General features: G+C 51.1%; 8 protein-coding genes across 11 annotated transcripts; 4 read left to right on the plus strand and 4 right to left on the minus strand.

The window, feature by feature from the left end:
* Window positions 1-2779: 2779 nt before the first annotated feature.
* Window positions 2780-16403, plus strand: LOC122368456 (potassium voltage-gated channel protein Shab-like). Its single transcript, XM_043342393.1, has 6 exons — window positions 2780-3392; window positions 8823-9651; window positions 9896-9992; window positions 11526-11640; window positions 13830-13945; window positions 16326-16403. The coding sequence occupies exons 1-5, from the start codon at window positions 2910-2912 to the stop codon at window positions 13908-13910; spliced, it is 1605 nt and encodes a 534-aa protein (XP_043198328.1). The 5' UTR covers window positions 2780-2909; the 3' UTR covers window positions 13911-13945; window positions 16326-16403.
* A 15663-nt stretch (window positions 16404-32066) lies between these two features.
* On the minus strand, window positions 32067-36355 carry LOC122368448 (carbohydrate sulfotransferase 3-like). The gene is made up of 3 exons (XM_043342383.1): window positions 35944-36355; window positions 34189-34440; window positions 32067-33783 (listed from the first exon to the last, which is right to left on the minus strand). The coding sequence occupies exons 2-3, from the start codon at window positions 34316-34318 to the stop codon at window positions 32615-32617; spliced, it is 1299 nt and encodes a 432-aa protein (XP_043198318.1). The 5' UTR covers window positions 34319-34440; window positions 35944-36355; the 3' UTR covers window positions 32067-32614.
* Window positions 36356-36650: 295 nt separating this feature from the next.
* On the plus strand, window positions 36651-38923 carry LOC122368447 (heterochromatin-associated protein MENT-like). Its single transcript, XM_043342381.1, has 3 exons — window positions 36651-37083; window positions 37274-37611; window positions 37751-38923. The coding sequence occupies exons 1-3, from the start codon at window positions 37059-37061 to the stop codon at window positions 38714-38716; spliced, it is 1329 nt and encodes a 442-aa protein (XP_043198316.1). The 5' UTR covers window positions 36651-37058; the 3' UTR covers window positions 38717-38923.
* A 353-nt stretch (window positions 38924-39276) lies between these two features.
* On the minus strand, window positions 39277-63457 carry LOC122368446 (collagen alpha-5(IV) chain-like). Its single transcript, XM_043342380.1, has 22 exons — window positions 63285-63457; window positions 54824-55060; window positions 54415-54532; window positions 53957-54060; window positions 52665-52727; window positions 52057-52214; window positions 51117-51814; window positions 50658-50819; window positions 50034-50195; window positions 49530-49717; window positions 48810-48937; window positions 48550-48659; window positions 48103-48296; window positions 47549-47755; window positions 46943-47231; window positions 46344-46708; window positions 45777-45975; window positions 44922-45525; window positions 44087-44697; window positions 43582-43759; window positions 40501-40615; window positions 39277-40245 (listed from the first exon to the last, which is right to left on the minus strand). The coding sequence occupies exons 1-22, from the start codon at window positions 63369-63371 to the stop codon at window positions 39925-39927; spliced, it is 5298 nt and encodes a 1765-aa protein (XP_043198315.1). The 5' UTR covers window positions 63372-63457; the 3' UTR covers window positions 39277-39924.
* Window positions 63458-63727: 270 nt separating this feature from the next.
* LOC122368445 (collagen alpha-2(IV) chain-like) lies at window positions 63728-103014 on the plus strand. 2 transcript variants are annotated; one of them, XM_043342379.1, is made up of 21 exons: window positions 63728-63885; window positions 66647-66695; window positions 81378-81563; window positions 81883-82017; window positions 82286-82393; window positions 82679-82751; window positions 86875-87023; window positions 90833-91018; window positions 92915-93031; window positions 93450-93681; window positions 95381-95610; window positions 95797-96180; window positions 96371-96737; window positions 96899-97459; window positions 97723-98339; window positions 98613-99393; window positions 99695-100080; window positions 100510-100711; window positions 101229-101400; window positions 101736-101850; window positions 102066-103014. In XM_043342379.1, exons 1-21 carry the CDS (start codon window positions 63851-63853, stop codon window positions 102321-102323), a joined length of 5343 nt encoding a protein of 1780 aa, XP_043198314.1. In that variant the 5' UTR covers window positions 63728-63850; the 3' UTR covers window positions 102324-103014. The 2 variants fall into 2 exon arrangements, with proteins under 2 accessions (XP_043198314.1, XP_043198313.1); XM_043342378.1 differs by lacking the exon at window positions 90833-91018 and adding an exon at window positions 91400-91588.
* Window positions 103015-111770: 8756 nt separating this feature from the next.
* LOC122368455 (solute carrier family 25 member 45-like) lies at window positions 111771-113910 on the minus strand. Its single transcript, XM_043342392.1, has one exon. The coding sequence runs from the start codon at window positions 112920-112922 to the stop codon at window positions 111990-111992; it is 933 nt and encodes a 310-aa protein (XP_043198327.1). The 5' UTR covers window positions 112923-113910; the 3' UTR covers window positions 111771-111989.
* A 4497-nt stretch (window positions 113911-118407) lies between these two features.
* Window positions 118408-120287, minus strand: LOC122368453. The gene is made up of 4 exons (XM_043342388.1): window positions 119946-120287; window positions 119518-119700; window positions 118822-118895; window positions 118408-118638 (listed from the first exon to the last, which is right to left on the minus strand). The coding sequence occupies exons 1-4, from the start codon at window positions 120052-120054 to the stop codon at window positions 118426-118428; spliced, it is 579 nt and encodes a 192-aa protein (XP_043198323.1). The 5' UTR covers window positions 120055-120287; the 3' UTR covers window positions 118408-118425.
* A 178-nt stretch (window positions 120288-120465) lies between these two features.
* On the plus strand, window positions 120466-136066 carry LOC122368454 (putative protein MSS51 homolog, mitochondrial). Of its 3 annotated transcripts, XM_043342391.1 has the most exons (4): window positions 120466-120668; window positions 125792-125918; window positions 130866-130996; window positions 134248-135319. In XM_043342391.1, exons 1-4 carry the CDS (start codon window positions 120585-120587, stop codon window positions 135091-135093), a joined length of 1188 nt encoding a protein of 395 aa, XP_043198326.1. In that variant the 5' UTR covers window positions 120466-120584; the 3' UTR covers window positions 135094-135319. The 3 variants fall into 3 exon arrangements, with proteins under 3 accessions (XP_043198326.1, XP_043198324.1, XP_043198325.1); XM_043342390.1 differs by lacking the exon at window positions 120466-120668 and having other exon boundaries at window positions 125599-125918; window positions 134248-136066; XM_043342389.1 differs by lacking the exons at window positions 125792-125918; window positions 130866-130996; window positions 134248-135319 and adding an exon at window positions 120890-123711 and having other exon boundaries at window positions 120529-120668.
* Window positions 136067-140654: the final 4588 nt, after the last annotated feature.

A 140654-nucleotide genomic window follows, 5' to 3' on the forward strand; every position in this document is an offset into this window, starting at 1 on the left:
CTCAGTGACTTGACCTCTGTGACCTGACCTGGTATCAGTGACCCCAAATAGCAAAAAATGTGTTTGACGAGCAATTCCCCATCGAAAATTGTCATTCATCGATTCCTTATCGATGAATGACATGCATTTTACTCGATTTTACAGCACATTTCTTGAAATGCCTGTGAACGGTGAAAATTCGACACTTGACCTGACCTATGACGTCATCGCTTTGACTGAGGTCAATGAAATTGAGCCAAAAGGTATTTCCTCGTTGGGGCCATCCAACACCGTTTGCTGCTTGTCGCTATTTTGCGTGGTTCTCGAGATCTTAGGGGGGGGGGGGGCAAAATACTCCCCCCCCCCACCAATGGGACCGATGCTTGGTAGACCCTAATGGGGCGCGGGTTAAATGACAGAACTGTTCCCAAGAAATAACATAACAGTCGTCTCCCGGCCTCAATGGTAAGCAGCTAAAACTTTGAACGACTACCTATGGATCGGCACGCTGCCGGCTCACCCCGCCCGCCGGCTACGGGTGGCCTTGACCGTTCAATGCCGATTGGCCAATGGCCGAGGTCGTGCGCTGGTCAGCACGCAGAGAGGACGGGACGCGGTACTGCACATTGTGGGTGACCTCTGACCTTTCCCCGTCCCCTGACCGCATGCCGTGTCGCCGGCCCAGACGATAGAAACCGGTTCTAGCCTCCAGGCAGGCTGCCACCCTGACCCTTCCCTCCCCACTTTACTATGTGTCGTAGTACGCACTCGCGAGTAACTGGGCGGAGCAAATGAGCACCGATACAGAGGCGGAACTGGTTACCCTCCCGCTCGCCGAGCGACCTACCGCTAAAACCCGCGAGACCTGTACTTACATGGAAACTGGTAAGTTAGTTTACGCTATGGCGCAGGTGCGGTCAACTGGAAGTGGCTTTATGACTTTAATTGATCTTTGATGTTCGAGGTTTGAGTTAATTGCGGACGTTTGAAACTTAATTCCAAGCTTCGAGATATTTACATATGATGGTTCAGCTACCTCCACCTCTTTTCATTCAACTATTCATTCAATATTATGTAACCTCTTAAGGATCATCATTGAGCCAGAGCGTGTATCATGATATTTAAAAAAAATGTGATTAATGCGGGAATAATAAAAGATAATGAAAATAAATAATATGCAGGACTGGGATCATGGGCCTCCATGCATTAGTGAAAAGAAACGATACGACAATTAAAACACACCAAACATTTGACAAGTGCTTAGACAGCAAGCGCACTGTAACCCGCAATTCTAGCAGCTGCACTCGTATCATCACTATTTTATCAGGACAGCTCTTGTCGACATAAGACTGGTTTGTATTTCCCGTCAGCGGAGTCCAGATAAGCCGTCATATCGTGTCGTGTACGAACGACGGTATCGACTGCCGTTGCCGGCTGTTTGGCGTAACATTCCCCGGGGCCACGCGGTCTGCTCTGTCCAACACAGCCGCCGCGTGTCTTATCTGGCTGATACACTCCCAGTCGCCCGCTATCACCACTGCTAATGGGTCTGCCTGTCCGGTATAACGACAGCCAACACGCCCGCTCCGGTCAGTGTGACGGAAACCCTCCGGTCGCTCTGTCCGATGGGACGACCTGACACCATCTGCGCAGCTCTGTTTGGTGTTGGTCAGTCGTTACGCCGTTGATGGTCGTTACGCGACTCTCCGCTGGACTCCCCGGCAGCCCTCTCTAGGTCGGCGCTGTAGCGTTGGCGGCGGCGGCGGCGGCGGCGGCTGCCATCGATCCGAGCCGCCCGGACCGCCGCATCAGACGTCCGACTCGTAATCGCCGCCGCGTGCCGTGTCACGCCTCCTGCAGTGGCGAGAAAACCGGCCGAAAAATGGGCCCACACTGACGAAACCTAGCACAAAACCGCAGTCAAACACGCCTGCCGGGACCACCGATTATCGGCAGCAAAAGGGATGGTGGGGACCGCCAACAGGGCAATATGCTCTAAAGGACCCGTCTGAGATAGGTGATTGTCACGTAATCCAGGAATCAGATGGATGTCGTCCGAGCGGAGATGGGAGGGTGAGTGTTGCTGCGATTCTTGAAACTTTTATCACGGCTGGATGTGGTGTATCACGTCCGTTGCATTATCGTGCGGATACTGGAAATGGCCTGGTGAGACGGACGATGTTCCGGGGAAACCGATTCCAGCGGTCGGGGTGGCACTCGGGAGTAGATTTCGGAGTTGGCATGTATATGCACGCATTCATACCCAGATAGTGTCTGTCTGTGGCCGCGGCGGGCAGCGAGGTTATATTCAGCGCGCGTGTCGCCGGCCGCCGGCTGAATGGACCTCAGCTGGGTTGGTTGACCTCCTCAATGACACTGACAAGTGTGGCTCGTTATGGGACGCCTGATGGTCGTGAGACTGGCCTACTTTTGTGATGGCACGTCCCGACACCAACAATAGCTGAGCTATGCTGAAATAGAAATACGGACATGGACGCATAGAGCGTGTTTTGGTGTCGTGGAAATGGTCTATCGATAATGAAATGATGCGTACCGCATGGCTCGTGCCATTATTGAACCTAACCTAATAAATTACTGGACATGTCAGCATACACAGATCACTGAGAAGGCATCAATGTAGTAACTGTTCATGACGAAAACCAGTTTCAAACAAACATCGTGTCCATGTCAGTTGTTCACCCCACTCTCCTCTGTTCCTCAGGAAGTCGGCGATGGACAATAAGTCGGAGGGCGGCGGCGGCGGGGGCGGCGGCGGGGGCGGCGGCGGCGGGGGCGGGGGCGGCGGCGGCACCTCCAACCGGCCTGCCAGCGCCGCCAGCCAGCGGGCCGGCGGACTCACCGTCGCCGCTCTGCGCAAGGCGCTGGCACCGCCGCCCCCCGAGCCGGCCACCATCATCCGCGTCAAGGCCATGAACAAACGGGTGGTCATCAACGTGGGCGGTGTCCGCAACGAGGTGCTCTGGTCAACCCTGGAGCGGCTGCCGCGCACACGGCTGGGGAAGCTGAAGGGCTGCAACACCCACGAGGACATCCTGACCGTGTGTGACGAGTACTCCCTGATGGAGAATGAGTTCTTTTTCGACCGGCACCCGCGCTCGTTCTGCAGCATCCTCAACTTCTACCGCACGGGAAAGCTGCACCTGGTGGAGGAGATGTGTGTGATCGCCTTCAGCGAGGACCTCGAGTACTGGGGCATCGACGAACTGTACCTGGAGTCGTGCTGCCAGCACAAGTACCACACGCGCCGCGAGTATGTCAACGATGAGATGAAGAAGGAGGCCGACTCGCTGGCGGCGGCAGATACGGACCAGTTTGGTACAGGGAAGTTGGCCCAGTACCAAAAGTTCCTCTGGGACCTGATGGAGAAGCCCACCACTTCTCTCGCCGCCCGGGTGAGTGGGGTCGGTTCAGATCACTGGTGAGTGGGGTCCGGTCAGATCCCCCGTTAGTGGGACTGGGATCGGTTCGGAGTCACAGAGAGGGGATCTGGTTGACGGAAGTGGGGTGTGCTCGTATGTGAAGAGCGCATTGGTGGGGATCGAGGCAGGACATTCAATTTGGGGCTGGTTCTTTGAGATGCCGGGAGATATATCGCAGGGAATTTAATAGAAAATATACGATGAAATGGAAAGCTCTTTCCTAATAAGAAAAATAGGAAAGCACCTAATTGAATAGATAACCGAAAAGTAACTGGTTGGGCTGTTTTGGATGTTTTTTTAAACGAAGCATACCTTTGCTGACATCGCCTACGACAGAAGCTCGATTAACACATTGGGGGAACACAGCTCACTGAAGATGGCAAAGAACACAGTTAACCCGCGCCCTGCTGGGGGTCCTGGATTTCCACGCCCTGCTGGGGGGGTGTTTGAACACCCCCCCTTCTAACTCGGCTCCTGGGCCACGTAGCGATACGCGGAAGGCGGCGTTCGAAAGAGCGTCAAAAATAATGACGAAATCACTTCGGTCAATTTTTTGGTCAGGTCAAAGGTCAGGTCACCAGAGGTCATTGAAGGCAAAATTTCGCCGATTTCCAGGTCGAAGGTCGACAATTTCCAAGAAGCCAACGCATAACTCGGGAACCAATAGAGCTACAGCGCCGCGGAAAAGCGCATTCGATAGCCCTAGTAACGCCCTTTCTGAGTAATTCTCTCAGATTTGACCTAACGTCAACGGTTTTGCCTGCAGGGGGCAAAAACTGCAAAAATAGCCGATTTTTTCGGAAACAGTTTTTCTGCAATAACTTTTGACCCAAGCCTTGTACGAGCTTACTTGTACCGGCATCGTGTTCCTCTCGTCAAGACGCATCGAATGAACTATAACTTGACCTTGAAAGGTCAACTTGAAAATTTGACCTCAGGTCAAGGTCATGACCTGACCGGAAAGGGTCATGTTGCATATCAGTCGATCCGTATCGTCGAGCTGAACACATCTAAGGCGTTTTCATCGCTCTAGCATGCTTCTATCAAAAGTTATTTGCGAAAAACTGTTAGATACCATTCGTGACCTAAGATGACCTCAGGGCATAAACAGGGGTCACGGACACCATTTTCATGTTCAGTGTGTCTAAACCACTTGTAATTCAGTGTTTGGGAGTGTTTATAATGTCTTTCGTCCAAAAGAGGCGCATTTCAATTTTCTCCCATTGACTTATAATGGGGAGGTCGCAAAATTGACCTGACCTTAGGTCATCGATATCAAAATTCTGAGATATACATTTTGTACATGCTATTGCTCTTAGCAATCGCTGAAAGTTTCAAAGCGATCGGTCACTCGGTGTAGCTATGACAGACATTGAAACTTTTTATGAGGTGAAGTCACTTCAAGTGACCTGGTGACCTGACCTTGAATGACCTTGGTCTGAAATTTTCACAACATGTGTAGAATTGATGTATGATAAGGTGTACCAAAAAGGGCGGCGCTCCGCGCCGCCGTTTTTGAGATATTCGCGAAAAACCACAAGGGGGGGTGTTCAAACACCCCCCCCCCCAGCAGGGCGCGGGTTAATGAAGGGAACTGGGCGCCGGTAAAAGTCATCGTCTGACACTGAGAAATCCTGGGTCAGCCAATATTATAAATGGAGACTGGCTGAAAAGGTGGCCTCGCCTTTCGATCCACGGCTCAGGGCGGAGCAGATATATCACTCAGGGGTGGGTGCATGCCGGCTCAAAGTGGCCCATGCATGCGACTGCATGTGTACTGCATGACTTTACTTATCCCTGGCATGTAATAAGGATGCTACGCTGCCGAATGCTTTAACACTTCGCATGGCTATTCATGTTTGCTTGAAGTGTTATTGCCAAGAGGTCTCTTCTTCCATTGATTTAAAAGTTGTTCAGCAACTGCTGTCAGCAAAGAAAATCTATATATTTACCGAATTACCGTATATATCATTGCGCAATAAAGAAATGAATTTAGGGCTTTTACAACTACAAATAAAAGCCAATTCTTAAGCAAGTGGGTATATATTGCATGCTAGAAGTTTTTTTGTTAAGGCATTGTAAAAAAAGACTATGCAGCTTATTCTATATATTCGATTGGAAACCCTTTAGAAGGCGCGTCGAAACGTTTTTCTGCATGCTACCAGTTTCTCCTAAGAGGCGATAAATATTTTCTAACGGCAGTTAAATTTTAGGCTGAAGGCCTTTAAAATTCAGTCTATTTTATTACATTCCCGTTTGTATCACTATTTTTAGCGTACAGGTTCCACATAAGTCAGTTGACAGTATAGTTCATTGATTTATCTGTTACCGGACTCTTGAGACATTCACAGTATCTGGCGCTTTTTGAGGCCCTGCTTTTGTTTTGCACTCACAAAGATGAGATTTTTTCCCCATCTGAAATTAAACAGACTTATCGCCTTTTAAGGAAAAGACAAAAGTACTGAATTTCCCCTTCTTGTCTGAGGTTGCGTTCTTATGCGCTTCTAGTTGGACCATTTGCAATGAAAACAGATGAATTATTTGCAGTTTTGGAGATTATATTCATTGGTTATGTCGTTGCAGTTTGTGTATAAGTTTGCTGATTCTGTTTGATGCTAATCCAAGTGATCGCGCATCACTTTCTTATGGATAGCATACGAGAGATAAAATCATACTGTATAAAGTTAAGTTATTCCTTTTTTTTGCACATTTTCGGGCCATGTTTGCCCATGATCATCCCCAAAATGATCAAGTTACGAATGCTTCTGATACATTCTCCGATGCATGCTCCCTGTTCAATTATTTGGCACCGTCTCCTGTTCAGCTTTCTATTCTAAAGTTGTGCGATCCAATCATTCATTGAAATAAGCATCTATGAATTTGTGCTAAGGTTAACTGTACATGCAGACATGCTGAAAGGTGTATTATTGTTCCCTTTTATTCGTGCTCTTAATGATAGGCAGCAAATGTCTTATTTGCTCTCTTTTTAAGACAAGGGTTTTGAGGTTATCTTTCCGCCTGTGTGTCGTCATAAGTTCATTCGTTGGTCCTAGCGACCTCTCAACATTAACACTAATTTATATGCTACCGGAGGAAGTTCGTCAGTGTCCGATGTTGCCGGCATCTGCGGCTGCCCGCGTGGCCGGTCCGCACGCTCCATATGTGGCTGGATGTTGGCCGTGTAGCCGCCTGAGTGTCCCCCCCCCTCCCCCGGTCTGCGCCCGGTGCCCCGTGTCCCGCGCACCGCCGCCCCCGCTGCGCCCGGCGCCGACGGCCCGGTCGGTCGGTGGGACCGGCCGGCCGCCGGCGCCCATCTCCGTGTCGGTGTGTCGGTGTTGGTGTCTGTTCTGTCGGCAGGCCTGGCCGGCCGGCCGCCGCTCTGGCTGCTTGTGCTGGGGTTGGGCAGCGGCGATGCACCAGCGCTCTGCCCTCACTGGCCGCGGGGCGCCGGCACCACTGGCTCCGGCCGGCCGTCACCAGCCGGGCGCCCGTGGTGCCGGCGCCCCGCGGCCCCTCACGGCCCGGGACCCCGCCCCCTCCCCGGCAAGGGGTGGTACTCAGAGTCCCTCCCAAAAGGTCCGGTTCCAGCCTCCTCGATCATGGATCGTCTCTGATTCCATTACTGAGGCCCACTTTTCCCGTCCCGCAGAGGAGGCACCTAATTGTTTGAGGGAATCATCTTCTCTCGGCTGACCTTTCAGGGGTGCGGCCATTTGATGATGACCTCCCGCGTCGGTCTTACATTAGATAGAGTTACATAATTGAAGGCTCGCCGTTAGAACTGACCAATAGGTCCTTCCTTTTAGACATCCATCAAAAACATTTCTTTTTTGCTTTTGTATAAATTCAGAAACAATCCCCAAAGCCACCTGACTATCATTTTCATTCTAGCTCTATCGTTAGCTTTTATGTGCATTGCGAGCAAAGAATAGCCTAGATTTCACACTGGTGCTGATCATTTTTTTGTGTGTAATGCTTCCCTTTTTAAATGAGCATCTAGGCAAGTTTAATGTGATGTGTATTGCATTATGGGAAAAGCACGCTTTTGCTGTGAGATGTGACTAACAAATTATGTTTACGGATACATTCGTAGACTGCATTTCGCTGTTTACTTAGTACTAACTACTTGATAATTAATCCAAGATAATTAACGTTTGGTTGCTATTTTATGGAGCAAATGAGATACAAGCATGGAACAGATGCTGGCGTTGTAACAATAGATATGCTTTATATTAAAAATTAACCTCAGTAGCTATCGAATGGCCGTGTTAAAAATAGTTAAGTATAATGCTGCTTTAGCTCAAGTTTGTAAAGAGTGTAGGCAAGCGTTTGTCTGGCATTGCCCACGTAGTTGTTTTTACCTCGACCGAGCCGGGGCTGGAATAAGTGATACGTTTGGATTGGGGTGTTGGGACTTTTTTCGTCCTATGGCATATATATTCCGGCATATTTGTTAAGGTTTTAGAAGCTGCACTTAGAACCATCTCGTATAACTTGTAGGATGTGAACTCAGACGAAGATATTTTTAGCATTAGGACTCCAAGGTCAAATTAGATATCAGAACATAAGGGAGACGGTCATTCTCATTTGTATGGACTCCCGGCATAATGGAGAGGCCTATTTGACGAAATTCGACTGTCCGAAGGTTAACAGGTTATAGTTTTCGCTCAATAAGTCGCGCCAACTGGCTCTTCCTTCAAACAGGTTTGTATTTTCCCACTAAAGATATCGGATCGTCTTCCCGCCAATCGGGAATAGAAGCCCCTACGTTATTGAACTTTTTGACACATGGATAAGCAGCCTGGTCAGAACTTTAGGGGCGCCCTTCTTCATCCTCTTCCACGTGAGCCCGTACCGAACGCAAGGAAATTGACACCTGCACAATGCACATCCTTAAATGAATAAGCGCTGAAGTGGTTGACTGCTTTCTATAGAATATCGAAGAAACTTATTTGGCGCAAAAACGATACAGGCTAGACAAAATATATATATATATATCAACTACTGATGCATTTGTGCTTATTGAATCCAAACGCCCATACGGTGAAGGCTGCTCTAAGTAAGCTCACCTAGTTGAAACGTTTCTATGTACCTATGTACATAAATTGGTTAAAAACCGAGCTGCAATGTTGTTGCTGTAAAATCGCTTATAAAAAGGGGTTAAACATTTTTCTCAAGATTCAAGGAAAAAATCGAGCCACGTATCTGCTAGACTCCAACAAAAAATTTGAACCCCGGCTCGGAACAGGTAAAGGAAGTAGAATATTGTAAAAGGTCACCTTTTTCAATTGGCTGAACAGTGAACAGCATACTCTGGTTCATTTGATGCGTTGACGAACAAGCTGGGAAGAGAGACATAATTATTTGCATAATTCTTTGACGAAATTTCGTTATTTCTTGCAGGTTCTCGCCATTATCTCTGTACTTTTCATCGTAGTCTCAACCACATCCCTAGTGCTCAACACAATGCCTTCCCTGCAGCAGGATGGGGAGGACAATAAGGCCCTGTTCCAAGTGGAGACCGTTTGTATCACATGGTTCACCATAGAGTACCTCCTGCGGTTCGCCGCCTCGCCAAATAAGTGGCAGTTTTTCAAGGGCGCCATGAATATTATCGACCTGCTGGCGATCATGCCGTTCTACGTGTCCCTGTTCCCCCTGGACTCTGACTCGTCCGAGTCAAAGTTCGACGACGTGCGGCGGGTAATCGCCATATTCCGTATCATGCGAATCCTGCGCATCCTGAAGCTGGCGCGCCACTCGACTGGCCTTCAGAGTCTGGGCTTCACCCTCCGAAACTCCTACAAGGAGCTGGGTCTGCTGCTCATGTTCCTCGCCATCACCGTCCTCATATTCTCCAGCCTGGCCTACTTTGCCGAGAAGGACCACAATCCGGAGGACTACGGTAGCATCCCGCACACGTTCTGGTGGGCCCTGATCACTATGACCACGGTGGGGTACGGGGACGCCTATCCGATCACCACGCTGGGAAAGGTGATCGGCGCCGTGTGTGCCATCTGCGGGGTGCTGGTCATTGCCCTGCCCATCCCCATCATCGTCAACAACTTCGCCGAGTTCTACAAGAGCCAGATGATGCGCGAGAAGGCCATGAAGCGGCGCGAGGCGCTCGAGAAGGCCCGCCGAGAGGGCAGCAACAACAGCATCAGCGACGTCAACCTGCGCGACGCCTTCGTCAAGCCCATCGGCATCGTGGACGTCATGCTGGATCCAGGTGCGGTTCTGGAGCTGGCGTCCGGTAATCAAATTATGGGAAACGGCTAAGGTTGAGTGGGATAAAGCGATTTACATATCTGCATTATTGTATGTAACCTTAGGTTCGTATATTTTTGTCGTATATTCATTATCATAGCTAACCATCTAACATTCAGCATATCATCCTATTTTTGAATTGATGTGTTTTGTGAACTTGTTCCACCATATCGTTGGCGATGACTCGGTACTACAACTGTCTTCAGACGGTCGACTGCCAGACGAGGGAGCCACCAACATCCACGTGGCCGAAAATGACGAGAAGCGCTCGCCGCAGCTGAGCGCCAACCAGCTCAACACGAGGTCAGTAGGTGGCTCCTCCAAGAGCTGACCTCAGCTCCGGTCGGCTCTGCTCTCGAACGTACCGCACATGTCACAGTCAATCTATAAATGGACTCACTATCGAGTCCAGATTAGTACCGCCTGTGGCAAATAACTCAGCCTCTCGGCGTCTTGTGGGCATGATTGGGTGATACTGTTAGCGCGAAACCAGCCGTAAATATGGTTTGGGATTACTCAATCTTGCGATGGATGATGATGGCCAATTTCTAAAAATGCATTGGAATACAAAATACGGGAATGGTTAGTCAATAGTCACGCCAAAATTCTGCAACCATCCGAGATGGGAGATGCTTTTTTAGTCTGACCATAGCCATTCTCTTTTTGTAGTGACGTTTACGTATAGTTTGGTTTTATATGCTTACATAGGTACTGCTCTTTTGGCAACAACGAATTCTTCAAATATTTAGAAACAACCTCTATGGTAACCTCTATGGTAAGAGCAAACATCAGCCTCGTAACATGGAATTAATGATACTTTACCCTGTGACCCAGCCTATACACAAGTAGAATTGGACCAGATAAGAGTGATTGTCTGTGGATCTGCACCATTAAGCTCCAACGGAAAAACTATGGCCTCATTGGCCATCTTATGGACCCACTAATGGCCTAGTGTCCCATTATGAGATAAAGGAATGTCTCCGGCGCATTATTTCCGAATTCGTTTACTTCTATAAATCGTCTGCTGATGCAATGAATGGTTACATGAAGTCTATTCGAAAGTCACTAAGCAGCAGCCATTGATTTATTTCAATCACACTTAATTTAATATTTCCTTGAAGTGATTACTCTTAGTTCCGTCGGGAATCCATTCACATAGACAATGGAGTTGTTCTATTTTTTTTTTTAAATAAAATGGTCTTTTCAAATGGACTCACCTGAACGGCACAGCGCTTTAGTTTTGAGGTCGACTTTGCGACATCACAAATTCCCGAAGTTTTACGCTGAGAGAACCAGCCCTACCGTGTATCCGAAACTTTGGGTATCCCGCAGAACTATAAATTTACCATCGTGTCTCATAAAACAGGACAGTGGTCAGTGTACCACCTCGAACTTTTCTCTTTGCTTGCTTCTTTACCCTAACAGGTTCGACCTGAAAGGGCTGCAAATGACGAGATGAGCGCATGTATCTTATATTTGTTAACCTTACGATATAGCGATGATAACGACATACATTGTTCGTCTGCTTCCACTCAGTGGTAGCAAGTTGTTCACGCTCAGCGTACTGCGCCACAGACGAATGTTGCTTAGTTATCCTCCCAGCCGATAGATGGCACTAGTAGTTGACGCCTGAAGTTATACTGTACCGCCAGACTCCACAACTGCACCGCTGAGCGGTAGGCTGCGATACGGATAAAGAACAATTTCGACTCAAGCGGCCGGCGCTCGGTGCACGTTTTGTAGATACGTTGGAGCTACACTGAGCGTTGGCTTGGGATGCTGCTGTTTGTATCCGCCGTATCTTTGTCTCTGACCCTGCTGATTGTGTGCCGACAGGCCTGTCGGCGGTGGCGAGATGTCGGCCGCGTCTCCGGGCACCACGCGGAAGGAGCACGGCACGCCCGAGCGGCGACTGCACGGCGTGCACGCGCTCAACGCCATCTCCCCGGCCGTGAGTGCCGCATGGGGCAGCGCACGGGCACGGGAAACACGGGCAGTGCACAGTGACAGGGAAACAGCTAGTGCACAGTGCCGCGGGGAAAACAAACATCCACTAGCGCGGAAAACACAGGCACACAGAGTCACTGATAGGACACCCACATGGAACACATCCAGTCATAGTCACACAGAAGTTCAATCACAACCAGCCTTGGACAAAACAGAAATGAATGCCTGCCCAAAATGATATTTTAAAACAGAAATGGAAAAAATATGCCCGGGTATAATAAGCCCAAGCGCTCATTATAACACTGGTCTGCACCATTAATACCTCAACAATCTACTCCATTAGTCCATGCTCTAATTAAAAAAGTCATTTATTGAATTCTCGCCTTGCATGGCTGAAGGGCCGGTCGAAGGGCCATCTTGCCGCTGCCCAAAATGACTGATATGTTGTCGGTCGGTCCGGTGGGTCGATGCGTCTTGTTCGGCTGGACACGCGACCCAGGCCCGGCTGATGGCCCGCCCAGCCGACCCGTAATCCAGAGTCGCTGTTTTACGGCCTTCTGTGCGATATCAGCGCGGACCGAATCGCAATCTCGCCAGGACGATATTTTCCGAGGCTCGAAGCCCGGCCCTATGAAGCCCGAGTGCTGATCTACATAAATTGGCGGATCAAGATAAAGTGATACCATATATTAAGCTGTGGATTTCGCTTTGTCTTTATAGCTCACAGACAGTTGTGATCTACTTTTATATTGCCATCGTATGACCAAAGTTGCATCAGAGTGGAAATTAAAAAAAAATGAGTTACCCAAATTTGCACTCTTCACGTTTGTTCGCACACTGCAAAGCTGGTGCATTCTTCTATTGTGCCTGGTTGGGCACTTGTTTTGCTTTACTCAGCTGATTGTCAAACGTGAATTAGTGATTAGGATACCTAAATCCACCTACAGGACACATCGCACGCTATTCTATCACCGACTGGCCTTCCACAGACCTTGGGTCTGCAGAGCGTGAAACAAAAGATGCTGCTTATACGGCACAGCTGCCACTGACTGGGGCTCACCAGCAATGAACGCATTGGATGCTGCCTTTGCAATGCACATAGCACACATTTTGCGTTATGCTGCAAACGAGAATGAACAGTATACCTACTCGTAATACGCACGCATGTGCTTTGGAGTGATTGCCGTATTATTACTTTTAGGAAGGCATTTTAGCACATTTTGATTACTCGTTCACGGAAAGACAACTGTTAGTGGTTATGTTTTACTGGGAATTGTTAAGCATTACCCAATTTTATTTTAAGAAGTATTTGATTCGTTAAGAATCGAGACATTTCACTACTCTGTGAGGAAATTATTTGGGACCATGTTTAACTCCTGGCACTGACAAAATCGTTCACGAGAAAAGAAGTTTACAAAGTAATTCGCACCAGATGCAGAAAAGCTTATTATTATCAGCATCAAAACATAATCTTGGTAGGTCACTGTTGCCAGTTTTGCCATAACTAAGGATTTCCAATGTATTCGTTCTTTTAATGTCAATAATGAAACAATCCTTTAGAACGCTAAGATGACCAAAATATAACACGAATTTATCTCATTTCTCGTATCAAGTGTTTGTGATCGAGACGCTTGTTGACCTGACCTTGACACTATTTGTCGATCAATGGGCACATCTCAAATATCGCTTAGCGGCAGTCGTCTTTTCTTCGTAAGAATCGGAACGCACGGACACGCTCATTGCAATAACTGACAAATCATCATGTGATGTTTTTATTTAGAATCACAGGCTTCAGCTACTTCACCGTTACACCTAATCAGTACTCACACAACAATTTAGAAAGACTGAATGATAGGTTCAGGTAGCTTGCACAATCTTTTCTCGCTATCGTCTTGTGATTCATTTGAGTATCGTGCTGTGAGTAAATGGCCATGCTTTTCTGCCTCAGTGGTGTCAGCACTTGCTAATTTTTCAAACTGATCGTGGCGTATTTCTTCTTCACCTATCACGAGGCAGAGATGCTCAGGAAGCCGGCGGCCCGTTTGACACTGCGTTGCCTCATGCCGTACATAGCTGTGAGCTTCTAGCAGAGCTGTGTCTGCGGCTGATCGGTGCAGCTCGCATGCGTCGGGCGGCGGCCGGCAGCTGGCGGGCGCCGCGCCGCCGACCGGACGGCCTCTTTCCTGCCTACAGGCGCTGACCGGCCGGGAGCCGACCGAAAACGGCGCGCGCCTCGCGCCGCTGCCGCTCACGCAGACCGAGACCTCTCAGTAACGCTCAATAATTCTCTTAGCTCATCCACTGCTCAGGTAAGCCCCACCTCCGGCGCCGCGGGCGCAGCGACCTCCGCGCCAGTAGGCAGGCAGTAGCCACCAGCCAGCAGCAAGAGGCTGCACGTATCCAGTAGTCAGCAGCAGACAGTTGTTATCCAGTAGTCAGTAGCGGACCAGATGTCGTTATCCAAATATAAGCCAGAATGCAGACTGTGCCTAGCCTAACCCATCGGCCATTGGATGCCAGTCGTCAGTCCCAAGTGTCTTTTTAAATCCTAAGACTGCTCTGGCCCAGATGCCTTTTGCCTGCTTCATACCGGTGGTTTGAACGACGACCGAACATTAGCAAGACATGCTCTGTGAACACTGGGCATTAACGGAAGCTAGCTGCTGAATGGAATTTCTATCAAACCGGCTGCAAATTTAAGTCGCACTGACAACAGTTGTCGACAGCAGGCTTCCAAACCAGGCTATTGATCACCGGTTGCCAATCCATGAGTTAAATACGAACAATTTTGATGTGTTTGTAAAATGAAGCATCTACCAATTAGTTCTTTTTGATGGCTTAAAACCCTTAGAGGCATTCGTGTCCACGCTTTTGATAGACTAGTTGGTAGCAACAACAAATCTTTTCGTTAGAAACATGGTTGATAATCAAGGAAAATACCAAAAATAGCAACGGTCATTAAAAACAGGTCCGAGATAGAAATGCAATCAAATATGATAGCTTTAGAGATTCCATCAAAAATGCACGATAAATTTGATAGCCAATTCCTTATGTTTCTACGCATTGGATGTTTCAGTCTTAGGACTTGCTGCTGAGCTGTACCTAACTAGTCGCTTTATACCAACCCGCGAACGTGTAACGAAGAGCCATAGAAGTCTACAAGTCTAGAAGTCTAAGTGTAGAAACCCCGCCTTTTACCGTGCGCATCCGACTTTGAAAATTCGGGGTGTTACCTTTAAGTGCATGGACCGTTGTCGTAGCTAGTAAGGGTATGCAGCTGGGCCAAAAATCTGAGCTAGCTATCACTTATCGGATAACTTTAAAGCGATCCTATTTCTAAGAAAATTTAGATAACGCTATGATCGTAACCAAAGCAGAACATTTAAACCAAAATAAATTTACAAATTAATGAAGCAAAACACCATACCACAACGTATCATTATGGAACAACACAACATACATGTTTCGGTGCAAAAACTCATGGAAAAATGCTTCTCACCATCCTAGTCACAAAATCCAAATACACGAGGCAGATCATACGGAAACTCACTGCCGCTCTGATTCAATCTCTCGGCTTTTAGTGAGATCGGTGGCATTGTTGCACGGAGAGGAGAAGGTTCCAATTAGAGCCTGAATCCGGCGCGTGACCGTCTTTACGGCCGAGCCGCGGGCGCCCGTTTCCGGCGGTGATGCGGTGCTTGGGTCGCTACAGTTCGGACACGGTCGATCGTACTGCCGGAGCCGCTGAAAATTGAAAATACAGTCCCGGGGTCGGGGTCGGGGAATTCCTCGGACGTAGGAAAATACGAGGTCCTGTTAGGGTTAGCCGGTTCGGGGAAGTGGAAGGGAAATGATGTGGTGAAAATAGATATGAAGTTCGCGAGAAATATAAGACAGTATGGAGAAACTGAAAAACACCTCCATGCGCCTATCGCACCAGGAAAAGGTCACAAAAATATTTCACAGATAATGCAATGAATTGGATAAAAGGTGAACCTTCTTCCGAATTGAACATGGAATAAAAAGTTATTATCAATTAACAACGATAGGCCATTCGGTAGAGTCAAAATGTCAAGGTCAGGACTCAAGAGTCCATTAGGTATCATCACAGCAGTAATGCACAAAACTGCAGTAGCGTCATGTAACACATGGTTCCCAGTGCCCACTTAAGTTCAAGCTCACTCGCAACACTCGTCGAAAAAAACGTCACTACATAATATCCATAAAATTGACTCTTACTTGGTTACCTAGAGCTAAATCATTGGAGTATTTGTTCTTTCTACCATGCATTTTATCGACAAATGTTCCTTGTCATTCTTATTTTTTATGTGACTGCCATTCGCTAGTGACATGGCTATTATGCTGTTTATGTTTTTCTCTTATCATACATATTTTTAATGGCTTGACGCATCATTTAGAGAAGAACGTAATTATCGTCCTATGATATTTTGACATTAGTTTCTTTGCTTCATGTCCAACGCACGTTTCATGTGTAGACGAATATAAAATCGCTGGCTCGGTCGTGCTGCATGTTTATGTAAATCAATGTGTAGCAATAGTTAATGCTACGCATGTATGTTCTCACGCTTACATCAGACATGAGTAATGTCCTGAACATAACTGACTCATATGCTGTGACCTCCGTCACCGTTACCGAGTCGTCACCGTGTGTCCCGTCCGTGGCCGCAGGACCCTGCGAGGACTGCCGCGGCGCCGGCGCGGCCGTCCGAGCCGCCGGCGCGTCCTGCCGCCGACCTGGAGCTGCAGCCGCTGCCGGCCGCCCCGCAGACTGACTCGCGGCCCGGCAGCCAGCCGGACCTGCTCAGTCTGGCCAGCAGCGACACGTTCGCTACCTGTCCCACCCACCCGTACCCGTCCGAGGGCGACCTGACGGCCCCGGCGCTGCCGCCGCCGCTGGTGCCCGCCCCCGCCGCCGCCCCCGCCGCCCCCGCCGACAGCCCGGCCGCCCGCCGCGCACGACAGAACGAGGTGAGACATATCGGTCTGACTCGCTGCGCGGATCACACCGTCTTTAGTGGGAGCGGCGTCAGACACGGCCGACCCCGGGCTGAGTCACGCGACGTCTGTCACACTGCCTGTCACACGTCACGTGGCCTGTCACATAAATGGACGATGGGAGCTGTGCCTAGCGTCACATCAAAGGCGAAACCAGACGCTAAAACGCTAAATAGAAATAAAACAGCACCACAAGAAAATTTGATTTATTCATAGAAAAAATGTTTAGCACTATGAATGCTGCGGATATTATATCTTTGGAGCCTAATTTTACTATTTATATTCTCAATGCGGTCATATGTTTGACGTTTGCAATGCAAACATCCCTACATAAAATAAATGCCCCGTCACTGTGGCTGGTTCAGGCTTTGGGAGAGCTGGCCTTGAGGCGGCGTTTATTATGCAAGAGTTGGACGTTTGGGTGCATGCCAGACAGACGAAATGATTTCAGTGGCTGAATTCCGAATGCCTCTGCTTTTAACTGTGCATCATTTGTCATCCAAATAACCCATGCGGCTCATACAGCCCCAGGCAATCAAGGCCGAACCATCTACACATCCCTGTGCATCCAAATATCTCAGATCGCTAGGGGTCTCTGTGGAGAACTGACTGACTGGCCGACAGCAGCACACCACACATCTCTCCTCCTCTCTCGGCCCGCCGTCGGCTTTGTGCGGCCACAATGGCCGTCTGATCGCGTTCTGTTTTCACTTTGCCTTCTGATAAATAGGCTGACGGCGTCCCATCGGTCTGTCACAGGCCGTGCAGTGGGTCCATACCCCAGCCCTGCCAGATGGGGTAGGGAAGATGGCCTCGGGACGGGGCGGGTGGGGTTGAGGTGAGGGGGAGGTGGCGGCGAGTGGCCTGGGTGCTGTTGGCTGTTGCGCTATGCAGCATTAGTTCTCGCAAGTTGTGTAGCCCATGGTGCAGGAAACATGGTGGCTGTTGGTGTGAGGGATCGCATATTTTAAATATTTCCTGCTTCAACATGATGGAGCCCTTGCAATCTATTATATCTCTATACGCAGCCTACTGCTTCGTGAACAACTGACCCAGATGGCCGGCTTGCCAACGACAGGGGTAATCGTCCTTCGAACATTTTGAAATAGACATGAGCTTCGTTACCGCTATACCCAGAGAACGAGGGACGCGTTTCCCTCAATGTCGTCCATTTTTATAGCTTTGCGTCTTTCAATAGCCGCTGCTAATAAATAATCTTTATCGAACGACTTTTGTTCGCCAACTGTCGAGTCGTGATATCCTCTAGGATGGGAGGAGTGTCTCGGTCCTTTTAGTGATGCAGTCGGCACGTCAAACATCATCCCAGACTGATGACATTGGAGGTCAGCAGCCGGAACCACATACAGAATGAGACGCTCTGTATTCAATGGCCCCGACCACGACAAAAGTCTTGCCCTACGGTTCCGGGAATCAATGCGAGTTACCGACTCGGAAACGTTTCCAGGAACTGTGTTGACAGCCAAATGCCATAAAGTTAAAATTCCGTTTCAGCAAGAAAAGCTACAAGTTGACAAGTTTGGTCTGCACGGGAAACAGTCTGGGACTAGCCAGATGCTTAGGTTTCGAAAATCACCTCCGACTTTTGCCAAGTCGATGTCATATTGTCGTCTGACATCGGGAAATTCGCATGCCATAAGACTTGACTTAAACTGCAACATCGGTAGCTTAGCGACTAGCGAGTATGTGGACTGAGGGTTGTTCCGTTTCCGTTCCGTTTCCGTTCCGTTTCCGTTCCGTTTCCGTTCCGTTTCCGTTCCGTTTCCGTTCCGTTTCCGTTCCGTTTCCGTTCCGTTTCCGTTCCGTTTCCGTTCCGTTTCCGTTCCGTTTCCGTTCCGTTTCCGTTCCGTAACTGTTCCATTTCTGTTCCATTTCCGATCCGTTCCAGTTTTATGTTACGTGTCCGTTCCGTTTCCGTTTCCGTTCCGTTTCCGTTCTGTTTCCGTTCCGTTTCCGTTCCGTTTCCGTTCCGTTTCCGTTCCGTTTCCGTTCCGTTTCCGTTCCGTTTCCGTTCCGTTTCCGTTCCGTTTCCGTTCCGTTTCCGTTCCGTTTCCGTTCCATTTCCGATCCGTTCCAGTTTTATGTTACGTGTCCGTTCAGTTTCCGTTCCGTTTCCGTTTCTGTTTCCGTTTCCGTTCCGTTTCCGTTCCGTTTCCGTTCCGTTTCCGTTCCGTTTCCGTTCCGTTTCCGTTCCGTTTCCGTTCCGTTTCCGTTCCGTTTCCGTTCCGTTTCCGTTCCGTTTCCGTTCCGTTTCCGTTCCGTTTCCGTTCCGTTTCCGTTCCGTTTCCGTTCCGTTTCTGTTGCTCGTCCGCCGGCCGTAGACGTTGGCCGGTGCCAATGCCCCTAATTGGCCGCCGGAGCCGTGCCACTGTTCGCCACCAGTCACGGGCCCACGGGGCGCCAATTAATAATACAGACGAGAGATCGGCCGTCGTCCCGGCGCGGTGGAGCGGCAGCGGGCGGCGGCGGCGGGCGGCGGCGGCGGTGGGCGGCGGTGGGCAGCGGCGGGCGGCGGCGGGCGGCGGCGGCGGTGGGTGTATCGACTGACACCGAGCGGTCCCTGTCCTCTGTCCGCAGACCGAGGAGCCGCCGCCGCCGCCGCCGCCGCCGCCGCCCGGCCGCCGCCGCCTCTGGGCGCCACCCTCCGCCGCCGCCCGTCAGCTCTCCGAGGCTGTCCGGAGGCTCACGGGATCCGCCTCATCCGGCGCCGCCCGGCTCGGTGGGTCGGTGGGTCGGTGGGTCGGTGGGTCGGTGGGTCGGTGGGTCGGTGGGTTGTTGGTGGGTCGGTTGTTGGTTGGTGGGTCGGTTGTTGGTTAGTGGGTCGGTCGTCGGTGGGTCGGTTGCTGGTTGGTGGGTCGGTTTACGAGTTTGGGTCGGTCGTATGAGTCGGTCGTTTGTGGGTCGGTCGTCGGTGGGTCGGCCGATCGGTCGGTCGGTGGGTCGGTCGGAGGGTTGGTGGGCGGGTCAATGGGTGGGTTCGTGTGGATTGGTAGGATGGGTGGGTAGATGGGTTGATTCCCGAGGGTGGCCGGTACTCAGCGAGTCCGTGGTAGGGCCCCGTGATGGCCCGGCCCGCCGGTTATCTCAGGAGATGGCCCGTCCCGATCACTTTCCGTAATGAAAGGCACAGAGCGGCTGGCAGTGAAGCTTTTCGGTCAATACAGAAGGTTTTTGAGAAGCTATATACTACATATATGGCATGGTCTTCAGAGGCTGCCATACAAACCGTTCTACAATATCTGTCATCAGAATCCACAAAACTACCAGCCCGATCCATGTCTGTTGTTATGCAGAGCACCATTTGCTCCGAAGTAGCTATATACAGTAGCTGACTATACAGGAGCTTTCATGCACTCCTCCATGGCATCTGTCATACAGAGCAATCCACAGAAACCGTCCGGTCCACAGCCGCCGAAATTTGTCAGTCCATAGTAGCTGTCATACATTCCAGCATTGTATCAAAACAGCTTCCAGCTTCCATTCAGTCCTGTCTGCGTCACCTTTAATTTGATTCGATCCGCATCAGTCGCCACTCATACACGATGCGTTCATAGCAACTATCACACATAGTCCGTCCGTGACACGAATTTCTACATCGTGGACCTGAAATGGTCGTCGTGAACCTGGAATGATCGTGGAATGGCCGCTGGCGGCACGCCATCAGTTCCGCCACCACCTGCCGGGCCGCCGTGCTCGTGTGAACCTCGCTTGCTTTAGCCACGGCACAGCCCCGGTATGTTTGCTTTGCCTGCAGAGGGTGGCGGTGGGCATCATCAAATATGCATTAGCTCATTGATTAAGCATGACACAAAATGGTCACAATGTCAGCAAAGGTCACGTGCCGCAGTGCCGTCGGCGCCTTTGTTGTTCGGAGGAGCTCGGGGCCAGGCGACGTCTGCCACTGCCACCTGTGTGTCAGGGGTGCTGGATGGTACCGGAAACTTGGTGCAAGAGCTATTGTTGTATTCAATAAAAGAGGACACAAAGATAGTGACTGACTTTTCATATTCTTTTTTATATTTCCGCCACGTTTTACCGGTTTTTCCGGCTTCCGTTATTTCCAGCCAAAAGCCAACATGATAGTATTTCGTTCTCCCCTGGCGTGTGTCACTCATCAAGCAGAGGTGGCCGTGTCTCCCCGTATGACCGTTGTCTCTGTGTCTTTCTCAGACCTTGGCGGTGCCTCTTATATGACCATTGTCTCTGAGTCGTCTCCACAGGCCGAGTTGGCGGTGTCTCCCCGTGTGACCGTTGTCTCTGTATCACCCCCAGGCCGAGGTGGCGGTGTCTCCCCGTCTGACTGTTGTCTCTCTGCTTCTCCTAAGGCCGAGGTGGCGGTGTCTCCTTGTATGACCGTTGCCTCTGTATCACCCTCAGGCCGAGGTGGCGGTGTCTCCCCGTCTGCTGGTCGGCCATCGGAGGGCCGGATCGCTCACGGCAGTTCAGACGTGAAGCGCCGCCGCCGCGCCGACCCGGAGTCCGAACAGCTCCTGGGTCGGCCCCTCTCTGCCGTCCTGGACACCGCCGTCGAGCTGCCTAACGTCGGGTCGGGGTCTCCCGCTGCCACCGCCGCCGCCGCCGCCGTCACTGACAGTCAGCAGTCAGCCGCTGATCACTACCCCTCTACAGCCGCCGCAGCCATCAGCGTCGCCCCGCGCTGCGACTCTCCTCTCGAGCTCCAGAGTCTGGCCTCATCCATGGCCGGTACCATGCCCAGCTCGGCCGCGACTGCCGCATCGAGCACCGCCTCGGGTCGGCGCCGGCGGGGCGACCCGGAGCTGCACTGCGCCAACGCGGAGTGCCTGTACCGGACCGTGGCTCTGACCTCGCCCGACCTGGGCTCCGTGTGTCTGTGCGGCGCGCAGATGACCGCGGTGGAGGAGACCGTCCCTGGTGCGGTCCGACCGTCGTGACACGCCGTCTCCGAGTATGTGAGAGAAGGTTAGTCGGGGTGAGGTCAGTCCGGGGGAGAATGGCTTGGAGGCCAGTATGAGGAGGTAAGTCCACAGGTCAGCCGAGGATGAGCCCATAGTAGCCGGTCGGCCCAAGGGTATTAGCAAGACAGATAGTGGGGGTAGTCACTAGTCAGCACAGGTGAGCCTGATAAATTACTATTCAGTTGAGATAAGACAGGTTCGTAGGAAGTCAATCAAAATAAATGGAGAAGGAGGAGAACATTCTGAAAATGTCGGTTCAATAAGCAATCCTGCACCGAATAGGCCACGAAGGCTAAAAACGACAGTCCGGAAGACAAATCGGACCGAGAAGGTTAGCTAGCTCGGACGATCCCACCAGCTCCAGTATTTCCTCACCGGTGCATCAGTTTCTCATCATGCTCGACTCTGTTTCATTACTATCGATGGACTTTCGCTCTCGTTCAACCTCCACTGCAGCATTGCTCCAACCTCGTCGACACGTCTATCACAGCTGCATTACAGCACCATTTCACTGAACTGCACCAGTCTGACACCAACACTGCACTCACTCGACACGTTTTCCCCATCACCTAATGCATCATCGACGACACTGAACGGGCCGTAACGTCCGCCATTTGGGCCTCTCCGGCTGATTAGCTCTGCTCAGGTGTTAAGGTTGGCGGTGCCTTGGCGGCCGGTCAATGCTTCCCGGGCCACTGACGTCATCAGCAGTTGGTAATGTCGGGAGCTGGTGTGTATGTAAGTACTGTCGGGGTCAATCGTTACATTCACTGACGTCATGCAAGGCTGTGGCAACACGGTCGGAGTGTGCCAAGCGTCGAGCGCAAAGAAGCCGCTCTGGTGTTGACTACGGTCCTGCAGCGTTTAACGACGTGATGTTTATCATGATTTGAGGAGATAGGGTGTTGTAACTACTAAAGTATGCTATTGAATACATAAAATATTAAACGTTGTCATTAAAGTGTTCTGTGTTATGCGATTGTCTCACAGCGAGATACCTAGGTAATGACAGTTTTAATTCATACATGAATTTGTTCCTCTTTAGGCATATGTATAACGAAACACGTTTTACTGATTGAGATTCGTTTTTTATTTATTTCAATATAAACAGTATTTTCATTTTTGCTCCACAGGTGTGGTTTCGGAGAATGCGACTGGCGATGCCGCGATATCGAAAACAGGGTCTGCTCTCAGCTGTGACGGCTGGTGGTGACGGCCGTGACGGCTGTGACGGCTGTGACGGCTGGTGGTGACGGATTGGACGGGTGGTGACGGATGCGGTGTGACCGGTAAAGGGTGACAGCGGCGGTGGTAGTGACAGTGACAGCGGCGGGGGCAGTGACAGTGGCAGCGGCGGGGGCAGTGACAGTGGCAGCGGCACGGGCAAGACTGTCAAATGCCCCTCTTAGATTATTCCCCCTTTACGAAGCGAATTGACTCGTGTTTTACTATTATTGATTGTCATCGTGTGATACGATTAACGCCACTCGCAATCTCAACGTCTTACGACAATCACCTAGTCACGATCGAATAATTTTCTTTAAATGCGTCCTTAGATTTACGCTTGAGAGATATTTCTTGCCCCATGTTGTGATCAATGACACCGCTATGCAATCAGAGGGATATAGTTAAGCGCACACCATTTCATTTTGCAGTTTGTAAGATTGCAATATCCCAGTAGTTTGCCGATGAGCAGACAAATTAGCATTAGCCATTAAAGGTATGCTTTTCGTGATAGAATGACGTTTTAAAACGCAATAAGGAACCAAACAGCGCTTGGTTCTCCAAGGATGGTGCAATGAAAACCCCGCCAAAGTATTGAGCCTTGTAGTGTGCCTTTAAGCAGAATTCTACCCCGTACCTAATGCTTAGACACCAACATCAACGAGTCATCAGTTTTTCTGCTCTAGTCGCTTACTTCAAATAAGATAGCATACGGCACATTTCTCCATGACTAATTACAATGAGCGACGAAAGTTAACCGGCTAATGTAAACTAACACTACATCATCTCGCTGACGAACGCTGTTGCTCTCTATAGTGTAGGTATGTATTCTCCCACATTGGGTTCTTGCAGTGGTGTGTTCACAGTTCACGAGTGGTGTGCCAGCGGGTGCCATTTCGGGCCTTCATAGTGTGACCTCCGTTCACAGCCCACTTGCATTCTGCTGTAGCCTCGAACCTTTTACCTTTGCATCATTGGTCGTCAATGGCTACGCGACCAAAGCCTGCTGCGTGCTGCTGGTTCGCTGGCTCTGTCCTCGCAAGGACGTTGTTGATTGTTGTGGATCGGGTTATAGAAATGCTCGTTTTTCCCGCGTCCAGGGTCGTCTAAAAGTTCACTGATGACCTCTAGTTAGAAGGGCGGGCGCTGCTCAAATTTGCCTGCGGGCTGATTGTGTGTAGCTTGTGCGCCCCTTTTTGCTACGGGAGCGCCAATGTTCGCCCCGGTTGTGTAGGTATTATATGAAGCCTGCAGCGGGCCTACCCCATGCAAAGTCAGTCGATTGTGGAGAGGTGCGAATTTCAGCACAATTCTCTCCATCCCACTGCTTTCTCGCACTCCCGCACAACGCGCTTGTGCCGCCTGTGGTGAGAATAGCCCCATCACTAGTGACCGAAGGTCAGTTCGCCCACAGATTGCGGCTGAATAGAGCTGAGAAAGTCTGCAATCAAAGGACACAGCGACTCATCCTATGAATTTTTAGATTCGAGCGATAGCGTAGTTTGTTTCAGCGGAGAAGCACGCTGAATTACGCATGTTTACTTGGTAGCTTTGGATTAGTATAACGCGTTTCCCAATGCTCTCGTAGATGCTACATTATTAGATTCAGAATATATTATTAGGCAATTGAGAGTTTTAGAAGTCGTGATAAGAGCTATCTTGCCACTTCAAGCTCCAGCAGTGGGAGGAATTTATACTGTTTAGGTATAGCTAGATATCAAGCTAACTAATACCTAGGTGCATTACGAGCGCCCATATATTAGAAATGAATCGCTGCAATGGGTTGTGCCAATAACAAACCAGAAAACCAAACAAAATACAGAACAATACTATTTATATATAAACACCATCAGGTTTTGAATAAGCGCTCCCACTGTTCACATTGATTAGCGTATTTATCTGTTATATCATATGTATGTTTCAGCTCTCTTGCAACGATATATCTACGCTTACACGCCATTCATTGGTCTGTTGTTGATTGTTCCTCGATTTGTTTTTCTTCTGGATGTCGTTGGCGGCTGGCTGACGTCACTGGTCAGAGACGCACGTGGCGCAGTTGAGGCGCAGTCAGCTGGTCCACTCACCTGTGATGAACGGGTATATTGTTGCTGTTTCCCATGAGTGGCTATGCAGTGCGTGACATGCCGTTTATCTGTGTTACACCTTTTGATCTGATATTGCATATCAATCATAATAATACAACTTCTCAATCCATTGCCGATGTCTGAGTTCGGAAGGAACTGCTGCCTGGGATCTTGGTAGATGCTCTTTTTCACGTATGACGTTATGACGATCGGTTAAACTTTTATTCCTGCTTAGCGAGATAGGTATAACTCGCTGCATACTGAAACACTAAAGTTATTTCTTACTTATGGGGCATTCCACGATAGATCGTACCACTTCTTTCCAATTTGACACCCTCATCTCTCGGATTTTAACGATAATTGGTCTAAGGGGTAATCAGGGACTCTGAATCCTCCTGTAACAATTTCAGGCTTATCAGATGAGTAGTTTTTGAGTTATAGTGTAAAACGTATTTTGGATCTTGCGTTGCAGCGCCAAGTTTGGCGGGCTGCAACTCTAACACGGATAATCCAAATGCCATATGCTATACGGCATTGAACTTGCATTGAAACAAAGAATAATATGCAATTTTAAAATTTTGAAATATAAACTATTTTTGATGTATAACAACTCGAGTTTCCTTTCATTTGCATTTCTATGCTTTTGGGACCAAATTTTTTTGAATTTTTATTTGCTTAAAAACATTTTTCGATCATTATTAATTAGTATGCAAAAAATTAGGAAGGTGTTCTTTCTATAAATGTACTTATTTTGCGTCACCGTAATGGTCTCGAATTGTGATTTCGGAAGAGAGCCTACAAATGGCGTGGTAAAGCTGCCTAGTGACATCACTGATTACTGAAAGTTCAATTGAAGTCACTTTTGCCTCACTTTTGCATTGTTGACCTTGCGTGACGTCATTCGTACGTCACTAGGGTCATAAGAGTTTTTCGTCAATAACTCTCGATCAAATTGAGCTAGAGTGACGGGAAAGCTACCAATGGACTCGGGAAGACCTTGCGAATCGAATGATGTGCAATATGATATCATTCACCCAGATTCGTGGCCTGACCCGACTGTTAACCATCTCTGTGGCGGCGCTGTTTGTCCAGCGCCGCGCTGGTTGGCTTTGCCCCGGACTCGGGGCGGTCACGTGATGCCCGGGGGCTGACTGCCGGCTGGGCCGCCCGGTCGGGGAGCGGAGCCGAATACACGGCATTGTGCTGACCCGAGGTCAGCGACTTAAGCTGACCTCACCAGAACAAACAGTATACCATTCGACGCGCCGGAGCTAGGCAAATACAAAGATGCTAAAATTGCGGCTCTGCGACCATTAGTTGCGAAGTTATCTATCAAAAACCGGACCCGTAATTTGGGTCACTTGAAATGACCTCAGGGGTCACCAATGAACCCGAGACCTTAAAATGTGGTATCATTCGATGCATCTTGTAACGGCGCACATGCTCGTTTTTTCTGCAAGGTTCTAGCTCCATTAGAGGCGAAACGGCGAGCTGGGGTCGTACCGATACCCCGGAAACCCATTTTGTATACATTTAAATGAGGAACTTATAGAAAGAACACCTTTCTAATTTTTTTGCATGTCGGTTTTAAATGACCCGAGGTTTATTTTGAAGAAATAAAAATGGCAAAAAATTTGGTCCCAAGGGCCATTAAAGACAATTTAAAAAAATACTATGACTTTTTTCAATATGTATAGCTTTTCTTTCCAATTTTAAAAATACTGTATTAAAGGGACCCTCCCACCTTAACATTAGTTTTGAGTTGAGATAGCCAAGTTTGCGGCCAGGCTCAGAAACCACCATTTATCCTGGTCGCAACCCCCGCAGCTTTATGGTGTTCAAGAAATTTCTTCCCTTTACTTGCAGGGTGGGACCAGCGTGGTCCCTATCTCTTAACCATTACGGGAATCTGATGACGTCATCAGGCTTTCGAACGTCCGTTAAATGTTTGACTAAAACGTTTTGTAGCACGCGGTGGTATATGCTGCTTTGCGCGCAACAAATGCCGCACTTTCAAATAAAGTCGCTAGGAACAGCGGAGATCCCAAAAAGTAAACAAAAGTATAAGTCTAATATCTTGAAAACCGGTGAATATTTTTCGATGAAATTTGGTAGATATGCGTTTTTGCTCTTTCTGAACCGAGCGACATCACTTTCATGCCAATTCATTAACTTTTTTGAAGGTGGGAGGGTCCCTTTAATCTTTGATTCATCGTTAGTTCAAAGCTGTTTACCGTTTGTTGCTTGCTTAGCTCGTTTTTTAGTTATAGCTCATCAAACTCACCCTTACAATCTGAAGTTGAAAAAATATTATGCAATGTAACTCAAAAAGTTTTCATCTGAGAAGTCTAATATTTTGGCAGGTGTTTTTGGAGCCTATGATTACCCCTTATACCAATTTTCATTCAAATCTGAGAGATGAGGGTGACGGGCCTGGTACGATCTATCGTGGAATGCCCCTTATACGTCATACGTGAAAGGCGAAAGCTGCCCTCATTTCGTCTGGAGTCGTCCGTTTACATGGCCTGACGCTGCCGAGCCCCTCCCCCTCCCCCCACTGATCTCCCGGCAACGCCCCTGCCGCCTGCGCTTTCCCATTGCTCCGGGGCTTTCCCCGATAGGTCGTCTACCATCGGTGGCGTTCGGTCCAGCCCCGTCTCAACCTTTAGTGTCCACGCGAATACAGAACAATGCATCAGGAGCTCGTGGTTACATTCAGCGAGGGTTGCGCTAATGCAACGCACCCGGTGATCGTGTCAAAATCGTGTCCTAACGGATGCATCTTCCGAGCGCCGTAACAATATCCCTTTGGTGACGTCACCTGACAGAGTGCTTCTCATTGGCTGGGATATACTGCGGGGCCGAGAAAGCTGAGCCGTGAGTGGTAGCTGGAGGGGCTGTCAGTGAGTGTGCTGGGGCCTGTTTGGCGATGCGGTGTGGTGAGGTGAATGGTGGACGCCTGGGAGCTGTGCGCGGGCGAGCTGAATTGGCTCTCTCTATCGTCTGGAGGTTTCGAAAGATGCTCTCCAGAGATGGCGCTAGTAAATTTGGCTGACGTGACGTCATGCTAAAAAGTGATGGGTTTTGTGAGAGCAAATGTAATAATAGTTGAAAATTTTGTACTTTTGCTTAATTAAGAAAAATAAATATACAATTGTTCAAAACAGCGTTTTCCACATTCATCCTTCATTGTTTTAAGAGGAATATAGACAGTTTAAATCTGTTTTCTTGACCGCAATTCGCACACGCACTAAATTAAAAGCTGGAGTTTTGTGCGTTCGTAAATTGTGATTTGAGAAAATAAGTTGACAATGATCTTTTGCACTTTTGCTTTACAATCATTTTCAATGCAGATAAATGCATAAATTATTCGAAAATAGGCATATCTTTGAAATATTATGATTTTCCACAAGCAAATTTTCCCAAAAACTTGAACTACTTACAACTGACGAACGCATCCAATAATCTGGATGTCTTAGGATGAGTTCGTCATTTTTTTCCCAAGGAAATACGATACAGTTCAAGCTACTTTACCGATTTATTAGGGTACTTTTGCCAATGAATTAATAAATAAATGACAACAATTAATCTCATTATCAACCATACTCGGAAGAATTTTCTTCACATAAGCGCGAACACATCCGCGCTTTCATGAAAAGTCACGCCTGTAGATGTCAGGACTGCTGCTTTATGTTTCGCAAGGTGGCGCAGCGCGCAGGGTACCGACTACCGAGGCTGAGGTCTCCAGACTCTCCACCACGATTTAGCTTGGAAATGGCCGATGGGGAAGGTCTCACCCAAAAAACGGACGCCCTTTTACACAGCTGCATAATGAGAATGAATTATTGGCATAGCTGACCACACGTCCCCTCCCCCTCTCCGCCCCAGCTCAATTGGAAATATCGCCTATTTTCCTTAGTCAGTTATATTCTGACTAATTTCTCACTCTTCCCAGTAAACCTTAACATGCATGATGCAGATGTCCACTGCGTAAGTCGTGTGCTTCCGTAAGTGTGCCAACTATATAGTGTTGCCTACACTCTACAGTGCCTACTGCTTCCCCATTGTCGTTATAATTGGTGATTCTCAGGTCAAAAGTTACACAGTGGTCTCAGAGAACAATCGTTTCAACAAATTAACGATTCAAACCGTTGCATTCTACTTATATTCCGGTCAGTTCTGCTACTAAACGATTCCGGCAAAACACTCTTTAGGTTATGTATTAGCGAACCACCACACAAAATTCGCCCAATCAATGGTCAGTTATTACTGCTGGGCTGAACCGTCATACGCTTTATAGCCTATTGCAGTCAATATTTTCAGAACGATACTGACTGACGAAACACAACGTATTCGCGGATTCGCACATACGTTGGCACCCAGGTGGCCTGTCAGCAGCCGCACAAATTGAGATGGTACACCGTAAAGCATGCCTTTCCACACAGGCACAAGCACAGGGACACAAATTCTCAAAATCCAAACTTATTCCAATACTGGTCAAATACGAATAGGCATAAAGTTTTGAGTTTTTCTCATGTTCATTCTTCTTTCAACACACGCGGCAGACTGCAGCAGAACATCTCACAGAGCTGCGCTGGATGCAGTCATGAGCTGGGACACGGTTTGTGACCAATGACCGATCGGGGGTGCCAGCCTCCTCCCGGCACGCGATGCACTGGCCGCCGCGCAGTCGATGTCGGGGCACCGCCGGCATTCGCCGACAGGGTTCCATCCGATTCGGTGTATTGGTGGCAGCCCGAACAGTGACCCACGCGAAGCTGGTGGACGTCGATGGCCGATGAGCGATGCCCTTCCGCGACCGGTGGTGGCAGTCGGTCCCACATCAAGAACAGATACCAGTCATGCGGTCAGTCGGCGACGGCGCTGTCGCGAGCCGATCTGATGGTCGCGCGGTGGGCGTTGCCGACGTCCACCGGGACCGTCGACTGGGGGAGCGCGGCCGCCTCTTGGCCGCCGCCTCTGGTCGGCGCGCTCGTTGCGCTGTGGGACGGCATCCACTGCAAGTCGTTCACTGTGAAGCGGTCGTTTGACCGGGCCTGGCAGGCGGGGAAAGGGGGCTTCAGATGAAGTAAAACCATCCCTCAGGCCAGTTGCCTCTCCACCTCACCATGGCAGATAAGCGGACACCCTCGTGATCATCGCAGCGATGATTGCCAACTGGTGTGTCATTATGGGAGAGGATGCCAGCCTCCTTTGCAAGATAGTCTGCCTTTAATATAGTGCAGCCCGACCCATTGCCTGTGGTGCAGACTGGGCTTGATAATGCAGTGCAGGACACACCAAACGTAAGCGGCCATCTGTACCCCCTGTGCAGGTAGGGCTGACTCAAGAGCCCAGAGTTGCCCTCCCCCCACCATTCTGTGCACGTGATAACTGGATGGGACATGCCATGGTCAGCATCTGTTCAAAAGCTGCCCTAAGCATGTAAAGCTCCACTGGCATGCTCAAGCATGGTCACAGTCAGTTCTCACTTCTCAGTTGAACCTCCAATGGAAACCCATCACAAAGTAGAGATCAGGGCGCCTCTCACACTGCAGCACACTCAAAGACTGAGGCACCATCTCATCACTTGCAGGTGGTTCTTGCCAGGAGCAATGCCAGCCACGCACATCAGGTGATAACAGCAGTGTACAACTGCAATCTACAAGCATCCATGTTCTTTCTGGTTTTCTCCTGTTGAGATCCACTGCCATGCATGAACTTGATGGGCTTTTGTTGCGCTCCTCCCATGTGCAGACAGGATTCTGCTGAAACAAAGCAAAGCAAATGTGATTAATAATGGCCCTGTTTCACCATCCAGACACTGTGTGCACTGGTAGCTACGGCATACCATAGCATCACTCAAATGACGTTGCATGTGATCTCTTAGTTTATGATGAATCGCGTTTGGAACAGAGTGAGAGGTTCTGAAAAACCGTACCAAGAACAGAGGTTTGAGTTCAAATACTGCTAGCATGCTGCTGGTGCTGGTACCGCAGCGTGCTAGCGTTCTGGGATGCTGTCATAGCTTAGCGTCACAGTGAAGTTTGTTGACACTGTCATGGAAACCCAATGCTCTGACACACGCATGACGCAGCGCACTGCAGTGCTCTGCCGTGAAACACCACCCATGAACGTTGGTTGCATGACCAAGATCGGAGCAGTGTGGCAGACAGTGATTTTAATTTTAATTGCACTTCCTAGAGATTAAAATGTTGTTGGTGAAATTGCTATTCATTATTCCTATTACCATTGTCTAAATTTCACATTTCAAGACAGCATCAGCATTGACATGTTATATAAAATAAGGTTTAGAGTAGGTGGTCCCGAGTTCAGCTATTAAGTAAAACAAGGGCAAAAAATTGTCAAAAAAATATTTTAAAAAAATACCTGCCTGCATCAACACCTCATCTAATCTAACCTCATCCTCATCTAACAAGGCCCTAAAAGCAAAAACCGTTTGAATAACAATGTAATATTTTGCAACCGCTGCACCATTACTGTCACGTACGCTATCCCTAGATTGGTTGCTGGTAAGTAGTGGTTGTCGTCATCAACTCGTCATGCAGCAGCTGATTGGGATGGGCGGGGCCTATTTTTATCCAGACGATAGAGAGAGCCGCTGAATTTAGTGAGTGGTCAGTGGACAGTCTATGACTTATACGAGGATTGGTATTTGCTGTACTGTGAACTGCTGAATCGGTAGCTGCATGATCGACTTGGCCTTCATGGATCGTGATGGAGGTAAGGGCCTGCCGCGCTCGGTGCTAAGTGCTAGTGCTTTGTAACAAATAGCCATGCAGTCGCACATGTGATTGTGCAATATGTATGAATCTTAGATTGAATGAGTTTGTTTTGTTTGAATGATGTAACTAGGCATTCTTTTATACAAAAAATCAACTGATCGATACATTCATTGGATGGGCAACTCCATTCATCAAGCTCCTTCACTTCAATAAACGGAAGCCATACAATTAACATAACAAACGTTAACGTTTATTTAAAATCAAAGGTTGACGCATTCAATGTGCACCTCATGGTGTAAAAGTAAAAAACAAAATCACAAAGAGTAAAAATCACAGGCTTTGAAGTTAAATTTGAAAATCTCCGGACCTACACACTATCCTTTTTATAGTAGGTACCTACCTACATACCTACACTAAATATACCGTCTTATTCTCACTGAGAATATAGTGCAGGCATGGATGAGAAAGTAATATCTCATTCATGACGCAGGGTTGTCGGCTCATGAGAATGAAGGCACTACAGTTAGAAAAATCTGTAGGTTTTCAGTGGATCTACTGAGTACCTACTGAGTATTTCGATGTACCATAATATGGGAAATGGTTAAAAATAACTAAAAGTGAATGGATGACAATGGAGCTGACAAATAGTACGCATATGTGTGCCGTCGACAGTAAACGGGCCGAAAGCGGACCGTTCATAGAAAAATTCAGGACAAAAAAAGCAAACGAAACCTGCCTCGGGTATCTCTCGTTATTAGAGTAGCGCATAGATCACTATTCAAACGTCTTAGACAAAATATGGGTAAACGTGCATGATCAAATGCATGCATGCAATTTGTCTCTCACAGAGAGGGATTGATGGTTCACGAGGTATGGCGACCATTAAAAGCATCCACATTCCACCGTCTGTAAGCTCCCATCTCTGCGACCCTTATCTCGCCGCATAGCCGCGGTCACGCCGCCGTCTCCAGCGTCACGCCGAGGTTCCTGAGCTCCGACTGGCTGCTGAATACCCTGTACCCGATCAGCCTCAGCGCCTCGGTACACTCGGTCTGCACGGCCGTCACCCGCTGGTAGGCCATCGTCCTCCGCCAGTCCTGCGCGGCCGCGCTGCTGTTCCTGAACGTGCTGTACTGGTTGCGACGCTCCTTCTGCAGCCGGCTCTGGCTGATGGCCTGCAGTGGAAGGTGCCGAGGCTGTGTCCCCAGCAGCTCGCCGGCCACCTGCTGCGGCTGACCGGTGTGCTCCATGAGGAACTGGACGGCGCGAGTCGTCAGAGGTATCTGGAGGGAGTTGAACAGCCTGCGCGCGCCCCCGGACACGTCCAGAGTGAGGTCCTCGTACCGCGTCGTCACCACCCGACCGGGCAGCTGCCGCTCCAGCTGCGCCGCCCCCCGGAGCGACTCCGACATCCACTGACAGAGCAGCGGCACAGAGCCGCACTTGCGCCGACACCAGGCGCTGTGCCGCCGAGAGTGCACCACCGCGCGTGGGTCCCGCACCAACAGAACCAGCGTCAGACGCGGGGAGGACCGCACCAGCTCTTCCAAGTAGTGGACGCGCGCGCGGACTGTCTTGAGGACCCGGACCGGGTGGAGGGCGCAGATCTGCTCCAGCAGCTCGCGGCTGCGACAGCCATCGGGCAGGCGCGCACAGACGGCGTCCGTCACAGGACTGCGGACAGTGAACATCAGAGCGCCGGGCTGCGAGAGCGAGCTGAAGTTACAGCGCAGCGCGTCACGCAGCGCCTGAGCCCGCCGCTCGGGCGGCATCTGACTGCCGCCGCTGGCCAGCCACTTGAGCGGCTCGAACAGGTAGAAGGCGAGTGGCTGCGAGGCCAGCAGCTTCCCGACGAATGAGCTGCCGCTGCGCCAGCTGGAGAGCAGCAGCAGCTGGCGAGCGTCGGCAGCTGCCACTGGGCGGCCGGTGAACGCTGCCGACCGGCCCTCGCGGCGCAGCTGGCCGACCTGCCGCTGCAGCTGCTGCACGGCCAACGACAGCTGTCGGCGCCGGTACTCGGTCGGGACGGAGCCGTTCGTGGAGAGGAAGGGACGGGTCGACACGGCCGCCCGCCGTGTGTCAGGGGCGTGCACCGACCACCGCACACCGCCGCTGACCAGGGCTGGCGACAGAGGGGGAGAGCAGTGTCGGGCAGGTGTAATAAGCACTCGCCTGACGAAAAACACAATGGTGGGTTTTGATGAGCCAAAGAAGTGACGCACGATTCGATGCATTTCCAGTGGTGGAGAAGACGCGTCCTCTGATAAGACTTTCCTGCAACCAACGCTGAATAGATGTCGCCACACGAGAGTTGAACTGATGAAATTCGCAACTGCGAGACTGGTTTGCAAGATATTATATGTTCTGGGGTCTCTGATTCTGGAAATACATATCTTTTAGATGTTTATCCCTGCACAACGGCGGGAGAGCCCAAGAGTTCTTATGGGGAGAAGCTGAACAGTGAATCGTTGGCATGGTTGAATAGTTGATCTCCTACAGCCGATAGCTCGCCGTTGTCGGTCCGAACCTTCCTGAGTGGAGCGTTTCGGCAGCGTGTTCAGCGACTTGCTCCAGATGAGCATGAGCAGCATCAGCGCTGCCGTCAGCAGGGTCAGCAGGCTGGAGACCCTCAGCACCCGGCCGGTACGCAGAGCCATGGTCCGGCTGACGGAGGTCGCCTGCTCAGGTCTCGTCACTGTGCATCGGGTCACGTGGCCAGTTCGGGAACTGGTTCACGAGTCATGTGGTCAGTCCGGGAGCTGACCTCGACCGCCGGAAACTGGAGACAGAGCACATAAAATGGTCAATGGGTAAGTCGATATTTTATAGATTGATTGCTGTGTTGATAAGTTACGATCAACTTGATATGTCTTATTGCTTCGTAATCACGCGATAAGAAGCTCTTTCCGGAACGCGGTATACCTACAGCCCGACTCTTTTCTGAAGGATACTGGATGGGATGCATCACATTACGGGAAGCGCATCAAGACCTTGATCAGGTCAGCACCTACCTAACTATTCAGTATTCATCGCATATAGGTATGTGCTAAGTATGGACCTTTGTGGCTATGGCGCCAATGTGGGAGCGTCCAAGGTCCTGCATATATATATAGTTAGCATCCCAGCTGCCGCACCGTCAGTCAGTCGCACAATAAACAGACAGCCCGGTAACCAAGGTATGCACATCGCGTTATGTGCCACGTCGGAAAGGACAATGCAGCGTCGATGACCTGTCGTTGCCCTAGCGACAGAAGCACTGGGGAACACAAATGCTGTTTACCCAATTAGACATAAGTGATGCACTGGGCCACTTCAGGATAATGGGCGACTGGGTGGGGAACGCAGCGACGTATGTAATGAGTTTACGTTTACTTGGTTACGACAACACCAACACTACATTTATGACTACGCATGACTAAATACTAGAGTGGTTATGATGAGCTTGGAATACTTATGTCTTTTTGCAGCGTAATTTCGCCAATTTGGCAACTTCGCGTGCTTCACGAAATACTGAAGTTTTGGGCACGTTTAAATTGTCGAAACAACTAAAGCAAGTCACCTTTAAAAGTTGCCATTTTTATGTTTTTCATTTTTCAGCTCTGTGAACGTGATAGCCTTGCGAAACTTCGCCAAAAGCAATACGAGGCCTTTGTATACCCATAATTGCAACATAAATAAACGATGACGTTTTCTGCACGGACACACGTTTTGTCAAAACTAAAGAAATGAAATAACATGAAGTGAGGAACATTTCGTGACAAAGAAACAATACTTGACATTATGACAAAATTGCATTAATTCGTCATTATCACAACCCTGTAAAATTAAACGTTACGTTTTTGCAATACCGATTCCTGCCAGGCCTCGTGACGCATTTATACCATGCCTGCGATGATTGATAGCGCATGCAACTAATGCCAATCGATACGCGGGCGCCGTGGACCATCGCAGGTCCTAATCGTTTGTTGCCCATGTCAACAGCCAAAACCACATTGATCCATCACTCACTAGTACTGTTCCGTGATTAACATCTCGCAAATGAAATGCATGTTTAATGCCCAACAACTGTGTAGCGCAGTTTTTGAAATGATAAGATGTTTTAGCGTTGACATTTGCTACTTCTTTCGTTCTCTATGCAATACTAAATTAAGGCAATGTTCCGACAAAGCTCCCATGCATTGCACGCAACCTACGGCCAATTACATTGGACTAATAGGGTGTTACTCGCCACCGAAATACATGCGCCCTCCACACACAACAGACGCCCAAGCTCAAGTCTTACCTCATTGAGAACGGTGCCGTGCTGTCGGATCGCGGCTCCAGACTGGCCGTCCAGCCTGCCGCCTGTGTGGGACCGGGCCGCTGAAACTCTCCCGGATACCGCACACGGAACTGAACACTTCCCACACACCCCCGCCCTGCCTCTGGGCTCCCGGCCAGCGCGCCAGGGCCGTACGCGCGCGCTGCACCGGTGTATATCCCGGCCGCCGCGCCACGCCGCGTCGTACCGCGCCGGAGAAGGGCGACGAACTGCCTCACGTATCTTCCGCTGAGAGCGCGAAGGTCAGCCCGGCCCGGCCAGGACCGATGAGAGGTGAAAGTGCCCGGGGCGGAGAATGCCACCGGCGCGGTGCCCGGGAGTTGGCGCCGGTCGGCCTGGCGCCGGCGGAGCTGCGCAGCGGTTCGTGGGCAGTGGGCACATAACAGACTGCAGGGGTTGCCGACCCGGCTGGGGCGTCTGCTGCAGGGGCGGCCGACCCGGCTGGAACGTCTGCTGCAGGGGTAACCGACTAGTGATTAAGTCTCAGCTGCAGGGGTGGCTGACTTGTTCGAAACGTTGAGGCAGGGGTATTCGACCAGCGATATAAGGGCCACTGAAAGAAAAGCTGACCTGTTCGCAACGTTTGCTGCAGATAAACCAACTAATTCTGCTCTCTCCACTGCCTGCAAGGGTGACTGGATCCGTTTCGAAACAACCACTGCTTACAGGATTCACATTGACTCGTTGTGTAACATACCTATGCGACAAGAATGGCCGGCTAATTCTGATCCGACTAATCTGGCTAATCCGAGCTCCAAACTTATCATATCTGCTGCCATATTTTGTTTTTAACCGACAATAAATCCTGGTTTCGCGGAATATGCATCCGCCCCACTCCCAGCGACCGATAGGTAAACGGGGCCGTGTTGTCGAATGTCAGTGGTGACATGGGCGACATTCAGGCTGAAGAGCCCGGTTCGTCCCTCGAGTGACGTGTACTGTGACGGCCACCATTCACTGGACGCGGTATGGGTACTGTACTCAGTTACTGTCAACAGTGCGCCCTTATAGCTCCATTGGTGGCCGATAGCGGGTGCCAAATTACGTCGGCCACCGTCAGCCACTGAAGGCTGATTATGATCATGAGGTCTCACATGAAAGGTAAGCGAGCTTTGTGGTGCCCTTTAAGCCATTGATGTTTGCATTTTGGTGTGCCAATGAATATTATCTTTGCTTTCCGTTTGTTCTATAGGTACTGTGCAAAATATTTTTGATTTTAATCCACGTTTGTTGACAATATAAGGCATTGAAGTAAGTGGCATGTTCGAAAGTTCTCTCTGACATATTTCAGGACCAGCATGGGCATTGATTTTCTTCGCTGTGACCACTGGAGCGGCTCCTCCCGAAAAGTCCAAATATGACCTCTGGAGCACCAACCACGCTTCCGACACGTTCAGCTACGACCTGCCCTGGAACGACTGGGAGGTGACCACCGCCACCTTCCGCAACTCCAACGGGACGAACTCGTCGGCCGGGTCGCGGCCCGGGCCGGTCCCCAGCGGCATGGACCTGAAGGTGCTGAAGGAGCTGACGGCCGATCTCCGTCGGAACCAGGCCATCTCGCCGTTCGTCATCAGCGTGACCATGTCGCAGGTGTGGCTGGCCGCCGACGGCATCACAAGGAACGAGGTGAGGGTAGAAGTGTTTCTTAAATTGATAGCAATGCTATTAGGTGCCTACTCAGTATGCGCGGCTTTGTATGCTTTGAGTGTGCCTTTGTTGTGCTGCATACCTATTGTCTAGCAATATGACGTTGTTTCCTTCGCAGATCACTCCGACACTGGGTCTCACCACGCCGAACCCCAAGGACTTCCTGCTGCGCTACCACGCCGCCATCAGCTACCTCTCCCCCCTCTCCTCTGGCAGCGTCACCGCCGCCGCCTACAGCCGCCTCTACGTCAGCGAGCGCATCTCCGTCCTACCCGCCTTCTCCAGCGTGCTCTCCAGGTACTACCTGACCAAGGAGCGACCTTTCTCCTCACCGGCACAGGCGGTCAGCGAGATCAACCGAGATGTGACCAATATGACCGGAGGACGCATCAGCAGCGTGGTTTCTAAAGAGGAGATACAGGGCGCCAGCTTCTTCACAGTCGGTGCATTCTACTTCAGAGCACCATGGAAGACAGCATTCACGCCATCTCAGAAGATGTCTTTTTTGACGGCCGCTGGGGAGAAACAAGTGAAGGCGATGACTCTGAATAATATCATCCTGCCTTACATCAAGGAAGCGACGTTCGATGCCATCTCGTTACCGTACTCGGACGGGAATTTCAGCATGCTGCTGCTGCGGCCGATTCAGCGTACGATGGACGCGGTGACGGCTCTGAGAGTTCGCCTGGACACCCTGAATGTCACAGACGTTATGGTCCAACTGGAGTCAAAGGCGTCTAAAAACATTCTCGTCAAAATGCCTACTTTTACCATCGAAGGAAAGAACAGCTTAAACCCTGCTATGCATGCACTTAGAATCAGTAAAATATTCGCTCCTGGTGCCAACTTCAAGGGCATCACTGATCAGCAAGGTCTGTATTTAAATGACATTTTTCACACGGTGTATATAAATGTTTCCGAGACGGGTGAAGACTCAGCGAAAGATACTACTGCACCGGCTCAGCCGCCGCGCCGCTCACTGCCAGGGCCGCTGTATTTCGAACTAGACAGACCGTTCTTCGTCATTATTTACAACAGGTTCTGCAGAACCAATTTCCTTTCTGCGTTTATAGCTTCACCATGAATATTGTGTATGGTTTGAGGGCTTTTGAAGGGGTGTATCAGTATTTATGATGAAATGTTAGCCGTTGGTGTGTTGCGTAATATGTTCACAAATAGTTTCTGCGATACTCCGAAAGCATGTCAACAAAAATGTTCGCATATAGATAGTTCCTCTTGGACGAATGAATGAACAAAAATGAATGAATAAATATGTATGTCATCCTTGTCATCAGCTCCCTGTGAACCCGGAGACGGCCTGGGGGGGGGGGGAGGGGGAGCGGCAACTGACGTCACGACCTTGACCTCCAATGACAGTTGAAAGCCCGACACGGCTACCGGGCTGACCACGCCAGTCACCAACCGAAATACATCCTAGTTATATGCCTTTACTCAGTCTTGTGTTGTCAAATGTGGCAGTTTATATGTTGTTAAGCGCCTACTAAAGCGTAAGAGAACTCGTACGTTAACGCCATCGTGAAAAAAAAAAAAAAATTATCGCTCGCATCTATTGGGCTCCTCCTAGAATCTTTTCGTCATCTACCACGATATCCTTTCGGAACACGAATCAAATCAAGCTAGATGTGTAAGCCGTTCGTTGTATTAGGATATCCGACCGATCTGAACATGCTAGTCTCCTTACAGCATAGCATAAGCTCTACACTTCCTACGTCGCGTCTTGGCTCACATGGAGTTCACCTTATGAGTAGCACAGTATCCACCAAGACTAGACGAGCACCAATTGGATTCAGCGAGGCCGCGGGCGAGTGACTCGCCCGTCAAGCCGACCTGACATCGCACGACATTCTCTCAGCTTCCGACGACGGTTTCCGACGGCCCGCGGTACGCGAACGGACCAACAATGAACGGTCTCTCTGTGGCAGTGGTAGCTAGTCCGGCAAACGGCAACGACATGGCTCTACTCTGAGGTCGGAACAGTCTCGCGTCCGGGCCGGCGGCGGCAGTGACAGCAGGCGACGAACGCGCCTCTCTGACAGCAGCAAACATCAGCGAACATCAGCGAACATCACCCATCCCACACGGCGCCGAAGAGTCGCTCCGGTCGCGGCGCCGGCCAGAGCTCGACACCGTCACATCTGTTCCTTGCCCAACTTTGACATCGTTTCTCGATCACCGCTGACGTTAGCGACCCTGCGCCGCCGGGCGCGTTCGCTCGGATTATATCACAACAAGCTGAAGCGTTGGTCGGCGGCGGGACCAGCGCGCCACCGCTTACACGGCTCCTGGGAACACGAAGGGCGGCTGACGGCTGTCCGGCGGCGGCTGGCGGCTGTCCGGCGGCTGCCGGCGACGGCACACGGCACACCGCGACACCCGGGAGCGCAGGTTACCGGCCTTGAGCGTCTGCTGTTCGGGCTTGCGGAACTGCTGGAAGTCGTCGACGGTCGCCAGCCAGTAGGAGAAGGCGGTGGTGAAGTAGTTGCACCGGCCGTGGCCGTGACACTCGATGAACGGAGTCGGTCGGAAGTCCTCCAGACAGGAGCCCGGGGAGACCAGTGACTGGCCGCCGCCCTCGGCCCCGGCGTCAGTGTGCTGGGGAGGGAGCGGGGAGGTCACATGCGGATCAACAGAGTCACTCAGGCCGCCGTCTTGAAAGTGTGTATGTGCTAGAGACGAGAAATCATATTGGTGAGGCCCAGCTGAGCGTAATGTGGCTAATTGAAGAATTGACGATTGATCCTTCATATATGTCTCTGCATTGTTTCCAAAAATATATGATCTACCATTTTCTCATCAGTTAAGGCTGTTCTTTACTGGAGGAAAATTGCTGAGTGATTGTCCTCTTACCATAAGGAACGAGTATCCGATCCACATGCTCTCCCATTCCTCTGGACACTCGGGGACATCCATGCTCTGACTATGGATGGCGATCACCATGGTCTGTGACTCGCACACCGAGCACCTGAAACACAGACAGAGAAACAGACATAGTCACCACACTGCATAGGGTAGTGTGGGGTAATTTGAACATATTTTTAAGGCTTCACCGTTGTACCAAATTCCAGCTCATCCCTGGATGAAGAAAAACTGCTTCAGTAGCGCAAGTGTCACTTGCTTTCACCATGCAAGCCTCATTTTTGGACGAGCCGAGCATACCTTGAATAGCATAGCCTCACTTCTCCACCAAGTCACGGCGTGTTCAAATTGCCCCACCGTGGGGTAATTTGAACATACTGCCTTTACCTGTCATAAAAACGATAGTCTCGCCAGCACCGATGCTGTTTGACTCATAAACAAATAGGCAGAACAATTCTAAACATACCTTCACTTGAAAAATCAGCACAACAACAAAAATAACAGTTGCAGAGTATCACTGTCTGCACGCTGCACACCAGTCAGTTGACAGAATTTGCCTCTCTTCAATTAACAGAACGTCTATCATTTTTGTTAGATAAAAACTCTCCCAACCTTACTGCATCTGTTATAGTGGTGCCAATCGAAACCAGGACATTTGGAGTTCTGATTATGTCCAATGTCCAATTCAGAATTGGTTGGACAAAGGTAACAGACTGGACAACATTGGACGATGGCTTGCTACACTTCAGTGCTTTTTATAAAGTAATCGTGCATAACATTTATTGGGGAATGGAAAGCTTGTCAAGCTATCAATATAATGAACACTTTTTTCGGCTGGTAAAATTACATTATAAACAATTTAAATGAAAGTTTTGAATGTTGATTAATGTGTAATTTTCGGACATATTTGGACAAATGGCTGACTTTAACATTTTTAGACGGAAATCTCAACGAAAATGCCGGACATTAGACGGTATTAGACGTAAATTTTATTAAAACTGGCATCACTAATCTGCTACTGCTTTGGGTCGAAAATATTGGCAAAAAAAACTGGGAGCGTTGTTTTTTCGGAGCTATCCCTGTCTTCATTGAAAATCTCACACTATGTTCAAATTACCCCACGCTTAACCCGCGCCGTGCTGGTGGCCTGAACTTTCCGCCGAGTGCTGGGGGGGGGGGGGCGTTTTCACGCCCCCCGTCTAACTCGGCTCCTGGGCCACGTAGCGACACGCGGTAAGCGGCAATCGAAAGAGCGTCAAAAATAAGGACGAAAACACTTCGGTCATTTTTTGGGTCAGGTCAAAGGTCAGGTCACCAGAGGTCACCAAAGGTAAAATGTTGACTATTTCAACATTTTGGAAACTGCCAATGGCTATCTCGGGAACCGATAGAGCTACAGCGCCGCGGAAAAGCGCATTCGATAGCCCTTTTACAGACCTTTCTGAATAATGTTCTCAGATTTGACCTCAGGTCAACGGTTTAGCCTCCAGAGGGCAAAAACTCCAAAAATAGCCGTTTTTACGAAAAACGTTTTTTCGTCAATAACTTTTGACTCATAAGCGCCACGACATTACTTTTGCCAGCATCGTGTTCCTCTCGTCGAGACGCGTCGAATGAACTATTTGTTGACCTTGAAAGGTCATTTTGAAAATTTGACCTCAGGTCAAGGTCATGACCTGACCGAAAAGGGTCATGTTGCATATCAGTCGATCCGTATCGTCGAGCTGAACACATCTGACGTGTTTTCACCGCTCTAGCACGTCTCTATCAAAAGTTATAGCCAAAAAACTGCTGGCGACCGTTCATGACCTGAGATGACCTCAGGGGCACACAGAGGGGTCACAGGTGCATTTTTCCTATTCAGTGTGTCATGTTTACCTATGAACCGATGTTTGAGAGCGTTTTGAACGATATTCGTCCAAAAGAGGCGCATTTCAATTTTCTCCCATTGACTTATAATGGAGAGGTCGCAAAATTGACCTGACCTTAGGTCACAGATATCAAAAATCCGAGATATACATTTTATACATACTGTTACTCATATCAATCGCTGAAAGTTTCAAAGTGATCGTTCAGTCGGTGTAGCTATAGCGAGCCTTTGAACTTTTTCTGAGGTAAGGTCACTTGACGTGACCTGGTGACCTGACCTTGAACGGCCTAGGTCTGAAATTTTCACAACATGTGCGGAAATGATGTAGGAACACGTGTACCAAAAACGGCGGCGCTGCGCGCCGCCGTTTTTGAGATATTCGCGAAAAACCTGAGGGGGGGCGTAAAAACGCCCCCCCCCAGCACGGCGCGGGTTAAAGTTACTTTGCCATATTTAAAAACAGGTTTCAAAAGCAAATTTCTTGGATTGAAGGCACTGATCAGGTCATTGTACAACAAAAGCCGTGCCGTTGCGTATTAGGCGCTAGCAATGCAAGAATTTGCGCTGCAATGTAGTTGCAATGACCTGCTTTTAGGCGTTTTTACTTTCGAAATTGATTTTTTACAGTGTGCGTCAACATCTTCATTCCCTGAAACTTTAAACCCTGTTCATATGATAGCCCTTTTAGTTACGATTATTTCCCTCATTGGTCTTATTGTCATGCCGTTTATGGATTTTCCGTAATTTTGAGTTTTTCACACTATGTTCAAATTGCCCCACAATCCACATGTTCAAATTACCCCACCCTACCCTACATAGTTGAAACACGGACGCGGGCTAGCACACCGTACATCTGAAACAGACACAACTTTTCTCACCGGCGCGATGATGCGAGCTGTTGTATAGCCTACCAGGACAGATGTGCATTGCGGCACAGCCTACCAGGGCAGACTTGTAGTGCGGAACAGCCTACCAGGACAGAAGTCCACTGCGGCACAGCCTACCAGGACAGACTTGTGCTGCGGCGCAGCCTACCAGGACTGATGTGCACTGCGGAATAGCCTACCAGGACAGGCATGTAGTGCGGCACAGCCTAACAGGACAGGTGTGCACTGCGGCGCAGCCTACCAGACAGGTATGTAGTGCGGCACAGCCTGACGAGTCACGGAATAAGAAGCACAGCGATCGCCTCGGTTTCCCACCTGGAGATGTAGGACTGGATGTCTCGACCTCGGATGGGCGTCATCATCATGGGCATGGGCTCCGGCGTGCTCAGCCAGTAGCTGTAGTCGTTGCGCTGGGCGTACTCGCACTGGTTGTTGATGTTGCAGAACAGGTATGGCATCGTGGAGAACTTGCGCATGCACGAGCCAGGTGTGCCTGGTGGAGGAGAAAGCACGTCACCTCCCTACGCTCGATAGAGAATACAGATTCTCGTCGTGTTTTCAGCAATTTGTTTTCATAAAAGGAGTTTGAAGATGAAATAGATAAGTTCTGGACGATGTGTAAGCTGGTTGACCTCAGCCTATAGGCACGATAAAAGTATGATCTCTTACTACCAAGGTACAAGAGCTTATGCATATAGAATCAACACAAAAAATCATTCGATTTCGAATACTTATGAAGCGCTACCGGTGACTAACGTTCGTTCATGAAACTGCTGTTGTATGGCCTGTGCTGTGTCGCTGGCCGGTACTGGCTACTAACCGAGGTCGGCGCCGTGGGCCTTGGAGTTTCCGGTGACATGCAGCAGCGAGAAGCCGTCCCAGAGTCGGACTGAGCCGGGCGGACAGCGCGGCAGCGACGTCGTCTGGCTGTGCCGGGTGAAGTGGAAGCCACGCGGCCGCGGCGGGGGCCCGGCGCGCGCCGGCTCTCCCGGCAGGCCCGGCCGGCCCACGCGTCCCGATGGACCCGGGAAGCCGTCCAGGCCCTGCACCCCCATCATGCCCTTGGCGCCGGGCAGGCCCGGCCGGCCCCTGGCGCCGTCGCGGCCCGCGTCTCCGTCCAAGCCAGGGAAGCCGTCCGGGCCCGGTTTGCCCATGCGTCCCGGGCTGCCGCGGAAGCCGGCGAGGCCAGGGGGGCCGGGATCGCCCGGCAGACCCTTCAGGCCGAACGAGGCCAGGTCACCGGGCAGACCCTTCGGTCCCGGCTGTCCGGCGAAGCCCGGCGGACCGGCCTGGCCAGGGAAGCCGGACAGGCCGTCCAGCCCTGGCAAACCGTCCAGACCAGGCCGGCCGGCCAGCCCGCGCTCTCCCTTGTCTCCGGGCAGACCATCGCGACCCGACGGACCGGGCCGGCCACGGTCACCGCGCAGACCCCTGCAACACGAACCCCATACATTGTCAGTTATTGCACTGTGCACAGTCTGAGATGATTAGATAATTCATCAATTATTTTTCATCAAAGCTATTAATGAGGAAAGTACTATAACGAAAAGCTTATAAGACGAAATATTTTTATCAAATTGCGCATAATTTGATTTAAAAAAGCTCTCAGAGCCATTACCTGTTCAAAGTTCGGAAGTGGGATGCACCATACTCACACTGCTCCGGGGAAGCCGTCGTATCCGTCGTCTCCGGGCAGGCCCGGGAGCCCGTCGGCTCCAGCCTTGCCGGGCTCTCCGGGCAGGCCGTCCAGTCCGCGGCGGCCCTGCAGGCCGGGCTGTCCGGGACTGCCCGGCCCGCCCTTCTGACCGGGCACCGTGCCGCCGGGCGGTCCGTCCCTGCCCGGCAGCCCGGACGGACCGTACTCGCCCGGCGCCCCCTTCTGGCCCGGACCGCCGGGCACGCCGGGACCGCCGTCAATGCCGGCTCGACCCTGCTCCCCGCGCTCGCCAGCCACGATCGCTCCGCGCGGTCCGGCCGGGCCCGGGTCTCCGGGCATTCCGGGCGCGCCCGGCAGGCCGGGGCTGCCCTCCGGTCCGGACGCGCCGGGCTCGCCGATGGCGCCGGGCAGTCCGGCCGGCCCGGCGGAGCCCGGCGGTCCGCTCTGACCTACACCGCCGGCGGGGCCCGGCGGACCCTGGTCGCCCTGGAAGCCGGCCAGGCCCGGGAAGCCGGGAGCGCCCAGGTCCCCGACTGATCCCGGCCGGCCCGGTGTACCGGTCGGACCGATGGCACCAACCGGACCGGGCTCACCAGGCATTCCTGAGACAGACGGGTGCGCTCAGTGATGGATGCAATAATGAAATGATCAAGTAACATTCAGATATTCTGCTGGAATTTGTAGTGAGGAAATTTGCCCTGTCACTAATTGAAAAACTGCATTTATTTTGTTGGGTTAACTTAACCTTTCATTCACTTTACTACGAACGAAAATACAGGTACAACTAAGTTTAGTCAGTTGTTAAGTTTGTTTTTCTTTTATTTCTCAAGTAAATAATTTCGGCAACACTTACCCATGCGTCCCATCCTTCCCGGTTCTCCGCTCATGCCGGGCAGGCCGACGGCACCGTCGGCGCCGAAGTCGCCAGCGTCTCCCCGCTCTCCCTTGAAGCCGTCGAGGCCAGGCCGACCGGCCCTGCCTGGCTGGCCGGGGAATCCGACCTCCCCCAGCGACCCCTTCGGGCCGGGCAGTCCGTAGTCTCCCGGCTCGCCCTGGGGAAGAGTGGCGAGGGGTTATAACATGGAGAGACTGTTCATAATGGGAAACTAATGCGGAAGTTATCCAAGTGGGCGGGTGTGTTATTAACCCCTACATAGCTTACAATGTCAGTATTACGCTGAAGCGGAGGGTCTGAAAGAGCAAAATGCGAGATCAAAGGCAAATCTAGTTTCTATGTAATTTAAATGGTCAGCTGCAATCTCTTTTCAAAAATATTCAGGCCATTTTGGCAACTGCACTTCTGCATGCTACAGCGTGCGTGCAAACTTATTCGACCCACTGTCTTCCCATTTTTTTTTATTATGTTCGTGTCGCTGCCCCTGCATTGGCACTCCCAGTCCCTCCCCCCGCCTCCACTGACCGGCAGTCCAGGCGCTCCAAATCCTCCGGGCCGGCCCTGGTCGCCGGGCTGGCCGGCCTCTCCGGGCAGACCTGGCACGCCCTCTCCGGGCTCGCCGCGCTGGCCGGGGTCGCCGACCGGCCCTGTGAGCCCCGGCCGGCCGGGCAGGCCGTCCAGGCCCGGCGGACCGGCGTCACCCTTCAGACCGCGCGGCGAGTCGTCTCCCGGCGGCCCGGCCACGCCCGGCGGACCGTAGTCGCCGCGCCGGCCCTGCTCGCCGGGCAGGCCGTCCGGGCCGGGCGCACCGGCCTTGCCCTCCTCTCCGCGGTCGCCGGGAGGTCCTGGGTAGCCGGGTCGGCCGTCGGCACCCTTCTCTCCGGCAGGACCTGAGAAACGGCCGGCCAGATATTGACAGAAGTAGCAGGAGTGAGAACTAAAGGAAACATACAATTTGATCAATCAGATCAACACAAGAGTGACAAGCAAGAAGGGTGAGCATGATAAGTTCGTTTGTGCTTTTGCTTTTCCTATTTCTCTTTCTCCCTCTCTCTCTCTCTCTCTCTCTCTCTCTCTCTCTCTCTCTCTCTCTCTCTCTCTCTCTCTCTTCGCCCCTCTCTCACCTGGCTGCAAAATATCGTCTCCTCTCTCTCCCTTGAATCCGTCGAGGCCGGGCCTTCCGGGCGTTCCGGGCCGGCCCGGTTGTCCAAACCTGCCCGGCTCCCCGTCCATTCCGCGCAGCCCGTCCAGGCCAAAGTCTCCTGGCAGACCCTTCATGCCGGGGCCGCCGGGCACGCCGTCATTGCCGGGGAGGCCGGGGGAGCCGAACATGCCCGGCAGGCCCCGTTCGCCCTTGAGGCCGGGGAAGCCGGGCCGACCGGGCACGCTGTCTCCGGGCGGGCCACGCGGTCCCTGAGAGCGGGAGAGGCTGTCAGACGGGTAGGCTTGACGTATTTATGAATACACGACGCATGGAAAGTATCATCAGCTCCGCACTGATGCCAGTGAAATGGACAAGTGATAAAGTCGTATTTTATGGTTTATGCTAGCTCCGCTGCGATACAACACAATATAAACAATGTTTATGAAATCTACATTTTAGCAGCACCTTGTAATGTTTTGCTGGGCGTTAACTTCCAGAAATATTCGCAGCAAAGTGATGTACAGCATAGTCAGCGAGGCCGCTCCAGTGATTCTGATACCACTAGTCGACATGTGTAGGTTCTCACCGGTCGGCCGGGCCGCCCGCTGAAGCCGGGCGCTCCCTTCTCTCCGTCCTGACCGGTGGGCCCGCGCGGTCCCGGCGGGCCCGGCAGACCGTCCAGACCCCGCAGACCGGGCTCTCCGGGCAGACCGGGCAGACCGGGCTCGCCGGGACGGCCGGGAAGGATCGGCCGGCCGTCGTCACCCTGCGCTCCCTTCCTGCCGTCCAGGCCCTGCGAGCAGAGGAGGATAATCACAATCAGCGCCAAGGCACAGCCCATAGCAAGTTATGCAAGTTTCATTCGTCTCCCTATCGAAGCAGATGAATCAATTAGAACCCCTTTACTGGTATTTCCTTCTTTACTAACTTTCGATGCGGTAAACACTGTAACATTTCCATCACCTGGCCTTAAATCCACAAACTCACAGAAACATGTCGCGCTCGCCTCTCAACTCTCAACTCAACGTTCCACTCATATTTCCCCGTCTCTCGATATAGTCATTTCTTAGTTCGTCCACAACATCCTTAGTTCACTGCTCTCCCTTCGACGCACCCGCACTTTTAACCGCTTTGACTCACCCGCAACCCATCGAGTCCGGGCGCCCCTGGCAGGCCGGGAGCTCCGGCAGGGCCCCGGTCTCCGGGCATGCCCGGATAGCCCTTGATGCCCTGTTCACCGCGCTGTGAGCTGCCCGGGAAGCCGGGCATCCCTCGCTGACCAGGCACGCCAGGCTCGCCCTCGAATCCCTTGAGACCCGGCAGACCGGGCAGACCTGTAGACCATAGTAGAGGGTTAGAGGGCGCATATGATTATCAGTTTTACACTGATAACGTTTGCATAACATTTTCTAATGCTGAGGCACGAAAAATCTAGCTTCAGTGGTATAAAATCATATGCTCAAGATCAGAGGTGCTCAGTGGTCGGATTCCAGCCCGCCCCACACCACATATCAGACAGTGTAATCCGTACCCTGGAGTCACGAGACCACACAACACACACACACACCGGACGCCTGTACTCCGTACCCTGCAGTCCGGTGTCTCCGGGCGGTCCCGAGTCGCCAAGCACCAGGTTCTGGTTCACATCTCCCGGCTCTCCTGGTGGTCCCGGCTCGCCGCTCTCTCCGATCGCTCCTCTGTAAATAACGCGGGTGATTACAACATTGGCAGTCAGATAAATTCATAGAAATACGCTGTAAAGGTGACGGTTTGGCACACACCAATGCAAAAGTGTACGTTACGACCCATTGTCGATCCTTCTGCAATTCAATATGACCAGACCTCACCTGAATCCCTCGAAGCCCTTGTCGCCCTTGAGCGAGGGCAGCAGACTCTCGTCGGCGTCCAGTCCTGGCCGTCCGGGCGCGCCGTCCAGCCCGTCTCGACCGGCGGGGCCCTGGTCACCGTATTCACCCTGAGGGAAGCCGGGGGGTTAACACGGGCCGACAAATGGGTTAGTCTGGTTCACCGCCGTGTTTACCCTGAGGGGAGGCAGTGGGTCAGTCTGAGTCATCAGCGATTGACTGACATTTACTGTCACACACGTTCGAGCTGATACACAATTACCTATAGTATGTCATACTTTTATCTCCACTAATTAATACCCTGCCTTTGCCAATAAATGGTTTACTGTCACACACGTTCGAGCTGATACTAATTACCTGAAGTATGTCATACTTTTATCTCCAGTAATTAATACCATGCCTTTGCCAATAAATGGTTATCACCTTACCTACATATCCTCGGCTTTGAAGCGTGAAAAGGAAGAATTCAGAACATCATCATCAGTCTCAAATACGATGCTAAGCAATTAATATTTCATTGTTATTGCATTAAAAAAGAAATTTTTAATAATCAGCAAACTTGTGTTTATAATGCTTATTCATATTCTTAGACATAACATCAAGATGTAGGTGTACTAAAACCAATCAAATTGGGGCAAAATCAGAAAGTTGTTACACAGATAATTACCACACCCTTCTCTATATCTCCTTAGCTGCGCTCACCGGGAATCCTTTGAGTCCGTCGAAGCCGGGCAGTCCCGGGGTCCCCTCCGGTCCCGGGCGACCTTCCGTCCCGGGCAGACCATCATCGCCGGGCCGGCCAGCCTCGCCCTTCTGACCCTTCAGAGCCCCGCTCGGCGGGTAGATGACCCGACCCGACGCTCCCGGCGCTCCGGGCCGACCGGCCAGGCCTGCGACAATGGCGGCGGGTGAACGGGAGGGGCGGGGAGTTGCTCTGCTTTGGCTACCGACTGCCGTATCTTTCGTCTGGAATAACAACGTGAAAACGTTGCATTGCAGCTCGCTGCAATTGAATTTGTTGCCTTTCATGTTTTTCTCAATGGCTCCGCTATTGAAGGTGATATTTGAATGGAAACCTTGATATTGAAATGGGATGGAGAGTGCAGTTATTTATCTGTTGTTTCGTGATACGATTCACATGTATTCCATCAATGATAGCCATCTGCGCGCTGCGTTTATACTAGTGTTGCACTACCATTCTCTCACCTGCTGCACCGGGCAGACCATCCAAACCCGGGAATCCCTGCAGGCCGGCCAGACCGGGTCTGCCGGGCAGACCAGGCGGGCCCACGGGTCCCAGCGGGCCCTGGACGCCGACCAGACCCGGCCGACCGCGGTCGCCCATGTCACCCTTCCGACACGGCGAGACTGCGGGAGGGGGAGGGTAAACGTCACCAAATTTCATTAGGTAGGCATTGGCTAACAGTCAACATGGTCCATCACTTGCCATTACCGCAACGGCAAGCTGCAACCACAGTATAATTTGGTTCAATCGAGTCCGACTTAACATCCCAAAATAAGTCAATTTGATTGTTTTATCTACTGTTATTGTTCTCCACAGGCTGCTTTGTCAAGACAGGCTCTGACAAATCGATAAGAAAGTGTCACAAACAGCCCGACAAAGGAGCTTCATTGAGCGTCAGGCGAGCGAAGAGCCTAATAGCGTTCCTGCCGCTAGATGTCACTACCGTACACGCCTGAAGGTATGCTGTGCCGCAAGGCTCCCGCTTATCGCGGCCGTTCAAGCAGCCGGTTCCAGGCAGTCAGACGCCGTGCTGACGCACTCGTTAAACACCTGGAACTGTTTTGAATGTATACTGTTCGACTCACAGGTCTGCGGCAGACAGTCGTCTCCGGGCAATCCTTTCAGTCCGGGCAGTCCGGGGTTGCCGTCTAGTCCGGGCTGTCCCGGAATTCCGGGCACTCCGGGCCGACCAGGCTCGCCTTTCGGTCCAGTCTTGGCCACTCCGATACCCGGCTGGCCCTTCCGACCTGAGGATCGTACACAAAAGGGAGTTAAATACTTGATAGCTATGTTCACCCTAGTTTGTCATGTGCATTGATGCATTATCATCCTTGACCGTTGCTCTTTTTTCGCTCAGTCTGTCAAGCAAACGTCAGGAAGTATATTATCCAGTCCCACCAGAAAGTACGCAGTCATCTAAGGCAAATTCGCTGATCAACGCTATACAGTATACATATTCTCATTCATATCACATTTTATCGCTTGCTCTGCATAATTCAGATTTCAGAGTTTACAATTATTGGGCTGTCACCAGCGGCACTGACCTGGGAATCCGGGATCTCCTCTGTCTCCGGGAAGTCCGTCCAGCGCCGGCCGGCCGGGGATGCCGTCCCGTCCCATCGGGCCGACCACCGTCTCACCGGGCGAGCCGGGCTGGCCCGGGAAGCCGGCCTCTCCGAGCGGCCCGGTGGGTCCGGCCGGGCCCGGCGGGCCCGACAGGCCGTCCTCGCCCGGCTCGCCGGGGATGACCAGGCCGGGCCGGCCGCGCCGGCCGGGCGGTCCGTCCGGGCCCGGCGCGCCCGAGTAGCCCGGCTGACCGAGCAGACCGGGCCGACCCGGCAGACCCGGGTCACCCTTAGGACCCACCAGACCGGGGTCGCCCTGACCGCCGCGGGAGCCCTTCATCGACTGGGCGATGACCGGGTCGTATTCGCCCTTGGGTCCGATCCGTCCCTGGGGTCCCGGCTGGCCGGGCTGGCCGGGCTCGCCGAGCGGCCCGTCCAACCCCGGCGCGCCGTCCCGACCCTGGTAGCCGGGAGCACCCTTGAAGCCCTTTTCTCCGTACGGGCCGGCCTGACCGGTGCGGCCTTGCTTGCCGGGCCGTCCGATATCGCCGGGAATTCCTCGCACTCCCTTGTTGCCGGGAGGGCCCTGCAGGCCCCGAGCTCCGTCCAGGCCCGGCGGGCCGTCCGGGCCCTTTTCACCCGGCTGTCCCCTGGCTCCGATATAGCCGGGTGGACCCCTGTTGAAACCAAAACAACTGTTGGGACAAGAAGCAAGCAAACGAAGCAAATAGCTTCTTAACATGTGTGGGCTACCTAGCATTCACTCATGCTAGCTGCTTAAAGCTTTTTGTAATCAACTGAGCGCGGCAAGTATAGTTTTACATTCTTGAGGTGATCCCCAAATGAGATAAGCACATCACAAGACAAAAAGGAAGTCAAGCACATGATCCTGGTTGCGACATGCTGCTTTTTGTCTCACCCAGCGTACGCCTCCTCCGGCGAGACCAATGTGTTGTCATTGTAACCGGGTCCCGGGGGTCCGGGCTCTCCTTGCTGACCCTTGGGGCCTGGAGGACCCCGCTTCTCATTACCTCTCTCACCCTTAGGGCCGGGGAGGCCCAGCGGGCCCGGGAAGCCCTGGGGAACAGGCAGCACTCGTGTCAGAAATAGGAGGAATTACAGACAACCGTCGTGTCAGAAAGATAAAATGATAAGTGGTTTCGGGAGACATAGGCAGAAGATAATCTTTTTTGTCAAAATCAAAACATACAACCAAGTATCTAAATGTCTGTAAATACATCAAATATCTAAAGAAAAAAATATGAGCGTGATAAGCAACAAATGTAGGGATAATAAGAGAAGCAGGATTAGAAGATAATGGACATCATGTAACTTCTCTGTTCGTTACCACGCCTACCATAGACTTCTGTACAGAGGTTTATGCGCCTACATATATGAAATCAGAGGAGTTTACGCCGCAGCATGCTGATTAACCAAATAATAACGAGCAACAAAAAGGGATGATTATATTGATCTTGCCGATTGTTGCAAGATCACACCAAGGTAGGTATGTAGCTGTGCACTTACCCTCTCCCCCTGATCGCCGGGGTATCCGAAGTATCCCTTCGGTCCCGGCAGACCAGGCAGGCCCTGTAGGCAGACAGGAGGAGCTCATGTTCTCAGAAACTCACGTTCGCTCCAAGTTCTATTCGCCATGACAACCAGCTACATTCAATTCCGGGTGAACGTTTGATCACACATAATCGAATGATAATAGTCTAGTCCTTTAAAAGTAATAATCATATGGGCAAGTAAGTAGTTTCTTTGAAGACGTGACATGTTTTGAGAGTGCAACATCCGCCGCAGGTCTACTGTCCGGTCTGCTCTGCGGGGTGGTGTGCTGCCGTATAGGGTACCACTAAGTAGGGGAGAGTGGGGCAAAGCGGCCACCCGGGGCAAAGCGGCCACCCGGGGCAAAGCGGCCATCCATCGTTTTAGCCCTCCACAGCTGGCGTCAGTTCCAATTTATGATTTCCAATTATACTTCTCTTTGCGGTCGTTCGAATGAGCCAGACCGGGGTTTCAGGCCCATCGCCATTGTTCTGTGAAACACGGAAAAGCATTTCTTGCCAGGTTACCAATTATGTTTACAATTTTTAAATGTTATTTTATTCCATAACCGTTTGGAATTTTTATAAGCGTTTTTGTCCATGCATTGCGTGGTTATCGTACATGCCTTCTACCAATTTTAATGCTTTTTACCCCACTAATAGCTGAGCTGGAATATTTTTGTCTCGGACGGTAGCGCGGGGCAAAGCGGCCGGGGCAAAGTGGCCAGCCCCCAATTGGCCATAAGTTGTTTCCATCTGGATAAAAACATTATTTACATTCAAATGTGTCGTCATGCATTCATCTTGGTCACTTTTCGGTTACATGAGTTACCAAATTATGCAATTAAATGTTTTTCCAAGAAAATTCTTTCTTTGTTTAGCAATAGGTGGGAAGATAACAAAGTAAACATCCATCTTCCCTTAAACCTTGTCACCATCAAATACCCTAGTCGTGCATGAGGCAACTATTCTGTTTCTCATATCGGGACTTGAGAAGTCGCCAGTGGCCGCTTTGCCTCAGGGATGGGGCAAAGTGGCCAATATGCTATAGGTTTAAAGTTTTGTCAATATCTCCCATTATGTGAACGCCTTTGGAAATGAAACGCAATTGGAATAAAAGACAATTTAATAGGGATCACATTGGTATAGAAAGAATCTTTCCAAGTTTAAAAATCAAGCGTCGGCATCGTTAGAAACGTTAGGGTGGCCGCTTTGCCCCACTCTCCCCTATACTGCCCGGCCTACCCCGACAGCCGGCGGTGTACTCACGTCGATGCCGGGCCGACCGGTGGACCCGGCGTCTCCCTTCACCCCCACTGAGTTCACCCCGCCGTCTCCCGGGTCACCTCTTGGGCCCGGCAGACCGTCCGGGCCTGTCGGGAGGAGCGGGGTGAGTGGTCAGCGGGACAGATCAACATGAGATCTGTCATGAGCAGGGAGTGCAGCACAGGGAAGAGCAGTGTCGATAGTTCCCACGTACTGCAATACGATAATTGCGATTTTAATATTGCAACGCCTTTTTAACACAAGAAATGCCACTTATACCTGTTAAAAAAAAACTTGTGAGTAGAAGTATAAAGGAATCCAGGCATTATGAGTGGAGATAAATATCCAGCAAATACATATGCATTCCTCAGGATTTCTTTCTCAATACTGTCGTCCTAACCGATCCGCATCACCACCGGCGCGTTGCTCTGACCGGTCTGACCATTGGTCACGTGACTGACCTGGCTGACCGCGGGGTCCGCTCAGACCAGGCAGACCCGGCAGGCCCGGCTGGCCGTCCGTGCCGTTACAGCCCGGGAAGCCGAGGGCTCCGCGGCTGCCGACGTCTCCGGGAAGACCCTGTGAAACGCAGCGCAGAGCTGCACGGTGACGACACGGACCTCGGGAGTTGTTGACTGTAGGAAAGTAATTATAAGAAAGAAAGTAATTATAATACAGTTGAGAAGTGTGATAACATTCAATGTAAATTGTTGTGCGGTCCAACTGTATGACGATGGACTGCAATGAATATTGATTACATGAATAACTGAAATTTCATTACTACGTCGCAGACGCACCCTTTATTGCGTTTTTTTTTTTAAAATAAGTTTATAAAACATGTCATTGATCCCGAGCGGCTCGTCTACTCACCAAGATGCCGGGCGCTCCGGGGAAGCCGACCACTCCCGGCTTGCCTCGGTCGCCCTTGGTGCCCTGGGCTCCCTCGTCGCCCCGCGAGCCCTTCATCCCGGACGGGCCGGGAGGGCCCTCCACGCCTATGTCGCCCGGAAAGCCCTGCGAGCCCTGCAGGCCAGGGATGCCCGGGTTGCCCACATAGCCCTTCTCCCCCTCGCAGATGCAGTTCTGCACCACGCAGCCCTTGCATGCCTGAAACGGAAGGAGGAGGAGATGTTGTTAGATTAGATCAGTAATTTGTGTAGGTTGTTCATATAATTTTGGTCAGATACTGCAAGTACACGGATATTTACAAAGCGCATTATCCTAGCATATAACTTTAAATGAAATTGATTTTTTTTTATTCAGGCCTCCCTCCAACGGGCACTTGTGGCCCATTTACAGGAGGGCTCCTCCTCCTCCTGGCCCTCGTTCCCCCACCCCCCAGGCTACGGCTGAAGTGGGAGCCTACCCCACACCTGGTGACACAGCCGGGGACGACGCCCGCGGAACGGGCGGAACCGGGAATCGAACCCGAATCCGGCACCGCCCGCACCGCGGGTCGACGCCTTAACCAACTGCGCCACCAGGGCCGCTTTACTTCTATTATTACTTCTTCTTCTTCTTCTTCTTCTTCTTCTTCTTCTATTATTACGTTCTATTATTTACCAGAAAATAATAGAACAATTCATCGCTAATCCGTTTGTTCCTTTTACATCCAGCTACCTAACAAATGAAGTAGAAGACTGACATAGCAAATAAATCAATATTGCGTGTTCTGTCACGCTGCTGGTGCGCCACCCTCCCGTGCCGTCTGGCCGTTATTTGACGCCCCGCTGTGACGCCCCGCTGTGACGGCCCGCCGTGACGCCCCGCTGTGACGCCCTGACGAGGCGGCCATGACGCACGTGCAGGCCCAGATAGCCGCGTCCGGCGTGTCCTCTGAGCTGAGCCGCCGGTCCTGGTCGCCGCCAGCCCTGGGCGTCGTCTGTGTAAACACTGGGCTGCCCGCACTGCGCCGCGCCGCGCCGCCGCTCCGACATAGCGCGGCAAACGGCCGCGGAACATTCCCGGAGTCAGGACGGAACGCCTCTCGGCGAGGCCGCCAAATGTCGGCGGTGATGCCATGAGATGACGGTTATCACCGAGTTTTTGATGCATTAGTTTGTCGCAACTCGTGGGAAAAATAGGTAGAAAACTGGGTGTTGATTTCCGTATTCATTTTGTTTTGTATGAGCAAGCTTGCATCTTGTATCTTGGTGCGCTCCATATTTCAGAAAACGTGCACTGAAGTGCCTACATGATCGCAGTGATCATTTTCTCGCTCCTCGCTCTCAACTCTGATAGGCCTAGCATGCTGACGTTGCAAAAGTCTCTTGCTGAGATGCCTGCCTGAAGATGGCTGCTATTGCAGCGCCACTTAGCTGCAAGCGGAGCGAACAAATTGTTTGCGTGCAAGCAGATGTCCTTGAGACGATGACAAACTGCCTTGGTGACATTGCGATGAATGAGACCGACCGACACAGGAGCGCTCCGTGTCGCAAAGCCGAGGGTGACCTCATTTTTAGCTATTTAGTCTGGATAAATAGGTAGGTCCGCTGCACCACTCGCCGGCATCTGGACTATGTCTTGGGCCGGTCATTTTTTGCGGGTATTTCCTCTTCCGTTCATATTTACAGCGCAGTTATGTTCCCGTGGCAAATCCTGGATGTATATGAAGACTCAGGAGAGATGTAGCGGGGTTTCGCGGCGTTGCGGGGCTAACCGGGCAGTGTCTTCTTGTAGAGATAGAGAGCAAGAGCGCTCCGTCGGTGCGCTCCTAGAAGCCCATCTCTTTGTCCAGCCCCTTCACGAACCCGTTCCGACTCTGACTCTATCTTTCCGGGGCGATCAATCATCGGAAACACATAGGCCAGGGTTAGGGAATGGGATGATAATAAATGATAACATAATAACCTTGATCACAATGAAATAAGAACTCAACTCTACATAACCCAAGGTCCCACTCTCAAACAACAGCGCCCTTCCTAGCTTGAGGGTCATCTCCCACCAGATATATGTATCAATCATTCGTCCATTTATCCATCCCCTTATAACCCTGCCATTCGTCCACTTATACCTCGTAATTTACCAGAGCTGACCATCTCCGGTCCCTCCCCTTTTTCCTAACTTCCCCCGGTGGTGCTAGGGCGCGCGCAAAGTCGTTATCGAGTCATTGGCCTTCAATTTCATTTAACCATTATCCCTTCATAACCACAATGTTCCGTACATCAGACAAACGCTTCATAATGCTCACGCTACACAATTAGAGATACGACCCACCACAGATTTCGGCACTCGACCCTCGCCTTACGTGACTTATTGCGGTCCATCCCATCGCCATGTCGAACTACCTACACAAAAAACATAAATGTCCTTCGGCCAGCGGTTCCGAGACTACGGCTCGCAGGACACTGTGTAGTCCGGTTTCCGTGGGGGACTTATTTGAAATTTGAGACCGGGGCTGGGTAACTAAGGTCCGTCCGGGCTGCCTGCGTCGTCTCCGTATAGCCGCGGTTTTCGGGCCAGCCCCCGGCGACCGAAAGGGATTAGTCGTTCGTCGGCTTTACACGAATCCATGACTACCAGTTATGCCAAATTGCCTATAAAAAAAAAACGAAAACTAAGCGTACCACGGCCCGCGGTGGGCTTATCTAAACTTTGAAACCGGGCTGGGTAACTAGGTCCGTCCGGGCTGCCTGCATCGTCTCCGTATAGCCACGGCTTTTGAAACAGCACCGGCGACCGAACGGGTTAGCCTCCGTTGGCTTCACACAATCCACGACTACCAGCGTTATAGGTGCCCGAAGCCCTATCTATCCGTTGCTGGTAGTTAAGCTGTCGTCACAGACCTATCCGAAATGACCGCTGCACGGCCGGAGTAAATCGACTAACAGCGGGGTGGCCAGCACCGACTTACCGCGATCACCCGACTCGCATGCTTTGGTATTTAATGTTCACCCCCGTCCTGCAGCATCACACGTTTCTTCGCGGGACATTACTTAACCGGCGGCATACGTCTCCTCGCTGGGACGCCTGGGGTCCTAACCATCTCCGAAACTACCTACGTCGCTTATCGAATGTCATCCTGCGCTGATCACTCAATGGACCGATAGCGGACCTAACCTATCTTTTAAAACCGGGCGGGGTCACTAGGTCCCTCCGGGCTGCCTGCATCGTCTCCGTATAGCCACGGCTTTATGGGGCCCGCGCCGGCAACCGAACGGATTAGCCTTCGTCGGCTATGCACTCATCCTCAATAATCGATCCTCAACTCGCTCTCATCCTTTCCCTTCACTTCGCGACTTATTGCACGTATCCAGGGCTTACCCAAGCGAGGCCTACTATTTAAGTGGGGTCTATCCGAGCTGAGCTTCATTCAGGAAATCCGATTCCTCTACGTGTACAGTCTTCTTCCATTTCACTCGCTTCTCATCTCCCTCCTAACCCGTAGCCGCGTCGGTGGACTTTCCACGCACAGGGGCGTGACGTGCATCATCTATCTCCCCGGTTCCGCAATCCCTATTCATCAGATGATTATGCAATTGGACAGGTGCGACTTTGTATATGCGTGGTGCTTGTGTGCGGGACATTGGTGAATTGCTTAGGAGGTAGTACCAGGAATCCACTGGCACGGGCTATGTCAAGGACACTTGGGATATGGTAAGGTAGGAAATGGGTTAGCCGCCTCAGCAGCACATGGAATTCAACCAGTGGAACCCACCAGTGTACAATGCGTTCGGTTAGGTCCAATGTGCGTGCACAGTCCTTGTATTCGAACCGTTGGATAATTTGACGAGGAAATAGTACCAGGAATCCACTGGCACGGGCTATGTCATGGAGCTTTGGAATATGGTGACGTAGGAAATAGGTTAGCCGCCTCAGCAGCACTTGGAAATCAACCAGTGGAACCCACCAGTATAAAACGAATTCGGTTAGGTCCAGTATGCTTGCAGAATCTTTGTATTCGAACTGTTGAATGATTTGATGAGGAATTAGTACCAGGAATCCACTGGTACGGGCTATGTCAAGGAATTTCGGAATATGGTGACGTGGGAAATAGGTTAGCCGCCTCAGCAGCACTTGGAAGCAACCAGTGGAACCCACCAGTGTGAAATGCGTTCGGTTAGGTCCAGTATGCTTGCAGAATCTTTGTATTCGAACTGTTGAATGATTTGATAAGGAATTAGTACCAGGAATCCACTGGTACGGGCTATGTCAAGGAATTTCGGAATATGGTGACGTGGGAAATAGGTTAGCCGCCTCAGCAGCACTTGGAAATCAACCAGTGGAACCCACCAGTATAAAACGAATTCGGTTAGGTCCAGTATGCTTGCAGAATCTTTGTATTCGAACTGTTGAATGATTTGATGAGGAATTAGTACCAGGAATCCACTGGTACGGGCTATGTCAAGGAATTTCGGAATATGGTGACGTAGGAAATAGGTTAGCCGCCTCAGCAGCACTTGGAAGCAACCAGTGGAACCCACCAGTGTGAAATGCGTTCGGTTAGGTCCAGTGTGCGTGTAGAATCTTTGTAATTAGCCGTTTGATAATTTGATAAGGAAAGAGTAGGGGAAAGTGGGGTAAGACGGGCACCTTAACTTTGGAGCCATTTTTCGGCCGGTTAGAAACATCATAGAAACGGGAAACTGAGTGAAAACCTTTTACAGACATTTTACTTCCATTTGCCAGAAGATGAGACTTAGACCTGACTCAACAAATAAACTGCAGCTATTTTTGCAAAACCTTGCAAAAACCCATCTTACCCCACTCCATGGGGTAAGACGGTCACATGGGTAGGGCAAGACGGCCAGCTTCTTTCACCGACCAGCACAGCTCGCAGCAAATGCCCGAGATTAGCCGCATTGATACAGTCGCTCGTTGGTCTCAAGTGCTTCGGAAATGGCAGTATACGAGATTCGTGCAGAAGGCGTATACTCGTATATAGGCCCTAGTTCAGAAGCCATGTAGAGCCGTTTTTCACATTCATTATTCGAGAATAAACTGTGCCGAAGGAATATTGCTAACATGTCTGTGAGTATCGGAATCGAACATATTCTTATCAGAAATGCTTCTTTTTTCCTACAGCAACAAAAATATTTTTACCATTACAGACCCATCGGATTCATAGTTGCCCGTCTTACCCCAAACTCAATGTCAGAAGTTCAGCACGATTTTTCTCTGTGGACAATTTGATGCAGACAAAGCAAATCCGCGGTGAATGAACACTGGAGGCATATGAGTGTGCCACAAGTGATTGCCAGTTTTTAACTCTATAGTGCTGCACACAAAAGCTTGCACAATACATTATGAATGTTTTCAATGAAATGAGTGTTTTAAAGAAATCAAAATAAAAGATTATTGACCGAACACAAATTCACCAGACTTCAATGGCGGTGTGTAGTGGGAAAGGCTATTCTGGTCCTAATTTTTCTCGCTCGTAGCGCTATTGGTTTGGTCTGCAGAGGGGGTGCCCGTCTTACCTACCTTGACCGTCTTACCCCACTTTCCCCTACCAGGAATCCACTGGTACGAGCCATGTCAAGGAACTTGGAATGTGGTATAGCAGGAAATAGGTCAGCCGCCTTAGCAGCCCTCGGAAATCAACCAGTGGAACCCACCAGTATGAGACAAGTTGGGTTAGGTCCACTGTGCGTGTAGAATCCTGGTAATTGTGTACTGTGTAAAATAAGCAGATAAAGAAAACTGATCGTTGTAAATTACTGTGACGAGCCAGACACCTTGAAAACGACCGCTTTCCCGACTGTGTGGCTGGCATATGGCCTGTTATGTTCTATCCTCCGGTCCCTGCCCTTCATCACTTGTCACACTCGTGTTACGATATTTACAAGTCCCATTTATTTACATTCTCCCTGACACAACGCTTTTCATTCCTTTACATGCTAAATTTTACGAAGCGTTCTGGGACCAGGCCGTCCAGCAATTGGAACTCACACGCCGCGCGGTGCGGTACAAAGTCGCGTCGGCCGCCCGTCCCTTTCCCGACTCCCCACGGTGCATAATCCCCTCCGTCCGCCTTAATCACCACGGGCGCCGGACGAGGGTCCACTCCACGTCGGCACGCGTCCCGCACCACGCCCATAGTTAAATAATTGACTGAAATCGGACCGTTAAATTAAGCTACCTAGACTGAATGTCCCCAAAATAAAATGAACTACCTAAACTGAATGGCCTAAAATATTGCGGACGACACCAAAAAGGGAATATAATGTGGCTCACATAGCAGTAACGAGGGGGGGGGGGTTACTCGAAGGATTTAGGGACTAGGTGCGCACCCGTGTTCACCGCGTGACCTTACTTGAGATGGAGTCGCTGACATGATGGTCGTGTCCGTCCAGCGCCCGGCCAGGCGGCCGGAGCCGCCGCCGGCGCCGTGATGCCAGCCGCTGGTCTCTCGTGGGCTGTCCACGGTGTCAGATGTGAGCCGAGAGCGAAGAGCGGCGTGGGATCCGTCGTCCAAGAGAGCGCCAGAGAGCGCGGAATGCGTCGTCCGAGAGAGCTTTTCAGTTCCGTTTCATCAACTTATACTTCTGATGACGTCATACTTCAGAGGGCCGGGCAGCATCACCTTGTCCAATCTCCGTCCTCCATTCTCAGAAGCTGCACTCGGCTCCGCCCTCGAAAGTTCGTGATTTGCTGACAAAGTTCGGTTCCCCTCCGGCCATGGCAGTCGCACCCTTTCACGCAGCGACCGGGTGGAATTCGCCGCCGGCGCTCACGGCGCCTGAGGCGCCAGGTGGCGGGCCTGGCCCTCTGCTCCCCTTGTTTTGAAGTCAGGTCCGGCCAGATGTCCTATATTTTGTCGTTGGCGACCGAGTTCCATTTCATCCTGTTTTCGTACAACCCGGGTCGGTCTCCGCTCCCCTTTCTTGTTTTGGTTCAAATCAGGGCCGGTCTGCACTCCCCTCTCCTTGTTCTCTGGCGGGGTGCCGAGCGTGGGACAGAGCCTTGTTTTCCAAAGGCTAAACTGATTAATGGCTCGAGGCTGGCAGAATGGCGCGTTTCGGTATGCTATTTGTTGGCTTCAGATCCGGGTTCTCATGAAGTGGGGTGGTCATCTATAGAGGACCCCTGTTTGTCAGAGCCGACTGCGCCGTCTGTGTGGACGCCAGCTGGGACGGAGAGAGGGTATCACAGCCGATTTAGCCGGCTGACGGTGTCTGTGCGGTACTCGCAGATGGCCGCGTTTCAGCTTGTGGCACAGCTTGCAGTTCAGCATGAAAGATGAAAAAATGTAACGCATCTGCGTTACAGAGAGATAATTTTGATCCAGCTAACCGCTCATTTTATCATCCACAACCTAAAAAAAAACTGGAAAGCTGTTGCGAAAGTCCAAAAGTTACTGCATGTGATAGTTCTTCTATTGTCGGTATTCGGTACGGTGTTTTTGTCGCATGGGCAATTTGATACGCAGCGCTAGTTGAGCCCATTGTTTGCGGCGATGCTGTGCCGCAGCGCTCTCGTGTCGCGCGGCACAGTCTACCCTCCCAGGCAATACGACGGCGGCTGCCGGGACGGCCGATATCGGACGGCGGAAAACACGTCCGTCACTTGGCTGACAAATGGTTTGTCGCCTGATGATGATATCGCGTACCAGTACGCGTCTTCAGGCGACTCATGCACTTTGGAGGACATTTTTCTAAGTTTAACCAATTTGTCGAACAACTGAATAAGAGTGCACTGAGCTCATCGCGATCGCTTCAGCGGCGTCGTGTGGGGCAGTGTGGGCGGCATCATCTTCATCCGATCCGCAACACTGGTGATTAATGAAAACATGCCCCAAAAGCCTGTGATCTCATTCCAGGACCTCCGTCACGGCCGAGTCCGCCGCGGAGTTCGGTCGCCGCCATATCGCTCCACCCGGGGGTCAGTTTCACCGTCGCACCGACAGATGGCGGTGGTGTGGGGTGCCCAGTTGTTCGGGGTCGGCTTCGGAGCGACGGTGGCGCCCCCGTCACCGCCTCTGCGCCTTGAGAGCGGCGGTACTTCGGCTCCGAACAGGGTGCGAGAAACCGCGAGCGCCGCCCGAGCGAGCCGTCCCAGCGCTCACTAAACATGGTCGACATTTGCGAAGGAAAAATTGTGCAAATGAAGGGAAAGGCAAAATTATAATTGATAGATGATAATGACGAATAAACTGAACATAAATGAAATATCATAGGCAAAGATGGTAATAAGAATGGATCGCTTACGAATCAAACACAAAGATATTTTAAGAAATGACACAGCAAATGAGCGTGCCGTTTGAGGGAGTTGATGGTCGAAGGCTTCCACACCGTCTAAGCAATTAGTACCGGGGACATAAACAGGCTAAGGACACAAGTTCTTTACCGTAAAAGGAACCTGGGAATTTCCTCGTGCCGTTATCACTTACCGCCGCGTCGGAGGATGTCAGGAGCGCGAACAGAACCAGCGCGGCGGGCAGCAGGCAGCGGCTGGCCGCCCTCCTCGCTCCAGCCATGGTGATCGCTGCGGCGGACTGCTCAGAATCGGAGCATTCCGGGCCGGCCGAGCGGCTGTGGGCGCGCGCTCCTCCCGACGCTCCGACCCCCGACTGGAGCACGGCCGACGCGCTGCCCCGCACCCGCGCACCGCCACCAGCGGGCGTCAGGGGGCGGGGCTTACACGCATAATTTTCACCATCACCTCAGCAAACTGCACCAATGTGGTGAGAATTAGCCTCTACAGCAAAACCTCATGTCTTTGGCAGAATGTGCGACTAAATTTAGCACGTATTCCCGTTTTTGTGGTGCACTATTTTCATGTGGGCGTGCCGGCGCGTCGGTGGCGGCGCGGCGCCGTGCGGCGACCAGAACTGGGGCGTGCGCGCCGGCGGCGGGTGTAGGGCGGTGTCGCTCGCACTACAGTTCGGCCCGGCCCGACTCGGCTTCCGCGGCATGTGCTAGTGAGGAGCGGACAGCCCAGAGCAGACCGCACGCCATGGCGGTCGTCCGACTGCGCTCCGCAGTGCTGGGGTGAGTCTCGGCGCCAGTCCGGGGGGATGGGCGATACCTAAAGGGTCAGGTGGGGAGGGGTGCTGGCCACAGCGGGTCATGATGCATGAGACGGGCTCATGGTATTTGAGGCACACCATGATGGTTGATGTTATTATGCCCATTTTTTGTCGTTTTTCTGTTCAAACGTGATGGTTTCTGAGCGACATTATTTTTAATAGATGTGCTTGCTTCAGCCTGCCATCACGTCGCAACGTTAACTGCTGTTATGTTCGACGATGATCAATTGATCAATCATTATCATCATGAAGAGTGGTGTTACCTAAAAATGCAACATGCACGCAACGAGAGCGTCATGAATTTAGATCTGTCGCAGACTATAAACATAAATAGTAATTATAAGTAGCTATCAAATAATACGTGATACCAATAGGTACTACGACAAAATCCTCTATCTAAAATACATTTATGAAGAACAACGGTGATCTCAAGCAGCACAGTTTCAGTTCCAGCTCATGACTAACCGTGCAATTACTGGCCATGCTCCAGATTCAGCGCTCTGTTAACCTGAACAGTACCTAATGCAGAGTGCCAAAGTTCATGTCCGGCGCCGCGTTGCTCCGTTTTCCATCACCACATTCCTCCCTTTTCCCGCGTTCCTTCTATCCGTCTCCCATATTCTCGTCGGATGTGTTTGCTTTTGTTAGAGTTCAGTCCCCTCGCTTACCATCTGGCCATTTTCCGGGTAGTTGTGTGTTTTCATAAGACTTCAAGCGCCGATTTTCCAAGACGAAACCGTAGTTTTGAGGGAAGTGGTAGTTTCGTCTAGTTATAGCTCACTTATGCCTCGCTTGAAATGCATCTAATACGGCTCCCATGTTGGTCAAAGCCAAAGATTGAAACCAAATAACTGAGCGAGAATGGTGCATGCCAGTATGTAAATAATCAGACATGATTTAGTTTTATTCACGATCGATGGCAACACAAGTCTAATTCCTAAAACCAAATTGGTTTTAGGAACCAAATTGGTATTGGTTTTAGGAATTTGACTTGTGTTGCCATCGATCGTGCATGCCAGCAATTATAAGTCTCAGACCGTGAATAGATTTGAGTGGATGAATATCCTTACATTTTTGTAGAGACGCCGTAATAATTTCAGATCAAGGTCAGGCCTTGTTATCAGAGGTCATGGTGCGGCAATGAGATTGCAATGCTGTTTGTTGTGATATAAGGTCTTGATAAGAATCCTATCGAATGTAACGCCTTTGAAGGCAAAGTACGATATATAATTTTATTTATTGTGTTTTTCAGTTGCTAAAAAACAGCTAGTTTTCTGATGTTTGTAATTTAGTTTTATAGTAACCGAAACAACTATACATCTAATCACTGACCTACTCAGCATTTTTTAAAACAAACTTTTTTGTCACTTCCTTTTAGCTGTCATAAGTCAACAAAAAGACGCAGCTTCATTTTAGTTTAGCCTGAAGTATCTATTGCTCGAAGCTAGAGACCTGTAAATGGTTTTGTCTGCTAGGTGGATAAAACCTGCAGAAAGCGGTCGGGGAGTCGGCTGAACCATGTCATATATAACCAAAATTCATCATAAGCGTCAATTCCACGCAACATTTGGGAACTTGATGTCGTAGTCATTGAATGACTCGATGGTTTGAATATAATATATCTGCAAGCTTACAATTTTCAACCTTCTACCATTCATCGAAACGTTTATCACGACCTTCTTTATATAAAATGTCCTTTGCAGGAGTAGATTATTTCTAGAAAGTTTGCATTTCTTTTCCATTTATATTTCTCTATGGTTGCCCACCTATGTATATTAACGAAGTGAGCTCCGTTTCCGGCGTGGGTCGCTCCAATTGATGTCTTCTCAGAAATGACGACATGGCATGTGCAACGGTATTTGACTGAGATAGTTCACTCTTGAGACAACCATAAATGCTTCGTCTCCAAGTGTCAGCGGATCTTGGTACTGGGGCTCGAAATAAAGCACAAAAAAGATGTGACCCTATAAGTATAGACCTTGACCTAAAAGCCACAAAGGTATTATATGTCAGTGTGTCACCCCACTCTGCACAACAGTCTTGTTCTGGAACTATCGCGATAATTTGCTTCCTCCACAAAAAACATGCCTGGAGCATCCCGGTGTTTAAACCGTCTTTAGGTCTGAAACTGTTTATATGCGTTCGATATCTCTTGGATAATATGCCAACCCAACACAAAAGATAAAAGAACAATTGATCGGCCTTTTTGAGCAGAGCAGTAAAATGAGCTGTGAATCATTATCTACCAATATAAATTGTCACCCGGTATCAGTAGACTGTGACTAGACTGGAGTAGTCCATGAATGGTCAGTGCCAGTAGTCTGGTCCTCCGAAGTCCCGGCGCCAACAGCCAAACTGTCCTCCGCACGCCGAACTGTTTATATGTGCTGGAATTTCCAGACCCGGCCGGCTTGTTTAATCGGGGTCGAGCCGACACATAAAAAATGCAAGAGCCCTCTATCATGAAAAGACATATACGCCATATACTTTGCAGTGTGCACGTATGCTGTAAAACGGTAACTAAAATGTGTCGTAATAAGCGTCATGAACTGCAGATGTTTGTGCTGAGCCGGAAATTGTTACATTGCTTTATCTTTCAATTGATCTGGCCAGATAACTTTCTTTTAACCTTCAGTTTGGTTTTATCGTAAAGCAAATTTGCTTTCGGAATGCAGCGCGTCTCGCTCTGGCGTTTTGTTTCTGATTGTTCTCCTTTTTCGCAGAGTGTCCGCGCTGCTCGCTCTGCTCTGCTCGACCGGTGTTGCCGAGCCGGTAAGTACTCGTCACCCCTTTACCGCTACTCTGACATACATACGATAGTCCGCGGCCAACTTAACCCGTGCGTTGTGTAGAATCCGGGCCAGTTCGACGTCCCCAAAATGTCAAAACAGTGAACCAGCTTAATGACCTCTTTCCTAACCGCTCGGATGACCATTTGGGCCTAAACATAACCCATTTCATCAAGCTGAGTGACCGGCGTTCTTGTAGTCCAGTAGTCAGTCTCGTAGTCCTGTCCCGTGTCCAACAACACGACTTTCTGAAATCTGAGTGAATCCCCTTCTTAAATTTTTACAGTGAATGCCGTTTGTCCTAGATTGTGCCCTTCCGCGGATGGCTTCTCTTTACGTCTGTCTACTGTCTAATAATAAGCGGCCGTCTCAGACGTGTCCGCGCGGGAGCCTGCAGCGCCTGTTTACGGGAGTCTGCAGCGAATTCCGGCCGCGATGTCCCGGTCCGCCGACTCCGCGCTCCGCGGACACAGCCACCGGCTGGCGGCGACTGATGAGATCATCATTTGCGTGACCTCAGCTGGCCTGTCCTTCGTCCCGTCGCGCCGCCGCAGCGTCTCGCAGGCGTCACTGCCTGGTTTTTGTCGAGCGACTCGCGCTACCCGCGTCCGGCTGAGTCGCCGGGCATAGCATGCTACGCGCAGACCGACACGTCGAGCCTCGACTGTCTTTCACAAATCGCGACATCTAGCGGCCCGCGGTCGGCCCGTCCCGTCGGTTTCGACAACGGCGGTATGATAGCACGACTAAACGCGCCCTGGTTTTCCGAAATGGTTCTGGGGAGCGGTTTGGCCACCGCGAGCGCTCCCCGGTGAAACACGTTTCAAGTGGTATCCTCGTGGTCAGGGACGAGGGGTGACTCCGACAGAAATGCGGCGGTAGGGTGTCTCGAAGCAGCCGGACACGAACGGGGCAGGGGTTTGATCGTTTCCACATGTGTCCGCGCGGTTTGGGAGGCAGGAGCCGCTCCAGGGGACACGTATTCGGGGAGGGGTGGCCGGTGGGAGAGGATCGGGTGTCCCCCAGACCGGGAAAGCGGCCACTGTCGACATGTCATGGACAATTTGTGTGCCCATCAATCGTCACTGCCGAGGGGATGATTTAAAGAAAACAGGCGGTGGCACCGAGTGCCCGCCGAAAGTATGTCATCGGCCAGTTGTGGTTTTTGCGTTAGTGGGGAATGGGGAGCAGTATAGTGATGAGAGAGGGAGCGAGATAGAAGGAAAAAGAAAAAGAGGCAGAGTGAGAAAGAGAGAGAGAGCGAGAGAGAGGGAGAGAGAGAGAGAGAGAGAGAGAGAGCGAGAGAGAGAGAGAGAGAGAGAGAGAGAGAGAGAGAGAGAGAGAGAGAGAGAGAGAGAGAGAGAGAGAGAGAGAGAGAGAGAGAGAGAGAGAGAGAGAGAGAGAGAGAGAGAGAGATGAGGAAGATAAAAATCGCACGATAAATCTGGTTGAATTATGATGAAAAATACGCCATATAATGTGTCTCCGTAATAAATACCTACCTAATTGAAGTGCACACAACTGCTGCATCTTTATCGGAGCGACGTTATGTTTTACTTCACTTTTCGACCTCATATGACCCCGCCGCTTCACCTGGCAGCAGCGCCTTGCTCCGCTGACAGCTATCCTGACCTGTCCCACTCTGCCCGGCTGTCACACGGTCCTATTTGGGCTGTCACCTGGCCGTCACCAGCTGTCACACTCTCGCACACGCGAACACCGCGCGTCTGTCACGGCCTGCAGCATCTCCCCGCCCTGTCGGCTGGCTGAACGGTGGATGAGGCTACCTGAGCAGAGCGGGGGAGGGGACATCCGTCTCATCCGTCAGCTGTAAATTGAGCCGAACCAACTCCATCCAACCGGGGGACTCGATCGAATGAGACCAGTCAGCTCTGAGACCGAATATGTGGTGGCGCTTGGCGGTGACTGATCGGGATAGAAATGTGTGCCCCGACACATTTCCTTGTCATCAACAGAGCTTTGATAAACGAGTGGTTCTTATCTTTCAGCCATGCGTGATAAGTAAATATGATTCTAATCTGAGCTTTACTAAAAGTCAATGCAAATGGTTTAAGCATCTGATCAACCCAAACAAAAAATTGTTCTCCCCATTTACCCCACTTGAACGTTTTAGTTAAAATTCAAAATTGCTGACGGTAAAACGACCACAATCAATCCCTTTGCCGATGCGAGACGCGCTATTTCTGTCGTTTCTACCCCACACGCGCCCAGCACTTCTAGGTACGCCCGCTGTCCTGGATCCTGCCGTCTCTGTTCACTGTCTGTCAGCAGCCGTCAGTCCCTCTTCCGCTCCAGTCAGCTGAGATCCTGGCAGCCCTCAGCACCTCTGGGTGGCAAATTCACTCTCGAAAACACACACACGCACATACAAACACCTGGGTGTACGAGAGGTGAGAAAAGACTGAAATTCTAAGACGTCAGCTGTCGATTAAGCAGACATTCACATCTTGTTACGGCATTCGTACAGTAGAAACAGTGGAACAAAGTAAGACATCGCGAAGTATTTTCCAAGCAAAATTATTAGCTCAGGGCCTTGATTATCGCTTTAACTTCTGAACAGCAGTCGCCAGTCGCCACTTCGTTTTTCTGAAAGCTAACGCAAGCGAGACAAGGAACCTTGCTTGTTTATAGAGGTGCACAGCTTCATTTGTCACCGCCATTGCTGAAATCTATCAACATGCCAGCGCAATGGCCTCTCAGCTCGCGGCGGCACGTGTGGCCCAGTGTTGCGCCACTGCGCCCTGATGAGGGCCGTCCAGCCACGCGCCCGGCTCCGTCCGGGCTGCCCGTGACCGCCGCCGGGCTCCGCCGGCTCCTGTGGGCTCCTCCTGTGGGATCTACTCCCCTCCAACACGTGCCCCGACCGTGATGAATTGGCGCGCTATTTGTGGCGCCACCGGCACCGGCAGACGGCCGCTATGGGGACATCGGCCCCCGGGTGGGGAGCAGGTCCGCGACCCCCGAGTGAAGTTCACCGCCCGGCGTGGCCCAGAACCTGTCCCGCGGTGCGGGGTGGATCACCTGTTCAGGTGCGCCGTCACGTGTCTTGGCGGTGATAGACAGGTTGACCGAATGAATCTGGGTGATGCGAAAATGACGCGTGGAACAATAATAAAACCGTTTATGGCAGCTACGAAGCAGGTGTCGTAATGAAAACGTGGGTGTTTCAAGTCACTGACCCGATCGTTGGCACGCGAGCATCATGTATTGTGAATCAATAAGTAAAATGACATTGTTCCGCTCTATCTCTGGTCACATAGGCTGCTTTGTGGTGAAGTGGCATCACTGAGCCTCACATTTGGATATCGATGCTCCTCTTTGTAGGAAATAGTTACTTAGTTGTGTAGTCTAACTAGCGCAATGGTGCCATTATTTCACCACAGAACGTACCGTCCGCATTTTCCAAATTATTGGCTCATTATTCACCAGCCAGCAGCGAACAGGCGGCTTTGCCCTCCCTTTCCGTCCTCATCCGCGTTTGTCTTCACATTTTCTTTTGCCCTCAACTGGTGCCAACAAGTGAAACTTCGAGAACAAAAACGTTCTTATTTAGGTGCAGATGGGTGGGAACAAATGAACCTGAGATCTATTCCAAAAGCTTTCGAATGACTTCACCTGGGAAGGTCGACTAGCAATTTTTTTCTCGATTTTGCTGAAATGCAAAACCCATAAATTGCGGAACTGATAGTCGTGGATTGAAACACAGCATGTTTAAATTTGGAAGAGGATTTCTTCTGACGCACTCTAAAACAAGCTCTTGGTGAAACTTCAAAAGTTAAATTTTGCACCTAGGTAATTATCTTTTTCACGTCTACTTAAGCTTTCTAGACACCCTTGTAACGGTGTCCCCTATAACAATGACACAATCACTGACAAAGCCCGGCTGGTGTGACTCGAGTACCGAGGGAGGGAGGGAGGGGAGGGGAAGGACATCCGTCCGGGCCCGACACTGGCCGGTCGGTCCTCTGCCGACCCGGGCTGGCAGCTGGGACCGGCGCACCGACCGGGGCGCCACCTGGGCCGGTCCTCCGCCGGACGTCCGCACTCTGAACACCGTCCTATCTGAGTCGCCGGAGACGAGCGGCGAGTTTTTACTAGAGTACGGCGACCGCCGCCGAGCAACAACAGCCCCGAGGCTGCAGAGGCGGGGAGGTTCGGTGTTGGAGCAGACTGCAGCGGCGGCGGTCACTGGGAGAGACGATGGGAAGTGGAAGAGAGAGGAGACCCATGGGAGAGACGGACTGGATAAACCAATAGATAGGAGAGACGTAGAGAGGGAGGAGAGAGTGAGGAGGCAGTCAGTCTGACAAGCAGCCAGTGGGTGTGAGGCGGGGGTGGCTGAACGGTCGTGCCATTCTCTGCACTGGTGCACGACAGGGCCTATCATCCCATGATGTCCGCCGGCTCTGCAGAGATCGTTCGGGGCACTGTCGGTGTCAGTCAATGGGTAACAGTCAGTTTTGCGATGGTGGAATGGTCCCTGCAGTCTGCAGTCGTCTGGGAGATGGCTGGTCGTCTGGGATAGGAGGTCCATTGTCAACACTCGGTAGTGGACTGCTGCCTCGGCCGTCATGCAAGTCGGGGTGAAAGAGTAATAACAGATGAATTTATCAAATGGAACATCTGGAATATCAAAATTTGTCACGAGAACAATATCATATTTTTCTGGAACATTTTTAACGTTAAGTTTTTACGTAAGTACTTAATTAGCGATAATCGTTATTGTCAACCATTCACAAAAGTGCCAAGTTCCGATGGCCTAAAATGATTGTCATGATTTTATGTAGCTCACAATTGAGGCTGACAGTGTCAACAATGACTAGCAGCATCATTTATCTCTCGCCACTAAAATTTGCAACCTCAGGCTTTCAATGAGGCCGTCCGAATGAAGTCTGATCATCAAATCATTGGCCGCTCTATCAAAGTCAAAGTCCGTGCAGCCGAGGTCCAACCCAAGGCAGCGTGCAGACACGAGTTGTGGACAGTCTCATTGTGCTCCACTTAGAGGGTCAGTTATCCAATTGGTGACGGTGATGTGACCGGCATCTCGACCCTCTCTCTCTGGGTGGGTCTGCGTACGTGAGGTCGAGGAAGGCGACAGAATCGTGGATTACGTCCAGGAGTCGGGAGACGGAATAATTGTGTGAAGTTTTCAGGCTGGGCTGGAGACATGAGTTATCAATTCATATTTTGTTCAAGCGGGTGTATCTTTACTTTTTTAATTACAGTGCCGACAGGTATCCACCCGTTATTTGCAACAAAATTTCCTTTCACACTTAACATATCAAAGTTCACATTTGAAATTGATCCATGTGATCGGATCGGCTTTCATCTCCCCGAACGCTGCACGACAGATGCCGCCACATCCTGGAAACCGACGCCAGGCGATGTTGCATGCCTTCGATCTGACGTCAATGGCGGCGCTTCTGCAGGCGGCGCCGCGGCCGGGAAAGTGACCTCACCCGACAGATGACACTCGTGGTCTGCGCCGTCACAGGCGCGCGACACCCACACTCGCGTACACCGCTCTGTTAGTACTGACGCTCATCTGCTGTGCTGTTCATAGCCGATGGCTTCTTGGAAGGATGCAGCTGCACAGAGATGGTGAGGCTGGTGGTAACTTGATTGAAAAACAAGAGCATGATCGCTGACCTAGCGTTGCCGAGGATTCGTGCTCAGAAATTTAGATCCTATTGTTTTTCCGGATCCTAAATAACTTCGCAGAACAGCATTGATCTGCAGCTCGGAGGCATCACTTTTTGATCCCATGGCCAGCCTTTTTCTTGCCTTCATGATCTTATAATCGACCTTTTCCCTAGCCACCGCCCACTTTGACCTCTGCCTCCTCGAGCTGTGCCGGCTGCGGTGGTGTCTCGGACGTGCCTGGCGGCATATGGCCGAGTCAGCCGGCCGGACCTGCTCACTGCTTTATCACCTCGCCTCGCCATGCTGGCCGGAAAGGGCCGCACTGGGCGGCTGGTGGACGTGCCACATGCCCGCGAGGACCCCGCCGGACATACCGCGTGCAACATGTCACGGGCCATTACTGCTTAGTGCAACTGTATAGTGCAATGGCTTGGGTTAGTGCATGCATGTATGTCTCTTCGTGCTTGGGTTACGGCAAGATCAGCCCGTACCGATTTCGAGAGCAGCTTCATGACGCCCTAGGCATTCTCTAACCACAACGAGCAGCACGATGACTTACTTAGCTCTAGTCACTCCCCTAAACGCACCTGTCGCTCAGGTATTTCTGTCGATACACTCTCGCTTCCCACTCGGCTTTGGCTCGGCCGCCAGCTCGTGGCTGTGGCATCCCGCCTTCCGGCGTTGGTCCTCTGCCTCTCGCAGATCCGACCCAGTTTCGCGTGCAGTTCAACCGCAAACAGAGCTTCAGATTCGGCTCGTAGGCGCTGCCAAAAGTCTGGCGGCCGGCCAGGCCAGAATGCTGGCGCACTTGTGCTCGTCGGAGGCAGAAGTGGCACGCACGTCCTGCCGGCCGGGAGCGCGGTGTGGTCGACCTGTCAGCTGATCTCCGGTACAGAGCTGTCGGCCGTGTGAAGTCGACATGCCCGCCCTGCTGGAGGCGGCGCCTCAGACAGCTGACATGCACGCCAGGCTGTGTTGAGCACGGCGGACGAGTGATAACAATGCTTGGAGCGCGGTAATGGCCAGGGAGCATGAAAAAGGCTCCGTGAGGTGGAAGGAGAGATGTGAGAATATTGCAAATGGGGAAGATGGCTAAACAAAGGTTCCGACTTCCTATTGTGTGTTAATCGGGTTCTAAGTTGCGAGAAGAGTGGGTCTGTATCATGTATGCCATAGTTATCGTGCTGGTTGTGTGTTTTATTTATATCTGGACCCACAAAGGCAAGGATGCAAAACTGTGGAGACTTCATGCGCCATAATGATTCGATTGAGCTCTCAATATGCTGATGCGCTCTTATGGGGACTGGGACAGTAAAAGGAAAGACAGTGCATTGATGTCGTCCTGTCAGCTCTGACGCTTGCCGCGCGTCCTCACCGATCTGTCCGTCCTGGCGCACCGCGTGACAGCGCTCTGAGTCAGCCTGTTTGTCTGTGTGTCTGACCGGCTCGGCCACGGCGACACGACACGCCGAGGTGTCACCGAGCCGGCGGCGAACTAAAAACACGACCCCGCCGCCCCCACCCCCGCCCCCGCCCGGCGGCGTCTCAGTGCCCGGCGCCCACGCTCCCGGCACATCCGCCCGCGGGCGCACGCCCACAGGATGGCGCCGTGGCGGCCATACGTCACGGACCTTGCAGTCCATATGGCGCGGACGGCAACACCCACACGACAAAGGCCGGGCTACCACCCACACCGAGAGGAACCACGCCACCCACATCCCACACCACATGGATCATGCTGTACGGTGCTCAGCGCTCACTGCTCACGACAAGACGAGACGACCGACGCCGACCCGTGTGCTCTCCGTGACCGAGTCACTGGGGACGCCCGCGGCACTTTATCGCCGGCGTTGGGTCTCTGAGGGACCGCGCACTCCCGTCTCCGTCAGTCTCAGATGACGCCGGACATGACAGAGAGGCAGCGGCGACTGTGACGGTGACGGAGCCTGTCAGATTCAGTCAGTGTGTGACGGTGTCCCTGGCTGCGTTCCTGTCGGCTGGAAGGGTCGCTGAGGCCGCGGTGGTCGCGGCGGGTCGCCGAAGAAGTCTGGTCTGGTGGCTGCGGTCGCCCAGACGGGGACCAGACACCGGCAGCCTCCTCAGAGGGCTGCAGCCGCCAGCGGAAATAGCAGCCGGGGGTCACAGAGAGGATGGGGAGGGGGAGGCTGTCCGCCCTGAACCGGCTGACCTGGGGAGGGAGGGGGCGGCACACGGCCAACAGGGATGCCGACCTCAGTGATGTCACTGTCCAGATGATCTCAGAAAAGCAGCGTGAATCGTTTCAATGGCGCCCCAGTTCGATTTGTGCGAAAAGCAATATTCTCATTTTACATCTTTCGTCACAATGGAATGTGACTGATGAAATGTGACCTGTCACAATTGAATAAGTGAACATTTAACGGTGCGAAAATGCACTATGATAGGTATCTGGTATACATATTACCTATACCTATCTTTGTTGCCTTAGATCGCACGACGCACGATTAAGAACTGTTGTTTCCACAATAACGGGCGAACAGCATCAACTATCACCATTTATCTCCGTATAGTCACATTTTATTTCTTTCAGCATTTTCATCATTACGCCATACCTATACCTACTTGCTATAACTTAACCGTGATCGCAAAAACTCTTTAGAAGTGGACATCAACTGGTGAAAAGCCTGCAGAGCAATCGCAATATTTGTCTTTCAAATACCCCAGGAAGCTGATCACAATCTATGAAAACAAACTGCCTGCTGCTGTTCTGTTTATTTGGGAACAGCTGGCGCTAGAGTTGCCTTGTCGGACGGAGCGCTTCTGTATCGATGATATCATCCGTTGCTATCGGTAACCCCTTGAGACAGATCCGCTCTCTTTGCCCCGTCCACCTCGTGATTTCTCTTGCCTTTGCATTAGACGCGAACAAAATATACGTCTTGGCGGTGCGTTACGAGTACGAGACCTGTTTTATTCTAATTTGATCTATTCTGTTTTCTCATCAAATCATATGCGACCTACGGAAAGTGTCTATTGATTACGTCATCAATTTTATATTGGCTAACCGTATTTCTACACTATATATGCATCTCCGAGAGGACAATGAAGCTCTCTGATACCGATATGCGGTCGGGTCGCCGCGCTGTCTCCCCTCTGCACGGCTGAATGACATCCACTGCTGTCATCCGTCGCGTAGTTCCTGTCCCGTCGCTACTCCAATGCAACCGTGGAGTGTCAGAGCTTGACACGATATAGTGCTGCCGTAAGTGTCAGCAGGGCAGGGCCGTAGTCCATTGTTCAATCGTGGAGAGACGGGCAGTCTGTGAATGGAACTGTGGAAGTCCACGCAGCGGCAAACGCTGGACTGGCAGTGCAGGACGGTCTTGCAATTTCAGCACATTTGCCAGGCCTTCTGCCTGTGTTAAGACTTTTTTATGACAGTTTTTTTTTGCGTTTGACAGCTAAATGGCAAAGGTTATATTTTATGCAACTAATTAAGCTTGGAAAGGTGTCTTCTAAATCCTCAATAGGTATGTTATAGATTTCCTATAGCTGCAACGTGCATCTGCGCTGTCCGTCTTTGTCAAACCGCTCGGATTCACCGTCTTTCCGTTTCGTCTGGATCAGACTCCTCCGCGCCGCCACTTCCGGCTTCTGAGAGCCGCGTCTGCGGCCAGAATTGGAGCACGGCTCGCTGTGACGGCTTCACGGAGCACCGCGACGCACAACACGTGCTGCCGACTAGCCACGCGCCGCTCCTCTCCGCTCCTTCCCCACCCTCCCACCCCTCCCGCCCCGCTCCCTCGGTCCGACGTTGCTGCTGCACGACGTCCGTCGCTTGGCGAGCGTGCGCCGTGCGCGGTGAAAGGGTATCGGCTGAGTGTCGGGTGACCACCGGCCGATGGCTGGTCACTCGATCCCCGCCAGTGGCCAGTGTGCTTGCCTGTGTGTTGCCACGCTCGGCGTGCGTTACCACTGGACCAGTTCGGGTGGTGGTAACACCACTTGCGAGCCGAGGGAGGGGAGCATACCGCGCCGTGCAACCGAATGAATTGTGCATTGTGCAACGTGTGCGTATTATAGTTGTTTGAGATGCTCAAATGGCTGCGCAGTCTATGAAACATACGCAAACATTTGAAGTTAATTTGAAATGCCTGCGCTCTGCCCGTTGCCACTTCGACTTCGGTACGAACGTTGAATTGAATCACTACCTAATTGTGCTAATATGACCCATTTCATTCATTTTCTTTATAGCTGAAACATTAATAGGTACTGCGCTAGCTGCTCAGCAAATAACTATGTATATATTCAACTGCTCCGGCCTTCGTTGTTCGTTTACAAAATAACTTATCATAATTCATATGTGCCTTTCTACATGCACAAGCGAATTTATAGCCCATGTCCTACAAAGTTGAACAACCCATAAAGAAAGTGTAACTAGTGCTAGCCGTCCGGTTTTGTGCCCTCGTATTTCGTTGCAGCGACCTACACCACCGAAATGGCATAGGCGTTCCACGAACTGAGATTTGAGAGATGTAGTTCGGGGCTCAGGCCGTTTTAAACGCTTTACCGAGGATGTAACGACTCCCAAAGGATAAGCCATGCTCATTAAAGTTCACCGCCCTCAAGTCGGGTTATTTGATGATTAAGATTCATACCTTCTTACACCCTCAGCGTCGCCGCCTCCACCCTGGCCGCCCCGCTCCGGTGGAACGCAGGCTCTGACCGCGTCCCGCTCGCTCCCGCTCGTGGCACGTTTCGTCGGCCAGTTACCGGCTATTGTGTGGCGGCTGCGCGTGACCTCACCCCGCAGAGCACGTTCACAAGAGGGTAGAGCCCGCGCCCGGAGAGCCCCGCGGTACCGAGGCACCGCCCCTCTCCGCCACAGAGCCGAGCCCATCGCGGTCACTCGGTCGTTGACACGGCCCAACTTTCTGCCAATTTCTGCGGATAGGCTCGCAGTCAGGTGGATCTGAAGCCGTGGTTTTTGTTGTGCCGCCGCTGATTTGATAAACACCACTGATCTCGTTGGCTTACGATCTGTCGGTGGGTGTAGCCCTGGCGACAGAGGTGGGAAGTGGTCGAGTTCGGTCTAACCAGGGGATGTCCTGAGCTCTCTGATCCTGACGGCATGTCATCGACGCGCGGTGGGCGCGGTGCCAGTCTGCGTGCGTCGCCGCGCCGACAGCGCGCGAGCAGCGGCCCGCGTTTGAAGTGGGCCGTCGAGCCGTGACGCGGCCGTGTTTCCGGCGCGGCTGGCACTGCCCGCTGACCTCAGATGGCGCCGGACAGACGGCGACAGCTGCAGCCGCCCCCGCCCCCGCCCCCGCCCGCACCCGCGGCGCTCCCGCTGCACCCGCCCCCGCCCCCGCCAGCGGTAACATCCACACTCGGCCCAAAGTCCAGCGCCGGGACTCACTGCTCAGGTCAGCTGCGGAGGCTGGTTGAACTGGCGCACTAGCCGAGAACCGTGACTTCACCCGACCTCAGCAGGCACGGGTGTGGCGAGCCCCCATCCGGTTCGTCACTCGACTTCGCCGATGAGACACTGATTTCCCGCACGTCTTACTGCTTACCCTGTGGGCTGCTGACGGTGGTGGCCACTGGCCAATGTTGTTGCAGCTGATGCATGTTGCGGCTGTCGGTGGCGACAGTGGTTTGTTGTGTGGGCTCGACAGTGCGGTCAGCTGCACCCTTCCCACCACCGTGCGTGGGTGACAGTTTCGTCACAGTGCCACCGCCCTTGTCACCGGATATCGCACTGTTTACTTACTGAAGACTGCGACCGGTGCGGCGGTGGACGATCGACGGTCGGTCGGAATCGTGTAACATGCCATTCCCTGCACAAGTCATAATCACAGCAGGGCGGTCTGGCTGAGCCCGCGGCGCAGTAGTCACTCGATTCCAGCACTCCACAGGAATCTTAACCTTATTTCATTCTTGGAAACATCACATCAGACCCAGACCACAGTTTTGAGAGGACAGATCCACTGCTACGTATCTGCTCCCGAGCACACGAAGAGAAGACATGCAGCATTGTTGTGTTGGTGGGACGGGGCCTGCAGGGGAGGGCGTGCTAACGATTCATCTGTTGACGGAGTCGGTTCCAGGCATTGTGCCGACGACTATCACCTCCCACGCCGTGTTTCTGTTGGCTGCGGCGGGCTCGCCGTGTGGTCTGTAACAAGGCAGCGTGCTAGGACCCGTACTGTACGTGAGGTTAGCGTGCTAGGACCCGTACTGTACGTGTGGCCTGTAACAAGGCAGCGTGCTAGGACCCGTACTGTACGTGTGGCCTGTAACAAGGCAGCGTGCTAGGACCCGTACTGTACGTGTGGTCTGTGACAGCGTGCTAGGACCCGTGCTGTACGTGAGGTTAGCGTGCTGGGACCCGTATTGTACGTGTGGTCTGTGACGAGATACTGTGTTAGGACCCGTACTGTACGTGTGGTCTGTAACAAGGCAGCGTGCTAGGACCCGTGCTGTACGTGAGGTTAGCGTGTTGGGACCCGTATTGTACGTGTGGTCTGTGACGAGATACTGTGTTAGGACCCGTACTGTGCGTGTGGTCTGTAACAAGGCAGCGTGCTAGGACCCGTGCTGTACGTGAGGTTAGCGTGCTGGGACCCGTATTGTACGTGTGGTCTGTGACGAGATACTGTGTTAGGACCCGTACTGTACGTGTGGTCTGTAACAAGGCAGCGTGCTAGGACCCGTACTGAACGTGAGGTTAGCGTGCTGGGACCCGTATTGTACGTGTGGTCTGTCACAAGGCAGCGTGCTAGGACCCGTACTGTACGTGTGGTTAGCGTGCTAGGACCCGTACTGTACGTGAGGTTAGCGTGCTGGGATCCGTATTGTACGTATGGTCTGTAACAAGGCAGCGTGCTAGGACCCGTACTGTACGTGTGGTCTGTCACAAGGCAGCGTGCTAGGACCCGTTCTGTACGTGTGGTCTATAACAAGGTACCGTGCTGGGACCCGTACTGTACGTGTGGTCTGTGACAAGGTACTGTGTTGGAACCTGTGCTAAGTGGTCTTGAACAAGGTGAGGCCTGATGGGACCCTGGCCTGACCTGACCTGGCCAATGACAGGGAAGTAACAGGCCGCTAAATACGATGACCGGTACCATTGTCATTCATTTTTAACGACTTGAAAATATTCACATGTTACAGACATACAGTCAAGCGTCAGGATTCCGGAACGACCGAACCCACATAATGAGCCATTTATTGGTACGTCAAAACGTGTCCGGGAGCCCAACCGCTCTACTTAGAGCTGACCAAGAGGCCTCGTTTTGAGCGGGCCGAGCGGGGCTTGTTTATGTGAGTCGCTGTCAAATTCAAGGCAGCCGGCGCTGACGGAGAGCAGGGCGCCGCTCTAAAACGTCGACCTCTCGCTGTTTGTACGCGACACGCACGAGGCGCGCAGCGGCGGCGGCGGCCTGTCATAGCCGCCACTGTCACGGCAGAGACAGTGGTGTCTGCCTGCCTGCACTGTCACCGCTGTTACAGATACGATGTGTGTTTGTGTGTCGGCCTGGCACTTTGGCCGCTATCACATTGGTGGCAGTGGCGATAACAAGCGCTCTGCTCTGGCTTCCTGGAAACGGCTCCACTATGCGCCGCGTGCCCCGCTCCGCTGGAAACGACGAGCGCGTGCAGACACGCGGACAAACCCGGCCTATGTAAACTCTGACACATGATGACACGCACACAGGGCCAGATGACGTAATTTGAGCCAAATTTCAATGGCCTAGTTCATCGCTGTCAGCTACGCGTGGGATGTCTAGCTGTCTGTCTGAGGTAATCGCGCACATGTTTATCAGGGCTGGCTGAAGAAGTTAAGGACGAATCAGTGACGCTTTGTTTGTATAATTGTTTTGTTTGACTGAATAACGTTTACTGGATAATGAGAACTGTCAACTTTAGGCAGTCAAGTATTAATGAGGAGCATAAGTATTTTAATTTTTATGCTCGTCTAAGGTAACAGTCGTTGTGGTCATGAAACCAAAGAACGAACGTGTTTACGGTTGTCACCAGTATTTGTATCCTATATGACTTTATTATGTAATCTTAAATTGACAAATATTAACTGCTGATATCCCCTCGGCTTGCAACCACATAAAACTACGCATGAATAGGACGGCGACCTTTTGGATTTCTGCGCATGTCTGGTGCCACGAGTCTTCAGACACTATCTGCCATGAAATATAAACATGACCTCATTTGTAATGTCCGTTCCTGCAGCAGGACCGGGACACCATTTCGCACTGAGACATTACGCCGTGCTGCCTTCCATGTCACCTCGAGGACATGAGTGTCAGTTAGGAGCGGAAATATTCGAGAATATGATTGTTACTGTTAAACACCGTCTTTTGAGACGGTTAAAGACTTCGGACGAGTGCTCATTTGAAATTCAAAAAGCAAAGTTCAAAATAGGCGCTTTGTATCCCTATATGTAGATAATAGATATCCCTCAAATTTAACGGTTAGACGTCCCTCCCGCCCTCTCAGTTCTCATCTCTCAGCTCTCATCTCTCATCTGCTCACTTCTCACCTGTGCCGCAATTCGGGTTGATGGGGTGGTGACGGCACGAATATTGGAGCTGTGACGGACGGGTGGCGGGGAACCGTGATGAGAGAGCGCTCCGGCGGCTGATGGAGGGGAGGGGCGATGAGCGAACGATGTTGAGTGACCATGTTGGGTTGAGTGCTGTTGAGAGAACGTTTAGTTTTTACTTTTTGTTATGCTTTCTCAAGTTCTAAGCTTTCACATCTACGGTAAACTACTTGCATTGGTTGTTGATAAAGCAAATCATGTTTCGTCTCGAGCGTTTATCTTTTGTGGTTTGTTAAAACCGCACGCCTAACCGCCGCTACCGTACATTCATCATGGCTGCCGATGTTTCATATTCCTCCCGCGATAACCTCGCAAATGCTGGTTTGCAATCTCTATGGCTCGTTCTGCTATGTTTTGGCGCTCGGTAGTCACAGAGTTTCTTTCTGTGCGTTGCAGCAGCGGCAGGACTACTCGCCTCTATCGGTGACGGACGGCAGGAGCGGCAGCTACGACTACGGCTTCTACGCCTCTCGGGAGGACGGCGGTGACGGCGAGCCTCGGCCGCGAGACGCCACGCAAAAGTGCGGCTCCGGCGGCTGCGGCGCCGGCGGCTGCAAATGTGTCGGAGAAAAGGGCAGCCGGGTGAGTGGCGGAGACGGCAGGGAAGAGGTTGGGAGCAAAAATGGCAGGCAGAAGTGATACGAAGAAAAGTTTGAGACAGACAATGACGCAATAAATGAAAACGACCCTTTCGAAGAACTACATTATTTAAATATTTGAGCATTTTAAATGTATTTTAACTATAATTTCATTAGGCATTGCAATTATGCTGCAGTGGATAGCAAAGAACTCACACTGAACAGCACATAATTCTGATTTTCTAAATGTATACTCTTGTTCAGCACATGAAAAAATATCGCGCTGCTGCCTATATCTGACATTACCTGTCCTTTGTTCACAGGGAGCGCCGGGTGCGCAGGGGCCCAGCGGGGCCAAGGGTATGCAGGGTTTCCCTGGCATGGAGGGCCTGCCGGGACCAAAGGGCTCCAAGGGTGACATCGGCGTCCAGGGCCCGCGAGGTCTGATCGGTGCCCGGGTGAGTATGGTTATCAAACCACCTTTTGTCTATCAGAATTGGCTCTGTTGGCTAACTTCTGCGATAATCCGCTTTTTACGGACGTTTTCATGTGTATGTAGCTCTCTCCTGGTGATGAAATGTTCGTTTTATTTCAGCGTAAATGATGTTTTCCTTGTCAATGTTTGAACTGTCGCTTCAACCTGCAAGCTACTCCCATTGTGACTTGCTTACTGTATTGAGTACACTGTAACCTCCGGCTGATAACATCCGATTTCTCTCCACGCAGGGTAAAATGGGTCTGCCGGGCTTCCCCGGCATAAACGGCATCCCGGGCCTGCCGGGGCCGGCCGGGCCGCGAGGGTTCCCAGGCGTGGACGGCTGCAATGGAACGGACGTGAGTACAGTGGACATTGAGGACACCCCGATGGACGCCTTGTTCATCAATGAACACATAAGGTTACTCTGCTAATTGTAGGCACTTATTGCTGATCTGAGAGCACTGGGCAGTGAGAATGTGCCCCGTAACCGAAGCATTTGTCCGTACCAATAAAACAGAGAACGGGCTATGTCTGCAGAAGCCACGATATCGATCATTCTGCGATTAATTTGTACATTGAAGTGCTTTATGAAAGCAATTATCGCAAACGTGCACTCTGTGACACCGCGTTCTCCTCCTCAGGGACCTCCAGGAGTGCCCGGAACGCCCGGACCCATTGGACCGCCCGGCTTCCCCGGAATTCCGGGCAGCAAAGGTGAGTCCAGGGTGTGTCGCTTGTTTGGTCCCGTGGCGTTCTCCCGTCACCGTCACGAGGCTGATCGGTCCATAGGCGTTCGATAGAGGCAGAACTTACTCAGAGACACCAAAGACTGTCGTGCATGAGGATAACGGAGCCATGGTCCGTGTCAAGTTGCATTGCGCAGCACTTGCTATGCTATATCCAACATATGGTCTGCCATCGACAGTGGCGGATCCAGGGGGGGGGGGCAAAATGGGCATTTGCCCCCCCCCCCTCCCAAACGGCATGATTTTAACATTACGCCTATGGACGATGCATGGAAAGAATCGATAAATTGTTATGGTTTGCACCCCCCCCCCCAAAAAAAAAAACTCTGAGCTGGATCCGCCTCTGGCCATCGATGCAAAATCTGATCATTTATTGAAGTTTAGTGGGCTAGGCTGCTTCGGTCGCTCAATTAGGTAATGCGTTTCGATGCGTTTTCGTTTCGATGTTCGATGCGTTTGGTCGGTGTGGTTAGTCTGGTGGGACCACCGCGGTAGTGCGGTCGGCCGGCTGACAAAGTGCAGAGTGACGGCAGGAAACCGCCGCCGCCGGGCCCAGACCGTTTTATTTGTGGACGAACAGCGCTCATGCTATCGCTCACAGACCGACACCGCTTTCCGACAACTCATGGACACTGGCGGAGAGCAAAGTACACGTGCTTGGTGGTAAACCGTTATGTTATATCTGTATAGGTATCTGTAAATTGACGTATTCGATATTCTAGTGCATTTCAAGCTAAAAAAAAAATCCGGAAACTCGCACACTATCCGTGCAAATCACATTTGGTTTTATGATCAGCAGCTTCGTCTCTATCGTTTTGCATGAATCCGCACCTAAAAGATCACGTAACGATCATTGCAAAGGCGGCAAAAACTGGTAGCATCTCTTTAGTCTAAGACCCGAATAAGACCGCACTCGGCACTACCCTGCAATTATTGAACGTTTACTTTAGTGTCACGTCACATATCTTGTCATATGCTGACTCCGTCTCTTCCTTTCCAACTGGTATAGCGTATGCCGTCCCTCTGACACGCGCTGGGCACAGACCTCCTCTGTTCGAGCCCCGCCATCCGGTGGTGCCCGCGGCGCAGGGATCAGTGGGGATCACCGCGACTGTTATTCTGGGCCCGTCGGTGCGGGGGCGAGACACAGAAACCACACGCACAGAGCTGGTGGCGGAAGTGACTGCCGCGACTTCTATTGTAGTTTTCACGAAAGAGCAGCCAGCCAAATGACCCTCGATAGCCGGAGTTCCGCACACAGCCAGTGGCTGTTAGTGGCTGTGGCTGGCTGTGTCTGTGTCTGGCTGTGTCTGTGTGTGTCTGGCTGTGGTAAGTATGGCTGAGGCTAGTATGGCTGAGGCTGTGGCTGCGGCTGGCTGTGGCTGGTGTAGCTGAGGCTGTGGCTGGCTTTAGCTGAGGCTGTGGCCTTGGGGCTGACCCCTGGTGGCCCGCGGGGCTGGCCGCCGAGCCAGTTCTGTCAGCTGAGGTCACACGCCTGACGCTGGCCGACTCCAGCTACCAGTAAACAGCGGCAGAGCGGGCCAACTGCGGTGTGATTCACACCGGCCCCGACCCGTGACCGGGGCGCTGGCACCGCTCGGCGGCGGAGGAACGCAACAAAATAGTGCCCACCAAAACAGAGCATCAACCTGGGTGGCTAATTGTCCCTTAGAGGCAATGAATCGTCCAAAACAATAAACCAGACGGTCGTGAACAATGGCTCTTTCTATTTGAGTTCGATTATTTAAAGGCAAGCAATCAAACTGAATAGTTGTTTGTGTAACTCAGTGAATGGCTTGAGTTTGTATTTGTAGGCCCTTGGTTCTTACCTTATTTGCTGCCTAGCTTTTTGCATGCTTATCACTTCTAGAATAAAACCATACTCAGGTCGATCGGTTGTGCATTCTCCTCTCGAAATCTTTTGCCTTGCTATAAATTACACATTTTGATTATAATCGCGTTGTCATGCAATCGTCATTGGCGTCTATCTCCATAACGTTCTCCCATTGATTCAACTCATGGCTGCGGCCTAGAACACGCTAATAAAAACCTGTCTTGTCGGGCCGCCGGCTCCTCAGCATAACTGGTGCCATCGGCGGCTGGCGGTAAATATTTACCGGTCGCGTCGGCGGCAGTCGGGCTCCAGCCAATGTGTTTACGCTGGGGACAAACATTCAGGAGCGCTCCTCTCCCCGCCACCGTCGCGGAGTTGAACGCCGACTGCTGAGAGCGCTTCGTCAGCCGCTCATCGACTCAGACGATCTAAGATCGGCGCCGACGCTGGGGCGGCGGAATGTCTGGCGGCGGGTGGTGAGGGGCGGAGAGGGGTGGGGCGTGCAGCTGGCGCGGCGCTGGCTGCCTCTCCGTGACCCTGTGCTCCGTCACGGATCGCGGACACGAGACGAGCGGGCCCAGACAGGTGCACGGCAGCCGGGGTAGAGATGATGAACTGCGAGCGGCGCGGCGCAAATATTGTCGATGGGAGTCTCGGATGAACTGTATCCTTGGCCAAGACATGAAGGCCAGAAAGGATGAAAGAAAAGCGGGTCAATAATTCCGTGGCTTTCTAACGCAGCAATCTCATTTAGCTTATCATTTGTGAACAAAAAACGTATGCGTGCCTTCTCGAATTCTTCTCAAAGCTTGCATCTCAGTCATGATATCATCCGCCTCAAATAACGGTAGATGTCAGGGCCAAAGTCAACTACGTGGCTTTTACATCCTTTGGCTAGCAGCACTGCGTGGAGCGTTATTTGCCGAGCTGCTGAAGTTTGTGAGGGATGGAAGCAGGCGAGCCCTGAGCTGCAGCGAGTGCACCGCACAGAGTGACATGTCACCAGTGTGCACCACAGCAGCTGAAACTGAGCACCATATCGAGTGACCGGAGCACTGACCGAGTCCCACGGGTCTAAAGTGGACTGCCCTGTGGGTTCGAAGCGAACCCTCGGCGAAGTCGTAAAATCGGTTTTGTGAAAACATTGAATTTGTAAACATGAGGGAAAATATTGTTTATCATTAATTAATCACACGCAGAACATTTGCTTTTAACCCTCGCCCGCACATGGGGGGGGGGGGGGGGTTGCCACCCCCCCAGGCAGTCTTTCTGCTCTGCACTCAACATTTTTAGAGCTAGAAGGCTGATTTTTCGTATAGCTGCTTGTCTATCCTTTCTTGATGTCCACTGAAAATTTCAAGTTCCTGTGATTTTTGGTTTCGGAGATATGACCTTGTTTTTCAGGTCATGTCATGACCCAAATGGCCAATTCTCAACATCTTGCGTTTGCCATGGGCCTTGTGAGCTTTTGACACCCTGATTTCGGCCTTTTTTGCCAGTCTTACCTCCCACCTATCATGGAACATGTTGTTCGACGATGTACAGGGGTCAAGGTCAGGGTCAAGGTCAACCTAGGTCATCTAAGATCATTGCGTTTTAGGCAAGCTGAATTTACTTTTTGTGAAGTTTTTTGACTGCATTTTTGGTAAAAGCTTCTCAGATCATAATTTCATGTGATATGGACCCAAAAGCAGTCGGTGCACACATCAGTATACACACAGACACACACAGCCATACAAACACATATAATTGACCTTGACCTAACTTGACCTGAAATGAACTCAGCAGCAAAATTCTGGTCGGATAGTGTGACAAAGAGGTTCTAGCTGGCTTGGCACCAGAAAACAGCATCGTCATCGGTATTTGATAAGCAGCGCACTTGATATCCAACGGTGACCCAAAACAGCAACATTTTTTAGTTTGACCTGACCTGGAAGGTCAATGACTGACCTGAGAAGGTAAAACTGGGTATCATTGGATTCGTCTCTTCCCAAAGAATCTTTTTGGTCTTTGCTGCTAAGCTCTATCTCCAACAGGAACGAAATGGCGCGGGGGGGGTGGCAACCACCCCCCCCCCATGTGCGTTCTAGGATGGGAAAATGGCATGTGCGGGCGAGGGTTAATATACATAGTTAGGTTGTAACTTGTAAGAGAGCAGGGGCTGGTGTTGCACTTTCAGACATCGCTGTCTATACGTGATGTCTGCCCGTCTGTCCACCGTCCCATCGCTGACCTGGCCCCGTGTGCCCGTTCTCAGGTCAGAAGGGCGAGCGGGCGCGCCAGGCGATCGTCTCGCAGGGCCAGAAGGGCGAGCCGGGCCGTGACGGAGGCCGCGGCGTGCCCGGACCGCCCGGAGCGCCCGGAGAACCCGGAGACAAGGGGATCCGGGGACCGCCCGGCCCGGAGGTGAGTTCCGGGGATAGCGGCGCCCTCACTGCAATACGGAGACCCAGCGAGAACGGTCCCTACGCTCTGAGCAGAGTATTTGAAAAGATAGCAGAAATGTGTACCATAGATAATCGAATAAATGTATTTCTCAGTTCCATATATTCCCGGGAGTAAAGCATACATGACCCCCCCCCCCAAAAAAAAAAAATAGTATGTCAATCATTTCATGCTTCAGCTTCACTTGTGATTTGAGGTCTATTTCATTGGTGATGCCACAAACAAATTTAATTGACCTTTTAATTTGCACACTTTGTAATAGAAACAATCAAATGCCTACCAAGATAATGTATTTTTTACAAATCCGCGAGATTTGTTGTCTAGTCTAGGAAGGCATCTGATGTTCACGCTCAGGCCTACATGGCTTTGTTCAGAGGTAGTATACATACACTTCCAGTGCAAAGTTCGCAGCGGCCAGGTACTTTGGACCTATTACGGATCTGGATCCTGACCACAACAATACTCGGAACGCCCTCCGGACGTGCCCTAAAAGTGCCGCCTTCGGCGCTCAAATGAACATTCCTGTTCACCATGATGTAACGTTACCCTATCTGGACGCCCTTTGTAGCAAACCTTTATAGATGTGACCCGCGGTTAGCACTGAATACGACTTCCCTGAACGCCCTCGTATTTGAGAGCAGCGTCCCGAGCTTTGTGCATTGAATATTGCCTGCTGGACCCCGCTGTAGCTCTGAATGGGATGCAATGCTCACTCGCCGTGGAATGTGCTGAACCAGAACGGCATATGCCACCCCATTGTGCTCGCTGTATGGTCGTGTTTGTTAGCGTGCCTGTTATGATGCAGTCCATTAACGAAGATTAGATTTCTTGTTCTTCTCGGAACGTTTGTGTGACGGAGTATGATGTAGCATGTCGACTGTTTATTCAGCTAAGGTGCAGTTCAACTTCTTGCGATCCTAATAATTTGACGAGTGTTTGGTTATTGGTAAAAGATTGTATGTTTGCTAATTTTATCGATAATGTGTTGCGTCCTGTACGTTTACATCCCGCATCCGCAGTTGAACCGGCTCTGCTGATGAAACGTTTCCATTAGATAGGTTAAGGTACAGACTTATTTACTTTTCAGCTACAGGTGTGATGGTCTTCGCTATACCTTCCACTTTCCAGCCATTTTTGAGGCGTTTTATTTCAGGGCACAGACAAGAAGAAAAGAGGCGAGCACGTTTTGCAACCATCCACCCTATTTATAATCGCGAGTGATTGCTCTTCTGACCAGTTCATTGGGAAATCGGCTTCTTGTATCAATGAGCAAAGCATACGTCACAATAAATAACACACTAAGATATCGCTATGGAAAGGACCCTTAACTGCTGACGAATGTGCCCCATCTCTCATTGTTTGTACTGCCAAACGCCTAACTGCTTTGATGAGCAGAAGTAACGTTTGGCTGTACGGAACAAGTGGAAGAAGTCCGGCCACTGCAACGGCGCCTCAGTCTCCCAGCGAGTACCGTCTGTGCTAATGTCCGTCCAGCGTGCCGTACAGGCTGCCCGGTATAAACGGTCCGTCACTCTCTCATCCAGCAGCAGGCGACACCGCTCCGCCCCGGTCCTGTTGACTCAGCGCCATACGACCACTTGTGCAAGCGACCTAGTAAAATACACAGACGACCGATCACACTCTGCACACCCCCGCACGGGCTGTCGTCTGGATCGAGGAATTATCTCAGCCTCCTCGGCCCCACACGCCACTATAGGAGCCACGAAGAAACTCGGGAAGTGTTCACACCTCGAGCTTTGGATTAGGTACAAGAGTTCTACCAACCATATCTTATGGGAAGCGTTCATAGACCGTCCATATCTTATGAGAAGCATTTATAGCTAATCCCTCCGGTGAGACGCTTCCCTCCTTTTCTAAAGCCATTCCGCCTCGATAGATGTTTAGTGGTCCACTCCTCGGGACACTGAAACTTTCTCGGGAGCCGGGAAACTGGAAGTCGAGGCTAGTCTGGGAACGGCGTTAGTCGGGACTCGGGAGCCAGCTGGACAGCCTGGAAACGGCGATAACCGGGAGTCGTTGCCCGGACCTGCCTGAGGTGCACACGCGGATCGGAGCCGCCGGCCGCGCCGCGTCCCAGACCTCCTCCTGTTTGTGGGACCTGCCGGCGCAACTGGAGCTGCACGCCCCGATGTGGGCCGCGGTCGGACTCGGCCCGCCCCCGCCCCCGCCCCCGCCCCCGTCTGAGGGTTGCGTGCCTGCCGTCGGCCGCGGCTGGGACCGCCGGTCGACTCCAGGGCCGATGGAAACCCGAGCTGTCCGTGTATGTAGGTACTCACTGCAGCCTTCGAAGGCGGCCGATGAATGACCTTCGGCTGAGGCGGGTTCGTGAGGCGTGCGATGCACGATGCACAGCGTGGGAGTCATGTGCACGCTGCACAGTGCACCAGTGCACGAAAGAGGCAGCCATGATGGATTGTGACTTTGCCATCCGTGCCGACAGCTCTCGGCTGGAGCAGAAGCCAGCGACTAGCATGACACTCGTAGATGTCACTGCTATGCGTGACAAATGCGTGAACAAGATCTGACTCCGGCGTAATCCATGCAATCGTTTGAGCAGACTGTTGGATGCCGAGCAATTAAGTATTAATTCAAACATTTGCTGGACTGATAACAAGACGGTTGTTCAGCTCCAGTATCAAACATATTCGATATCTCAGTCCTTCCTTTCGGATGTCTCAAACTTTTTCGTTATGTCTTGTTTCAACACACAGCACGATTCCTCTCACGGCTTGTCAAGTCCAGCTACCTATTTCCCCTGTATTCGAGATAGGACCATCATTTTTCAGTAGAGGCAAGGGTCGTCCCAGTCAGGGCTGCGGAGTCGGAGTCGGAGTCGGAGTCGGAGTCGGTCGGAGTCGACAGTTGTGACCGGAGTCGGAGTCGGAGTCGGAGTCGATTTTAGAAACCCGAGCCGGAGTCGGAGTCGGAGTCACCGAAAATCTGTCGACTCCGCAGCCCTGCTAGGTCTGCGGAGTCGGAGTCGGGAGTTGGAGTCGGTCGGAGTCGACATTTCTGCCCGGAGTCGGAGTCGGAGTCGGAGCTGGTTTTTGAAAGCTGGAGTCGGAGTCGGAGTCGGAGTCGCCGAAAATCCATCGACTCCGCAGCCCTGGTCCCAGTGCAACTCTTTTCTTTTCGCTTTGAACCGTTGCATGAGCATAGCTGCAAACAATCCAGTCAATCCTCACCCGTTACGAGATTGTCCGTTATACCTACTCGATTGGTAGCGCTCTTATTATTGACTACACACTTGTGAATGACATACACGATGCACGAAACTATCACGTTATCGGCCTCGCCTGCATGTCTTTGTTCGGACATCCTGTCTTTGCTGTTGAAATGTGACTCGTCCCAAAGCTGCAAAGTTCCACCTGCAGTTTCCGCTGTGCACGCGTCTGTGTCTACTCTCTCAATTGCTCATTACAGTGGCTCTTCTTGTTCTCTTGAATAAGCTCAGAAAAGATTATATGATTATCAACTCATCGACATAATATGGGTCCACGATAACAGCAGTAATGTCATGAGGAGCTCAGTACGAGCCATTGGCGCTCGAACTTGACTAAGAGAAGATGCGCCACCGGATTGTACCCTGAATAATTGTACTTACCTAATCTAACATTTGATCTATATAGCAATAGTTGTCCTGCTTGCCTGTCTGTATGTTTCCATGTGCTTGTCTTCCTACCGTTCCACCATGACCTGACCTGACCTGGCCCGGAGCCGATGTGACCTCACTGTGACCTGCTGCGTAGGGTCGGCCCGGCCCCCCAGGCTATCAGGGCCCGAGGGGAGAGGAGGGTGTCTGTATCATGGGCCCGCCCGGCCAGAAGGGCTCGCCGGGTCAGCCGGGCTGCGGCCCCTGCGGCCCAGGCAAGTGTACCGGGGAGGACTGCGAACAGGTCGGGACCAACACCACCTATACCATCCCCGGCCAGAAGGTGAGCGGCGACGGTAGCGCCGCGCTGCGGGAGGTTTATTAACCAGAGGTACCGGCGGCGAGCGGCACGCGGCGCCTAGGTCGCGCTGGCTTAGGAGCGGCTGCTCTGGGGTACGCCGGTGCTACGGACGGCGCTGCTGGGAGCTCGGTGGTCCACCGGAGACTCGTCGGGTCACAGAGACTAACCTAACCCTCAGCAGGAGTAGCAGTGGAGCCGGCGGGCCGCGCTGACCGGGCACTAACCGGCTGAGTGATGTGGTGGACTGGGTGCGACTGGCCGTACTAATCGCAGCAGTCGGAGCGAGGCGCTGCCTGCCAACGGGTGTCTAACGGGCTGCATGCGCCGCCGGGAGCCGCGCTAACCGGGCCCGCTCCGCACCAGGGTCTGCCAGGACGTGACGGAGCGCTCGGACAAAAGGGAGAGATGGGAGTCGGCATCATTGGCGCGCGAGGTCAGAAGGGCGATCCGGGCCCGCCCGGTCCCCCCAGCCGGGGGCCCTCCGTGCAGCCGCTGGGCCGCAACTGCTCCACAGAGGTGGTGCGGGGCCCGCCGGGCCTCCCCGGGCCCGAGGTGAGACAGACAGCTCGGAGCGAGTGACACACTCTGCACGCATGAGCACCGGCATGGCCATCGGCCGAGATACTGCCATCTAGCGGTGGAAATTGTGACTAGCTCTGTGTGTTATTTACTCGTAGAATATGTTCATATCTCTGTAGTCTGTTCATATGAAAGTCAAGTCTTGTTCACACAGCTAAAAGTGTGTCCCGGCCTATCTCCATGTTTTATTCTCTCGCTGTCTTTTCTTTCTACTCTATCAGCTCTCTCCCTCCCTCTCTCTCTCTCTCTATCTCTCTCTCTCTCTCCCTCTCTCCCTCTCTCTCTCTCTCTCTCTCTCACTCACTCACTCTCTCTCCCTCTTCCTCTTCCTCTTCCTCTCCCTCTCCCTCTCCTTCTCCTTCTACCTCTCTCTCTCTCTCCCTTACTTTCTGTCTTGTCCATTCTCCTCACTCTTCTTTTCTGCTATGTATGTTTTTTATCGTGAACGCTTTGAATTTGTTGCTAGTTTTCTCTTTGAATATGACTACCTTGCCCGCATCATTATAAGCTTCATGCATGCAAATTGCAATACATACCTACCTGCAACGTGCAACGTTATATTTCTATACCTTTTTGACTTCAGAATGTGATAGCTAGAGCTTTTTAATGCCTTCTTGGCAATAGAAGCCCACTTGATTGAAAAGGCATTCAGCTGCATTTATTTTTTGGCCGGCATACAGCCCCTCAGCTTATCCGTTTTACAGAATTGTCCTGGTAAAATGAAGGATGAGGGAAGCAATAGGGATTTCTTTAGGGTGCTGACAATCGGTTGTCTTCATGTTTTGAATGGCGTCGTAATTATAACAAGAATTCTCGTAGAACGTGAATGTTGTTTCAAAAATTGCGCGGCTAGCCTGCAAACGCTTTTGCTAAGGTGAGACGGCATCCTGCTTGTGGCATGTTAACTAACATCGCTTTTTACATTTAGCAGGTCTCTCAGGATTCAGGTAAGTCATTGTCCTCCTATTCACTTTTTTTAAAAGAGTTTACTTGGTTCTGAACAAATAAGTAGTGCACAAAGGTAATTTATGGCACTTGTATATTTCTGCACCTTGATAAAAAAAAATACAGTAACTGCTAACTACCATCTTTCACTATTGATCCATACCTACTTTTGCAAAAGGTAAAACTGCCGTTAATACTGTTAATAATTAATATGACGTCGTACCGCTGCTATAGACGTTGTTAAAGGTCAATTAAGCTGATTTCCTTCCTCGTCAGAAGAATATACCGTCAGTTTGTCTTCCGGTGTGACCTGTGACCGATGTGTGATGTCCTGACCTCGTCTCTCGGTGCCAGGGTGAGCGCGGCATGCCGGGCCCTCCCGGACCTCAGGGTCGGGACGGCGCTCCCGGCCCCCAGGGACTGCTGGGAATGGAGGGAGAGAAGGGCCTTCCCGGCCCGCCAGGACCGCGGGTAAGTCAGAGGACACAGACGCGACCTCTATAATGGATACGCGATTGACCGAGAAGCTATTGCATCAGGTGTATTGTCCCATGTATAAAGTCTATATTTACCCCGCGTTCGATGTCTCTCGGACGACGAAGATTCTACGCCGTCCGGCCAATCACGTTCCATAACCGCAGCCGAGCCCCCGCTAACCTTGGACGGGATTGGCCGGACGACGTAGAATCTTCGTCGTCCGAGAGACATCGAACGCGGGGTTAGTGTAAGCTAATCAAAGTTTCTGTGATAAGTTTATTCTGTCTCGTCACCTGCGACACAGGGCTTTGCTAGCCTGCAAAGTGCAACATTTCTCTCATAATCTGTGTGTTTGTGTCGTTCCCTCACGTATTCCCGACCCACTAACAACTATGTTTCACCATTTTCACAGGGCAAGGAGGGTCTGTCCGGGCCCCCTGGACCGATCGGCTTCAAGGGTGACCAAGGAGAGCCGGGTCTGGACGGTCTGGACGGCCGGCCCGGAGCCAAGGGCGAGCCGGGACCGGACGGCCGGGACGGTCTGCGCGGTCTGGATGGTCCGAAAGGACAGCCCGGAGGAGGGCCCGGAGGAGAGCAGGGCGAGAAGGGAGAGCGAGGCTTCCCCGGCCGGCCCGGACCCAAAGGTGCGCACTGAGGGCGCGCGGCTCAACGGCACACAGACTGGCCTCCTTAGCTCTGAACAGTCGAACTTGCTGCGGATTCGGGTTTTCCATATGCCGGGTTTGTGTGTTCAGCTAATCTGTTACGTTTTACACCTTGCCGACCCTGCATAATGTATACAAGTACATATTACTGCAGCAGGGGCTCCGCCACGGTTTTGGGATTGGGGGGGTCCGACCCAAAACACAAAACCTCACTGGCGGATCCAGGGCGAATTCACCCCCCGCCCCCCCCCCCCCGCAGCGCCCGTAATCGATTAAAAAATGCCGCTTTTCTACAGTACAAAGACAAGTTAACAATTTTATTGAAAGAATTTTGCTGTAAGCTGCAAAACCAAGGTTGAAATTGCATAAGGAATCGACAACCGAGAAGCGGAGCCCATTGGCAGAGACATGGCGGCCTCTAAAATCAAAGTTCTTGAGGGATTGAGGCCGCTGTTGCGCGAGCCAAGGGCGCTATTAGCCATCAAACAACGCATTGGCCTCTCAGTGACTGGCATTGGCTTAGGAAGGGACCTACATACATAGGCCCTCAGATGTCTATGTATGCTTTAAGGTCAGTTTAGGGTCCTTCAAGGCCGTACGTAAAGGAAAGCGCAGTGCTTTAGTTTTTGTATCGATTTAAAAGCCCTGCCCTCACAGTAGCGGCGGAACACCTTCAGGGGGCACTGCCGACTTTTGGTCCCATTCTTTCCATGCAGCGCCCATATGTTAAAATGTTAGGGCTAATGTTAAAATGCCCAAATCAAAGGGGGCACGGTGCCCCGGTGCCCTCCCCGTTCCGCCGCCGATGTGCCCTCATATAGCAGTATGGGGTCCTAGAGACTGATATTCAGTCTTTGTGATGAGTGTGACCTATCTTAACCTGAAAATGGATATCAAAATGCTCCACTTGAATCAAAGGTCATGTAATGGGAATCCTGCTAGAGTTGTTTCTTGTAGATGTCCTACCTCTACCAACCTGCATTTAGAGCCCTGTGCAGATTATTCCAGATTACCTTAGAACGATGTGAGGCTGCTTAGACTAGTATGGTGCTCGAAAGACCGGCTTGGACCCCCCCCCCCCCCCCCGACACTATCGGATGACCTCACATGGAAGGGGAATTCTCAGATCGATTTGAAGCTCTTTTAGGGCAGTTACTGTGTCAAGGTGTCCTGAAAGCTGGACCGCCCTCACGAAATGATAGCCAAATTATAGCATACCTAGCTAATCTTAGCAATTTTACACTAACAAGCATGCATAGTAATAACAAAATGGAGCATGATGACACTCCCGTATAGGTCGGCGAGTGTTGAGTTCTTTGTCTGTCACAACATTAGGTATAACGGCTCCCTGCATTTCTAGATCTCAGATTCCTTAGCTATACGACTGTCAACACATTATAAATGCATATTGTGAATGATTTAGTCATTTTTTACGCGAACACAAGCTTATAGGTATCCGCAATATTGGGGGGTACTGTACCCCCCAGGTAAATTATTGGGGGGGTCCGGACCCCCGCGTACCCCCCTGTGGCGGAGCCCCTGTACTGCAGTAATATCCGATTACCTGTATTTCTAAGTTCTAACCCAAAATAGGTATTGTAAATTTTTTATGGTTTGGCTCCCGTTGCACAGCGCCGGACTGTGTGCCGCCCAGCTGATCGTCCCTCTGCCTCTGCAGGCACTGACGGCTTTCCGGGCACGCCCGGACCCCGCGGTCCGATCGGCCCCCCGGGCAGTATCGGCCTGCCCGGCCTGCCCGGGCCCGAGGGACCTCCCGGAATCAAGGGCGACAAGGGCGATGCGGGCCTGGACGGCGCTGAGGGCCCCGTCGGCCCTCCTGGACGTGTTGGACAGAGGGGGCCGCCCGGGCGACCCGGAGTGCCCGGACCCAAAGGAGCCTCCATTGCGGTGCGTTATCACTTTTCCGATGTGTGTCATTAAGAACGGGTAGGTTTCATTCTGCTCTTAAGATTCATGTGCTTGGTTGAAAAAAATCGCCTGTTCAAAATCGGATATACCAATGCTACGAGCATAACGCATGGACGTCTGACAACTTGCCAACGTTTACACCCCGTGCCCGTGCCGTTCCCACAGGGAATTCCCGGTGAGGACGGCCGGCCCGGCCTGGACGGTATCCCGGGACTGAAGGGTGAGCGCGGCTACACCGGGCCTCCCGGAGCTCCCGGTAACACCACAGACGGAATTCCGGGCCGGCCCGGAGTGCCCGGAGGCCCCGGGGAGCCCGGCAGGGACGGCCAGCCCGGCCAGCCCGGACTTCCCGGCCTGCCCGGCCTGAAGGGCGACTCGGGCGGCCAGTGCGACCAGTGTCTCGAGTGTCCGGTCGGTGAGAAGGGAGAGCAGGGCCGCGACGGTCTGCCGGGCCTGGCGGGTCTGCGCGGTCCGGTGGGCCCGCCCGGCCGGCCCGGACCGCCCGGCGAGGACGGCCTGCCCGGCGCCAGCGGCGCCCCGGGACCGGAGGTGAGTAGTGCGACTTATAAACGATATATTGATGTAAAATAACGTCACTGATTGGATTGTGATTCGGATCTCGAAAAACAAGTCATTTCATCGTAACGTTTCTTTGTTGACAGCTGCTATACTCATTACTAAGCGATTACCTGTCAGAAACCCGTCTCCCAGCACTTAGCCCTGCTGTGTCTCTCTACAGGGCAAATCAGGCGAGCCCGGTCTGCCCGGCCTGCCGGGAGAAAAGGGTCGCGACGCGTTCGTTCCGGCCGCGCTGCTTGTCGGCCCCAAGGGTGACAAGGGCGATTACGGCCTGCCCGGACTGCCGGGCGCCACCGGCCGACCCGGAGAGAGCGGGCAGCCCGGCCAGCCGGGCCTGCCCGGAACTCCCGGCACCAAGGGTGACAAGGGTGCGCGCGGCTTCCCGGGCTCGCCGGGCCTGGACGGCGCGCCCGGCCTGGACGGCCTGGACGGCCTGGCCATCAAGGGAGAACCGGGAAGACAGGGAGACGACGGCATTACTGGCGCCAAGGGAGATCGCGGCTTCAAGGGAGAGAAGGGAGAACCAGGTAATGAGAAACTACCGCTTATGGATATCAACGTTTTAAGCAATGTCAAAGTAATACTTTCCGTAAATATGTATTACTGGTCACCTGCAAGCAGTTGTCTAGCTTGAACTGTTTTGATTATGATTTACATGGTCCCTGAAACTTGTTGTGTCTGATTTCAGGTCGGCTGGACTCTTCCGCGCCGCTGATCAAGGGTCGTGCTGGTGAGAAGGGAGACCCCGGCCTGACTGGTCCGGACGGACCGAGGGGCGTCCGTGGCGACAAGGGCGACCAGGGCCTTTCCGGCCGGGACGGTGTGCCTGGCCCGCCGGGTCCACCCGGACCGCGCGGGCCGCGCGGCCTTCCCGGCAGGCGCGGCGAAAAGGGCGACCTGGGCCTGCAGGGTCGCGATGGCGGCCGCGGTCTGGACGGCCTGCCGGGCCGGCAGGGCGCCGACGGTCAGCCCGGCGAGAAGGGAGATGCCGGTCTGCCGACGCCCGGTCCGGATGGCCTGCCCGGCCTACCCGGCATGAAGGGAGAGGAGGGCCAGCCCGGCCCCGTCGGCCAGGACGGCTTCCCCGGAGAGGCCGGCCTACCCGGCTTCCCCGGAATGAAGGGCGAGTCGGGAGCTCCGGGCCTGGACGGGCTGCCTGGCCTGCCCGGAGAGAAGGGAAACCTAGGACCGGCCGGTCGGGACGGAGCGCCGGGACTTCGTGGCGAGCCAGGACGAGACGGCATCAAGGGTGAGTAGCTCACCGTGAGATAAAGCGTCGACGGGGTCATGTTCGTTGATGTTTGGTGATAATGGCCCAGAAACGTGTCTGTGGCCAGAGACCATGGGAGTAACAATTCTGACCGCATTTGCATATGTTAACATCGTATTTGCTGCTCCTAAGTGTTAAGCTACGAACACCTGTACGTTGTACATCTGCTGACATGTGTGAGTGTTGGGCCATCGCACAGGGAATCGCCTCGAGTGTTGACAGTCTGGTTCTCTGTCGTGCAGGAGAGCCTGGCGAGCGGGGCCGTGACGGTAATCCGGGCCTACCCGGTTTCCAAGGACCAAAGGGTAACGCTGGGCTGCCCGGCATGCCCGGCATGAAGGGCGATGCCGGCCGCGACGGCCTGGACGGGCCGCAGGGTCCTCCTGGACAGGACGGCCTGCCGGGCCTGGACGGATTCAAGGGCGAGCCGGGCCTGCCGGGGCCGGTCGGACCGCGCGGCCAGCCCGGCCTGCCCGGCATGGACGGCCTGCCCGGTCAGAAGGGCGACGAGGGCCAGCCCGGCCTGCTCGGCCCACCCGGACTGCGAGGCTTCCCCGGCGAGAAAGGCTCCATCGGCCTGCCCGGCTTCCCCGGACAGAAGGGCGAGGCCGGCAGCGCCTCGGAGAAGGGCGAGCAGGGCGATCCGGGCCTGCCCGGAGCGCGCGGCCCGCCCGGCCTGGACGGCCTGCCCGGCAGCCCCGGCGTCAAGGGGCAAAAGGGTGACACCGGCTTTGGCCAGCCCGGCTTCCCCGGACTGAAGGGAGACCGCGGGCCGGACGGAACGCCCGCTCGCGACGGACTGCCCGGACAAAAGGGAGAGACGGGTCTGCCGGGCTTCCCCGGGATGAAGGGAGATCGGGTAAGATGATCGGTAGATGCAATAGCCATACTCGTAAAGCTTAACAGTTAACACCTTTTTTACATGTTTCGGAACCTTGCTGTACAGCGCTGCACAATAGAAATCAGCAATAAACGCCCTGTGATGTTCTTTAACAAAGCCTCTCCCGTTGCCACGACTAATAAGCTTCTACGCTAGATGCTATAACCGTCTCCGTGTCGATTCAATTCATTAAAACGATGCCCACTCTATCGATGTCTCTGCTCGACTTAACCGTTTGCTTCTGGTCGGCAGGGTGTGCCGGGTCAGCCGGGCACTCCGGGTCTGCCTGGTCTGGACGGTAACCCGGGCGCCAAGGGAGAGGTCGGCCCGCAGGGTCTGCCTGGCCGCGCCGGACCCGAGGGTCAGAAGGGCGACGCCGGATTCCCCGGCCTGGACGGCGCCAAGGGAGAGCCCGGCCGGGAGGGTGCGGCTGGCCCACCCGGCTTCCCCGGCCAGACCGGACCGAAAGGCGACGCCGGCCTGCCGGGCTCCCCCGGCCTTCCCGGCCCCGAGGGTGACCGGGGCGACATCGGGCCGCAGGGAGACGAGGGCCGGCCCGGCTTCCCCGGACCGCCCGGACTGCCCGGACCGGAGGGCGCCAAGGGAGACCGCGGCTCGCCGGGCTTCCCGGGCCTGGCCGGACTGGATGGTGCCCCCGGCGCCAAGGGCGACCGAGGCCCGGCCGGTCCCGAGGGCTCGCCCGGCTTCGGCATCAAGGGAGAAAAGGGTCTGCCGGGCATGCCGGGCAAGAACGGTCGGCCCGGCGCTCCTGGCGCCACCGGCGAGAAGGGAGACCGCGGCAGCGTCGGTCTGCCGGGCCCTGACGGCCTGCCGGGCCCGCTCGGACCGCCCGGACGGACCGGGCCGAAGGGAGACAGCGGTCTGCCAGGGTTCCCGGGCCAGGACGGAGAGGACGGCCGGCCGGGGGATCCCGGCCTGCCCGGACAGCCGGGCCTGTCGGGACTGAAGGGCGACCGTGGCCTGCCCGGAGTGCCCGGATCGCCCGGAATGAAGGGAGAGGAGGGACGGCCAGGTGAGCTCGTCATGCTAAGAGGATAACTGTGAGCTGACTTTATGCTTATGCTGAGTAAGATAGCCTCGAATGATCAACCATATCACAATCTAATCTTATCATGCTTTAGTTCCGAATTCGTCACTGATCATTGTACTAAAAAGAAAGCGATTTAGCAATTTGTGTTCCATAGTATGACATTGGTTCACACTCACCGCATTGTGGCTAAGGTGATCTAACGTTTTTCGATTATTTACCTTCGCAATGCGTTACCTGACCCGCATTTCTGTCCCTTGCTGACGCCTACGTTTCCCACCCACAGGTATCGCTGGTCAGGACGGTCTGCCCGGTCTGCCGGGAGCCAAGGGTGACGCCGGCCGGCCGGGACAGCCCGGCCCGGAGGGCTTGCGTGGTCTGCCGGGCACGGACGGCCCGCCGGGACCGCGCGGCCCCGTCGGACCGGCCGGCCTGCCCGGGCAGAAGGGTGAGGCGGCTCGCAGCGGCCTTCCCGGAGAGAAGGGTGACCAGGGCCCGCCCGGCCTGCCGGGCAGGGCTGGCGTGCCCGGCCCGCCGGGCCTGGACGGGCCGGCCGGCCGGCCGGGACCCAAGGGCGACATGGGACTACCGGGCCAGGACGGCCTGCCCGGTCTGCCCGGACAGGACGGCCAGAAGGGCGAGCCGGGCGTGGACGGACTCCGCGGACCGCCGGTGAGCCAAATGCTGAGCTGATTAGGTAGATAATCAGCCTGAGCTATAGTCTGTTCCATATCAAGCTTGCGGTCGGAGTTTCTTCGGGAGTTCGCTCTTCCGTTTAAAGATTTGCGTCTTTGAATCTGTGAGCTGTATGTACAGAAAGCACTCACTGCTATCAGCAGAGCACTTCGGCCGCAAGCTTGACATGGAACAGACTAGATGTTGAATGAAGTCAATGAAAGTCACGTATTCGTAGCTTTGACGCCTCTCGCCACTTTCCAAACTCGAAGACGTTCGAACTATACAGGTCCCAAGAACCTCACCTTCTGTGGCATATAGGCCACCTGCACCACAACGCATCACCTGACCACGTTTGTAAGTAGCCTCCGCTCCCCTAGCGGCATCATCCGCCTCCTCTGACCCCTCCCTCTCTTCCGCCGCCAGGGTCCCCCAGGTTTTGATGGCGAGAAGGGTGAGCCGGGCCTGGAGTGTACGGAAACCCCGGACTACCTGACGGGTATCCTGCTGGTGCGCCACAGTCAGACCCAGCAGGTGCCGCGCTGCGAGCCCGGCCATATCCGATTGTGGGAGGGCTACTCGCTGCTCTACATCGAGGGCAACCAGAAGGCCCACCACCAGGACCTCGGTACGTGAGCGGTGTGTGACCGGTGACCAGTGGTCACCAAACCACCAGGACCTCGGTACGTGAGCGGTGTGTGACCGGTGACCAGTGGTCACCGAACCACCAGGGCCTCGGTATGTCACCCACAGCGGGCAGCGGGGGCTCCGCAAACACCGGCGGACCTGCCTCTGTGAGCTTTTTATGGTTTGAGATATCCAGGTTCGTACTTGACCTTGACAGATTTGTCGCAGGAATATTGCGGGACGTAGTTAGCTGACCTACAAGTTGTTTCATCATCTTATAGTGGTGCTCTTTTTCACTTCATAATTTGCTTATTGACAAATCTCATAAGATAACCCCAGGACGTGAATATCATTTTACTCGTACTGGTCCGTTACTTACCCTAGCATTCATGCATGATGCTTTTCTCATGTCATTTGGGATTCGCCCCAACAGACTAGCTTGACCTGATCAGTGTGAATATTCGATCTAACTCCAACTGCCGTGTCCATATGATCACGTCCCCCTGTCTTCCTCTCAGGATTCGCCGGCTCCTGCGTGAAGCGGTTCAGCACCATGCCGTTTATGTTCTGCGACCTCAACAACGTGTGCAACTACGCCAGTCGCAACGACAAGTCCTACTGGCTGTCGACCAACGCGCCCATCCCTATGATGCCCGTGGCCGACACGGCCATTCGCCAGTACATCTCCAGGTATACAGTCTGAGAGGGAGTCAACCTGACTTGTGACGTTGGTCTTCTGGATAAGCAATTAAAGGAAACTGACTCTAGGTTTAAACTGGGCATATTCTGCCTGCTGAGATGGATAGGGGGTTGTTGGAGGTAAGCTGACCGTTTGAATTACCTGGTATTCCATGAGATCCCGGGTCGGGATGCTTTGTCCTGCTCTAAGAGCCTCTACCAGAACAAACGAACGTCATCGCCAGGCTAGAAGTCCTTCAGCTAGGTACAGACCGGAGATAGTCTTGTATGCTGATGACACTCTGATCCAGTCACCTCCCTGACTCGTGGCCGGTCACTGTTTTCAGGTGTGTGGTCTGTGAAGCTCCGTCGAACGTGATAGCCATTCACAGCCAGTCGCTCAACATTCCGGAGTGTCCACTAGGCTGGGAGGGCCTCTGGATTGGATACTCGTTTGCCATGGTGAGTGCTCGATGAAGGCCTGTGAACCAGCATCTTGTTATGATGCATCAAACGGTGAATGGGATTCAGAAATGAACCGGCAACACACATCCAAGGGATACTTTTCGGAGCCAGGGTATATGTGTGCTGGTCACATTCGCACTGCTCCCAGATGTTTGATTATCCGAGCCTCGTGATCTGCTCCGCCCTGACCTGTGGTTTCCCTCCCTCCCCAGCACACGGCCGCCGGAGCAGAGGGCGGCGGCCAGTCCCTCTCTTCACCCGGCTCGTGTCTCGAGGACTTCCGCGCCACTCCGTTCATCGAGTGCAGCGGCGCGCGCGGCACGTGCCACTACTTTGCCAACAAATTCTCCTTCTGGCTGGCCACCATCGACGACGACAACCAGTTCGAGAAGCCGCGCAGCACCACGCTCAAGGCGGGCAACCTGCGCTCGCGCGTGTCCCGCTGTCAAGTGTGTATCCGCGGACCGTGAGCGCGCGCAGCGCCCTGTGATAGCGCGCTGCCGCCGCCGCCGCCAGACTCTGCCGCCGCCGGGGCGCGGCGAGACGCCCGACTCAGCCGGTCGGCCCGCCCGCCGTGACTTCTCTAGTCGCCACTCAATGCTAACTCACTGCCAGTCGCCGGTCTGCGGCCGCCGGAGGTCGCCCTCCGCCCCCGGCCGGTCCGCACGTCCTCTCCAGAGCCGTGCGGCACGGCCGGCGGCGTCCGGAGCGCGGTCTTCTGACGAGCTAGCCTGATCACTTGCAGTGGCCAGTGGTGTAATTTCGATACAGAAAGTGACGCATTGCGAGCTTATGGGTCGGTCGTTTGTGCGCTCTAAGAATGCGGCTGACGGCTCCCTGTTGACGTGAAGGTTGCTGGGCTTCAGAGAAGGGAGGGCGACGCTGACAGAATATGTTGACGTGCTTCAGTTTCGATCATCGTACGATCAAACAGGCGATTGTTGGCGATCTTGGCGCAGTGTTTTGGGAGGGTCCCGTGATGGAGTCGGCTCTGTACCGGATTTCCCGACAGTGCTCACAGTTCAGCGCCAGGGTTATTCTACTTGCCTCCGATGTCATGGCTTGCAATCGAGATAGGCTGACAAATGATGCACGTTTTATAAGCAGTGATACTAAACACCGCATATTTCCATGATAAATAAAAATAGAATAGTCAGCTTCGCTAAGCATGTTCGCGAATCGATCGTGGATTCGTTACGAGCCGTGGGTGTGTGACGAGTGGTGACATTAAAACGAAAATCATTATGATCATTCGTGTATTCTGTATTCATCTTGCAAAACGAATTGAATCGGTACACTTAACATCGGTCCAATAAAAAATTCGCAGGTAATAGCCGTTTTCACGACAGCCATCTGGTACACATTGGGTGAAGATTAGGTGTAAATTTGGTACAGGTTTGGTCTAATTAGGTTCAATGTGCTGCTTAAAAGCTATCAGTTTGGGTTACACCAATGATTATATGCCTCATTTTTCAAATTATCAGACATTATTGTCGATTAAAACACTGAAATAAATTCATCATATCAAGATATTTATTGTAAAAGAGATTTGGTATAGATTTGGTCAAATCAGGTACCTTTTCCAGATTGCCCGTCGTGAAAACGGCTATTTGCCGTTTTCACGACGGGCTATCTGGCAAAACGTCAAAACCGCCAAAAGCCGTTTTTTTTCAAAACGGCTAATAGCTCTTTTCATGGCGGGCTATCAGGCGAATGCACCTAAATTGACCAAATCTGCACTAAATCCCTTTTAGGTACAACAAATTTCTTGATAACATGAACTTACTTCAGTGTTCTTATAGAAACTAATATCTGATAATTTGAAAAAAAATTTGGTCTATAAGCATCTGTGCGACCCAAACTGACAACTTCGAAGAAACGCGATGAGCCTTATTTGACCAACTCTTTACCAAATATGCACCTAATCTGCGCCAAATATGGACCAAATGGCCGTCGTGAAAACGGCTATAAAAATAACCGTTTTGACGACGGCTATTTGGTACACATTTGGTGAGCATCAGGTGCAGATTTGGTCAAATTAGGTTCAGTGTGTTACTGTGTTTCTCATAAGTTATCAGTTTGGGCTGCACAGATGCCTATACATTTTTTATCTTCAAATTATCAGACATTATTTCCGATTACAACACTGAAATACATTCGTGATTTGAATATATTTATTGTAGAAGAGTTTTGGCGCAGATTTGGTCAAATTACGTGCCGCCAGATAGCCCGTCGTAAAAACGGCTACCTACCTATTTTATACCTAAATCAGGTACAGGCATGCCTGGTTCGATGAATTTAAATTGAAGTTTAAACTTTTGTTTACCTTTTCTCCATTGTGACTTTTTTTGCCATTTCGATTATGTTTTTGATGACTTTTTGGCTATTTCTACATTTGAGGTTTATACAATTTGTGCTCTCTTTGTGAGTTTGTCCGGTGCTGAGGTAGGTATATAGGTAAGAGGCATGCTTTATTAATGTGTCTTACATGACTGAAGGATCAACGGCACGCAGCATCTAAGAAAGTTGCACTCTATCCTCAGGAGTCAGGCATAGATGCCTAAAGCCACCCAGAACAAAAAGTGAGAGTTTCAAATCCAATTTTATGCTCCAAAGTCCAAAAGCCGCATAGTACCTACTACCTTGAGTTTGTAAATATGTACCCTATTGACGCATTACCTATCACATCGCGTAAGCACTGGCGGATCCAGGGGGGGGGGGGCCACGGGGGCCATGGCCCCCCCAAAGGCCTAAAGTGGCCTGTTTGGCCCCCCCCCCCCAAAAACGTAAAAAAATTGGCTAAGAAAATATACTTGATGGAGGTTTTTAGCCACTTGGTGAAGTAAAGCTTTCCACAGCATAATATGGAAGCAATATGGTAGCAGTGAGGGTCAGTCAAAAGTTGCGCGAGTGGAGTCGACCTTCAAAAAAGACTTGTTGGCACGTGTTTATGGCGCGGTAGCTGGGAGTTGGCGGTGTTTCGCGTGGTGTGGCATCACTGGCGGATCCGGGGGGGGGGGGGGGGCAGGGAGCCTGAGGTGCCCCTGACAGACCCGTGGTGCCCTTGGTAGGTCTGTGGTGCCCCTGGACCCTGGCAGGCCTGTGGTGCCTCTGGCGGGCCTAGGGTGCCCCTGCTAGGCTGCTGATGCCCCTGGGACCTGACAGGACTGTGGTGCCCCTGACAAGCCTAAAGTGCCCCCAACAGGCCCGTGATGCCCCCGACAGGCCCAAGGTGCCCCTGCGTGATGCCGTGATGCCTGCGAGGCCGGTGGTGCCCCTGCGAGGTCGGTGGGGCCCCTGACAGGCCCATGGTGCCCCTGCGAGGCCGGTGATGCCCCTGCTAGACCGGTGGTGCCCCTGGCAGGCCTGTGGTGCCCCTGCTAGGCCGCTGGTGCCCCTGGGCCCTGACAGGACTGTGGTGCCCCTGACAGGCCCAAGGTGCCCCTGTAAGGCCTGTGGTACACCTGCTAGGCCTCTGGTGCCCCTGACAGGCCCATGGTGCCCCTGCAAGGCCGGCGGCGCCCCTGGCAGGTCTCTGGTGTCCCTGACAGACCTGGGGTGCCCCTGACAAGCCTAGCCTGTGGGCCCCTCACAGGCCCGTGGTGCCCTTGTTAGGCCTGTGGTGCCCCTGGCGGGCTGGTAGTGCCCCTGCTAGGCCGGTGGTGCCCCTGACAGGCCTGTGGTACAGGGACCCGCAGTTGCTTCTGTACACACTAGTATTTCAGCGTATTCTTGGCCTGTGACACCGTCGGAGGCGAATTGGGAAATGATTGTGTGCTTATTAAAACCACCATCTGAAGGGCTTTAAACTGATGTGCTGCTCTCCTAATTCAGTGAACTTTTTATGGCTATATCAGCAAAACATTGTTTTCAGCGCTTTTTCCTGCCCCATTCCTTCTGAAACCTGGAACCGCTTATTCCATTTACTCCTGCCATCTGACGATGGTCGTGCTGACTACTAGTTCCGGCGCTAGTTACTGCTCCAGTTTTGCACCCGGCACAAACTCAGGCGGCACCGGGCCGTGGCTCGACCATGGGGAGGGTCAGACCGAGCCGACTGCCTGGGGCGCGGTTAGATCGGACGCCCTGCTGGGGAAGGGGACGGGAGTGAGGGGGAGTGGAGGAGGTGGTCACGTGGTCCGTCCAAGCTCGCAGACGACCTGACGTGTCCTGCGCCCAGCCATGTTCCGTGATCCAAAATGGCACGAGAGCTGTAGAATGTCTGGAGGAGACGCTTCGAAAGCGAACTTCAGCAGCACTAATTTACCATATTCTGTGGAGATAAATTAATATTATGTTAATGCAGAAAAAATTGTATGCCCAAGCTGTATAAGCTGTATCTTTTTAAAAGTTGTATATAGAATTATTTTAGGGACTTATAGGTTTCGTATACACAGTGAATTGTGTTACAATAAGCCGTTTCCCTGTTATGGTTACTAACTGAAGAGTTATCCTTTTTTTCTCACAGGGAATGACAATACAATAACAATATAACAATACGAATAAAACCAGACGTTTCGCACAAAAAAGTGCCTCCGTCAGTGGCAAGAAATGAGTAATTAGGCATACATGTTTTCTTTCGATAACATCGATGAAGTAGTTATCTTTATTTTTTAAAGATATATTTTCAGCAGTTTTTTAAGCACATCATGGAAGCTTATAAACATTTGTGTATTTTATCGGCAACCCGGCTGGCCAGACCGAGACGGTGCCGCATTTAGTTCTCATCGATGTTAAACCTATACACTTATTTTTCTCCACTGACGAAGGCACGTTGTTGTCCGAAACGTTTGGTTTTATTCGCATTGTTTTTTATATTGTCATTGTCCGTGAGAAAAACATACTCATATGGACTGGTCTCAGTTCATATAGAAATTGTTGCACATTCATCAACACAGATAAAATGAATATTAGCCCTCACCACACATATAAGTAGAGGTAAGTAGACCGCGCCCGCTGTTTTACACCAATAAATCGCGGCAAAGCGAAGGATTGCGACGATTCTTTGGTGCCCTGGAGTTAATCAATTTTACAACTTCCCGGAAAATTAAATAGCCCTTATCATTTTTGCATCTTGTCTGAGAATTTTAAATCCCTGAACCAAATTACCTTTAACCTGTGATTATTTTTCTCAAGATCATGTCAGGCCAGAATAGCAATTGAAAGTCAGCGCACATCTTCTGTGTGTTTCCATAGTCGTTTCGTGATTAGCAACGTGACAACATGTGAAATATACTATCTAATGTTTGTCTCATTAATTGTTGTGGGTGCCAAAGTCACGTGAAACTCAGGTTAAGGTCATTTACTTGAAATGATCTCGATTAACTTCCTTAAATTTACACCTTTTTACTGTGGTTTTTAGGAAGTGTTGGTTTGAAATTTAGCACCCATTTTAGCATTTGAAAACTAGGCATACTTAAGTATCAGTTATAGTGCCTATGCCTATGTTGCCAGGCTGTAAGTGCTGGTTAACATTATATATAGCCGTCAGAACGCCTAATGGGTGATCTGGCGTGACCCGTCCTACCCCAAATGCTTTGATACATCATCTTTGATCAAAGCAAGTGCAAATTCGGAGTCAGAAGCAAGCCAAGTCCTAGCAAACTTCACTTGTAGAAATTCTAGCAGGACCCAAATTTCCGTGCTTTTGGGTTATTAACCTGATCTGGGAGGTCAACCAGTGACCTAGGATCTCAGCATTGACCAGGACATACAAATAATTGGCTTTTTCTCGTCAGCGATGACCAGAACCCTCAAATCATCAGATTTCTCTCGTCACGAGCAGCACGCTCTTTTTTTATTTTCAGCGAAGCTCTGGCTCTTTTTATCAAGGGCCGAATGGCTGAGGGTTTCTACGCCCCTCCGCTACATGTAAGACGCTGAAAAGAAATGCCTAAATAGGTGAGGGTTAAATATCGATTGCTTTTTAAGTGCCGAAGCCCGAAACACTTTGATTTACTTCGATAGCAGTTTTTAAGACCAACGAGCTCGAATAATATAACTTCTTGAACAATGTAAGCAACACATAAAATGAATCGTGAGAGAAGCGGCTCAGGATTAATTGAACTATGAGACACTAAATAAAAAACGGCATAGATTAGAAACTGCACCTAACTTGCACTGGTTTTTAAACCTTTTCGTTGCAGACTGGTAGATTAAATTTTAGGATTGATTTCAGCTGATGCTCAAATGGAGCTATTCATTCGTTCATACATGCGACCATCCAATTCCATTCATAAAAGAAGCCAGTGACAAAATTGTTTATTTTAGATAAGTGTGAAATAAAAGCTCAATAAAAGTTTAATGATACGGCAAATTTGACAGCTTTTATAATGAACAGACAAATAACTCTAACGAATCAAGGTTGCGAGCCCCAAATAGGGGAGAGTGAGGTATAGATGAGCCAAGGGGCAAGTTTAGCCACCCCATGTTTCTCAGCTCCTCTGGCGCTGATTGACTTGAGCTTCCATGTGCCGTTCGCTTACGATGCTGTAGTCTTTCACGTGAGACGGCAACGTTCTCACGCTCAGCACCCGGTAACATGTGGTATCGCCCCTGATAACTAAGACATGTTTTGCCTTTAAAATGAGATGGTTGTTATCTGCGGTGCATGGTTATTTTCCTTAGCGGGTGTCATTAATCGAAAATGGCCACGGGTGGGGCAAGATGAGCCATTTTCACCTGGGGGAAGATGAGACGGATAAGCCATTGTTGTCTCCGCTGTCGAAAACCAAACTGAGCTGCGCTTGTATCTGCTGAATAAAAATGGTAGGAAATTGTTTTTCTTTGTTGATAACACAAGTTGTAAGTGATTTGCAGATTATCTGAAGGATAAAATGATTTCTTTCGTGATAGAAAACTTGACGAGTTATTGGAAGGCTTAAAACAGTCACTTTTTGATGGAGGAAAAAACTTTGCCATAAGTATGTATGTCATGGAGTAAATAAAAGAGCCCACTCTTCGCCGCGCCCGGGAAAAGAAGAGGTTCGCTTTTTCCTTCCATGCTCAACTTTCCCCACGACGTGTCTCAACTTACCCCGCCCATGGGGTAAGATGAGCAACGTGCAAGATGATTTTTGACGTAGCCTTTCAGTACAAAAATAAGCGGTATGAAACATTTCTGGCCACCATTACATGCGCGATGACCAGTCTGTCCGTCCAACTCGTAAACGCAGAAAAATGATCAGTAAGTTAGCCTGTAGCTTACGAAAAACAAAAGCGGCTCAACTTACCTCATTCTTCCCTACGTTACACAATTGAGGGCATTTTTTTTTAGGCCATCACAGTATTTGTCAACAATGGTTGTTTGGGGGGGCTGAGGAGGGTGGTTACTGGCTCATAAACTGCCCCCCCCCCCCAAATAAAAGAAAACGAAACCGATCATCCGCGAAAAGAACTATTGAGCTCGAACCAAGGTGACGAATCGATTTATAGGTATGCAGGATGACTAACGATGCCACTTTTTGACTTCTTGTGTCAAATAAATTCCATCATCTGGATAGCACGTCAACATGCTATTTGACATTTTACAACAAACGTATACTATTTGGCGCGACTAGCCTCATAAACGTTCTGAAACTAAAACCGTTTCTTCGCAATTAACTTGGACCACGTTATCCCAGCTTATGCACGACAAAAATAAAATAATGCTTCAGGATCACTGGCCTGAATTCGAGTGCTTAAAGTTTACTCAAAACCGGTGTGGCTGAGGCACTCTTCGCTACACCTCGTGACGGCCACCATTGTGTTTCATTTTTCGGTAAGCTATAAGTTAATAAGGAAAGGATTGGTGAGTGGGTTGAAAATAATGCTTCAGGATCACTGGCCTGAATTCGAGTGCTTAAAGTTTACTCAAAACCGGTGTGGCTGAGGCACTCTTCGCTACACCTCGTGACGGCCACCATTGTGTTTCATTTTTCGGTAAGCTATAAGTTAATAAGGAAAGGATTGGTGAGTGGGTTGAAAATAGCCCCCCTCCACCCCCCCTCCTTCTTCTGGAAACATAAGTAATCGAAAGATCTGGCGATGGTTTATCCACCTCCTCTGCCGCCGCGCTGCGAGGCCTCGATTCGTTCGGTATGTGGCTTCCTGAGCGGTCCTCCCCGGAGGCAAGGTGAAAGGTCATGGCCTGTATCAGAAATTTATACGTTGCTGAATATGTTTTATAGTTCTTCCAAGGCCTTGCACACCGTTTTATTATATCGGATAAACATTGCACTTTCTTGTCAATCAATACATTTAAAGAAAACTTGATCATAGTCTTATACTGCGGGAATTGTAGTTCTGCTTACGGTTGCCTCTTTATGATACGGGCCACCACCACCTCCACTGCGCTGGAGCTCAGGCGTTCTACCCCTCCCCGCTACGGACCGGCCCTCGGGCTAGGTGTGTTAGTACTGAGCGCAAACCTGTAGTAGTCACGTGACTTTCATTCATGTAGCGGGAACGGAAGCTATAGGCGATACCAAGGACGGGCTCTGGGGAGGCAGCCGGCGCGGAAAAATAGCACGATTGTAGTTTTGGAAGAATATCTGTTGCGGTAAGAGGAATTATACAAAACATACGTGCTAGGAGCAAACATGTGTTATTCCTCCATACTTTGCGCTACATTTCCTTTCTCCAATGGCCAGCACTTAGCAAATAATAGCGCAATTCTAAATTGGTAATATATGTGTACAGTAGCAACTGCGGGTCCCTGTACCCCCGGGCACCAAGGGGGGTCATGACCCATGTGGCCCCCCTTGGATCTGCCACTGGTACATATTATATTGATTTGTAATGGCGTTATGGCTTATGCAATATGCAATTGCAGGCACTTGGTATCCCTCACTTATCCCTCATTGGGGGCTCTGGCGGGCTCCTGAGGGCCCACGTCTATCTCCGGGAGCCCTAGACAGGCTCCTTTGGGTCCTTTCAGTCCACTATAGCATAAGAGGTCTCCATGCGAGTCCTATACATCTGAGGACGTACCCTGACGTCTGAGGTACTCAACTGCAGCTCCAATGGTCTCTTACACTGGCGGATCCATGGAGGGGGCATTTAGGGCCATGCCCCCTTCCCAGAGGCCTAAAGTGACCCGTTTGCCCCCTCCCCCAAGCGATAATGAAGCACAGTTCAATCAGTGCCTGGCCCAGGAGCCGAGTTAGACCACCTCCCGTTTTACCATCTCCCGGCCCGCAAAGGGACCCAAGCACTGACTCGAAGCGGGTTAACTGGTCGACAAAAGCAATAGTAAGTGTTTACAAAGTAATATAAAGGCATGGGTCGGGTGGGCTACCATTTATATATTTTTATTTTTGGTTAAAAAAAAATATTCATAATGTCAGGGCTGTGACGAAAAATAAGTGGCCTAAATCCGATGAGAAAACAGGATTTGGGGGTACCCTAGGTTTGGCTCCTGCATGAGTTGGCCCCCCCCCCCCAAAAACGCAAGTCTGGATCCGCCAGTGCGCGTAAGTATTTATTTCATGGCGCAGGAAATTACTTTTTCATAAACAGGTATATACGCATCTCGTAGGTATATGCATGAATTACATACGATGTGATTCTAATGGCAGTGGGCACCTTAAATATGCGATTCAAATATTATCATAAATACGCTGCGTTACGTTCAATAACTCGGTATACCGAGTGCCCATGATACTGGCCCGCCGTGCATTTGTGTACTGCGGGTTGCCTATATGCTTTCTAGACACGTTTGTCACAATGAAACGCGTTAGCGCCGGCCGCCGGATACACAGCTCGCCACTCGTCTCGTCAGTATTCAGAATTAGCAAGCAGACCTGGTGATTAAGAATCAGTTTGTGCTGAGAATTATGAGCTCTTCTCAAAAGCAGGAGAGGTAAGCGATGGAATACAAGTTAGGTATGCTTTCCTTTTGCCAAATGGGGACGAGTAATATGCACTGAAAATGGAAACACTGATAAAGAAACATTTATTATAAGACAAATGCACTTACCACGGGATGGAAACAATGTGACCACATCTTCCTACCAACAATGGGATCAGGTTTGTAACGTTCGGATCGAACGGTGATGCATTGATCACAAGTAGGTATATTTTCATTCCTATTTTCAATTGTTCTCTGTACCATTAAATGTCGTTGAACGTGAACCTATAGGCATATTTCGGTACTCCTAGTCCTCTCCCGACGACGCTAGCACGGCAGTGGAGTTCGGTCGGTACTCCAGCCAGTGGATCGCCTCCAGACCACACTCATAACCCAGGAAGATGACGGCGTTCACCACAAACGCTCGCGCCGCCAGCAGCGTGCCGCCGGCGAACAGGGCTCGCGGCCCGTCCCGGAGGACTGTGAGCCGCGCGCAGTGCACCACGCCGCGGTACAGCGGCCGCGCCGGGTCGTCCGCCTGCAGCTTGCTCTTGATCACGTCCAACGGCAAGATAGAGAGCCAGGCGGCGGTGCCGGCCAGCCCTCCGGCCAGCAGGGCGGCGCCGCGCCGCGACACCGCCGCGCGCCGGCGCAGCTCCCAGCTGGCCCGCTCGTACAGCGTGATGTAGAGGCCGAACGAGGCCACGTCTCGGCCGGCCATGGCGCCCAGACCGTGGTACCAGCCGCGCACACCGCGCCGCCGGTACAGCTCGGCCAGACAGCCGAGCGGACCGCGCGCCGCGGTCGTGTAGTGCGCGCGCCAGCCGGCGCCCTCAGTGCGCGTCTGCAGCTGAATCTTCACCAGGTCCACGGGCGTGGCGACCACCAGCTGCGCCACGCCGCCCACGCAGCCGGCCACGAACAGCCGACCCGTGTCGGGCGGCCTGTCGGCGGAGCCGCCGCCCGCCGGGCCGCCCAGCGCCCAGTCCAGGCCTCGCAGTGCGCCCGAGTACGCGCCGAAGTAGATGGCGTTCAGCAGGCCGTTAGTGACCAGGGGAAACGCCATGCCTTTGTAGAGGCCGCGCGTGCCCTCGTGTTTCAGTGTGGTGCGCAGGGTGGCCAGAGGAGAGCCGCCGAGCGTCTGCTGGCGGACCTTGATGGTGTCGGCGGGGTGGCCCACCAGGATACCGGCCATGCCGCCCACACTGCCGGCCGCCAGCTCGTGCCACACAGAGGTCATTGCAGTGACTGGAGTCAGAGGGAGATCGCAGGCAGAGCGGTGGAGGGTCACCTGTCTGGGTCGCCAGTCTGGGTCACCAGTCTGGGTCACCAGTCTGGGTAGCTAGCCTTGGTCACCAACAGATTCAGGCAATTGGTGGGTCTTCGTTAACGGTCCTTTCTGTTCAGGGTAGCAGGGTCACAAACCGTTCATTAATTAAGGAAGTCCGCTGGATGGACAGAGCAAAACCAAGAGAACACTCGAGCACCGACGGACACACCTTCACCTCAGCTCAGATCAGCTCAGGCCGTTTCGGTAGAGCTCACTTCAGTTCACCTCAGTTTCTCGAGTCTGTCTATGTAGCCAGCCACACCACAGTCGTCCGATGTCCTCTCCGTCGTGAAGGTCGTATCCCCACCGGGAGGAGCGGTGGTCAGAAGCACTCTACTCCAGGAGCGTTGATCCGACTGTCACCTCCCGCTGTTACACAACTAAACAGGGCAGTTCGGGCCGAGTTCACAGCGCGCTGTCCTGGTCACATAGCCTTTATAAAACGCCTGGCTGGTATAAACAATCCAGACGGGAAATGTATGCCATCCAGTGGACGTCCTGACGTCCTCTGACTTTATCACCAGGCGCTGTCATAAATTATATAACAAGCCGACACAATACGGCATACCTATCCGTTGATCGGTACCCTTATCCATCAATACGCGACATTGTTGCTTTTATAGATTCTATTGCAACTGTTGTAATGTTGCCAAAGCGTGTTGTCAGTGTCCAAGTGTGAGGAAGCAGTGGGGAGAAGCTTCTTAGACGGAATATTATCAATCCGCGAAGGGAATGATCAATTCAGCAACAGGACCATCCATCTCGGGGGATCTCAGCAGCGCGCGAGCCACTCAGCTCGGGATCCGCGGATACTGCAGGCAGACCGTCGCGACTGGTGCGGTGCATGGATGGGTGACATGTTCTGCACCGAGGCAGCTAGCGCAGAGCGTTTGGGCAATAACAGCGAAACAAGCAGGGTTGTATACGACTCAATCAATAGCAATCAATTCAATCACGACAAATTTGGGAAACCAATCAAATCAATCAAGTCAGAGCAGTTTTCGGGAATTGATTCAATCGACTCAAACGCGACAATGAAAGGAATCAATCAACTCAATCAAACGACTCAAACCAAGATATGCATTAGGTTTTTTGCCCCACCAACTTGGAAAAGTGTCCATAGCAGTCTAGTGTACCTACCTACCTACCTACCTACCTACAGAAGAAACATAAAAATATTGTCATTTAAAATTATAAATTACCATGCCATTCAAAGTTTCTATGTCATAAGGAAGGATGCCTAGTGATGGACAGGTGGATCATGATATTGAGGTTCAATGGGTATAGAATTGGAGCAGAAGTTTCATTTAATGGGTGCAAAATAACCCAGTAGTTGACTCGCCCCTTAACCCAAATCACCACCTTTCACCTAAAAGTTGTCAATTTAATTTTGGCCATATTCCAGCTAAGTCATCAGGCCATCTACCTCATGTAAAGCCCCTGTCTGTCTCTTATGTGAGTTATGCGGAGCTCTTCTGAAATGAATCCTGAACATAATGAACCTAGCTAGGTTTCATGCCACACTGACACCATATGAAAGTGTTGAAAATGTGCTACAAATTTGACAACTTCATTAGGTATGCTTTATGAAGACAGCAGGAAAGCAGGTAGGTACCTACTTACCTGCCTAGATGTGTCCACTGGCTACCAACAGTACCAACGAAGGTAGATAGGTAAGTACCTGTGAGGTAGGTCAATCATTCCTTCCTTTCCTTATGAATATAGCCTGTGATAAATCTGGTACATTTATGAAACAAAGTTGATAAATTGCAAGATCATAGTGAAGGAAAATTAAAACGCGAAAACGGCACGGTGAGACTGCGTTTTTTGCCAATAAGTATGCTAAGCTTTTATAAATCCTTATTCTACGTCTTTTGATTTTTTGGTAAGATGACGTCATTGATTATCATGTAGTATGGTAGCTCATCATAAAATAAATCGGTTGTACAACACCAATTTCGTTTTGATTATTATATCATTTGAAATAAAACCACTATTAATAATATTCGGTAACATATTTTAAGGAAAATGAAATATATTTAATATGTCATGCTTTCTGCTTAGGCTCTCAGGAGAAAAGGATCAACAAACGTTCTGCTGCAAATTAAACAATGCAGCAAATTAGCTATTAATTAGGCCCGTAAACGTAATTAGCGAGACGAAAACGGCGCTTTTGTTTCAGCTATTTTTGTAGGGGTTTCAGATATTTATAGAGTTCAGTGGGTTGTTTCTGAGGAGATGTGGAGGTGTGAATTGTTAGCCCGCGCCCCACTGGGGGGGCTATTTATAGCCCCCCCCTCCCGTTTTTCTGCAATAACTTCCAAACCGCTTGACGTATCGACGCCAAACTTTCAGTACCTTTGGCTGCATCAATTTGACACCTTGTGTCAAAATTTGAACTTCGTACCTACCATAGGTCAGCCGGAAATGACGTCAGAGTGACGTCATGTTCGGCCGATTTCGACGCAAAACATTGAACCACGGCAATCGCTTCCAAGAGCTCAGTTTTTAAGCTAGATCCAATTTCTTTGCATGAGAGGACTCAGAATAGACTGCGCTATCAAACTGCTATCTCGGATTTTCGAATCTTTAAAAAAATTCGGAAATTTTATATAATAAAACTCAAAATTTATATTTTTACATTTTTTTCAATTTTTTTTTTACTTTTCGAAAAAACCGGAATATATGTGATAGAACGCATTATTATGACTAACTCTAGCAAGTTTTAGCTAAATATCTTCAAAAATGGCCAAGTTATACGCATTATTGCAAAAAATTAACAATTATTAATTTTTCAAATCAATTTTTCAGCATGAATTTGACATCGTACGCCAATATAAATAGCACCATCGTGCTCCTGAGCCCAAACTGCATCCAATAGACACCTTTTGTGTTGAAAAATTTTAACTTCAAAATTTGACCTTTTTTGACCTGAAAGTGACCTGACCTGAGCTAAATTTGACTCAAAATGACCTCGAATGTCACAGACGACATCAAATTCGAAATCTCTGACCTAAATGGACCATAAAACATGTGTCACGTGACCGACGGATGATATAATATTTTCGTGACCTGTGATGACCTGACCTTGACCTGAAAATCAAAGTACAAGTTTGGTACCCTCAGAGTATCTAGAGCATCTGTTCACGAGTGTGTGAACCAAAAATGAGCCTGATCTGACATGTAAGACGGCGGCCAGAGCCCAAAACGTGAAGAAGCCAAAATGCTAATAATTTTTACTTTGACCTGACCTGTGACGTCATCGGTGACCTCGAGGTCAATGAAATTAGGTTTTGTTCGACAGTTTTTCCGGGGCTATCAGACACCGTTTGAATTTTGACGATCGGCCCAGTAGTTTCGGAGTTAGGAGGGGGGGCTATGAATAGCCTCCCCCCCCCCAGTAGGGCGTGTTATACGCAGACCCCAGTGGGGCGCGGGTTAATTAATCACACTTTATTAGTATATAGGGCCTTGCACTTTATCATCTGGATTAAAAAAAAACGTTTCCTGCTGAGTGCAGAAAGGTAGGTAGGTGCATCGCCAGGTTCTATCACCAGGATATCACCAGGACGTGTTTTTATTCTGATGACTTTGTCTATAAATGGGTCATCTTACCCGTGGATGATATGCTAAATAAACTAAGGATTGGAGCAGTTATTGCAGTTGAAAGTCAAAGTTGGCTGTTCATGTTTAGGCCCTGTTCTTTATTTGGCCTTCTACCCCATATTGCAGTTGTGATGACAAGCAGTTTTCAGTGTAGTTTTGTGATCTTTGATGTCATCAATTGGTGTCATTATTTTTCGTCAACTAAAACTTATTTGAACTTTCCATTCAATCGACTCAATCATACGAGTCACTCTAATTTTCGGGAATCAAATCAGTCAACCAGTCGCTAAAGCCAAACGAGTCAGTCAACCAGTCATCTCGAAAAGTCAATCGACTCAATCCAATCAACTCAAAATACGCGTTGAAACAAATCAATCAATTCAATCGACTTGATTGGTATACAACCCTGGAAACAAGGCCGCAAGGAGCGGCACATGGCTGAGGCCTGCCTGCATGCGCTGCAGCTCACCGGTCCAGGCGGAGCCGATGTGTTTTGGTATCTGGTGGAAAATCACTGGGCGGTGACCCTGGATAAGCGAGCTCTTGACTTCTGTTTATTTATCCTAGCCCGTGTGTCACAAATGTCCGTGCTCGAGGCGCCCAGTGATGTACCTAAACACAGTAAACAGTCATCGTGTCATAGTCGGGAGCATTCATATACTTGTCCATTGGGCATCTAAAAATTCAGCACGCAAAAAAATATGTGCCTAACTACAGAATTACTCCTATGATAAGATTGTTTAACCCGCGCATTGGGGTATTTTCCATAACGCGAATGACTGAGGGGGGCTCTCCAGAGCCCCCCCCCCCCCCTCCTATATCCGAAACTACTGGGCCGATCGTCAAAATTCAAACGGTGTGTGATAACCCTGGAAAAACTGTCGAGCGAAATCTATTTCATTTACCTCAAGGTCACCAATGACGTCACAAGTCAGGTCAAAGTAAACATTATCGGCATTTTTGCTTGTTCACAATTTAGGCTCTGACCGCCGGCTGACAAGTAATAGCAGGCTCATTTTTTGGTTTACGCACTCCTTGATATATGCCTTAGATACCCTGAGGGTACCGAACTTTTACTTCGAATTTTTCAGGTGAAGGTCATCCTAGGTCACGAAAATTGTATATCATGTATCGGTCACGTGACGCAAGTTTTATGGTTTATTCGTAGATTTCGAAAACATTAACAATGTCGTCTGTGTCATTTGAGGTCATTTTCAGCTGAATTTACCGGAGGTCCGGTCACTTTCAGGTCAGAAAAAGGTTAAATTTTGAAAATAAAATTTTTCAACAAAAAAGGTGCCTATCAGATGCAATTTGAGCTCAGGAGCACGATGGTGCCACTTATATTGCTGTACGATGTCATAAACGTACTGAAAATGGTTCTGAAAAATATATAGGCATTTGTAAAATTTAAACTAATTAAAACTAAGCTCTTGAGAGCATTTGCCGTAATTCAATATTTTGCATCAAAATCGGCCGACATGACGTCACTCTGACGTCATTCCCGGCCAACCTATGGTAGCTAGAGTGTTGAAATTTTTATGCAAGGTGTTCAATGGATGCTGCTGAGGGTACCTCAAGTTTTGTGTTGATCCGTCAAACGATTTATAAGATATTGCCGAAAAACGGGAGGGGGGCTCTGTATAGCCCCCCCCCCAGTCATGCGCGGGTTAACATTCCTCATTCACTCAACGAAAGGCTAGACGCTGCTCGGCATGCCTCGTTCGGCAGCATTTCTATATTCTATTCGATGCCTGACATTTCACGCCCATAGCTTGAACCAGTCTTCTATAAACCGTATATGTATTTACACCGAGTCTGACCGACATCCGGGGAGGAGGTTTTGCATCGCTCCCGCCGTCAGAAGGGCATCCATGTCGGAGAGGCACTGGACGAAGGCGCCGTGGAAGGTGCTGCTGGCCGCCCGCTGCCGCTCGGCCGGACTCAGACAGGCGGCGTAGCCCAGGAAGTGCATCAGACCGTAGTCTCGACAGGTCACGCGGCCGTCCCCGTCACAATCCTATCGGCCAGAACAGCTCTGATAAGGCACCTCGATAGATAGACTCAGACAGAGTCAAGAAGGGTCACCTGCGCCGAGCAGTGCTATCAAACGCTGCACAGATAGAGAGTCCTTCAGAATAAGTGCTATAAGATCGAATCGCCCAACAGACAGAACCCCTCCTGTCGAGCCGATGCCACTAACCCGACTGAGTTGGGTCATGTATGACGTCACTGCTGCAGCGGCACACTCGATATCGGCGGCACAGTGCTGAAAGTCTGCAACAGAGCGACCCAGCTGTGCAGTTATAGCGATGGCAGCTCGTCAACTAAGACGGTCAGTGGAATGAGGCTTACTGAACCATTGGTCACGAGGTCATTTACTGGCGGATCCAGGGGTATTTGGGAGAAATGCGTTGCCTGAACTCGACACAATTTTGCGTTTTCGAGAATAAAATGAAAACAGAACAGCTTTATGAGAAAAAGTCTGTTTTAGAGTGCTCAACAGTGCATATTGAATCGAAATCCGGAGACTTCTTGGTAGTTGAAGAAACTTCTTTGGGTTATGCCCCTCGCAGCATCAAAGACCGCCTTTCTGGATCCGCCAGTGAGGTCATTCGAGTTAGCAAATCGGTAACACTGTTAGAACATATTTCATGGCACTCAAAAGTGGAATTTAAAAAGAAAATCAACCTTTTAGCATATGATCCGTCTATCATTTTCCCAATCGTTGTTTATTTCTATTTGATCCACCTATGGTTCCGCCACTACCCAATCAGCATTTCCTTAGATAAGTTCAATTCTTGTTGAGAATATGCATTTGAATTTTTAATTTGATGTGTAAAAATTGCGTCTCGAGTCGTTGTTCGGTAGTAGGTATTGGTTTGTGGCAGGAACTCACCGAATTGTCGGAATCTCTCTATAGCTGTGACGTTGGAATCTTGCCAAAACGGTCGTGACATGTGAAACGGTCCGCAGAGATCAGCCGACCCCTGTGACCCCGGGCCCGTGCAGGTGGAGGCCAGGTCACAGCCGGTGGCAGCGTGACACAGACAGGCCAGGCAGTACCGGTCCGGGGCAGCGCCTGCACGACAGCAAACGGCACACCGTCATGTAAACAAGCCTTTAAAAGGCTGCAGCTGCACAGGTCAAAAAGATCACACAAGGCCACCAAAATTTTCGTTTACACACAGGACCTGGCATGTGTTACCTACTCGTTTCGTCTTTCAAATACACAGCGGATGAACATCCGTCATAATGATGTCCGTAACAACATAATGCATGCAGAGCGGTATTACAGAACTAGCGCGATAGCTCTTTGTACCTCACCCTTTCCGTTGATTTGGCCATGAAGCGCGGCATGTCCGACCACTGCGGCCGCCACCAAAACAAACGTCACCGACGTCACTCGCATCACCGTGCGTGGGATCACCGGCATCAGCGCGGCCGCCGCACCCGCCTGGCGCGACACAGCGGGACTCGGGAGGGTGTCCGCTCGAGCCGCGACCACCAGCACCGCCCGAGCTGCTGACGCCGCCCGCTGCACCCCTCCCCCCGTCACGGAGTCGGGTAAACTGCACGGCCTGCACGCCAGTCGGCGGCTCTGGCCGGCCTGCTGTTTGCTCTGCAGTTGCCAGGAAGACAGCTACCGTGACAGGGCGCACCGGGCTGGGCAAGCTGAGAAGGAGTCGAGAACAGGTCAACTTACCCTTTTTTCTCTCACCTCTCTCTTCTCCCCTTCTCTCAATCTCCTTTTCTCTCCCTCCCCTCGTCTCTCCCCTCTCTCCCTCCCCTTCTCTCTCTCTCTCTCTCTCTCTCTCTCTCTCTCTCTCTCTCTCTCTCTCTCTCTCTCTCTCTCTCTCTCTCTCTCTCTCTCTCTCTCTCTCTCTCTCTCTCTCTCTCTCTCTCTCTCTCTCTCTCTCTCTCTCTCTCTCTCTCTCTCTCTCGTGACTCTCCCAGCTCAGCTGCATGGGACGCTCGAGTGTCAGTTGGTGCCAAGGACGCCCAGCGGGAGCGGTCAGCGGCTGCCCGTCGAGGCGTTATCAGGAGCCGGTACGTACCACCCCCGCCCCCGCTCCCGCCGAGCTGACTCAGCCGCTCCCTCTCGATAAACACAAGTCATGACAAACATACAGACTACAGAGCTGTAAAGGGCTCTTTCAGTTTCTTATCGACATGCGCTCTACATGCGGCTCCGTTCAGTGGCCGAGATGCTATCGCCGCCTGTCGACTATCTTACCCGACCGTGTGATATTGGATTTATCGCTTTTCAGAGCGAGATGCAGTCGAACATGGGCAGTACCAGTGTCGCTCTACTGAGCTACCACTGCTGACTGCGTAACACGAGAGTGGCACGAGAAGTGTGAGCCAGCCTGATGGCGGCGCCGACTTCACCAGACGCGACCGACGACTGGAGAAGGTGCATAAAGCAGAAATCGGACGAGCTGTTTAACATTTGTGGCGAGAACAGTCAACTAGCAATTAATGTGGCAGTGACAGGTGTTAACGAGAGGCAAAGTTTGACGGGTCATCTTGTTGAATTTAGCTTGAATCATCAGCGCTTAGCTGTGGCTAATCTGTTTTTTCAGCTCCCATTCATCTGGCTTCAAGTGGGCCTGGCTGAGTGCCGCTGCTCCCCTTTCGGTAGACTTAATATTCTCAATCAGTTTGGGTCCGGCAGTCTGGCCGAAAGGCTCACTGGCTTCTATGATGGGCCTCAGTTGAAAGCCACCTCTGACAGTGATCTGATGCTGGAACTGGGCCCGGTGCAGTGGGTAACGGCAGACGGCACGCCCCTGACGCCGTCGACGACCCCGTGGGACGGACGTCTGGGTTCGGGTCCACAGAGTGATGTACCTGACTTGCCAGCGTCGCGTCTGATGATTGTCGAGACAGAAAACCCAGGATTCGTGCGTGTGCTGCAAGAGAGATTGGAGGACTGCCCGCACACCAAAGGACTGCCTTTTGAAAGCAGTCGAGTTAAGCACCTCATGGATGCCTTCTACCGAGTCATCTCTCCATTCAGGCAGCAAAATACCACGGGACCGTCTGTCGCCAATGTCGTGACTCATTCACAGTTGGTGTCGGTGGCCGGTCAGGTAACGGAACATGATCACGTTGCCTGCCTGTACGCTCAGGGCTGGTGGCCTTCGGAAGAGTTTTTTGAACGCCACCGCAAGCACGACTGGCCACCGAAGTCGATGAGGGACAACATTAGACGATTCGGGGTACACCTGGTGCCAGTGGGAGCACAAGGAAGCCCAACGGAGAGCTCGGAGTGGCGTTTGTCGTTCTCCAGAGCCGAACTTCTGATCGCAATGCTGCTTACAAACATTCAAGCGCAGTCGCTTGTTGCCTTCAAAACGTGCAAGTCGGCAATTGGTCAAAAAGGCAAGTCAGTGAAATCATACTTTGCCAAGACAGCTCTATTCTGGCTTTGTCAGGACCTTCCTCCAGAAATGTGGACGGATATTGTCGAAGGCGCGGAGAGAATCATCAACTTTCTCTTCAAGAGCATTAAAGCCGGCAAGCTCCCAGCTTTCCTCTGTGCTGAGATAAATCTGCTGTGGAATATGAGCAGGGCCGAGAGGAAGACGATGCTGACAACACTGAACGACATGCGGACAAACTTGCAACGTCTTTTGCTGATGAACCCAATGATACACTTTGCAGTTCGGATGGGGCTGATGGGAAAGGGAACTGGACCAGTCCCTGAGCACGAGTTGCGTGTCTGTTTCGCTCGATCTCTTGTAAGAACAAGTATTCTCGAAACCCCGAGAGATTTGAGGAAAGTGCCAGTGATGAAGGGCCGTCGACTGGCAGCTCTACTGCGGACTTCCGCGGCAACAGATGTGATGTACATGATTCCTGAGGAGCGTCACTGGTACTACCAACAGTCGAAACTATTCCAGGCGTACCTAGTAGCGCCAGAAGATGTACAGATCAGAATGCGTCTGTCCTCGAGCCCGGACGGTGGTCTGGTTTGGGATGCTGCTCCACTCGTAGGGCTGCTGACAGCCACCGACCTGGATCACATACTAGGAGACCCGGCCGCAGTGCGCGCCTGGCTCAGACGTCAGCATCGCAAGCCAAAGGCTGAGCGGCCGCCAGGGGCACCTGCTGACCTGAGGTCACCACGTGACCACTGTGACCTGCTGCTCAACATCCCGCTGCTGAATCGAGCTCTGCTGGAAACTGGTCACGGCCCAAGGATCGAAGTAGACGACCTAAGAATTGAGACCACGCTTCCATTTGAGTCGTCTCAAAAGCGTTGGCTCGACCAGGGAAAAATCTTGGCTTTTGGAGTTTATAAGCATTTTATGTCACTTGGAATGGACGAAGAACATGCTACGATGGCAGCGATCAGCTTCCTTGAGGAGTTTCAGCAGCATGCACACGCGCCAACGACTCGGGAAGAGTACGAACGCCTGCGGACTATTCTGCCGGATCCGTGGCAGCTGGGATCGTTCTTCCACCCTTGCAGTGACCGGGCTCAGAACTGAGCTCACCGGCTCCTCTGAGCTCCGCGCTCCGCACTGAGCTCACCAGCCGAGCTCCGCACTCCTCACTGAGCTCACCGAAGTGACCTCACGCGCTTCACACTAGGCTCACCGGCTCCACTGAGCTCAGATCAACTTCTCAGCGGTTTGCAGTTGACTTTATTTGCAGTCAACGCTCGTGTCTGAACTTTGTATGGTATATGTTGTTTCTCAGATACAAATTACGAGTTTTGCCTTATTTCACTCTCGCAGAATGTTGCATTGGTTGAATGTGCTAAGTGCTTATAGGTGCTAGGATGTACTACCTATATTTTATCGTCAGTTGGACAGACTATATGTCATCGCAGAGTGTTACATTGGTTAATAGCATCATGCTATTAACCAATGTAACAAAATCAGATGCGTCGCCACCGGAAGGGGGGAGGGGAGCAGCAGGGGCCGGGCACCCCACTTTGCTTGAGTGAGGGGGTGCCCCCCCCAACTTTTTCGGGTTCTGATAATTAATTTAATCGCGTGTTTTGTAAAACTGAACGTCACCTTAAGGCCTGGCTACACTATGCGTTTTTTTCGTGCGTTTTTTGCGTGTTTGTGTGTTTTGCGTGATATCGTTCTAGAAAAAAGAACGATATTGCGTTTTTGTGATGTTTTTCACCTTAAATTTTAGTTACATAACAGTTATATTAGGATTTGTATATAACCAAAGTAAAAATTATATTGTTTAAAACTTTTTTCCCAGAACGATATTACGCAAAACACGCAAACCTGCAAAAACGCACGCAGAAAACGCATAGTGTAGCCAGGCCTTTATTCTTATAGTCTTGACCTTACTTAGGTATGTGTAGGCATGTCTGCCAAATAAACATGAAAAATGCGAAAACGTTCTATTTTAGTCCTGAGCTTCTGGAAAGCTAAATCGGTAAAAGTGAGGAAGACAAGGAAAGGAAAAAGTGTTATGTAAGACGGATTCCTACTCTTTTTAGACTTTCGTTTCCAAGGGTGACTGACAAGTGACAATGGACTCCAATAAATCTATTGGTGATAAAGCAACATTTTGGTGAATCGCAGCGATTTTCAGTGGGTACTACGCAAGCAAATGCCGAATGCGTCAAGAGGCTAAAATGTACGACAGCACTTACATTGTTTTACCACAAAGTAAACATAACAAAAAAATATCAGTAATTCATGCGAGGCTGAAATGGTAAAAAATGACCGACTTTACCCGCGCCCTGCTGGGGTGGGTGTTTGAACCCCCCCCCCCTGGCCCCTCCGTTTCTTTTTTTGCGAATAGCGCCGCCGTTTTTGTCACCCCTTATCACACATCAATTCCAGACAGGTTGTGAAAATTTCAGATCAAGGTCATTCAAGGTAAGGTCACCAGGTCACCTCAAGTGACCTCACCTCATACAATGTTTCAATGTATGCCATAGCTACACCGAGTGACCGATCACTTTGAAACTTTCAGCAATTGACAAGAGAAACAGAATGTACAACACATGTATTTCGGAATTTGTACATCGGTGACCTAAGGTCAGGTCGATTTTCCGACCTTCCCATTACCTATAAGTGAATGGGAGAAAATTAAAAACCACTTCTTTTGGATGAAAGTCATTCTAAGCACTCTCAGACACTGAATTACAAGTAACTTTGACACACTGAACATAAAATGGCACCCATGACCCCATGACCTCTCTTTAGGTTATCTCAGGTCACGAATGGAATCTCACAGTTTCTCGTGAATAGCTTTTGATAGAGGCATTCTAGAGCAAAAAAAAACCTTAGATGTGTTCATCCCAACGACACGGATCGACTGATACACAACATGACCCTTTCCGGTCAGGTCATGACCTTGGCCTGAGGTCAAATTATAGTTCATTCGATGCGTCTTGACGAGAGGAACACGATGCCGGTAACAGAAAGCTAGTGCTAGGCTTGAGTAAAAAAGTATTGCAGAAAACCTGTTTCGAAAAAAAATCGTCTATTTTGGCAGTTTTTGCCCTCTGCCGGCAAAACCATTGAATTAGGTCAAATCTGAGAGAATTACCTACTCAGAAAGCGAGTTAAAAGGACTAGAATTACTCAGAAAGAGCGTTAATAGGGCTACCGATTTCTAGACATTCACTGGAAGTTCTGCTCCAAAATGTTAGGCTGCTATCTTGTAAATGTAAAGTTTTTTTATCGCATCTCACACAATGTTATTAAAGTTTCTTGTGTGATGCACCAATCCTTTGGCATATATATATATATATAATATATATATATATATATATATATATATATATATATATATATATATATATATATATATATATATATATATATATATATATATATATATATATATATATATATATATATACATTGTCATTGTCTTTTTATAGGCATGCCACCATTTGTAAGTGCTACAGCTTGCAGGCCATTTAGGGCGGGTGCGACACATGCAGCTGTCCCGTTCGGCCGGCGTGCCCCGCACATCCCATGTGTCCGTCCCGGCGCAGCGGCCGCGCGCAGCTGCCTCTATTTATACACACAGCCCCGTGCCACCACCGCCGCCGCCGCCGACAGGCACGACACCACAGCAGTGCCAGCATGGCGGCCACAGTCGAGTATCCGCCGGCCGAGTTTTGTCGCAAATATGGCCGACTTTTAGCCCCCAACGGCGCCCTGCTTCGGCCCCAGCGAGCGTTCGCCGCCTACAAAGGGGCCGATGGGCAGGTACGCGAGAAGACCCAGAAGGCGTTCAAGGTCACCCTGAAGCGCCTGAGGCGATCGGCGCGCGTCTGTGTCGTCTGCGGGAAGCCTGCTGGTGAGTTTTGGGGACGGGGGAGCAGGGAGATATCGATTCTGCCATGTAGGGGGCGCTGTGCAAGATAACAAGCCTCGCGGTCGGGAGCAGACAGATTTGATGCCACTATAATCGCTATAAGAGGTGAATTGGCAATCAAATTGGTCCGAGAAATGATCGATGAGATCACTTTTAAAACCAATTTGCGCTGAAATATCCGAAAACGGTTTTGTATCAGGAAATCTACATTTGCATAGTCGCTTGCCGACTGTTATTTTTCGTATGTCCATCGATGCGAGGCAGTTGAAAGTTGAAACCAGTGGCGGATCAAGCTCAGAGTTTTTTTTTTTTGGGGGGGGGGCGGCAAACCATAACAATTTATCGATTCTTTCCATGCATCGTCCATAGGCGTAATGTTAAAATCATGCCGTTTGGGGGGCAAATGCCCATTTTGCCCCCCCCCCCTGGATCCGCCACTGGTTGAAACTGATTCAAACTTATGGCCATCGACGATTATCTCAACGTCCGAGGGTATCTTACCTCTGCCGGGGTACCGTATCATATGTAGGTATACCATTTATGTATGTAGGTATACCATATGTACATATACCAGTAGGTAATATCCCAGCTCAGTGCGCCGTCACACTTCACTGGCGGTGTAGAAACGCTGCCAGTACCCAGTAAACATGACGACGTCGGCCCGACGTCGGGCCGAGGCTCGGCCCGACGTCGGCCCAACGTCGGTTCAACCTCGGCCCGACATCGGCTGGACGTCGGATATGCCCGCATGTTCCGACGTCCAGCCGAAGTCCAGCCGACGTCGAGCCGACGTCGGGCCGAGATCGTTTGCCGAGGTTGACGAGATCGTTTGTCGTTGGACTGACGGGGCCGACGTCGGCATGTTTATTGGGACAACGCGCCAAAAATATCAACCGGCGGCGGGATTCGAGCCCCCCAGTCGCCTACGTCGGCATGTTTACTGGGACAACACGCCAAAAGCATCAGCCGGCGAATGGATTCGAACCCCGTGTCATTCGAACGCGAGGTGTAGTGCGCTAACCACTACACCACGCAACCAGCTAACAAATGTGGTTTGTTTTGTTGGGTTATGCCCTTTCGGTTTGACAAGACCATTTCAGAGCCGGAAGGATCATAGGATGGAGACATTGGTCTTCTTGGCGAGCACCCTGGGTCCAGTTCATATAGAGTCCCTGGTCCCATTGCTGTTACGTGACACTTATTGGAAAGGGCGATCCCACAATGGATTCATATAGCCACTCTTACACACCTGCACCAACGTTTCCCAAAGTGTCCCTTTGATAACTTGGCACTTTGGCAAAGTGACACTTGCCGGCTGGCCTTTCTATATGAACTGGGCCCGGCCCTGGTGAGTTGCCGGGGCTGAGCCTGACCAAAGGATAGGCCGAGCAGCCCCCAAGCACTCACCGCACCCGGCTACGGGCGAGCTCGGCTTACGGGCAATCCCAAATGGGATAAAGTTTCCCGTCCAGTCCGGATCAGGGGGTTGCGGCGTGGAGGAAGATTTGGGTTTCCTGAGGATATTTTGGATACAGAAGCTCTTTATGAAACATGAAACATGTATTTTATATTATTTTAACGGTCAAAACAGCGGCCGATGTCGGTCCGACGTCGCCCCGACGTCGGCCCGACGTCGGCTGGACCTCAGCAATTGATCTCGGTCCGACGTCGGCCCGACGTCGGCTGGACCTCGGCTGGACGTCGGAACATGCGGGCATATCCGACATCCAGCCGACGTCATGCCGAGGTTGGACCGACGTCGGGCCGACGTCGGCATGCCGATGCCGAGTTGCCGACGTCACCCCGACGTCGGCCGACGTCGGGCCGACGTCGGCATGTTTACTGGGTAGGTACACCGTACATAGGGGAGAGTGCTGCAAAGCGGCCACCCGGGGCAAAGCGGCCACCCATCGTTTTAGACTTCCACAGCTGGCGTCAGCTCCAATTTATGGTTGCCAATTATAGTTCTCTTCGCGGTGGTTTTCGAATGAGCTACACCGGCGTTTCCGGCCCGTCGCTGCATAGTCATGTGATACACGGAAAAAGTACCTATTCTTCGCCAGGTTACCTATCTATTTTTACGATTTTCAAATGTTGTTTTATCCCACACCCCTTTGGAATTTTATTTAAGCACTCTCGTTATCGTTAGTTAAACAATCTGTGGTCATCCTAGAAGTCTTTTACCAACTGAAATGCTTCTTGCTCCACTAACAGCTGAGCTGGAATATTTTTGTTTCGGACGGTATGCGCGGGGCAAAGTGGACGGGGCAAAGTGGCCAGCTCCCAATCAGCAATGAGCTGCTTCCACCTGAACACCAAACGTTGCTGATGTTTAAATGTTTCGTCATGCGTTTACTTCGGCCACCTCTCGGTTATGCATTAGTGATGAGCTACAAAAAATGCAATCAAATGTTTTTTCCATGAATGTCCTTTTTTGTTTAGCTCCAGGTGGGAAGATGACAACTAAACATCCATAAGTGGCCATCCCACCTTAACATTAGTTTTGAGTTGAGATAGCCAAATTGGTGGCCATGGCCTGAAAATACCGGTTTGGGCACTCACAACATCGACAAATGCTTTAATTCGGAGGTATGGAATTTCAAGCTTGCAGTTTTCGAAATCTAAGGGGCTAATGCATTGGAATGCCCCTTAGAATTTGTGACGTTGCAGCGCAGATCTAACGATTTTAAATCTTTTACTATAACGTTTGGTAGCACGCGGTGGTATTGCCGCTTTGCGCGCAACAAGTGCCGCACTTTCAAATAAAGTCGCTAGGAACAGCGGAGATCCCAAAAAGTAAACAAAAGTTAAAGTCTAATATCTTGAAAACCGGTGAATATTTTTCGATGAAATTTGGTAGATATTCGTTTCCGCTCTTTCTGAACCGAGCGACATCATTTTCATGCCAATTCATTAACTTTTTTGAAGGTGCGAGGGTCCCTTTAAACCATGACACCATCAAATAGTCTAATCGTACATGAAGCAACTATTCTGTTTCTCATATCGGAGCTTTAGAAGTCGCCGGTGGCCGCTTTGCCCAAGGGTATGGAGCAAAGCGACCAACATGCAGAGGCTTAAACTTTTGCCAATAGGTATGTCCTACATGTGAACGCCTTTGAAAATGAAGCGAAGTTAACCCGCGCACCGACGGGGGTCTGCGCCAACTTCGCACCGACGGGGGGGGGGGGTAGCGGATGACCGCCCCCCCCCGAAATCTCAAGAACGAAGCATGATAGCGACAAGCGGTAAACGGCATCGGATACGCACGGACAAGGTCTACAATTTTTACAAGGTCATTTTCAGGTCAGGTCAAAGATGACGTCACAGGGGTCGAAAAAGTCAAAATGGCGGCGCTAGATATGGAGAAAGTTTTTCTCGAATAACTTTCGAATTAGTCAAGATGGGAACAAACTAAGGGCATCATCGTGATCCTCTCGTCAATCCGCATTGAATGATATATATATATATATATATATATATATATATATATATATATATATATATATATATATATATATATATATATATATATATATATATATATATATATATGTTGACCTCGAAAGGTCAAGGTCAAAGGTTGACCTCAGGTCACGTGACCTCGAGGTCATCATGCATATCATTCGATGCGTCTTGACGAGCTGAACACAATGAGACCATCCGCGCGGCTGTATCTTGTTCCTGTACGGAGTTATTGGCAAAAAACCTTTGGTGACCTTTGATGACGTCACATGACCTTACAGCTGCCCAACAGCAAAACAGACCTCAAGGTAGTGAAGGTTCATCGTATATGAAGTCATGTATGGTATATATGGGGCCATTCCGACCCGTTTTAGTGGTAAAAACAGGGAGTTGATTTTTCCCCCCATTGACTTATAATGGGGAGGTCGAGAAATTGACCTGACCGTAGGTCACCGACATCAAAATTCTGAGATATAGAAATTGTAGCTACTAATGACCTAATAACATCCTGCGACTTTCAAAGGCCTCCGACATCTACTGTAGCTCTGGCACGGTGACAAAGTTGCAAAAAAGTGACTTGAGGTTTGGTCATTCAAAGTGACCTGGTGACCTGACCTTAAAAGTTAGGAGGTTCAAACTTGCACACCATGTGTAAAATTGATGAGAGAATAGTCGTACCAAATTTCGCGGCGCTACGCGCCGCGGCTATCCGCGAAAAACCTCAGGGGGGTGGATATCCGCCCCCCGTCGGTGCGCGGGTTAAAATAAAAGGCAATTTGATAGGGATCACATTGGTAAAAAAATCCCAAAAAAATCAAAGCCCAGCATCGTAAAAAACACGTTAGGTTGGCCGCTTTGCCTCACTCTCCCCTACCTATGCATTGCATAAGTCTTGGCCCGCTTTATTGCATGGCTGAGGCCTGAGGTATGCGATTGGTTTCACATAGCTCTTATTCGTCATCCTTTAAATGGATGGACAGAATGACTATGAACGACAAAATGGTGCTATCCATTATAATGGACACTGGACATGGTGTGAGTGTCACTGAGTATGTAGACTCCTCTGACCCCTCCTCGGTCCACTCCTGACTTCCCAGCCGAGCCTCCCCCCGCGGGGGGGGGGGAGACTGGCCAAGTCGCGGGGTCATGGGTCTGCGGTGGGCACTGCGCAGCAAGCTCTGCTTACAGAGCGTCATTCGTTCTAAAGAATTCAGACCAAGGAAGGAACAGACCGCTTCCAAGGAGCCAGACCATTCCGCGACCAAACAAGCAAAATAAACAGAACCGGGATGACATAAACAAATACTGTAGCTGTTTTCAATGTAGACGGCTGCACAACGCTGCACTTTGCAGTCAAAAACTTTCAGCAGACTGTCGAAAAGGGTCGATAGTCGACCCATTCACGGTTAGCTGCCGCCTGCCGGTTCAATAGACCTCCCCCAGGATGACACAGCACCTCCGCTCCAGAGACGACCCTCGGCGAGGTGACTGGCACGTGCCGGCCGTGCCACGTGTTCTGCTGCGACACCTCGTGCGCGGCGGAGGTCAGCACGCACCAGGTGCTCTGTGTCAGTCTGGAGCACCAGTTCCTCGATCAGGTCAGTGTGGGTTTGCTATATACCGCAGTCGATCGGTCGCGCGCGACTGATCGGCTGCGGCTGATACGGCATCGACTTACACACAGACTTCTCTATATATGGACTGTGCGCTGATCCGAGGAAATCAGCATTGGAGGCCCAAAAATAAGTGCACTTTTATCCATCTTTTTACAATGAAAAGGGTGTCAGAATATTTACAAATTTGGATATAGGATAGCCCATACTTTTATCTACCTGTCGGATTACATTTTTTTTGTTGAATTCAAAATAAATAAGAAATAAATGTATATAAATGAGAACATGTTTTCTCGTTCAGTTAGCTATTTGTTCACGCTGGAGGTATATACTTCACAAATGCAGCCGTACTTTGCGCGCATTTTCTTGCTTTTGAATGTTGGTTGCATTGTTGGTTGTCGTTGCTAATTTGTCGGAACTAGTCATTTACGTTGGTTTTGAAAAGGGTTTTGAGAAATAACGATACATTATATAGGGCCACAAGAAGCAGTAAAAATAAGTAAGAAATAGCTCGAAAAAATGGTAAAAAAGGAAAGAATATTATCGATCACTACCTCATCACGACCGGATCAGAAAACGTGTGGTGCGAAGATGTCATTCCGGGTATCAAGCCAGAGTCAGGGCAAGAAAAATGTGAAACGAAACATAATTTCTAGCAAAAAGGCAACTTTTTAGCCTCCCGTATAACTAAAAGGAAAAAATGTTCACAGACGAAACCATCAATCGAGATCAGAGCTAACGCTGAGGACAATCAGATTTGCAAGTTTTCTTTTGCAAACACTGACTCCTGTGAGACTCACACAGCAAGAAGAAAAACAGGACGCTATCGACGGCGCCAGTCTCAGCATACTTCCTATAATGCCTACTGCCTTATTTTATTCTGGAGAAAAAAAATAGACTCACTGAAAGGAGCTAAAAAGACTTAACTTGACCAGCAGTTAATGTGAAAAGAACAACTCGCCATCGCAGTTCGAAGCTACGCCGCGCTAAATAATGCCATACCCATGGCAGTGATACGCCACTACATCCAAAAGAAGTAAGCTTATTCAATCAAACAATGAAGTTTATCCAGTGTGTCGTAAGGGGTTGTAGTTCATTATGGTCTGGATCAAATCATCTCGGAAGAATGCTCGATGAAATGATGGAATTCGTACCCTTCGCATCAATGTTAAACGATGAAGGTTGCCGCTCTTAAATGTCACCGCAAAACTTGCATCGGGATCGGGAAGCTCAAGAATACGCCAGTCTGCGAAGAACGGACGGAAAAATAGCGGTGGAGCAGAAACAAGATGCATAGGACTGGTTGGAGTATAAGTAGCTGGGACAAACATCTGTGCCGGTGGTGGCCTGTTATTACAGGAACTTCTACTTTGGATATCTCAGGAAACTGGCAGGTCACCATTTCTAGGCCAGCTGTGGACATTTTTGATGGAGAAGCCAAGAAATGTGCCAAGGGCGAAGGGCATACTGTAACTAACGAGCTACAGAATATGACGGAGGCGCCGGGGGCACTAATCGTTTGGCCGAACGGGGAAGAGCACTCGATCCGCGCCCCGGCAGGTTACCTGTGCTCCAGCTTCTGGGCTGAGATGTTCGCCCTCCAAGCTGCTCTCTCCTAACTGCTGGAGAACCCGCCGCACGCCGAAGACACCATCGTAGCCTGCACCAACTCGCAGTCCGCCCTCGCCGCCATCCAAGGTGGCTGGGCCGCCCAGCACTCCTCGCTCGGAGTGGACATCTGGAGAGCCCCCTGGGGACTGACAGCTGGAGACCTGTTGGTCTACCTACAGTGGGTGCCCTCACAATGCAGGTTGGAAGGCAACGAGAGGGCCGACACCATCGCCAAGAAGGCAAACATACTCGACTAAAAACAAATCCTTATAGACGTCCAGAAGGCCCACTGGGCCGCCGCCAGAGTGGTGAGGGCTCGCACCGTCGGGGCCTGGCCAGCCGGCTGGTTCCACCAGCTGACGGGGATCGACTCCCGCCTACCGTTGCCGGCGGCGACCGGCCAGCGGCGGTGGACATCCACCAGCTCCGCGCCGGCCACTGGACAAGCTCCTCTCAATGGCGCCACAGAGTCGGGTTGGCGCCCTCCTGGCTGTCGGGGTGCAGCCAGTGCGACGACCGACAATGCAGAGCCGCACTCTACCCGTCTGCTGAGAGGAGGCGGACAGCCCAAGCATGTCCTCCTGCGGTGCCCGGCTCTGATGGGCACCCGACATCGCCTGATGGCGACCATCAACCCCAACATGGAGGAGGTGCGGAGCGGCAGCAATCAGCATCGTGGTGGCCCTGGGGGCCGCCCACAGGTCCCTTCAGAGCTGCTCGGCTACGTCTGCATGGGACGAAGGGACACAATAAAAGCAACAATAGCTACAGCATGACAACGTGATGGGAACGACCGTCACAAGAGCTATCGCCTTATCATTCAGCAGCGAGTGGAAAACGAGCAGACGGAGGGATACGTTGCAATTGGTGATGCGCATGTGCGAATGTGTGAAAGTGCGACTATGTGTAGATGCGTGGTGCGAAAAAGTGGGTAGCAGAGAAGAACAGTGAAGACACCGTTGCAGCAGACACACATTTTCCCGTAAAGTCCCCCATCGGCATTACCGCCAACCTTTACCACCAGCGCGGTCGGTGCACTGTCGCGCGAGTTTGTAGCCAGCCATGTCAGAGATGTGAACAATCCAGCACACGGGGGAAGAAGAAAGGGATGATAGCCACCCTTTCTCGCTGGATCCCGCGGTGAAAATGGACTAACGCCATTTTCAAGCCCACTGGTGCAATGTGAGGTGAACTTGACATGAGGATATCAATGGGTGTCGATGAACGTGAAATGATGTTCCAATACAGATTCATATCGACCAGAAGCCTGTCTTATTCTGAGCTACGAGCAATAGATAGTACAAAAACAAAATATATTACATAAAATTCAGCCTGTCGACAGGAAACAATAAAAGGGTATTGTGTTACAGCATATGGGTTCATATTACGGCTTCAGAAATTTGGGCCTCCAATGCTGATTTTCCAAATCAGCGCACAGTCCATATATAGAGAAGTCTGTGACTTACACTATACCGACCGCGGTCGGTAGGTGTAACTTGTAACTGAGACAAGGGTGGGCGATTTAGAATTTATCGTACCTTACGCAAGTAATGCCTAATGTCTGCTGGCAAATAATTCATTACTAGATGTGCTTTAAATGGTTTAACAGTTGTTTTGATTCTCAGGTGATCGAGTGCCTTCCTGCGCCTCTCAATCTTTTCACGCACCTCGACTTCAGTAAGTCGGGCTGTCCGCCCAGCGGCCTGAGCTGGAACTCGTGGTTCGCGCGGCAGCCGCGGCTGACGGCGGCGCTGCAATCGGCGGCGGCCGTGGCGCACGAGTGGTGCTCGCTGGCCGGCATGTCTCCGGCGCCGTCGGTCGAGGAGGTGCGTCTCTGCCTGCAGCGGATCACCACCGGCCTGGTGTCGCTGCCGCTGACCCTGGTCCGCGCCCTGCACGTGGCCGGACTGAAACACAAAACGGTCGACATCCACATGGTGGGCGCTGACCTGCCAGAGGTGTCCATGGCCTACAACGGCCTCTGTCGCCTGGCGTGCGGCACCGGAGTGCGCTGCGCGCGCATCACGCTCGTCTCCCCAGACGAGAACGTCCGCGCCATGGCCAAATCGGCGCCTCCCTCCCGTCCGCTGGAGGCCGGGCCGTGCCAGGTCTCTGCCTGGGACGGCCTTTACCACGTCTTTCACGAGGCCTTAGTGGAGACCGGCAAACTAAACCCGCCCCATCTCGTCGTGTGCATCCACCCGGGCCTGCACACAGATGAAGGGTTTGCCTCCTGGCGGCCGACGCTGGAACTATTAGTTCAGAAGGGGTACCCGGTGGCGCTGACGACATACAATGAACAGGAGTGGACGGCCACGCTGCAGAGACTCGCCGCGGTCCAGGCCAACGTTGGTGAGAGCGGCGAAAACCCCGTCCGTTCACAGCACGTCAAACAGACGCCCAAGGACAGGAGGCTGGTATGGTCAGCCAACGCGTACTTCATCAGCTTCCAGGGCGAGCGGGCCGCGTGACGACGCACGAGGAGGGCAGACTGGACATCGAACTTCAGGGGACGAGCTGGAAGCGTATGAAACAGTGTGAAAAAGAACAAATAACGCATATGACACGCTGAGCTGCTGTCAATGTTTACCAGAAAAGTATTCGTGATGATCAAAAGATACGTGATTAGAGAGAATGTGGTGTGCGTGTGTGTGTGTGTGTGTGTGTGAGAGAGAGAGAGAGAGAGAGAGAGAGAGAGAGAGAGAGAGAGAGAGAGAGAGAGAGAGAGAGAGAGAGAGAGAGAGAGAGAGAGAGAGAGAGAGAGAGAGATACGTGATGATCAAAAGATACGTGATTAGAGAGAATGTGGTGTGCGTGTGTGTGTGTGTGTGTGTGAGAGAGAGAGAGAGAGAGAGAGAGAGAGAGAGAGAGAGAGAGAGAGAGAGAGAGAGAGAGAGAGAGAGAGAGAGAGAGAGAGAGAGAGTGAGAGTGAGAGAGAGAGAGAGAGAAGAGAGAGAGAGAGAGAGAGAGAGAGAGAGAGAGAGAGAGAGAGAGAGAGAGAGAGAGAGAGAGAGAGAGAGAGAGAGTGAGAGAGAGAGCGTGCGCAATAATTCACGAAATGTTAAAGGTGATATCATGAAAGTGACTAGAATATGTGCGATGCAGCGCGAGTGCTTTATTATGTTCCTGCGTACCGCGCAACAAGATGAGCATGATTGTGGTTCCAATTTCAGGCGCCTGCAAGATAGAAAAGTTGGATTTCATCGTGAAATTTTATGAATGTGATTGTTTTATAATAAACTAGCTCCTGTGTGGTCTTGTCAAACAGATGATGAAAAGGAAAACTTGTTCAGTAGGAGCATTAAGTTCACCCACTTATATCCGGCAATAAAATTTAGAATTGTGTGGTAATGTGCAGCTATATGCTAAGGCCTAAGAATTAAAAAATGCAGAAAAAAAATCATTCTTTAACGATTCGTTCATTGAAATAAACATAAAACAGCCTGACCAGGGGCGGCGGATTCGGGGGGGGGGGGCAGGGGGCAGCTGCCCCCCCTGGCAAAATCGTGGGGGGCAAAAGTATCTTTTTGCCCCCCCCCATAATTTGTGACAAAGCTTAGACAAGAAACCATATACCTGATTATTCTGTTCGATCATCTGAAGATGTAACCAGATGCCCATATATGCTTTCATACGTTGCCTTTCTTAAATGGCAAGCGTTCGCGTTCAATTGAAGTTTTCCTCTCTTCAACCTAGTTTTGGAGGAATTATAATAAGCGTCAACGTGACGCAGCGGCAACCCAGGCCTTCAGTGACCGCTTACAGGGGCGACAGATACGGGGTGGCAGAGGAGGCATCGTCCCCTAAGAAACTTTTGGAGAAGGGGCAAACGTATATTCTTGCCCCTCCATAATTTGTGCCCTAAACATGAGGAAAATTCCCATAACCTGATATTGCAGCTATGCGCTCCTACAGTTTGTCCAACGGCGCCTTTTGAATATGTGTAAATGCTAACCATTTCCACTTTATATCATTTTTTTCTTGTCTTCTTAGATTCGATTTAGAAATATTTTAAGTGTGCAAGAGACGCAACTCATACCTTCAGTGGTCGTTTGCCGCTATTTTGTACGTACATAAATGCCAAATCGCAAGCGAGCGGAGACGGAAGGGCTAGCCATTCGTTTGCGGGTAGTTAGGACTGATGAGCGCTCATAATAAGCCACTCCCGATTTTTTTTCAAGCGCAACAGTTTCCAGCGCATGAAATGGTAAACGCCGAGGTCGTACACAATGACCACATTGACCAATGCACGGTATGGTATGACACCCAAAGGCCAGTCATCAGAGATCTGCTTTGGGCATTCGGAGGCTTGTTTGGGGCCAGTGTTAAAACTGGATGTTCACAGTTCAGTATCCGCTTTATTTCAGTTTTCACTATCAAAAAAAGTAAAAATTAATGATGGAAACTTTTGAGGGTTAGGGCACTGATCATTAGTGCCCCCACCCCTCTGTCTAAAGGCTGGCTATAGAATAAAGAGCATCAAACACAAACAGTAGCGGCGAAACACCTTCAATTAAGGGGGAGGGGGCACTGCCGACTTTTGGTCCCATTCTTTCCATGCAACGCCCATACGGCTAACGTTAAAATGCCAAAATCAAAGGGGGGCACGGTGCCCCGGTGCCCTCCCCATTCCGCCGCCTATGAACACGAAAGCAAAATCTAAGGCATTTTGGAAAAATGAGTATGCCCCGCAGCGTCCGATAACTACCACATTCCAGTGGGTCAAGCCAACGGGGCCCCAGTCTATAATGGCACTTAACGATAGCACTAACCTTGTCTCCCTTTTCGTTGAAGTCTGTTCGGAATGGCTTCGGCCACAGACTGGCTGCACTGAGGTCGTTTGGTATGTGCAACTGTAATTAAAGCCACCTGAGGCGCCCTGACTGCAGGCTGAAGCTGGGTTGGAAATGCTTCGTCTTTGCAGATATCACTGGCCACTGATTCTCGAGTGCCTGAACCGGCAGATGTCGTGACAAAATTTGGTGTGATAATTTGGACCTTACCGCAGTCAGCACTCCCTAAAGCCCTAATAAAGAAACGCCCCACCCAGAGCTTCTGGATTCTCGTTCCAGTCCACCGTTCCTTCACCTCAGCCCGCCGCCGCGCTCCCTCACCCTCCGTTCCCAGCTTGACGAGCGTTTGGGCCCTAGTTAAGCCTTGCTGTAGGCTTACTGTATAAACGCATCGAGACAGCCCGTCTCGGTGAGCTTATTTGGCGAACTACTCCCTTGGGGAGGGTTTCTGGCGGATCGCTGTCCCAATAGGTTTTAGATGCGACCGACTGTCTCTGAATGTTTGAGCGGTCTCATCCCGCTGTGAGCTAGTTTCAGTTGATATCTGTCTCAGAAATACTTTTTAAAGGAAGGTTAAACGGAAATCGAACGTAAAATGAACAGAGGGAATGGTAACGAGTTACCTCATTGCAAAGAATAGCGCTCGCCTACTTCAAAAGGTTTGGCACCGTTCTTCAACATCTGATATGTGAACGGGTTATGGCACAATTTTTCCCATTGGAGCTTTTTTCTAATACAGCAATACGAAAATCGTTACATCGTCCACTGGCAGATCCAAGGAGCGGGCATTTAAAGCAAATATTTACTCCCCCTCCCCCCTGGCCCCTGCATCGCCCGAAATAGACAAAACGTACCTTATGTTTCCTAATAATAACATTTTTATCAGGATTTTTTTTTGCTTTATGCTGTTCAGCAGTAAGTCCGTAAGGAATCGAAATCCGAGGAGTTTTTGGATTTTGGACACTTTTTTTTGGGGGGGTATGTCCCCTACAGCGTCGAAAACGCCTTTCTGGATCCGCCTATGACATCATTTCGACTGGGATCTTGCCCCCCACCCCCCCACGCCAAAATCGAATCCGCCGCCACTGAGCCTGACCGCTTGACATCACGTTTGAAACCATTTCGTGCAGTAGGTACTGCATACCTATACCTACAGCCATGCCAACCCATGTAAGCAAAACGGTTCGTCTAACAACAATGCTGCCGAAGTTAAAATCAGAACACATGATCAATATTATTTTATTACTATATATGTATAGTACTCCACATGATCGGCGATTCGAACTATACAAAATTTACAATTATACAATGCTAACGAAATTTGCCATCCATTTCTTACTCATTTTTTTCACTTAGTCAAATACATTTTAGCATTTTTTAATACTTTTGTTGAAACTTCAATGCTCATTGCCATTCTACGGTCGTTTTCTCATATCTTTCCAGACGCCATGGCTGATAAAATATCATTCAGCTGGTAGACAGCTCTGAAGGGTCATTGGAACCTCAATTCCACCACATAACCTTAGAAAATCATAACTGAGTAGATCACCATTAGGCTGGTAATTTCTTTCCGGGTGACCGTTATTTTACGTTAGCGGCATGTAGGTTCGTACGATCTTGATGCAGTTGGAAGCTGGGCTGGTGCCTCGTACAGCCCTGCTAACTGTGCCGACAATGGCCTCTGTTTCTAGAGCCACCGACAGGTTCCAGAATTGGTCTCAATTTGCTTCCAGACAGTGCAACAGCCGCAGAAATGTTCCACACGGCACCGGGCAATCATCTGTGTTATACATAGGTAGTTCTATGCCCAAAAGTTCAATATATTATTATGCGATGAAAATAAGGCATAGATGGTAAGATATGTATAACATCAAATCTTAACCCTAGAACGCCTAGGGGGGGGGGTTGTATCAACCCCCCCTGAGGTTTTTTCGAAGTGCACGCTAAACGGCTTGTCGTAGCGGGCTGAAATTTTCAATACCCTCTGGGGCAACCTTTGCGCATCTTTTGCCGAAAAAAAATTGATCGGGTCATGTCAGGTGACGGAGTTATGACGTCATAAGAGGTACAGCCTCCGGCCGGATTTTCACAAACTGAGTGCCAACGCCCGAGGTTTCCTGCCGGTGGTACGGACATCGGTTGATGGATCGTGATGAAACTTCCCATGCATGTTGGGGCAAGTATTGGCTATCATATGGTATAAGAAATTTGACCGGGTCAGGTCAGGTCACGGAGCTATGACGTCACAAGAGGAACAGCGTCCGGTACTATTTTTGAAAAGCGCCCGAACCACTATTTTGCTAATTCTTGTCACCTCAATGGGAATATGCAGCAATATTAGCTTCTATAGGGAGCAAATGGACCTCCCAAATCCAAAAATACAATCAGATTTCAAAAATTTAAATTTTGATTTTTCGAATTTCTGCCGCCGACTGTGACCTTGCCGACTTCCGGCGCTCCCAACGCGCCATTTTTAGAGCTATGGAAACGAAATACATACCAAACGATAGAGAATTGATCAAGAAACACGATAGTGAAGGTTTCAAGTCGATATCTCCCACCGTTTTGCCGCAATCGCCGCCGAAAGTTGAAAAAAGTCTATTTTTCCGAAAATTTGACCTTTGACCGGTCAAAAGTAGGTCAAATGTTGACCTAGGACCAAAAAATATACCACCAATCGCGAGATCTCGTTGAGAGCAATCCGTTGGTTTTTTCCGCTAAGCTCTACGACCTTCCGTTTCGAAACGCCAGGGGGGGGTCGTAACAACCCCCCCCCCCCTGGTCGCTCGTGTTATGAGAAATGGCCTGGTCGTGCGAGGGTTAATATGAAAGGAATAATTCAGCCATACTACACTCTACAGTATGATTGTTTCTTGATTCACTATCATCCCGACCCCGATAGGAATAAATCTGATCCAATCACGCCTTCGGATGCGACAGCAACTACGCACTGTATGGGCAGGCCAAATACAGAATAATTAGATTTATTTGTTATCAGCCCAGGACAGGGAAAAGTCAGGGAAACAGACAATAGACATGACCGTCAGACAGTAGGTATTTGGGTTAGAAGCGCTAGTTTATCTACCATCTATATGTTACAGGGAGTATGAGAAATCAGTTAGTTTGCAAACTACCTAGGGAGTTTGCAAACTCCCTGAACGATCAGGTAGTTTGCAAACTCCCTAGGTAGTTTGCAAAGTACCTGGTCGAACAGGTAGTTTGCAAACTCCCTAGGTAGT

This window comes from Amphibalanus amphitrite, unplaced genomic scaffold, assembly GCF_019059575.1.
Source record: "Amphibalanus amphitrite isolate SeventyFive unplaced genomic scaffold, NRLGWU_Aamphi_draft 000948F_arrow, whole genome shotgun sequence".
Taxonomy (NCBI): Eukaryota; Metazoa; Arthropoda; class Thecostraca; order Balanomorpha; family Balanidae; genus Amphibalanus; species Amphibalanus amphitrite.

What these genes read in the sequence shown, in the direction of transcription:
- LOC122368456 (XM_043342393.1), top strand. Translation starts at nt 2,910, where the DNA reads ATGAACAAACGGGTGGTCATCAACGTGGGCGGTGTCCGCAACGAGGTG. An exon ending in CCACTTCTCTCGCCGCCCGG is followed by an intron (nt 3,393 to 8,822) that starts GTGAGTGGGGTC and finishes TATTTCTTGCAG; the next exon opens with GTTCTCGCCATTATCTCTGT. An exon ending in TCAACGCCATCTCCCCGGCC is followed by an intron (nt 11,641 to 13,829) that starts GTGAGTGCCGCA and finishes TCCTGCCTACAG; the next exon opens with GCGCTGACCGGCCGGGAGCC.
- LOC122368448 (XM_043342383.1), bottom strand. Translation starts at nt 34,318, where the DNA reads ATGGCTCTGCGTACCGGCCGGGTGCTGAGGGTCTCCAGCCTGCTGACC. An exon ending in GAAACGCTCCACTCAGGAAG is followed by an intron (nt 33,784 to 34,188) that starts GTTCGGACCGAC and finishes CTCTGTCGCCAG; the next exon opens with CCCTGGTCAGCGGCGGTGTG.
- LOC122368447 (XM_043342381.1), top strand. Translation starts at nt 37,059, where the DNA reads ATGATCATGAGGTCTCACATGAAAG. An exon ending in CATGAGGTCTCACATGAAAG is followed by an intron (nt 37,084 to 37,273) that starts GTAAGCGAGCTT and finishes GACATATTTCAG; the next exon opens with GACCAGCATGGGCATTGATT. An exon ending in ACGGCATCACAAGGAACGAG is followed by an intron (nt 37,612 to 37,750) that starts GTGAGGGTAGAA and finishes TTTCCTTCGCAG; the next exon opens with ATCACTCCGACACTGGGTCT.
- LOC122368446 (XM_043342380.1), bottom strand. Translation starts at nt 63,371, where the DNA reads ATGGCTGGAGCGAGGAGGGCGGCCAGCCGCTGCCTGCTGCCCGCCGCG. An exon ending in TTGGAGCGCCTGGACTGCCG is followed by an intron (nt 45,976 to 46,343) that starts GTCAGTGGAGGC and finishes ACTCTTCCCCAG; the next exon opens with GGCGAGCCGGGAGACTACGG. An exon ending in GACGGCTTCCCCGGAGCAGT is followed by an intron (nt 44,698 to 44,921) that starts GTGAGTATGGTG and finishes TTCGTGTTGCAG; the next exon opens with GGGTCTGCGCGGTGACCGTG.
- LOC122368445 (XM_043342378.1), top strand. Translation starts at nt 63,851, where the DNA reads ATGGCGGTCGTCCGACTGCGCTCCGCAGTGCTGGG. An exon ending in CGGAATTCCGGGCAGCAAAG is followed by an intron (nt 82,752 to 86,874) that starts GTGAGTCCAGGG and finishes GCCCGTTCTCAG; the next exon opens with GTCAGAAGGGCGAGCGGGCG. An exon ending in GGGGACCGCCCGGCCCGGAG is followed by an intron (nt 87,024 to 91,399) that starts GTGAGTTCCGGG and finishes GCTCCGCACCAG; the next exon opens with GGTCTGCCAGGACGTGACGG.
- LOC122368455 (XM_043342392.1), bottom strand. Translation starts at nt 112,922, where the DNA reads ATGACCTCTGTGTGGCACGAGCTGGCGGCCGGCAGTGTGGGCGGCATG.
- LOC122368453 (XM_043342388.1), bottom strand. Translation starts at nt 120,054, where the DNA reads ATGCCGGTGATCCCACGCACGGTGATGCGAGTGACGTCGGTGACGTTT. An exon ending in AGAGAGATTCCGACAATTCG is followed by an intron (nt 118,896 to 119,517) that starts GTGAGTTCCTGC and finishes GCTCTGTTGCAG; the next exon opens with ACTTTCAGCACTGTGCCGCC. An exon ending in ACATGACCCAACTCAGTCGG is followed by an intron (nt 118,639 to 118,821) that starts GTTAGTGGCATC and finishes TCTGGCCGATAG; the next exon opens with GATTGTGACGGGGACGGCCG.
- LOC122368454 (XM_043342389.1), top strand. Translation starts at nt 120,992, where the DNA reads ATGGCGGCGCCGACTTCACCAGACGCGACCGACGACTGGAGAAGGTGC.